This window comes from Castor canadensis, chromosome 3 (assembly GCF_047511655.1).
Source record: "Castor canadensis chromosome 3, mCasCan1.hap1v2, whole genome shotgun sequence".
Classification (NCBI taxonomy): Eukaryota; Metazoa; Chordata; class Mammalia; order Rodentia; family Castoridae; genus Castor; species Castor canadensis.
Window position 1 is genome coordinate 40,862,952 of NC_133388.1, and position 101,590 is coordinate 40,964,541.

At 42.9% G+C, this 101,590-nt stretch overlaps 1 protein-coding gene and 1 non-coding gene across 6 annotated transcripts; both read right to left on the reverse strand.

Annotated features, from left to right (window-relative positions):
• Nucleotides 1–6,664: 6,664 nt before the first annotated feature.
• On the reverse strand, nt 6,665–90,033 carry Fntb (farnesyltransferase, CAAX box, subunit beta). Of its 5 annotated transcripts, none has more exons than XM_074067776.1 (13): nt 47,577–47,633; nt 42,159–42,237; nt 39,210–39,282; nt 36,222–36,313; nt 26,500–26,579; nt 25,603–25,749; nt 25,394–25,477; nt 21,360–21,446; nt 17,968–18,097; nt 15,079–15,211; nt 9,898–10,009; nt 8,833–8,947; nt 6,665–8,120 (listed from the first exon to the last, which is right to left on the reverse strand). In XM_074067776.1, the coding sequence occupies exons 7-13, from the start codon at nt 25,420–25,422 to the stop codon at nt 7,995–7,997; spliced, it is 732 nt and encodes a 243-aa protein (XP_073923877.1). In that variant the 5' UTR covers nt 25,423–25,477; nt 25,603–25,749; nt 26,500–26,579; nt 36,222–36,313; nt 39,210–39,282; nt 42,159–42,237; nt 47,577–47,633; the 3' UTR covers nt 6,665–7,994. The 5 variants fall into 5 exon arrangements, with proteins under 5 accessions (XP_073923877.1, XP_073923876.1, XP_020026505.1 ...); XM_074067775.1 differs by having other exon boundaries at nt 26,500–26,584; XM_020170916.2 differs by lacking the exons at nt 26,500–26,579; nt 42,159–42,237 and adding an exon at nt 89,768–90,033 and having other exon boundaries at nt 47,577–47,641.
• Nucleotides 37,492–37,618, reverse strand: LOC141421786 (small nucleolar RNA SNORA51). The gene has a single exon (XR_012446492.1). It is a non-coding gene; the product is annotated as a small nucleolar RNA SNORA51 (small nucleolar RNA).
• Nucleotides 90,034–101,590: the final 11,557 nt, after the last annotated feature.

Below are 101,590 nucleotides of genomic sequence, written 5' to 3' on the forward strand. Positions count from 1 at the left end.
CGCCCTAGAGGCCGAGGCCGTCAGCAGCTGCTTGAAGGGAAGGTGAGCCAGAGCCTCACACCTGCGCAGGCTGGGTCACCATTCCCCTTCCACCACATTCACGATTCCCTTGGGATTCAGGCACATGGTAGCCACTGCTCTAGAGAGGGGAGAGAGGGACTGAGGGGTATTGCCTGGCAAGGAGCATAGCTTAGAGCACTGAGGACTTGTGGTCATTGGCGTCTCCCTCAGAAGGGTTCTGTCTGCTGGCCTCTCACCTCTATCTTGCATGACAAGTACTGGTCAGCGTTCTGTGGGGCTGGTGACTGCAGGCTCCAGCCGTATACCCTTTGTCCCATCAGCCCAGGCCATCACAGGTACAGAAGTGACAACAGGAATCACACCCAAGATAATGAACATGCAACACAGTGTACTTATTACAGAAAGAACTGAATGTGATCAAAGGTTGAGAGAATTAGTATATTTACCCCAAACACACCCATTATCCAGTGTAAAAAGGATGACAAAATGTTATTAGTGTTACTGAAGGTGTAGGTCAGTCAAAATGGCACAGAAGCCAACTGAAAAAGCTGCCAATGACTAAAGCAGGAACAATTTGAAAAACAATTCAAACATAACCCAAAGTAAAAATATTCACAAGTCCATACTGACATAAACACAGTCATCACACCTCAGTATTGGGAGATTTGTTCCACGACAACCCTCAGGGATACCAGAATCTGGACTCTCAAGCGCCTTATAGAAAATGGTATTTGCGCAGAAACCTACACGTCCTCTGTGCTCTATCATCTCTAGGGGGTGGGGCGTAGCTCAGTGGGTGTAGCATAAGTGAGGCCCTGGGTTCAAGCCCACGCACCACCAAAAGAAAAAAACCAAAACTTTCAATTATTTATAATCCCTGATACAGTATAAATGCTATGTGAACAGTGTATTGTATTTTTAGGGAATAACGACAAGAGGAAAAGTCTACGTGTTTGGTGCAGACACAATTTTTTTCTGAGTATTTTCAATTTGCAGTTGGCTAAATTCATGCCTTCATTTTTCTGTCAGTATAAAACTAAACTTATTTTTAAATACACATTATTCTTACGATCATTTTATAAGAGCCTCATTTCTTCCAGGCAGACGAGAGAAAGGGAAAGTTCCCATTAAGCTGGGCTTGTGACAAGTGCTTTGTCCCTACCCCGCCTGTTTTTTTGGATGTGCCAGAGAAGCAGGAAGGAGGGATGTCAGGTCACCTGGCCTGGTCTCTGAACTTCCTGCCCCAGCTGGTAAAAAGCTGAGGCAAAGCTGTCACTGTGGGGAAGTGAGATGTCCAGGAACCAGTTGGACGTGCCGGGGCTGGGTTGGAGAGGGCTGGCTGCCACCATGGCTGTGGCCAGCTCCCAGAAACAGTGACTCACCACAGTCTTGCTGTGAGTCACACACAGTGTCACACTCTGCACTGGGGTGCCACACACTTGGTGCTATGCCACAGATTAGACAGAGGATGGGGTCCTGTCAGAAGGGTGAGGTGGGCCCCTGCTTATCTGCTGTTGTCATCCCCATCCTGGGGAGAGAGGGGGGCCTCCATTAGCCAGCTCTGGAGGGAACCAAGCATGCTTGACCCTTGCCCTGATTCCCAAGACCTCCTGCACACCTTTCTTTAGAGGCCCCGGGTGGTGGGAGATGGGCTTAGGGCAACAGACCTGGGCTCAGGTGGACTTCACCACTTTATAGTAGGGAGACCTTGGGTGATTCACTCACATCTTTGACCTGTTAATCCAGTTGTAAAATGCAGCTCGTATACTTGCCTCACCCACTCTCGAGATTAAGTCAAGGAATAAATGAGGAGAGACAGTAGATCAGATGGGTTGGCTTAGGGGTTAATTGTCTGTGAGGTGTGGTTAGGGTGCTCTGGGTTTTTTAGGCAGCAAGTAAGGAACTTTGTGGGCTTGGGGCTAATGGGATAGTGTTTTGGGTACGTCAGGATGCTTTCAGTTACACATATAGATGGTACCTCAATTTACAATAGGGCCATGTCTCTGTAATTTAGAAATACTGTTAATGCAAAAATACATTTAGGAGCCAGGCATGGTGGTACACCTATAATCCCAGCACTTAGTAGATTGAGGCAGGAGGATAAGGAGTTCCAGGCCAGCCTGGGCTATATGAAAGCCTGTCTCAAAAAAAATGCATTACTACACCTAACCCAAGCATAACAGTATGGATTCTAATGAATTCATACTGCTTTTATGCCACTGTGAAACTGGAAAGTTTTAAGTCAAGAACCATCTATAATAATAGATTGAACTCAAATTGGCTCACATATCTGAAAATCAGAGGTACCTGAGCCTCAGGGGCTGTGGCATCAGGGTTGTGTGCTTGTTTGTCACTCAGTCTCTCAGTGTCTGTGTGTACTGACTTCTCGGGCTGGCTTCCTCCTGGGTAGGAAAATGGCTCTAGGAGTCCCAGGCCACACATGCCATTGTCCCTGCTTTTCCCTATCATCAGCTATGCAAGACTTCTCTTTCTTTGGACTATTTTAGGGCATGTTCTTGGCTCTGAGTCAATCCCTGGGACCATGACAACCCATACTGGCTAACTGACACTTGGTTACTACCAACCCTAAACAAGTGACTGAGGCGGAGACATGGATGAAGATAACAGGCCTAGGAGCAGAATGGATGCTAGCAGTGTCCTCTTGAGGTCTCTGTCTCGGTCTTAATGCACTGTAGTAGAGAGCAGAGGTGATTTATCTCTCCTATCCATTGCCCCCTTTGGCTAAACACAAATTTGCATTTAGGGTTTTCTTCCTTCCCCAACCTCCCCCACCCTATACTGGGGTTTGAACTCAGGGCCTACACTTTGAGCCATTCCACAAGCCCTTTTTTGTGATGGGGTTTTTCGAGATGGGGGGTCTCACGAACTATTTGCCTGGGCTGGCTTCAAACCAGGATCCTCCTGAACTTTGCCTCCTGAGTAGCTAGGATTACAGGCTTGAGCCATCAGTGCCTGGTTCCTTCCCTATCCTTAAGATTGTGTGCTTCTGACAGATCTCCATTGCCCCTTCTCCCTCTGGTAGGAGAAGCCTGTGCCCAAGACATAGGCCCAAGGCCAGTGAAATGCACTGTTCCTCACTGAGAAGGAAGGCGAGATAGTGCCAGGTGGCCTTGTCTGCCGAACTTGATGCCAAAAGGGTGTATGGTCTGGCTGCTGTCCTTTCATGGCCACATGGAGACCTAGAGGGAGGGAAGAAGCCTTCTGAGGTTGCTTATTTATCCAGCCTCATCCCTGACCTTTCAGTCTTGGAGCCAACACACTTATTTCCTCTTTGCTTTAAGCTAGTTGGACCCACTTTCTGTCAATTTCACCAGTCTTAAATCTTACTATTCTCCATCCTCATCCAAGGGAACGAATGCCACTGAATGGTGAGTGTGGGTGACTAGAACATTGCCCAAGCTTTAGTGACCAAGTGCATTTGTTGTTTGACTCTAGTATTACGTGGAAAGCATCCTAGCCATGAAAGCTATGGAAGAAGGCTAAATGAATCATAGATAAGATTCCATTTAGACCAGGGGTAGGCATACCACAGCACATGTGGAAATAGGGCCCATCACCTGTTTTCATAAATATAGCTTTGGGGCTAGAGACATAGCTCAAGCGGGAGACTGCCTGCCTTGCGAACACGAAGTCCTGAGTTCAAACTTCAGTACCACCTAAATAAAATAAAGAAATAAATACAGCATGACTGGAACACAGCTACACTCACATGGTTTTGTACAGTGGTCCAACGGCAGAACAGAGTTGAGTAGTTGCAACAGAGGTCATGTAACCCACAAAACCTAAAATTGTAGTATCTAGCCCTTTTCCCTAAAAAGTATGCTGCCCCCTGGTGTAGATGGTCAAAGAATAAAATATTGGGTAATATTGGGAAATCCTCCCCTCCTCGCAGGAATCCGTGTCCTCAAACAGAAGCAGCCCTGAATAGCCCACATTATAGGCCCTTAGGAAAACAAATTTCACTAACCCAACCTTAGCCCAGAATGAGGTGAATGAAAGATGTCCTATGGCTTTACTGACACATGGTCTATGCAGGGCCTGTCTTTCTAGGCAGGCCACAGAGGGTCTGTACACCTACTTCCCACCCAGGCCTCCATCCTTCCTCTGAGGCCAGATGCTAAAGCTGGTGATGAGTGCTTGCTGGATCAGCCAGTGCCCCACTCCTTCAAGGAGGTGGAACCAATATAAACATGCTGGGAGGAAGATTTAGATAAGCTCTTCAATTTTCATAATGGAATGTCAGCATTGTTATCTGCACATCTGACATCTAAAGTCAATGGATTTCGCCTCTAGCTACCACCATAGCATACCTGGGGCCATCAAAGCAGTGTTGTGCTTTTTTTTTTTTTCTTTGTAGGGCTAGGGATAGAACCAAGGGCCTCACATATTCTAGGCAGGTACACTAAGCAACACCCCTGACCCCAGATGGCTCCATTGAAAATTCCTGGCTGCTGGGCACCAGTGGCTCACACCTGTAATCCTAGCTACTCAGGAGGCAGAGATCAGGAGACTTGCAGTTCAAAGCCAGCCCGGGCAGAGTTCTTGAGATCCTATCTCAAAAATACCCATCACAAAATAGGGCTGCTGGAGTGGCTCAAGGTGGAAGCCCTGAGTTCAAACCCCAGTACAGCAAAATAAATAGATAGATACATACATACATAAAATAAAATTCCTGGCTATCAAGCTTCTGCCAGAAGTACAGTACATACAATTAATATCTGTAACCAGGCACCTGTGGCTCACAACTATAATCCTAGCTACTCAGGGGGCAGAGATCAGGAGGATTGTGGTTCCAAGCCAGCCCTGGAACTTGAGACTCTATCTCAAAAAAACCCATCACAAGAAAAGGCTGGGAGTCTTTGCTCCCATTTCCTGCATGAGAGCAGGAAATGTTTCTCTCTCTTTTTCTACCCTCCACCCCTTGTCTATACTTTATCCTGTTACACTAAAATAAATCCTTGCTAAAATTAAAAAAGAAAAGAAAAGAAAAGAAAAGGCTGGTGTAGTGGCTCAAGGTGCTGGCCCTGAGTTCAAACTCCATTACTGGGGGAAAAAACAAGAAACAAAAACTTGGTGAAACAGCTTACGGAGCATGTGATCATTCACCCTCTCAGGGTTTTCTGAACTTCATCTATGCTATGTTAAATCACCAGGAGCAACACAGCAAGATCTGATGCTAGCCCTTAGCAGGCCTGTTGTGGAACTGGTATTTAAGCACGCATCATGGCCTCTGCTTTCACGTGAGATCTCGTATGAGACATGGCTTCACAAAGGATCATACTGCATTGCCCTCAAAATGGCTTTGGCAGCGCTGATCCCTGGGTTCTCTTTCAGTAGAGAAGACTCGCTGTGTGATGGGGGAAGCGGGGTGACCCAACACTGAGCCTCCATGGGTAGAAGCAGGCGAGGAAAGGGTTCTTACTATAAGAACAGCAGTGAGTGAAGGGCGGGGAGGATGGCAGTCATTTTTCACTTTGGTTTTGTGTTGTATCCTCACAGAGCTATTGGCCAGAATCTAACCTGCAGTTTCCAGCTCAGAAATGATGTCATGGAGAGAGGACAGTTAGGCAGTCATCAGGCATGTCCTCTTTGGCTTATCCAGGAGGCCAAAGCATGATTTTCAACTTCTAGGACACTCAAGGTGGGCATGGGTGGAGGGAGCAGAGCAGGGGGTAAAGTGGGCCCCAGGTAGACACAGATCTGTGGTGGTTTTGACGGGGACATAGTTATTGGGATTGAATGCTATGTGTCTTCCATGCAAGGATGCACATGATGAATCTCAGAATGCATCTCCCATGACCAGCCTTGAAGGCTGAGTCAGGAAGCCCTCCAAAAGAGGGTCTGGTGGAGATGTCATTGCAAACCCTGAGATAACAATACCAGGATATGGTTCTCTCTTCTCTCCCTAGCCGACTTTACCTGCCCTTCTCCTCCATACAAGGCCAGCTCGGAAAAGCACTCCCTTAAGTCTCTTAACCGTGCCAATCACTACTGCGATTAATCTCCCGAATTATCTGAGCTTCTGGTACCCAGGGCCTGAGCCTTTTGCCTTTGGTTACAGTGATGGGAAGGATGTATTTCAATGTTATTTTGCAGCCCAAACTTCTGTTAGGGCAAAAATAACCACAGGGTAGGAAGACATTCAGGATGCAAATCTGGGCTATTTGTGTGAATGTGGGCAACCTCCCACGACTTCCTCTCCTCTCCCCTGAGGAGCAAGTCACAGAACACAGCTTCTTGACCTTCCCTGGGAGAGGGTTTCTCCCAAACAAGGGGTAAGCCACGTGACAGCAGAATTCCAGCCTGTCGGAGTGCCAACTCCTGCCTCTGGCCAGGACATCCACCCACCCACCCACCCACGTCACCCAGCAGAATGCCTGCTCTGGGGCTCAGGAGCAGGGTGTTACACTCACAGGCTGGAGACAGGTGCAGATGGATGAAGTTCAGAGCGTAGAATGCTGAGAGCAAAACATCTCCTCCCACTGCCTCCTCGCTGGAGGCAAAGGCGCGTGAGGGCAGCCCACAGGAGACCAGGTGATCCCACAAACGACTTTCAAACCTTCCTAACAGAGGGCATTCTAAAGGACTTTTCTGCTACTGATCACAAATAAGAGACATCATAGAAAATGTTATTCCTTTATTCCTTCAAGGAGGTAATACATAGCCCAGTACGCCAAAGCAATAGGGAATTAGAGGCAACAAATTGCCAGTGTTTTTGAGAAGAACCTCAGGCTGCATCTCCCAGTTCTGGTCTGCCTGCAGCCCACTGCTGCTCACACAAAGGCCAGGGCAGTGACATGAGCTTGCTGTAACCACAGCAGTAGACAGATAACCGACCTCAGTACTCCACTGACCATGAGAGGGCTCAATGGAAGGGGCAGCAGAGGCAGTGACAGGCCTCACACACAGACAGCACTCATCCTGCCCTCACTGGTTTCCGAGGCTATGCCTCCACAGCAGCTCACCTGTCTAGCACTTGATTTTAATTCTGTGAGCCTAGAGTGGGCAGGACGGGGCCAAATCCTGGGTCATAAACTAAGGTGAAAGACTTAGAAGTGTTACCACGGAGGAAAGACAACACGGTCTTGGAGGATGGTCTGGGATGGTCTGGGAGTCTGGTGGGAGAAAAACGGAAACACAGAAGGATCTCGGGCTGCAGGCTTCAGGAATTTTCATGGTACATGATGGGAAGGGGCAGGGGCTGGCTACGGGGGGTTGCTTCCTCTGGCCCAGAGTTGAGCTAGAGGTTTATTTTCCACTCATAATTGGTTACCCAGGTTTACGTCACCACACTTAAGGTGCAGCCTGTGCACCAAGCATGGTCTTGGAAAGATGTGTGGCTCAGTTTTCCAGTGTTGGGGGTAAGGAATTCTTACTCAATTCAAGGCGGGGGGCCTTTCTACCCTAGCCCCTGTCCCTTGAAAATGACTAGAGTGGGAGGCAAGAGGCAGAAGCACCTCTTAGAGCAGCCCTAACATGGTCTTTTCCAGGAAATTCACTTGCGTGAGGCCCAAAGCCCCAACTTGGCATGGAGCTGATTGATCTCCACCGGTGAAAGGGCACCCATCTGGTAACTTAATGGTGGCATGCTGGTGGGAGTAGCAGCAGTGGCTGTGGATCCTGGGATATTCAGGCACCCGCATCTCAGTACAACTGTCCAAGCTGGAGGTGGGGGTGGGGAGGGGCTGCTTCCTCCCAGCATGCACTGTTCCCAACCTCACTACATGGGCTGACAGAGTTTTGGCTTGACAGGTGTGAGAAGAGTTTAAAAAACCACGCCACTGTGTACTCCAAACCCAGAGCCACTGGTTTTGTTTTGTTTGACAAGAAAGGACAAAGAGAACCACAGCTCCATGGTGGCTAAGGCTTGTGTAGCACAGAATGAACTAGGGACCAAAACGCAGAAACCTTGTCTGACTGGGGAGGTGGGTGAGCTTGGGGACGTAGGTCCTCTAGTCGCTGGCAGGCTCTGTCTCATCCTCATGCTCCTCAAAGCCTGGGACAGGCTTCTGCAGGAAGTGTGTGGTGGCCTGGATGACCTTGTCTGGTCCAATATTGTACACAGGGTGCGTGGGCTGCTGTAAAGAGAAGAACAGATGCCAGTCATCACCTGATGGTCCTTGGAAACACGCGTATCCTTTGTCTGCTGAAATGCACTTTGGAGAACTTAGTGTAAGGAATTATCAGAGATACAAAGATGTATCGCTTGCTTGCATGTGCTAGGCAAGCCTTCCCTTACTGAGCTACATCCCCACTCGGGCTGACTAGCTATGAGGGAAGCAAACTCCCATTAAACAAACACACAGCGAGTTGTGATGAGTGCTATGAAGGAAAAAAGGAGGCTTCACAGCAGAGCATTCTGGGTAATCTTATTTTCTGTAAATGCCACCTAAACTGAGAGCCCCAGGAGAGATGGAGTCAGCCATACAGTGAGTGCCATGCCCTATAGATGCTGTGAGTTCACAGGCTCCAGTAAAACAACTGTTTCCTCAGAGAGGAAACTACTGGTAACTGCTGATCTGGGCCCCAGCTCTAGAACAAAGGTATAACACCTCGATCAGATCACCACTGGAACCCTGAGTTTTGCTCAGAGGCCATTTCCTCCAAGGCCACATCCTCACAAATGGGTTCCAAAGGGGGCAGAGGTTAGGGACTGCAAAATTCTCATCCTGGTCATGCAGGGACCATAGCAGTTTTTCAGGGCAAGAGTGGTTGCTCTGCTCTCTCTCTTCAGCCCCCATCCCAGGGGGCCCTGCGGAGAAGGAGTGTTAAGCCCCCATCTTGCCTTACCAGAGCATTTTCGGGCACACCTAGGACCACATCATGCAACATGGCTCCGCTGCCAAAGTGCTGGGCAATGGATAAGCCACTCAGGCAGTAGCAGGTGTGGTAGAAGTCACGCGACCTGCAAAGATAGGCAGCTCTGTCTACACCAAGTACCCAAACCACCACCACATGAGTCCAGAGGCCCCCAGTGCAATTTCATGCCCTGCGCTTGTCCTCCACAGGGCTAAAGGAGTGGGGCTTTTCTTACAACTGGCTTCAAAAGCCCCGTCCTCCAGCTATGCCCAATAATAGAACTGGATCTTGCTGGTGATGAGAACCCAGGGTCTCCTGCATGCTAGGCAAGCACACTACCACTGAGCTACATCCCCAGTCATGCAAACTAATTTAGTCTTTCCAGCTGTTTCTGGAAAAGGCTTTCCAAGAGTAGTACTAGTGCTAAATTTATTCATTTCTCTAGCAAAATGTCTCTAGCAATCAACCACATTTACCTGATAAATTGCTAGCAGTGGTGCTGTGTGTGTGTGTGTGTGTGTGTGTGTGTGTAGCTGGAGTGTTAACAGGGAACAGTATGTATTTAATTTCTTCTTTCCTTTATTAAAGCACATAGACCACTTAGATTTGAATTTAGTCATTTAATCTACTTTGTAATAGTCGTCATGTAACAATTTCTGTTTTATACTCACAGCTTTTAGAATCCTGTTCTATTTTGTTGTTTTGCAGTGCTGGGGATGGAACCCAGAGCCTCAGGCATACTAGGCAAGAGCTCTGCCACTGGGATATACCTCTAGTCCATATCCTGTTCTATTTAAGTAAGTTTGGTTTAACAAAAAGAAAGGGAGGGTGATTTACCACCCCAGCAATCATTCCCCTCTCTGAGGGAGGAGCTAAGGGACAAGATGGGCGGATGGAGGTCAGGATCAATGGCATGTGAAGGGGACACTTCCACACAGTAGTGCACTAAGCAGCCAGACAGAAAGGGATGCCTTTAAAGGCCTGGCTTGGAAGAGGCCTGGAGCGTACATTTCCCTCATTCCTTGTCATCCCTCCCTCCCAAGAAAAGGCACTCACTTGCCAGGCTTGTCCAGAAGTCCCCCGGCAGGGCACTGGCAGCACATGAGAATGTACTCCTGCAGGGCCTGCTGATGGAACATCCAGTGGCTCATGCTGAGGGCAGGGTCACCTGGTGAAAGGCAAAGTCCGTAAGGCCTGGCAGGGGTCCAGCCATGTATTAGCAATTACTTGTATTTTGTTACTCAGTGGGAACAGTCAGGGGTCCCTCTTCTTCCACTCAGTCTTTGTACACCTGGTATCTTCACATGTCCCTTCTCCTGAACCTTAATGGGCAGTTTCACTTGCACTGAAATGTACCTGCCTGTTAACTTGGATGACAGCTCTGGTAGCAGTGATCCAGCCGTTCAGCTTACCTTTCCAGGCTGGCCCACTTACTGATCCTGAGGTGGGCCACCACTCTTTCTGTTTTGTTTTGTTTTGTTTTTGCAACAGCTATGAGCCCAGGCTGGCCTAGAACTTGCTCCATAACTCAGACTGGCCTCAAACTCTTGCTCCTCCTGTTGCCTCAGTCTCTGAGTGCTGAGATTGCAGGTGTGTGCCATGACACCCAGTGTTCCATCACTTTTTACTCTGGGTTCCTAAAGGCATTTCCTCTAGCACGTCTCTGAAATTTGTTAGCTAGACTCTAGGCAGCTAAGGGAACTACTAGCAGGTAGCAACAAATTGTCTCTTCCACTTTTTAAGCCTGAGTGAAATCTACTTCCAAAGGGAATTCCCCAACGTTGCTCTTGGCTCAAAATTTTTTCTTAAAAGGAAACTTAACTTCCTGTATCATATATGATAGCCCACACAGAAATCTGCCATCCTGGGAATAAAACTAGAATAAGCAACTGAGAATTTTTTTTCTTTGCTGAGAGATGGAACCAAGTGCCTTGCAAATGCTAGGTAAGCCCTCCAGCTAAGCTATGTTCCCAGACCCTGCATTCCTTCACTCTCAAGTTCAGCCAGTGCAGTCAGAGAATTCTGTGGGCCATACAGTTACCAAGTGGGGGTGACTTGATATCACACAGATATGTGCAGAAAGGGATTTAAAAAAAAACCACACATATAAAATGTGCATTTCCTATAGTTACAATTATTATAATTTTGTATCTTATGCTTTTCATTTAACACTATAGGCATGACTTTCTATCCTGCTACATATTTTTCAGAATCGCCATTCTGAACAGACATCTTGTTAAGTGGATATGCAAGGTAGCTTCATCAGAAAGGGAATGGGGCCAAATCTCTCACAGATATGGGTATATAAATTTCTAGGTAAACATTATAAAAGGTTAAAGTAAATACAGTACATAGAATATACAAGCAAAATGTTTAATTGTGAAATATTTCAAACAGAAAATAACAATTTTTTTTTGGCAGCACTGGGGTTTGAACCCAAGGCCTCATGCTTGCTACCACTGAGCTACACCCTGAAACTTCTTTTCCCCACTCATGAACACAGCCCAACTTCATCCAAGATACAGTGCATACATAATGATGGGACTTCTTTTACTTACTTTCCATGTTGCTCCTAGTTCCTTGCAATCATAAGAAATGCTGTACTATATATCTTTGTGAATAGTCTCTGGGCACCAGATTATTTTATTCAAATACAATGGCTAGGGGAGAATTATTCAGTTAAGGGAATCAACTTTTTCTTTTTGGCAGTATTGGGGTTTGAACTCAGGGCCTCAAGCTTGCTTGGCAGGTGCTCTACCACTTGAGCCACTCTACCAGCCCATGTAATTCTTGTACAGGTGAAAGGCAGTCATCGGCATGGAGTTACTGGTAGTCACTTGCTGAGCCAGGGAACAGCCTAGCTATCTGTGCTGCACTGTGTTGAGTCTTTTTCTTTTTAGATAGCAATATGATCACTACTTTTTTTTTTTTTTTTTCCCAGTGATGGAGATCAAACTCATGGCCTCAAGCATGTTAGGCAAATGCTCTGCCACTGAGCTACACCCCAGTTACAGGAGGCTGGGGTGGAGCTCAGTGGTAGTACATGAGCTTAACATGTGGGAGGCTCTGGGTTTAATTCCCCAGTACTAAAAATAAAAAGAAACAAATTTAAAAGGGTATTTGCTTACTTACGTAAATGCTTTTTTTTTTTTTTATTTATTTAAAGTACAGAGGATGTAGAAGTTATAAAGTAATCAACCCTCCTCCCAATGGTACTCATTGTTAGAGTTTGTGTTTGCTGCCAGGAAAAGGTGGGTATATTCCAGCCTGCAAGCACATGACTGCTCTGGGCAGGCCTTTCACCCTTGATACTGGATCCTGGAGAACTGTCCATATCAGCCAATACATGAAGCCATTGCATACAGCTACTGTTCAGAGAGAACATCATTTATTTACTGTTACCCTTTGATAGGCGCTTTAGGTTTGCTATTAAAACTCCAGTTCAATGCATATCTTTCACTATTATCTCTGCAAGTGAATGCCTGACCGTGCACTAGCTGGGTTCAAAGGCCATGTGTCCTTGTAAGTTAAACAGAGGACTCAAACTGCCCTCAAAATTTGACACAACTATGTACATGGCCACTAACAGTATAAAAATGCTTGTTTTCCCATACTCTCCTCAACATGGGGTATTAAGTTTCGGAATCTCTGCCAAGCTGATCATAAAAAGGAATAATGGTCCCTGGTTCTGATTTGCATTTCTTTAACTATGAATGAGCTGAATGATGTTCCAGTGGGTGGCCATCTGTGGTGTGACAGACCAGGCTCTGATGCCAGCTAATCTGGATTGACACCACATACCAGCCACTGTTGGTGGTAGTCAGGTCTTGTAAAGCAAGTCACTTAACCTTATGAACTTTGTTTCCACTTCTGGGGAAACTGGGGATATCAAAAGTATCCATTTTATAGGGCGTTTTGGAGGATCAAATGAGAAAATGTACCTGAAGTACTCAGTGAGGCCCTTGTGTACAGTGAGTGCTTGGGAAGTCTTGGCTATCCCTAGTAGGAGCAGGTGTTAGATATTCTTTCCATCTTGCTAACTTGTTTTGTTTATAGAATTTCTTTTGTGAAATATTTTTTGTTGTTTCTCTTTACTCAAGAAATACATGTCAACTGTAGGGAAAAAAAAATACAAACAAAAAAGAAAGAAAACTGAGTGACATCCCCAGCCCTTTCTATTAATTTTTAATGTGCCAACTCTTCACGAAAAATGAGATTACACTGCTTTGAGATCTACTATGGTCATAGTACAGGGTAATGTTTCTACAGTGCATCTCCTTTTCACACCACACTTAGTACTTTACATACCACTCAAAATACATCCCTTCTGCCTAGATTCCAGTCTGTTTCACGTCCAACAAATTCACTGTTTCTAAGGATGGTGAGCCTCAGGCCTAATGCAGGCCTTCTCTCAGGCAGTGAAATGAGCTGGAAGCACCAAGATTCCCAGGCAGTGTTTTCTACTAGCTTAACCTGAAATGTGACTAAGACCGCCAAACCTGAGTTTCAATACACGAGACATCAGCCAGCGCCCCCTGGAGACTGGCAGATAAGTACCCTGTTACTGCTCTCTTGATTTCCTTGGTTTCCATCTCATCCCTGTAAGGAGCAGGTTTGTAAAAGACTGACAGCTTTGCCGGTGCCTGACCTCAGCACCTCCAAATACAGAGATCACCAAACCCCAAGTAATTTCTTTTTTGGGAGCACTGGCCTCTGGGAAATTCTTGACAGACCTACTAGTGGTCAAGCTAGAGACTGCAGGCTCCAGAGTCAGGGCAAGTATGAACCTTAATACCCTGAGACCTAATTTCAGTGGCACTGGGATAGGGAGTGAGTGGCCACAGCTGAATGACTCCAATGAAATTAAGCAACTAAAGAATGGGGCTAAGAAAATATAGTTAAATAAAAAGAAAACAGAAAGTGTGAGAATGGCAAAAGAAAAGAATCTTCTTAGCTGGGCACAGATAGTTCACACCTGTTATCCTAGCTACTCAGAAGGCGCAGATCAGAAGGATCGAGGTTCGAAGCCAGCCCCAGCAAATAGTTCAAGAGATCCTATTTCGAAAATACCCAACACCAAAGGGGCTGGTAGAGTGGCTCAAGGGGTAGGGCCTGAGTTCAAGCCCCAATACTGGAAAAAAAAAATCTTTTTTATACTTGAGCAATTCATTACTCATTGAGTCCAAAGAAATTTTCCCTCTGGGACAAGGGATCTCCCAGCAGACAAAGATTAACACTCAGCAGGTGGCCACACTTCTTTCTCCCATCAGTGTACTCAGAGACACCCTGTTCTCATGGAAAGTAAATAAGCAAGAGGGAGCAGGAGGCAACCTGAGGTTCCAAGAAAAAAGGATGGAGTGTTCCTTTAACTGTCTACTTTAATTTTGCATCCCCATTGGAGACCCCACAGAAAGAATGTGGATTTCTCCAGTCTAGTGGTATGGGTGGAAAAACTCACACTGCAGATTGCTCAATGAATTTTTTTTTTTTTTTGGTGGCACTGGTGTTTGAACTCAGGGCCTCACACTTGTTAGGCAGGCGCTTTTACTGCTTAAGGCACTCTGCCAGCCCTTATTTTGGGTTGGGTTTTTTTGAGATAGGGTCTCAAGAATTACTTGCCTAGGGCTGGTGACCCTCCCGATCTCTGCCTCCTGATCAGCTAAGATTTCAGGCATGAGCCACTGGCATCCAGCGATTGCTCAATGAATTAAAAATAAAATACTGCTAATGGTAACAACTATGCAGTCAGCCAGACGTGGTGGGTCTTCTCTCTGTATGTTCTGGTTCTCTGCCTCTTTATATAACTGCCTTTCCTGTCAGTGCTGTGACCACGTGTATAGTGTGGGTTTTCAGTTCTGATATGACCAACACAGCTGTGTGATGGAAGCTGTGGCTTTACACCCAGCTGAGGTGACAGTCACCCTGGGGCCCAGGGCAGGAGTGGGCTGTTCTCTTCAGATAACACAGAGCAGCACTAGCCTCCCTCACAGAAGTATGAAAAGAGCTCATCCTACTGCAGCCAGGGTGAAGCAGTGATGAGTGACCTTCAAACTCCTGGAACTAAATCCTGATCAACAGCATATGTCTCCCACAGGGCAGTGTCCTCCACAGCAAGCTTTCAAAATCTTGGGTGGACAGAGCTTCTTTTGGCCCTTCTAGACAAACGTGCTGGCTCCTGACTTGGTTAATAACTAGTGGAGAGAACCTCTAGCCAAGCTAAGGGCAACCTGGGCTCACCTTGAGCATGCAGTGCACGGTGCAGCAGGGGTAGGAGCCCCGCCTGCCAGAAGGAGTAGCAGCCATCTACCAGCTTGTTGCAGCGGCCCTGAAATCCACCTTCAAACCGCATCTGCCGGCTTGTCACCCATTGCTGAGGAAGAGACCATGGGAGAAGCAGGTTAAGCCAAAAAGACACAAAATCCAACAAGACAGCACCTCCAAGGGCCAGTTTATTAAAGGAAGCTCCTCAACACATGGCTTCTTGGCCCTTGGGTTCAGGGGCTCTGGCTTTCTTCTTTTCCCTGCCCCGCCCCCAAAAGCCATGGCCATGTAAACTGACCCTTTCCAGGTAACCAGAATGATCTTTGCTCAATGCCTTTACTTGATTCCAAATCAGTGCTGATGCTGCGGATAAAGAGGCCACATTGGTTTGTGAGGAGACCTGTGAACATCTCTTAATAAACAGCTTGGGTAGGGAAGCTAAGCAAAAGTGGTGTGGCTCTGTTTTCATCATTTGCCACTCAGGGAAGCTTATTAAAAGAGAAGAAAGGGAACATGGCACTATAGGTCATGGTCTCTGATCCTGCCTTTGTCTGGTATCGAAGGACATTTACACCAGGTTTCTTAACATGTCCCCACCATGCTGAAGGTAGAAGCCATTTGCCCTGATTACCAAATGATGACTGCCCAGTCTAGTCTCCCATTCCCCAGGGGAACCTGCTTGGCTGATATAAGAAAATCTTTTACTCTAAAGTTATAAACTTGGCACTTGTTGTCACTCACTGGCCACATATGATATCACCACTCCTTGCTTATCTCTAAATTTTCCAAACACTCTGCTATTGAGATCCAGATAGCCTTGGGCTTGGTTCACAGAAATGAGCAGAACCAACTGGCTGAGCAGACATGACATTCATTTCCTGCCCCATCCTTTGAGGAAGTTCTAGCCACCAGCCCTGGACCACACTGCTAGATTACTGAACTAAAAGGTCCAGTATAGGGTAAATCCCCAACACCTGGAGTCTTTCTAGATTGAGATCCAAAAATAGATACAAGGGACTCTTTAGAGAAGGGGGCCCAGTTCTCCCTTAATGGTTGCAAAGTTTAGATTATACGCTTGTTCACTCACTAATAGAGAATCACAGCCCAAATTCTTAAGAGAAAGACAAAAATCTGCATTGCAGGTTCAAGTAGTAACACCCAGTTGGTCTTAAATGAACCCATGCTTTAGAGACAATGGTAGTGAGCTTAGCATTACTCAAGTGGAGAGAAAGTAGGGACTATCTAAGCAGTCTGTTCCTCATCTTGACTTGCCCCACTGCTAATGCTTTCAAGCCAGACTAACTTTTTCCTGTGCCTATGCCCAAAGGCTGGTTCTGCTCCCCTTTGCTACATGAAGTCATAAAATCCTTCAGATATAGGTCCTGGTTCTGTCAAAGCAAATGGAAGGAAGGGAGTAGATTAATGCTAAAATTTACAGAGCACCTACTGTGTATCAAGCTGTTTATATATTTCTCTTCTGTAACCCTCAAAGAATTGTTATTTCTACCTTTTAGAAGGAAAGAAGAAAATTAAACTAAAACAGATAATTTGCCCAAGGTCACTTGACTAGTTAGTAATAGTGGCAAGGATCAAATCTAGAATACTGTTATTTTATAGTTAGGCATTTACTAATTATATTCTTTACTTCTACCTAAGACATGGGACTTTGTTTCATCCCTTGTTTGTGACCAGATTTTGAAATGTTTCATAAACTGTGTCCAGTGCACAAAGTTGGTCATTTTGGCTTCAACCTTTAAGAACTTTCAAAAAGAGTATGATGGCAGGCTTCCTGAGGATGGGGGATGCTGCTGGATATACCTGTGCAGTGCATGACAAAAACTCTCCAGGAAGCTCATGACAGGTCCACAATGGGAGCCTGGTACCTGTACACAGAGCTCAATGTCAGTTTTAGCTACTTTGCTTGGAGATCATGGTCAAGAGAGTACATGCTCCCCCAAAGATAGGGAAGAAATACCTTCTCCTTGGTGACTGTGTGTGCTTATGTTTGTGCCCTAGACCTTCTCAAAGTTGACTGCTTTCTGAATTCATTCTGAATTTTGGCCAGACCTTGATGCCCAGACATAAATGCTTGTACCTCATCAATGCAATTACCAAGTTCTGCCTGGAGAACTTACTTGAATATAGGTACTGAACAGTCATATAGGCAATAAAAGCTTGACTTCAAAATGCTTCAAAGCTCTTCTCATAACTTTTTCTCTTAGGAGATTCTTTCTAAGACACATAGTAACTTCTAATCCTGAGAGATCAAAGTTACTTTTCCTGGAAGTATGAGGAAGGTACTCAGAATCATTCCAGATGTCTGTAGGACTCAAAGCGACTTGAGTGGGCTTAGCATACTATGCAGTAAGTTTGTAGCAGGCAGAGAGAAAGATGGGAAGAAGGAAGCTCAGACTAACACTGGTTGCTGGCTTCTGTTGTTTTTTGGTAGGACTGGGGTTTCAACTCAGGGCTTCAAGCTTGCAAAGCAGGTACTCACAAAGCAAGTGCTCTACCACTTGAGCCACACCTCCAGTCCATTTTGCTCTGGTTATTTTGGAGATGGAGTCTTGCAAACTATTTGCCTGGGCTGCCTCGAACTGCAATCCTCTGGATCTCAGCCTCCTAAGTAGCTAGGATTACAGGCATGAGCAACCAGCACCCAGCTAGTTTTTTAGCACCTTCAGCTGTCTCAAAACTGTGCTGAGAGCTCCAACAACCACATCTGAAGCTTATCCCAGGACTTGAAGTTTGTGAGCTCAAGACTAGAACTCCATGAGCCCTTCCCTATAGCCAAAAGTTGACAGGTGTCTCAGATCCTATCCCCAGGAACCGGGCCTGAAGGGATAATGACTAGTAGATACTTACTAACAAGCTCTTCAGGTTCAAGAAGCGTTCCTTCTTGAGGATGACCAGTGCGGCCAGGCCACAGAATGTGTAGCCACCATGAGCTTCCATCCCCGGCACACCACCAATGCCACCTTCCCAATTCTGACACCTAGGAGACATGGAGAAAAGCAGACTGAGTTGGCAACAAATGGGTGTACACAAGTGCCCTCCTCCACAGTGCAGATGGCAGAGAATGAGTATGCACGGATGAGGCATAAGCTGTCACCACCATGAATGAGAAGATACTGACTTATTCACTTTTAGAGATGCCTTTTCCTACAAAAAACGTGAAAACCAAAAGACCCTAGAAACTTAGAAATTATACTTGTGGGGTTGGGGGTAGAGCATCTGCCTAGCAAGCATGAGGCCCCAAGTTCAAACCCCAGTACTGCCAAAAAACAAAAAAACCAAAAAAAACCCAGTACTACCAAAAAAAAAAGTATTTGTGTAAGAAACACAGTATCTCAAATTAAAAATTAAAACTCCTTAGAAAAAAAGTTTGTAAAATCCTATATGTAATATGGTAACCATCAGGTTAAAATAAAATTGAAAAATAAATGCTGATTTTAGTTATCTTTGAGTCCAAGTTCATTCGGTAAAAATCCTTTTAGTTTTTCTCTTTTCCCTATTCCTGGGAATCAAACTTCTATATGCTAGGCAAGTGCTCTACCACTGAGCCACATGCCCAACTCTGTTTTCAAAGTTTCTATTATGAACATATATGCCTTTAGAACTCTGCAAAAATATGTTTTTGTTTTTTTGAGATGGGTCTCACTATGTTCCCCAGCTAGGTCTCTAACTCATGGGCTCAAGTTGGTCCTCCCACCTCAGCTTCCCAAGTAGGGACTCCCACAGGCAGCGTGTGCCATTGTTTCCAGACTGGAACTGTTCAAAAATAATTTTATTAAAAAAAAAGTAATTTCCTATATATTCAAATTATTCATTTATTATTATAATAATAAATATTATTGGGGTTTAGACTTAGGGTATATTTTCTAATCAGTTGCCAGTGGCTCTCGCCTGTAACCCTAGCTACTTGGGTGGCTGAGGTCAGGAGGATATTGGTTCAAGGTCAGCCTGGGCAAATAGTTCAAGAGCCCCCATCTCCAAAATAACCACAGCAAAATGGACTGAGACAGTAGAGCACCTGATTTCCAAGTGCCCCGAGTTCAAACTCCAGTCCCACAAAAACAACAACAAAAAAGAAGCAAGTCCAGGATTGCCTACTCTCAATCTGTAAACTACTACAGCTACCTTATGAAGTTCTCAATAAATGTCAGTTACTATGGTTACCTGCCTTATTGATGATGACACTGGCAGCTACAAGGCAATGCAAAAATGCTCACAAAATTCAGGAGGACTACAATTTATAACATTTCTAACTTAGAAATCTCTAACAAAATAAACTACTAAGCAGGTATGTGAATAAAGACACATGATATACATATATCTATCTAGATAGATATAGTTTTTGGTGGCACTGAGGTTTGAACTGAAAGCCTTGGGTTTGCTAAGCAGGCACTCTGTTACATGAGCAAAGCCCCAGCCCTTTTTGCTTTAGTTACTTTTCAGGTCAAGTCTTGTATTTTTGTCTTTAGGACAGTCTTTAGGCCACAATCCCCCTACCCTTAGCCTTCCAAGTAGCTGGGATCATTGAGAAGGGGTCTCACTATTTGCCGAGGCTGGCCTCAAATCACAATCCTCCTGATCTCCACTTCCCAAGTGGCAATAATTATAGGTGTGAGGCACTGTGTCCAACTTAAGATCTTCAAAATATACCTCCTAGGTACCTTTTTAGGGGATCCATTGAAGTATGTGCTTCATTAAAATAACTGAACAACAACAACAAAATAACAACAAAGGATACCAGCTTCAACAAAGTAGAGACATGAATTTTGTGCTAAAAGGAAGCTTCTAGATACCCATTGTCCAGCAAGCTGAGAGCAATCTGTCCAGACTGAAGCAGGAGGGCAGAGGGCTCCAGGAGGGGTGACCCAGAATACACACACACACACACACACACACACACACGCACACATGTACACAAACACACACAAAAACAGACTGTGCGAGGTACTTGACTTGACTGGAGAATAATTTACAGTGCTGGCAGAGAATCTGGGAATGAATTCCTGATAAATACATTCATGACAATGTACACTAAACCAGGAAGATCAAAGTTATACAGAAAAATAAGTATGATCATCTTTCATCTGGTTTCACTGTAAGTTATATTTACATAGTAATAAATCCTACTTTGATAAAAAGAAAAATATATGAAAATAACAGTACATATGTATCTACTACACCTTTTCTTTTCTTTTTTCTTTTCTTCTCTTTTTTTGTGTGCTGGGAATCAAACTCAGGGCTTTGCATGCTAGACAAATTTCTTAATTCTGAGCTATAACCCCAGGCCTGTTTGCTTTTTTTAAACTATGAAGTACTTGAAGTATCCAAGAAAGTATAGCAAATGACATGTATCTAACATCCATCTCCAACTTAGGACGGGCTCCCTGTGTAGCACAGGTTGGCTTCTAAGTGGTGATCTTCCCTCCTCAGCGTCCTGAATACCTGAATTACAGGCGTGTGCATGTGTGCGTGTGTGTGCGCGTACGCGCGCGCGTGCGCGCGCGCGCTGGGGAGCAAACCCAGGGCTTTGCGCATGCTAGGTAAGTGCTCTACCACTGAGCTATAGCCCAGGCCCTTATGAATGTTTTTAATATTACTATGTTCATGATTCTTTCTATAAACAATACAGAATTATTTTTCAATCAATGTGACTACACCATAACTTATCCATCTCATGTTTAGAACACTCAATTTGTTCCTGACCTGTTTTTTAAAATTATTATTAAGACAGGATCTTGCTATCTTGCTATATATCTCAGGCAGGCCTGGAACTCTTTATGTAGCTCAGGTTGTCCTGTCCTCAAACTTAAGATCCTCCTGCCTCAGCCTCTCCAGGGCTGGGATTGCAGGCATGCACCACTATCCCCAGCACTTTTGCTCTTACAAACAAGTCCTTGTTTCTCTTCTCTTTTGTGCATGTGGGGGAGAGTTTCTGCAGGAGTGGAATTATTGGGTCACAAGCAAGAGCACTTGCCAAATTACTCTCCTAACTACTTAAATCGACCAAGACGCCTACCATACAGTTTTACCAGTTTTTGGCCTTTGCCAATCTAAACTATATTACAACATTCATGAAAGTCTGGAAAAAAAAAGTTTTAAGTATTTTTAAAATGCATGCTCAGATAACCTTAAGACTTCTCTTGTAATTTTGTATTTCTTTCCAGTGTTTTTTTATTTTATTTTTCTGAAATAACCTTGACCACCTGCTCTCTAAGAGGCCAGGAAACCCTGGCCTTTCTCACCTGGCTATCCATTCAGCGGTGCCCTCAAAGAGGTCTGGAGTGAGAATGTTGGTCAAGGAGGCTACTGAGGCAGCACAGTAAGCACTTCTGGAAAGACAGAAACAGGGGAATGTGTTATGCTTTAAATAAGCACCTAAACAAGGCTCAGTGAACTCTTGGGTGGACTGCTGGCATTCCCTAGTAAGCTGTAATCATCTCCTGTCCTCACTTCTGGCACACAGTCAGTCCTCCTGGGTCTCCAACTGAGAGGTGTGACATTCTATTGGATAGAGTTGCTCACAGCATGGCTTCAGTGAAAGAACATGACATTCTATTCTCCCTACCTCCACATGGTCAAATCTACATCAGAGGAAATAACAGCCATCTCAATTCATGTCAACAGTGGACTCAGCTCTGCTTTCAAAGACCACAGTGTTTCCCACCATTCTATTCTGGAGTCACTCAGGTTCTTCTGACGTGCTGCTCATCCATTCAGAGGTCAGCACTGCTGCAGACCTACGATTTCCGTCTGGATGTGGCCTGAGTGTATGAAAGGTTAACTGTTCATTTTCTGCAACAGACATATTCCAAAGCAGGCCACCAAACTCTACTGGTTGCTTAGACAAAATGGGGACAAGAATAGATGTAGTCCTTAAACCTCTAGAGAGAGAAAAGAGCCCTGATTTCAAGCACCTCACCAGTATGCAACAGAAACAAACCTTTTAATGAAAAAGAAGGAACACTTTTTGTTGCTGTTGTTTTGGTGCTACAGATCAAACCCAGGGCCTTGAGAACACTGAGTAGACACTCTAACACTGAGTTACATTCCCAGCCACTATTTTTTAAAAACTCATTATTCTACTTGATTTGGGGTAGTTCTTGCCATTCTGTTCATCCAGCCTACTTCTTCTCAGGACACATTTTATTTCAGCGTCTCCCTCTGTTATGGAACATGTCCACAGATTGCCTTTTCTTCCCCTCTACTGTCTTTTCAAATATCTAGCATGAGAAGACAAAACTCATTCTAATTCTGCTCTCAAATCCTTTCCTGAGGGCTTCTAAGAAACATAAAAAGGAGGCAAAAGAAGGGGTTAGTCTCCATCTTATTCACAGTATAGACATAACACAAACTTACTAAGGTATCCCACAGAAATCTCTGCAGAAGCATTGCTATCCTGCCGACACTGTTGCTGGCCCAGCTCCTGCTGGCCAAAGGGACTGAACTACACCAGTGACATCAGCAGGCACGAGTCAAGCATGCCAGTGCCAAATGTTGTCATTTACCACAAGCTAACTTCGAAGATACGATCGATTTCCTTCAGGCCTTGAGGAATCTCAGAGCGTTTTCTGAGATTTTGAAGCCTGATGTAACCTATGAGGCAGGGAGGTGCTTCACATCAATGGAAGAAATGAGGAGTGATGCTGAAGCCACTAGTCCTAGATCTCCCAATGAGGTGGGGAGGGAACAAGATACAACCTTTTCAGGTAGTTTCTTCCTTTCTCCCTGTATTTAGTCATTGAGTGGCTGCTCCACTCCATCCTCACTGCCATCACTCAAAATTAAGTCATTATCTTCCACCTGGATCAATATCCTGTCTGGTCTGTCTCCTTCCTGTCCTGAAATCAGAAGACTTTCACTAAAACACTACAACACATTCGCTGCAACTGGAGAACTTCTAGCAAAATACAAATCAGATCATATACTTCCTACTTAAAACCCATCAGAATAAACTCCACACTCTGAAAGGAGAGCTCAGGGCCTCCCCCTAAGTCTGTTGCCAGCCTGTCCCTCCAGCTTCACTGCTCCCTCTGTCCCTAGGCTACCTGCACTTCAGTAATACTTGGCCTTTCATCTTTTGAACACATCCTGGTCTGTCACCTAAACTTTTGCTGATGCCAATCCCTGTCTCTCCCCTATGCCCACAGAATAGTCCAGATTATATAATCTAATTCAGATGGTCAAGAATAAATAACGACTCCTTCCTTAACCGTGACTTGATTTTTTACAGTACCCAGGAGCAGTAAACACTAGAATAAGCTCTTGCCAGAAACTATTAGGAGTTGTAACACACCTGAAAGATCATCAAGAGACCACCTCAGTCTAAGCCCACATAGGAGTACACTGTTCCTGGTCAGTGCTGCTTCTCTCCAGGTCAAATGCACTCAAGCACTCATGAACATTGGCTGATGCTACCAAAGGACAATTAAAGAAGCACCAAGCAAAAATTGATGCAACTGGGATCCAGGAAACCAGCAAGACAAGGAAACTGGCTGGATGCAGTCTACAAGCTCTTATTCATTATTCGTATCTTTCATCCACTGTGCAAATGAAAAGCATGGACTCCATGCTTTTCATGGCATTCCCAGAAGAGAGGTAGAGGCAGAATATGTCTCCAGTGGCACAAGTCTATTTTACTGAAGAAGTCATCCTGATTTGTCTAGCAGATGTAAGTAAGAACAGAGAAAAAGACTGATGCTGGAGCAAGTAAGTTAGAGAATAATGGTATCTGAAAAAGGCATGGGATAAAATACCAAAGGAATCTTGCTATGGTCCCTTTGCTTTTGCCTAATCTCAATAAGGCTTTTTTTGTTTGTTTGAGACAAGAACTTGTTATGTAGCCCAGGCTTTGAATTCTAGAGCCTCGTCCTCTCCAATGCTAGGATTACAGGTATGCATCACCATGCCTCACTTTAATAAAGTTTCAAAAGCTAAGTTGCAAGATAGTACATGTTTAGGTGAAATGGCTACAGAATAGGATTGAAAATTCGGTGCCCATGAGGGGAAAAAAAAATCTTTTAGCTTTTTCCTTAAGACGAATCAACATAATACTGTCTTACTTCCATAGGCTATTGGTTTCAGTGGTATACACAGATACTTATTCTCATTTTTTGGTTTGAATGGACAAATTATAGATAGCAGAAAATCCTTTACTAAAGGCCTTTGTAGTCTGGTCACCTATTTTTATCAGCAATGTGTTTTATGCTCAATAACTTCTGTGGTTTTTTTCCTTTCCCTATTCTTTTTTTATTTTTAAAGATTTGAGGCTGTTTATTTTTCACCCTCATTCCTAAGGTTGCAATAAAAGTATCTTTTTTTTTCTTTTTTGTTGAAATATATTCAATTGGATACAGTAAGAGATTTCATTATGGCTTTCCCGTACATGCATAAAATGTATTTCAGACGGGGTTTCGCTATGATGCTTAAGCTGGCCTCAAACTCTAGACCCTCCTGACTCATTCTCCCGAGAACTAGGATTACAGGAATGTACCACCACACCAGGCCATTTCTCTATACTTTGAAACCAATGGTTAAGTCATATGCTTCAGCCAGAACATGAATCAACTTGTACAGAAGCAAACTCAGGCAATAATAGCAGTCAGTAAGATAGTTTTGACATAGAACCTCACAAAAGGTATTTCTCAGAGTAAATAAGATAGTATAAAAGATAGTATAAAATCCCAATTTCCCACTGTCAATTGAGGAAGCTAGTTGATAGGCATATCAGACACACTTCTTTAGCAAAATAAGTTTGAGCCAACAGTTCATGCAACTTCACTCCACTCTGCTGGCTCACGAGGATCTCTGCACTTCCTGAGGAAACAATCTAGTGCCTGGGAAGGCCATCTCAGGATTTCATCAAGTTCAATCAGAAAGTCTTTACTGAGTTCCTACCAGGCCTTCATCTCCAAGAGAGATGAAATGTATTACTATATAGTAATAATATACAATTCATAACACATGATACATATCACACTACAGTCACATTATGGTGCATCACGTTGTGTGTTTTGTATTTTTAACGTGAAATCAGCTGATTTTGTTTCTATCTTACTTACATTTTGACATTTATAATAAAGAAGTTACAAGATCACGATGCCTGAGGACATCTGTACCATATGTTCAATGACCATGACACTGTCATTGGCATGTCATTCTGCACATCTCTATGGGACACAGGAACAGCTTTGCCATGTTGCATCTTAGGTCTGGCATTGCTAACAACAGATAAGCTCTAGAAACCACAGAGCAACTGCCTGAGGAAAACCCCACTCACCTCACGTCCACCTCACCTCCAACATGCATGAGAAAAGAGCCGTCAGGTTGCTTCAGCGAGTACAAATACTGAAGAAGCTTCTCTCTGAGGGATTGTGGGGAGAGAAGCACAGACAGTGGTCAGTGTGGCGCAGCAGCTGGGCAGCCCTTCTGGGTCTCCGTTACTGCTGGCTGGGGCGTACCTATTAATGACTGCTGGCTGGGGCGTACCTGTTAATGACCTCGTAGGCCTCCTCAGTGCCAATGATGCATAATGCGTTGACAGCTGCATAGGTGGGTGCGAGGTGTGGGTACTGCCCAGGGCCCCCTCCAAAGCCACCTTCTGGGCTTTGGCAAAGCTCCAGGAACTGACACACACTAGGTACATATTCAATGGGAAAACAAAGTCATAGAATATTAATACCAAAATCACCAAATTCCCACCAAATTCCATGCCTTTTTAATTGTCCCCCATCTCCAAAGGAAGAAAAATCCCCTTACCTCTCACCTGTTGAAGGTAACCCCCACCCAAAGGCTTAACATTCTACCCAACCATCACCAGCTCTGTGTGCACTCCTATCTGAGTTTTGTACTTAAGCATTTGCATAGTCATAAAGCAAAGAACTTGAGGCTGGGAAGAAGCAACTTTACAAAGACGTGAGGGTAAGAGTTTCATGGTTTTTTTTTTTTGGTGGTACTGGGGTATGAACTCAGGGTCTCATGCTTGCAAGGCAGGCACTCTACCACGTGAGCCACTTCACCAGCAGTCTCACGGTTCTTGATCAAACCATATATTTTTCATTCAACTTGCCACTATGGATCTGTGGTACCAACCTCCTTTCTCCTTGCCTTTGGGGGCCTTGTGGCCTTTGAATTTTGCCTAGAACTCAGTGCTCAACTGCTTTTTTTCCACACTAGCCACCCTGGTCTAGATGCACTACTTAGGTCTGCTATAAATACTTAGAGACGCCTTCTTTCTCACTGCCACCTGAGTCCCACTGCGAGCTGCTGTTCTCTTCTATTGCCAGGAAGAAGCAAGCTTTGAGTGGAGTCCGCCCCCATGGCTAGGAAGAGGAGGGCTTGATTATCACCAGTGGAGGCGAACTCAAGAAAAGCCCAGCTACTCACATTACTCACAGCACAAGAAAGCACTGTAATCTGTGGGTTCTTGGAAACTTTTTCACATGGATCCACAGAAGCTCCAGTTCCTGTACTAAGGGAAAGTGATTATTGAAGGTTCGCCTCTGAGCATGACATCAGGGTGACCTGAAATTACATTTTTGGGAGAGCCCCTATTTGTCCAAGGGCCTCTGAAGTTCCCCAGAAAGCACTAGTGCAGGAAGGCCCTGCTTATCAAGCTTCTTCCACAGGCCCTCTCAGGACACAGCCTTCCTGTCAGGAAAACCTCCACTTAAGAAAACACATGGCAAACCTGTCTTTCTAGTGGTTAGGGTCTTCTTTTCTGGGCTAATTCAGCTCATTTTTTAAATATGTGATGCTGCTAGAGAGATCACGTAAAATAATCTCTCTGAAGACACAATTTCATTACAGCTTTCCCACCCCATTTTTCCCCCATGGTACTGGTATTTGAACTCAGGGCTTTGTGCTTGCAAAGCGGGCACTCTACCACTTGAGCTACCTCTCCAGTCCATTTTGCTCAGGTTATTTTGGAGATGGAGTCTCAAAAACTATTTGCCTGGGCTGTCCTTGAGCCATGATCCTCCCGATCTCAGCCTCACAAGTAGCTAAGATTACAGGTATGGCCGGTTCCCACATCATATTTGATTGCTTTTGATTTCAGGCCTTCCATTATCTGGGCAGGAGCAGCAGTAGCAAAAGCTGCTGACCTGCTATTTGAGTCTTGAAATCTTCGCAGGTTAAAATAATGTTCATTTACTTCTACTTACACAACTAAATTTGGCAGACAAGGAAGATAACACTGCAGCACATTTTTAATAAAAAATTTCATAAAGAAATTGAGTGTGTTCCTAACATGCTTTCCAAGCCATCAATTTTTAGGCCATCTTCCAGAAACAAACAGTTAATAAACTCAAGTCCTAGCAAAGGCTGTTTTTGCAATGGCCGACCAAATGTTCTCTATACCACAAAACCAAAAGGTTTTAGCTGATGTAAAACTTAAAAGGCTGAGGGTGAGAATGTAGTTTAGCTGGTGGACAAATGCACAAGGTCTTGGGTTTGCTCCCCAGTACTTTGAAAAAACAACAAAACTTAATAGCACTTTTTTGTTTTTATTGAAGACAGGGTACCTCTCTATAGCCCATGCTGTCCTTACCAGCAGTTTTTTTAAAAAAGAAAAAAAGTCATCTAGTTATCCATTCCCTTCCCCAGCTCCTAAGATAGAACAGTGCTGAATGCAACACTCCTGACCCAGGAGCCTACAGTGTGGAATGAGCAAGGATCTGGAAGTACCAGACATCTTGACGGCCTCCCTCTGTGCCAGGCTCCCTCAGCTGACACACCACACATGACTGTCTCAGGGAGGTGCTAGAGAGCTGCAGTCAGGGCGTCTCTGTGCCTCACACACGTCTCTGTTACAGAACATTCTGATCTTGAGGCTTTCCAACTTGCACCTTAAGGAACTGGCAAATTGACCATGAAGCTACCAGCTGCTGTTAGCAGACTTCTTAGCAATTCTGAAATCCAAAATGTTAATGACATGCCAATCGATCAAAAGGGGGAGAAAAATCTTATTTAAGAGACCAAAAATTCAAACAATTGCAAGCAGGAAACACTGTGCAAACACCAAGAGTGGCCCATTTTGTGAAAAACAAATGTTTACAAAAGCATTCATTTAGATATACACAGGCATATATATCTTGGATGCAAATGCAGGTTGATTCTCTTTTTTTTGGGGGTGGGGGCGCGACTCTAGGGTTTGAATTCAGGCCCTCATGCTTACTAAATAGGCAGACACTCTTACTACTTGAGTTACTCCACCAGCCAGGTCGATTTTCTTTACAAGGTTAGTAACACTTTTCATTCTAGTTTGCATGACAATCACCAACAAAGTGCAAAACTATCTTCTAGAACGGGATTTTCAAACACAAAATACATGCACCAGAATCTCTGGAGTAATAAAGACTACAGAGGCCCAGGCTACTTGTTACCAGCTTCCCAGGTGATTCAGATACCCACAAGGTTTAAGCAACACTAGTCTTTGCTGCACATTTAGAAATCACTTGGGAAATGTTTTGTTTTTTTTTTAATTATAGAATCATGCCTAGAATTCTAGCTATTCAGGAGGCAGAGATCAAGAGGATTGCAGTTTGAAGTCAGCCTGGGCAAACAATTTGCAAGACCCCATCTCGAAAATGCTCAACACAAAACAGGGCTGGCAGAGTGTCTCCAGTGGTAGAATATCTGCCTACCAAGTGTTTGAACCCGAGTTCAAACAACTTCACTGCCACCAAAAAGCAAAAAAAAACCAATCAACCAAAAAAACAATGTTCAGACCATACCTAATACCAATATCAACCAAATCTGAATCATTGAGGGTGGACCCAAGTGACAATATTTTTTTTAAACTCCCCATGTGACTCAGTGTACATAGGAATCCCCTGGGAATCTTGCTACAATGTAGCTCTAATTCTGAAGAAGTCTGGCCCAGCTTCTGTGTTTCTAACAAGCCCTCAAGTGATGGCAATGCTGCTGGTCTGGGAGCCACAATTTGTTTTTTAAGGTTTTTGTTTTGACTTTGTTTTTCGTGTACTGAGGTTTGAACCCAGGGCCTCGCCAATTGGTAGGCAGTCACTCTCCCAGTTGAGTCATGCCCCTAGCCCTTTTTGTTTTGCTTATTTTTAAGATTGGATCTCATGGTTTTGTTCAGGAGCTGGCCTGGACTGTGATGTTCTTATGTATGCCTTCTGGGTAGCTGTGATGACAGACACAAGCCACCACACTCAGACTTTTTGTTGATATAGGGGTCTCATGAACTTTTTGCCCAGACTAGCCTCAAACCATGATCAAACCTCAAAACCATGATCAAATCCTGATCTCTACCTCCTGAGTAGCTGGGATTACAGAGGTGAGTCACCACACCTGGCCTGGCAACCACATTTTGGATAGCAGTAAGAATGATCTGTGCTGTCCAATAAGTAGCCCCTAGTCACATGAGGCTATTTAAATTTTAATTTAATTCAAATAAAAAATTCAGCTCCTCCATCACACAAGCCACATTTCAAGTGCTCAGCAGCCACAACTGGCTAGTGGCTACCATACTGGACCACACAAATACTTTCCCATTACCATGGAAAGTTCCATCAGACACCACTGTTGTATCATTCAACCATTAAAGAGTGTGTAAAACCTCTAAGAGAATCAAGTTCAAAGTATCAATGGCTCACTGTTGACCTTATAAGGAATTTTCCTGGACTTTAAGGTGGTGGTTGAAGACTAATCTAGAGTGGTCAATTCTGGACAAAATTATCACTATAGGGATGAAAGATTCAGAAGTATGTATAGTAAATAAGCCAATAATGCAAAACAAGCTGGAAAACAATATTAATAAAACAAAATAAACAAGGCCAATATGAATAAAACAAGTAGCAAGTAATATACTTAGGGAGGGGTGAGAAAGCATATAAATACAAAAAGGGAAATGGCCAGGAATATAGGAAGAAAAGGACTAGAGATTCAGGTCCGTGAGTTGTGGACAAGCAATAAAAACACTTTCTTTTTTCTTTTGTGGTACTGGGGTTTGAATTCAGGGCCTATACCTTGAGCTACTCTACCAGCCCTTTTTTGTGATGGTATTTTCAAGATAGGGTCTCGAGAACTATATGTCTGGGCTGGTTTTGAAACACAATCCTCCTGATCTCTGCCTCCTGAGTAGCTAGGACTACATGTGTGAGCCACTGGTATCCAGCTTAAACTCAGGATTTTTTGAGACCCGCCTCTAGGCTCAGGCTTCTTCTAGTTCTACCTCTTCTGACTTCTAGGCTGCAAAGCAGCTTCATCTCAGCGTTCCCTAGGTGGAGTCGGATGGTGAGCAGATGAAAGGCAGGCGGTGTCTCTTGTTGGTTCCAGGCCAGAGCTACTCACAGACCTTCATCAAGCACCAACAGTCAGTCCTCTGGACGGCCACTGTCTTGGAAATATGGTCAATTTAAAGGTGGCTATTTTAGAGCAGGGCTTCTCCACTTTGGCCTGATTGGTATCGGTGGCTGAGAAGCTCTCTGCTGCAGGGCCTGATCTACAGAGGGCAATTAGCAGCATCCCTCGTCTTCACCCACTGGGTGCCAGCAGAACCTGGCCAGAAAAAATGCCCAGGGTCAACTGACCAGGTACTTTGTCCTCCATGAAAGGAGAGAAAACATACAAATTATATTTTCATTTAAAAATTAGAAAAATATGTAAGGAGTTACTAATAACCTTTTGAAAGGGACATACACTTAACTATCAAATTTTGAATTTATCTTTGGAAAAGCTTTATAAGCTGAAAAGTTCTAGAATGGTTTTCAAGTTAAAGATAATTTTTAGTTTTTACAGAAGCTGAAAACCTAACTTGAACAGTGCTATGGTTTTTATTTTGCTCTGTGTATTTCATTAAAGCTTTTAATGACAAACAATGGAAATCCCCTTAAAGCACTTCCTTCAAGGCTAAAATCATTAAGCAAAGCAAACGTCTGTCTAGTTCCAAACTAACTTATTGTATGTAAACGCACATATAAATTTGTGTACATAATCTCTCAAGAGAGGCAAGCTAAGTTCCTACCTGAGAAAATATTATTCTTGAAACATCTGATACCAGTAGTGGTAAAAGTGTGGCCTTGCTGATGTTGGTCAGCAGTCACAGTAGCTGACTAAAGTGAATGAAAGTGATTTGTCCACTAGAGGGAGCCCAGCTTATCATATTGCTCCCTAACAACAAGGGCCTAAGACAGAAATGTCTCGTGTGTGTGTGTGTGTGTGTGTGTGTGTGTGTGTGTGTTAGGAGAAATGTCTCGTGTGTGTGTGTGTGTGTGTGTCTGTGTGTGTCTGTGTGTGTGTGTTGTGCCAGGTAAGGTGGGGTAACTCACTGCCTCTAGGTCACCTTAATATTTCTATGAGGAAAATACAAATTTCAAAGCATTCCTTTCCCTGCACACCCATGTTTATTGCGGCACTATTCATAATAGCCAAGTTATGGAAACAGCCAAGATGCCCCACCACTGACGAATGGATTAAGAAAATGTGGTATCTATACACAATGGAATTTTATGCAGCCATGAAGAAGAACGAAATGTTATCATTCGCTGGTAAATGGATGGAATTGGAGAACATCATTCTGAGTGAGGTTAGCCTGGCCCAAAAGACCAAAAATCGTATGTTCTCCCTCATATGTGGACATTAGATCAAGGGCAAACACAACAATGGGATTGGACTATGAGCACATGATAAAAGCTTTAGCATACAAGGGAGGGGTGAGGATAGGTAAGACACCTAAAAAATTAGCTAGCATTTGTTGCCCTTAACGCAGAGAAACTAAAGCAGATATCTTAAAAGCAACTGAGGCCAATAGGAGAAGGGGACCAGGAACTAGAGAAAAGGTTAGATCAAGAAGAATTAACCTAGAAGGTAACACCCACGCACAGGAAATAAATGTGAGCCAACTCCCTGTATAGCTATTCTTATCTCAACCAGCAAAAACCCTTGTTCCTTCCTATTATTGCTTATACTCTCTCTTCAACAAAATTAGAAATAAGGGCAAAATAGTTTCTGCTGGGTATTGAGGGGGTGGGGGGGAGAGGGAGGGGGCGGAGTGGGTGGTAAGGGAAGGGGTGGGGCAGGGGGGAGAAATGACCCAAGCCTTGTATGCACATATGAATAATAAAAGGAAAAAAAAAAATCAAAGCATTCCTTTCCCTTTTCCAAAATAAATTAAAAAGCAACATTTTATTATATGTAGTCTAAGAAAACAACCCCCAGCAGGATGTGGTGGGTCACACATATAAAACTAGCTATTTTGGAGGGAGAGATCAGAAAGACTGGGGTTCAAGGCCAGCCTGAACAAAAAGCATCTTAACCAATAAAAAACTGGGCATGATAGCACATACCTATCATCCCAGCTATACAGCAAGTGTAAATAGGAGGATCAGAATGTCGGGGGAAAAACACAAGACCCTATATTAAAAATAACTAAAGCAGTCAAGCACTGGTGCCTCACTGCCATATTCCTAGCTACTTGGGAGGCTGAGATCAAGAAGATGGTGGTTGAGGCCAGCCTGAGCAGTTAGTTTGTGAGACCCCATCTCCAAATTAACCAGAGCAAAATGGACTGGAAGCGTGACTCAAGTAGTAGAGTGTCTGCTTTGCAAGTGTGTAGTCCTAAGTTCAAACCCCAGTCCCACCAAAAAAAAAAAGGTTGGAGGCGTGACTCAAGTGGTAGAGTACAAGCCTAGCACGTGAGTACAAGGACCTGAGTTCAAACTCCTGGTCTGCCCCAATATCTTTATATTGCCCCAATATAAAGCAATCCCAATATCTTTATAAAAGCCATTAAGATTGCTCTGAATCTTACAAAAATAGTTATTTCTTTTTAGGTGAGAGGTACTAGCCTCTGCTCATAGCAAATATTATCTGTACCTAGAATTAATTGTCTGCTTAGCACAAACAAAATACAGTACCATCAATGGAAAGTCTTTCTTTTTTTTTTTTGGTGGTACTGGGGCTTGAACTTAGGGCCTAGCACTCTACTACTTGAGCCACGACCCAGCCCTTTTTGTTTCAGTTATTTTTCAGATAGAATCTCTTGTTTTTCACCTGGGCAGGCCTTGGACCGCACCAGGCTTATTTTTGAGTTAGAGGCTCATTAATTTTTTTCCTAGGTTAGCCTCCAATTTCAATCCTCTCAATGTTTGCCTCTCAAGTAGCTGAGATTACAGGAATGAACCCCTGCACCCTGCCAAGTCTGTTATTCTTTAAAAGTTCATTAAATCATAACAGGCATGGTGATACACGCCTGTATAGTACCAGCACTTGGAAGATGGAAGCAGGAGAACAGAGAATTCGAGGCCAGCCTGGGCTGTATAGTTATACCCTGTCTCAAAAAAAAAAAAAAAGAGAGAAAGTTAAATGAATACTCAGAAGAACTACAGGTAAAGTTTTTGTTTTTAAGCAAGTATGAAGCAGAAACTCTCAGCCATTAGCTATCGAGTGGCTCTTGAAATTAAGACAAATCAGCTATTTATTTGTTTATTTATTTATTATGTTTTTGAGACAGGCTCTTGCAATGTAGACCAGGCTGACCTTGAACTCCCCATCTTCCTGCCTCAACCTCTGGAATGCTAGGATTATAGGCATGTACCACCATACTCTGCAACTCTTTATTTTATTTTAACATTCTTTTAACTATATAACAAAAAAGGTTCATCGTGGAAATTTCAGAAAATGCAAAATAAGTTTAAAAAAAGAAAAGTTTTTCAGAATTAACTCTGACCATGTGTGCATTGCATCCTTCTGGGTTTTTTTCCTATGCATACAACCATCCACACTTTTTTGGGGAGGGAGTATTGAGGTTTGAACTCTGCCTTGTACTTGGTGGGCAGACACTCAACCACTGAGCCATACCTTCAGTCACTTTTGCTTAAGCAGTACTGGGGTTTGAACTCAGGGCTTCATGCTTGCTAGACAGGTACACTACCACTTGAGCCACTCTGCCAACCTTTACTTTTGCTTTAGTTATTTTTCAAATAGGATCTTGCATTTATGCCTGGGGCTGGCCTGGACTGTGATCTTCCTATTTACACTTCACATGGGAAGGGAGTATGATAGGAATGCACCATCACACCCAGGTTTTATTGGTTGAGATGGGGTCTCGAGAACTTTTTGCCAAACCAAGATCCTCCCAGTCTGCACCACTCAAGTAGCTAGGATTATATGTGTAAGCCACTGCACCTGGCTGCATCCATGCTTTTAACCTTCAAAGGTCTTTTTAACTATCTGCTTTCACTTCAAATCTCTTTATGTAAATATGTTCTCATATAAATATTACATATTTACATGTATAAATATTTATATATACAAATATATAGATATAAAATGGCTGCATATATTTTATTGCATGTATTGTATTGCAGTTTACTTAAACTCGTGATAGTTTTGAAGCATTCCCTCCTATTAATATTTAGTTGTTCCCAATTGTCTGCTGGGAAGAGCTTTTTAGAGGGTCCTCTTTTCCCATCTGGTGTTGCCATAAAAGCAGCTCTGACACTCCCTTCCTCAGAGAAGCCTCAACAATAAAATCTGGAAAAAATCCAAGTTGATTCTGCCTTGAGCTCTTCCTCCACAGGCTCCACCTTGTCGCTGTCTCCTCACTTCCACCTGGCCCAAGTCCTCTCTCTCTAGAGATCTATGCATCACTCTCCCTTTCTTTTTGCTTCTCTCATGTGCAACTTTCCCGTTCTCCTTGCATACATCCTAACTGTGTAGGTGTGGAGGAAAAACTTCCCAAACAATCCCCCAGCCCCCAACTGGTATTTCAAAAACACATGGGCCTTTATCTTGACAATTAAATCCCTGTTACTGCAGAAACTCTGTCCAACTTCCAGTGCTGGAAGCAAGAGGCTGGCTGCAGTGTCCCGATGATAAAGACTGCCTATTTCCCTATGCCTCAGAAAACATGGGACATGCCACAAGGGTTAATGGCCTAATTCTTCATTATTCCCCATCCACATTCATCACAAGACACCCTGCCCAGGAAGGCAAGAATGAGAAGTTATTGTCAAGAGAGAATGAATGAGACAATGTGAGTTCTGTTCTTCTGACCTGACAATGTGACCAATGCAGGGGCACCGTGACCAGGGAGGGCTCTATCGAGCCTCCATGAGTCCTGGCTCAGCTGCCACCTTGTGCTGTGGGAAAACAAACCTGGCTTGGAGCCTCCCAAACCAGATGCCTCGCCTTCAGGAGCGCTCAGGGAGTGGAGGAACTCAAGCCAAGGACAGGCTGGCTCTCAGTGGACCTCCTAGACAAACTCCTGGCTGTCCTTTCCTACCCCAGGTATCCCTAGGACAGGAGTTGATCTGGTTTTTCCTTCCTTAAGATATAAATTGTGCCAGGCACTCGTGGCTCACGCCTGTAATCCTAGTTACTCAGGAGGCAGAGATCAGGAGGATCTTGGTTCAAAGCCAGCCGGGCAAACAGTTCTAAGAGATCCTATCTAGAAAAACCCTTCACAAAAATAGGGCTGGTGGAGTGGGTCAAGGTGAAGGCCCTGAGTTCAAGTCCCAGTATGACAAAAAAAAAAAAAAAGCTATAAATTGTGATGAGCTCCTGAGAATGAGGTGCCTTTCCATGAACGCCATCTGCACAAGCAGCTTGGGAAATACCTCAGATGTTTAGATCTCTAGACAACAATCAGAAGTTTAAGAAAACTACGAGTCATGGCGTCCAGTAACCCATCCAGGCCACCCGTCCCTCAGGCCCTCCACTTCCATGGAGATGTTTAGGGAAGGCAAAGGCATTTTTGCTCATTGAGTTGGCACACAATTTCCCTCAGTAGCTCTGCAAATACATTCTGTACTTTCTGGCAAGATCATGTCTCTCAGAGTTGACGATGAAGACTCTTCTTAAAGATCAGAGCCAAGAGCCAAAAGAAAAGGCCACAGAAGAAACCAGAATCCTTCTCTTGGGAGTTCAAAGTCTTGTTCTATCCATCAGCTCACAATAGGCTTCTGAAGTGGGGGAGTTTCAGGAAGTGGCTGGAGGTCAAGAAAAGGGCAAGGGTTTCTTGTACTACTCTGGGGTTTTGTTTTCTTTTACAACAAATACAATAGGAACAAAACAAAAAGAATCCCAAACTCAAGGTGCAGTTCCAGAGAATACCCCAGGTCCCCCAAAGCCAGACTCACTCTGTAGCCACTATCTGGGGGATGGGTTCGTCTAGGAGTTCCAAGCTGTGCAGGATCCAGTAGCAGAGCCATGGGCGGCTGGCATCCAGACACTGTGAGAGGAATAGGGAGAAAACACACCCCTTATTCAATCATTCTAAGACACTGTTGACAAAGCTACATCTGTCTACTCCCCCCAGCCTGGTCAGGGGAGGAAGGCACCCTTGCTTGAACAACAATCAGTGAATGAAAGATGTTTTGCTTTGTGGCCTTAGCCAGGCGTTGAAATGACCATCTGTGAGAAAAGGACAATGGGATTAAAAAAAAAAAAGCTTACCTTAAACCCAACGGGCCCTTCCCTGGTAGGCAAAGATCCAAGGAAGGCAAAAGCCGAGGACTTCTTACATACTAGGTAGTTAAGAGCTGATATTTTCCCAGTACAGACCCAAGGAGACATAATCTCAGAAAGAGAGTTCTTTGATTAACTCATTCAGGTAGAGTCAATAAATATTTGGTAAGTATCTACTTGTACCAAGTACTGTATAGACACTAGGGGCATGAAAATGAATGGAATTTGGTTCCAATTCGTTTTTGTTCTTGGTTTTTTGTTTTTGTTTTGTTTTTTGCTTTGGTGGGAATGGGATTGGAACTCAGGGCTTCACTCTTGCAAAGCAGGCACTCTACCATTTGAGCCACACCTCCATTCCATTTTATTCTGGTTATTTTGGAGATGGAGTCTCCCAAACTATTTCCCCAGGCTGGCCTAGAACCATGATCCTCCCGATTTCAGCCTTCTAAGTAGCTAGAATTACAGGTGTGAGCCACTGGTGACTGGCAGGTTGTTTTGGGAGGCAAGGTCTTGCCATATCAGCACAAGATGGCCTGGAACACTCTGTAGCCCAGGCTGGTCTCAAACTCATAATCTTCCTGCCTCAGCCTCCTCAGTGCTAGGATCATAGGCGTGTGCCACCATGCCTAACTTGTTCTGATTCTTGAGACACTTGGAATACACAAGATGTGTTAGAGGAAAAGGGCCTTAAACAGACATATAAGTTACCTCATTTCTACCTGGAACAAAGAGGAGTATAACATGCGTACATATCCCTGGACAAATGCTGCCATGGGCAAGAACAGTCTTGAGGGACTGAGGACATGGCTCAAGAGGTAGAGCATAGTCTAGCATATGCCAGGGCCTGGGTTCAATACCCAATCTCCCTCTACCACCAACCACCCCCCCCAAAAAAAAAAAAAGAAAAGCAGCAGTCTTTTTTTTTTTTTTTTAATTATTTCCCCATGTTTCTCCATTCACAGCACAGACCATGCACAGGCCTGGGCTGAGGTGTGTATGGGTAGGTTACTTTGCCTTCTATTTCTATAGTCAGTATAAGAACACAGCCTGTGGGCAACACCGGGAGGCAAGAAGCAGTGTTGAGGAGCATACACAAGAGACTGCCTCTTTTTTTCTGGGGAGGTGGTAAAAGCTTCTAAAGGTGGTATATGGACAGATCTTGGTCCTAATACAAGTCATACGTGGCTACTGAGCATTCAAGCCTAGGCAAGGCAGACAGTAAGCAGTGTCCCAGTTTTACAGATTAAAAGTTTATGAATGAGGAAGAGGGAGATTAATTTTCCCCCAGATTACATCGAGTACATGTCAGAGCTGAGACAGGCACCTAGGTTTCTGGACTCTCAATCCAGGTCCAAGCCACCCTCTTCAAAAATGGCGGTCTGAACTGTGGCTAACCAGCCAGCTAGGGAGCACTCTGGGGGGTTACTAAAGACACTGCTAAGGATTTGTCCTAACTTTGAATCTCATGTCCTCCTGTCACTAGCTTTGTGCCTTTAGAGCAAATTACTTAATCTTACTATGCTTCTTTGCTTATTGGAAAAAAATAAAGACTGACCTACCTTGTGGAGTAGATAAGGGTCAAATGAGAGAATGCATGGTAGGCTTTTAGCACACTGTTAGCTGCTATGGAATTACCTGTGTCAGGGGTGATGTGACCCTAACCATTGAGGAATTGAGTCAAGGACTGAAAACTGATAGCCTACAGCCAAATATAGCCTGTAGATATATTTTGTAGATTACTTTAACTGGAATTGGTTGTAACATTTAATTGATAGAAAAGTCACATACAAATCTGAATTTCTAGCTTCATTTAAAAAGAAAAAAAAAGGTCTAGCAACCTTGGGTCTGCATTCCTGGATGACAGCAATGAACAGGGACAGGGTAACACATGAGGCTTCCAGTCTGCCTTGGTCTCCACTCAGCCCAGTTCACTTACTTATGCTGCCTGCTTAGGCCCTACAGGCATTAGAGCAGGAAAAACCCTGCCATAAATAATCAAATATAGAAACACAGTAAAAGAGCTGCTCTGTGAAAAGTGGGACAGGGAGCCTGGGCGCCCCCCACCCTTCACATTCACCCTTTGTCTATTACTCTGTCTCACTCCTAGCCCCCAGTCCCTTCCCACCCCACCACAGAAAAAAAGGCTTCTCTAGGAACCCAACCCTAGGGCTCTGAGAAATATGCTTGAAGATCCACTCTGTGCTTGGGCCTTCAGAGTTAAACTCTAAGTAGTGCTCTCTGGGATTCACGTACTGGCCCTCCCTCTGGCCAGGATAGAAACTAGATGAACTTCCAGGACAAAGGGTTGGGGATGACTAGGTCACTGACTTTTAGCTCGCTGTTGGGGGGGGCACGGGGGGGAGTCAAGAGAAAACATGGAACCTCTGAGCAGTGATTAAATGGTAGAAGAAAACCCCACCCCATCTGGGGTGCTCCACTAGCCAAGGAGGTCAAACAAGACTGGAGGAGATTGCTTTCTGACTCGTTCAGAAGTACAGTCCCAGCTCTGTGACAGCAGCCTGCTTCCTGTCAGAGCCACATGGTACAAAAAGTGAATCTGTAACAGGTCAGGTTCAACAGTTTTTTGTGTTCAAAAAGAAAAAAAGGAGGCAGACACAATGGAGAATTTGACAGAAAGAGTTCCTGGGCAATGTGTTTACCTCATAGGCATCTGTCAGTTGTCGAAGGCCTCTTTTCAGATAATGGAAGTGCTTCTCCCTCTGCAAAATAAGCCTGGAAAGACAAAGAGCCTGTAAGCCTATTTTGTTGCTCGCATTTCCACTTCACACACACATACACATGGGCTTCAGGACAAACCCCGCAGTCATTAGATGGATACCTGACAGCTTCTGTAGCTCCAAGGGGTGACTACACAAGAGAAAAGCCCACATCTAAATGTCTTTGGAGTGCCTGACACTGTTCTGAGTGAGATCTAAAGGAAAAGACTCGACTAACTGAAGAGCTGCAATGAGCACATGTAGCCAGGTGGTGGCACTCAGCCCAGAAAGTTCCTCAGGATCTAACTAGGAACAGGTTATCTTGTGACTCCCCATCTGTAAGCAAGTTCAATCAAAGTGTTGCAGCTTTCCTGACAGCTAGCCATTGTCATTTCAGTCATTTCTTCTGGGATCACTTCTGAGATCATTTCTCTGTGATCTATACTTTGTCCCCTGCCTGCCCCTTGGTTATCCATCTGTTACTCCTGCCCTGAAATTCTACCTCCCACATGCTGTGCTGACCTACAGCCCTAGTGTTTGTATTCCAGTCAGTCATGTCCTTGGCACTGAGGTCAGCAATACTGGCTTTAAGATGGAATGTGCCACCCATGGCCACCTGCACAGGCAAAGACAGAGGCAGCAGTTCTTGCATGGTGTCGCAAAAGGGCTCTGTGTGATTACAGAAGGAAGAAAAAAGGAAAAGAATGTCAAGACATTTGCTGTGCTTGCTGACTACAGAAATAACAGGAAAGAGAACCATTCCCCTTTCTAGGTAGTCAATCCAGCAATTGTTTCTAGAACTCCCACTGTAACTATGCTCAAAATAAGATCATTAATATAGTCTCAACCTCAAAAAAAGTTCTCAATTCAGTAATGGAAATGGAGAAAGTACATCAATGACTACAGAACAAGGGGGTAAATGGGTAGGTTTCATAAAGGAAAAACATAGCTGCAGACAGTAATGGCTACTGTATTTTGCAGCATAGAATAAAGTGTGTGAGAGTAGTGACAGGTGGGGTGATCTGGCCTAAATATAGCAATGAAGGAGAAACAGTAGGAGAGGCCCTTTTTACAGGTGTCTGGGATGCTAGCTGAGCTGTGGTGGTACACCATGGGAGGCTGAGGAAGAGGATCATGAATTCAAGGCCAGACTGGGCTGCATAGCAAGATCCTGTAAGAAAGAAAGGTTTTTGTTTGTTTGTTTGGTTTTTAAAGGAAGGAAGAAAAAAAAAGGAAAGAAAAAAGGCAAGTACAAAAAACTTAAGAGAGTTACTCCAGTATTTTAGGCAGCAGTAAATGTGACTCTGGCAATAAGGAAGGGTTCCACATCCTTAGAGACAGAAATAATGGGCAGGAGTATGAAGCCAACCAAATCCAGGACTTTGAAGCGGGAAAGAGGAGACAGAGGAAACTCGTGTGGGATAGCCTCCAATTTCTCAGGAATAAGAAGCCAAGTTTACGGGAGAGCTGTGGGTTAGTCTTGGTGGTGAATCTCTTACAGAATCTACATGAGACAAATTATAAGGCAGTTAGTGAGGCTTACCAGAAGATAAGCAGCATAAAATATTGGTCAGCAAGTACTGTTAGGTGATTGATTTTTTTCCCCCTTGGTATCTTTTGTTTTGTTTTGCTTTGCTTTGGGTTTTTTGAGACAGGGTCTCACTCTGAGGCCAGGCTAGCTTCAGACTCAAGTTCCTCCTGCTTCTCCCTCAGTCTCACAAATGCTGGGATTACAGTCATTCGCCACCACGCCTGACTTCCTTGATAATCTTGCTGGGACTGTAGCGGAAGCAAAATGTAGAGTGCTATGGGAAGGACTGGCAATGTGGGAAGAGCAGGTAGGCCGAGGAAGGAGGGAATGGAAAGAAGTAAATCAATTTCTGAAATAGCTCATCACATGTGCTGGCTCAGGCTGAGCAGGGTAGAAACCAAGACCAAGATGGGTCTGATGGACCAGAAGTACCAGGAAGGCCTGAGCAACCTTAATGAGGGCAGGCAAGCATTGTGGGAGGCTGACAATCAACTGGAACTCCTGACTTCTCTTAATGGATGGATTCATAGTAAAGTTTACTATAGGTCAATTCTCTACCTGAAAAACAGTCAAAAGAATCTGAATATGGGAGGTACTAGTGGAGGCTGAATAAAGGAGATTAAGATGAGGAATATGGTTGATGGACTTCATATACTTATATGAAATAGAACAAAGAAATCTCTTGCAATTGTATTAAGTGGGGCCGGAAGGAGATTGAGAGGGAGAGAGAATGGGGGTGATCTAACCAATGTACAATATAAACACAGAATTGTCACTATGAATCCCCCCCATATAATGAATATATCCTAATAAAAAATTTATAATAACAAAAAAAGAATTTGAATATACCAAATACCTTCAGATGCTAAGGCCTAGGGAACAGATGGGAGAAAATACCAAAAGAGAACATTAACCACCTTATTTAGATATGTCAGGCAAGATAGACCAAATTCCTTATAATGAAAATTCTGGGATCCTAAGTGAAATGCTAGAGAAAGGGACTAGGAATTTGGTCAGTTTCTGACTGATCACAAGAGATTATTCTCCCTGCATCTATGTCCCTTCAATTTAAAATTAAAGGAATGATAATCCTCAAAGGAGAAGTCAAAATTCAACTACACTCCTTGTCTTCTTAGTGCTTTTCTTACAAGGGGCTTTTTAATCATTAGGAAATCAAAGAGCCTCCAGAGAGTAAGAGACTCCAGTTCACTAAAGTGACAAGAAGCACCACTGCTCAAGACACTCAATTGGTGGAAACCTTGGTCACCTTTGCTTCTGCCCTGAGTTGGTTCCTAAAGATAGAATCTGAGTCAGTCCAAAGATGAGCCCTTTAATAGATCGCCTCTGACCTTGAACCTTACCCACAGACAGCCAGGCCACAGCCAGGTCCTGCTGGGGAGTGACTGCTGAGTTTCTTTAACTGGATTCATCTGAAAAGAACTTCAACACAATCAGGGGTACAGAAATTCCTTACAGTGATCATAGTCACTTCTCTTTCACTCTCATACATTTAATCATAAATACACATATATACTAAGGTTTATTCTTTTAAACTAAAAAGACATAACCAGCTTCTTTTGGTCAGTTGAAAACTATATTAAGAGCCTTATCCTTATGGGCCAAACTGTATCCCCCAATGTTGACCAACTGTGTTTCCCCAGTGTTGACCTAACCCCCAATGTGGCTATGTTTGGAAACAGGGTCCTTAAAGAGGTATTTAAGGTTAAATAAGATAACAGTGCTACTCTAATCCAAAAGGAATGGTGTCCTTACAAGAAAAGGAAGGCAAAAGCACAGAGAAAAGGGCCATGTGAGGACACAGCAAGAAAGTGGCCATCTGTAATTCCTGGATACAGGCCTCAGGAGAAACCAATCCTGCTGGCATCTTGATCTTGGATTTCCAGTCACCAGAACTGTGAGAAAATAAGTTTCTGGGTTTCCAAATACCCAGTCTGTGGTCATGGCAAGCTGACCAAATACCCTTACCATTCCTTTATTCTCAGCTCACCACAATCCAAAAATCTTTTCTGTGTAGGATGTTACAGTAAAGCTAAAGCTCTTACTGTTTTTTCCCTGAGCAATTCAGCCCCAAACCCTAGTAGGTGCAGCAGAACAAGACAGGCTCTGTGCAGTGGGGGATGCAAGGAGTCAGAGCTCAAGTGGATGAGGAGGCCCTGTGTGACTGACTGCACCACAGATCAAACAGGTAAATCCCTGAAGGCTATTGGAAGGAACTTACAAACATATGTGCTGGGTGGTGATGTAAATAGTATTTTTTTCTGAGAATGAACTCCTGACATTCTCCAGCCTCTTTCTTCAACCTCATCCCTTGTCTTCACTGAAGCACGCTCACACAGCCTGCTTTGAACTCTGCTTGATTCAGTCTCAGGCTTTCACATGTGCTGTTCCCTCTGGAACATTCCCACCACTCCCTAAATGAGCCAGCCCTACCCACCTTATGGATCTCAGCTTAAATGTCACTTTCTCTGAAAGACCGTCCCTGACTATTGTCCCAATCTAAGTTAGATCCTCCCCATGACGCTCTTGGAGCATCCCGTTGGTAATGTGTATTTGTGTTCATCTGCTTAAGGTCTACCCCTCCACCCCTCACAATGAGACTGAGAACCCAGCAGGGGTAGGACCAAGCCCAGCCTTGCTCGTACTTGCTTCCCAAACAGGAAGAGTACTTAGCCCTTTGGGAACCTCCTGGATACTGTTGCAGAGTGAGTGAAAGAGGCAAGACTTCAGAACACAGCAGAATGGAATATGAGCAAACACGCTTCCCTTCCCAAACCTGGGGTACCCCTGGGCAGCATGCAGTTGGCTGTGACAGGTGAGAGGACAAAGCCTATTTCTGAGACTTTCCTAAACCCACTAAAGGCCAGGGCTTCTCTAGTGAGAACGTAAGCATCCAGCACACAAATCACTGGCGGGAAGGTGAACTTACTTGTCAGGACCTTGGGAAGAACAGTAAGAAGGAATACACCTCCTGACTCCTCACAATTTGGGGAATTCTAAGCTGCTTTACATATGGGGTGGCAGAAGAGGACACCCAGCGGGTGCCTGGGAGAGAAGCGCTTTTGAGCGCTCTAACTTGCAGCACACGGCTTCAGAGTCATCGTAACACTAAACCTGTAGGGCTTTCTCAGCTCAGACCATTGCCAGTATTTCTCACTTCTGAGGAGTACTGGGCCATTTTCGTCCTAGAGAAAACAATTTTAATTTTGGCTATGCCAAGCAAATAGTTCTTGAGACTCTAATCTTGAAAATACCCAATACAGAAAAGGGCTGGCAGAGTTGCTCAAGTGGTAGAGAACCTGCTTAGCAAGTACGAGGCCCTGAGTTCAAATTCAATACTGACAAAAAAATAAAAATGCAATTTGTGCTAGGGATGTAGCTCAGTGGTTTAGTGGCCTAGCATGCATGAGGCCCTGGATTTGATCTTCGGTACCACACACACAAAAATTTTATGTGCTTCATGATAAAAGCGAGAGCACACAAGGAAGGGGTGAGGATAGGTAAGACACCTAAAAAACTAGCTAGCATTTGTTGCCCTTAACGCAGAGAAACTAAAGCAGATACCTTAAAGCAACTGAGGCCAATAGGAAAAGGGGACCAGGAACTAGAGAAAAGGTGAGATCAAAAAGAATTAACCTAGAAGGTAACACCCACGCACAGGAAATCAATGTGAGTCAATGCCCTGTATAGCTATCCTTATCTCAACCAGCAAAAACCCTTGTTCCTTCCTATTATTGCTTATACTCTCTCTACAACAAAATTAGAGATAAGGGAAAAATAGTTTCTGCTGGGTATTGGGGGGGGGGGGCGGAGTGGGTGGTAAGGGAGGGGGTGGGGGCAGGGGGGAGAAATGACCCAAGCCTTGTATGCACATATGAATAATAAAAGAAAAAAAATTTTATGTGCTTGTGTGCGTTTGTGTGTATATATTTCAAGTTTATTATCAACGCTAATGACATAAATAAAAAAGGGTAAAATCATAAGGGTGTGGAACAACAATACCCATGAGGAGGGAAAAATTAACTTTCATAGAAAAACGGGATACTGACAAACAAAACTATTAAAACTGTGGTCAAAAAGTTTCTTGAGGGCTAGGAGTATATCTCAGTGGCAGAGCTGAGATACAAGAACTAAAGTTTGGTCCCCAGTGCAGAAAAAAAAAAAGAAAAGAAAAATCCTTGTGACTGACTACCTCACTACAGAAAAAGATGTACATTTTATTTTCATAGCCATAAAGAGAGGAGAATCATGAAATCATTTCTGGGATCCAGGAAGGGGATTAATTACAGAATGCATGAACAGTCACCTCCAGCCTGGAATTTCAGCCAAATCTGCAATTGGGCTTTGGTTCTGGAAGGCTCATCCTAGTTCTGTATGTGGTCAGTTTCCTGGCAGTGTATGTGATTCTGTCACACCTGATCAGCATCATGACTTCAGAAACACAAACAAGTCAAGTCATGGAGATTTATTGCTAAAATCTGAATATGTGCTTACCTAACAGAGAAGTTCTGCTCCTGCATTAGACTGTCAGACTTTTACATTTTGGGGAAAAACTTTTAAATTTTGACTAATAAAATATGAGGTACTAAAATTGTGATAACAATTTAAAATTCTGATAAATTTTCAGATTTTTTTTTTTCAGTGCTGGGGACCAAACACTGGGCCTCATGCATGTAAAGCAAGAGCTCTACCACTGAGCTCTATCCCAGCTCCCAGATTTATTCTTATATCCTAGAAGATCATTCTACGATGGTGATGTGTAGTTTCAGTCTCGTATTAATATGCTGATTTATGTATTCACCTATTCAGCCAAAATGTGTAATAGCTCTAGTATTAATTAGCTTGCTAATTAGCATCTTTTAAAACACTTGTTTTCATAGGCAACAATGATAAAGTGTCATATTCCTGAAACAAACCCAGCACCCTGATACATTATATTTTCACAAGGATCCAAGCCCAAGAGGAACAATTTTGCACTCCACCCATAGATGACCCATAACATACGAATCAGGAGCTTTCTCTTTTATTGTCCTCTATCCCCACTCCCTAAACAACAACTTCTAGACTGTAGCCTCTCCATCTCTCTCATCTCTCAATAACAATGAGGGAGTGCAAGGGCTCTATGGTGACTAGAAAAGGAATGTCAATAATAATAGGTCCTTTGTGTGGGAGCACAGAGGCCATGTGTCCACAGAGCCCCAGGCAGAAAGCACTGACTCAAGAGCCCATCAGGTGAGTCATCTGTGGGTGTTAACTGCTAAAAGCAAAGCCCCCATAAATAAATCACACCCCTTATCATCACACCAGGTCCTCTTCTGGGGAAGCTAAGTGGGTCCAGGCTTGTGTGTGGGGGCAACAGAAGTACCGTGGACGCCAATACATCGAAGAAAGCTTGTTCTTCCACACTGTTGACACAAATGGTGTCATTTGCTAATCTCCAGCTGTGACTTGTGACAAGAGGTGTATTTTATTTAACTGAGGTCTGAGCTTTATGATAATGTACATTTAGTCTAGCAAACTGGGGAAAGATTTGTAGTTGGCCAATATTTTCCTCCTTGCCTTTCCTAGGGAAGGAAGATGAAGTTAACCTTCCCACCTGTCTTCCTATGAGCACCTGCCTTTTCCAACTGTTTTCTGCAGTGGTAATCAAAAAAAAAAAAAAAAAACCCAAAAACCCTTAAGGAAAGGATGGCAAAATAGAAGGTAACAAAAAAGACACAAAGGTAACAAGGCTGGAGCCATGTGTAATGTTCCAGTAAGAAGTCCCCAGAGAGTTTGGTCTCAAGAAGTCGGGAGATACGACAAAGGAGGTGAGGCTGGACTCCAGATCCTGAAGCATCCTAATGAGAGTGAATCACCACACTTTATCTGGAGACTGCCAAAAAGAAGTATTCTACTTTTAAGATGATGACCGCACACAGTTTTGGGCTACTGATCAATTCTGATGACTGGAAATATTACACAGGATGATTCTTTAAGTCATAAGTTTGTGACTTAAAGAGAAATACTGATAAAGAGATGAAATAAATTTATGGAATCTAATGTGATGAATTATAAAGCACTAGAAAAAAAAGAGAAAATAAAGGTTGAAAAAGGAATTCTTCTAATTCCTTTTTTTGGAATTTCTGACCCTACAAGGTTTAGAAGACTTCAACTTGCTAAGTCCTAAAAACAACAAAAACTATTGTATTTCTCATTTGCAAATTCATCCCTGGGATCTGCTGCACAGTTCCTAATAAGGACCATGGTGGGAGCAGCTCAAACTTCTCACAGCTTCCTAGTCAAATAATTTAGGGCTGGGGATATTGCTCAGTGGAACAGCACTTGCCTAACATATGCAAGGCCCTGAATGCCATCCTCAATACTAAATATTAATATTAGCAATAATGATTTACATCAAAGGAATCTATCCTCTGCCATATCCTGGACACTGTATCTGTTTCTCAAGTTTGAGAAACTTGAGAGTTCTCTGAACACCAAACCAGCAGGCCACAAACTTATCAAAAACCTCAATTCCTCTCCCCATCTTCAGACCTCAGAGGCCAGGCCTCAAGTGTTTCCCACCTAACACATGGTGGCTCAGGCCAAGTGGAGCATCTCTTTACACAGTATTACAATGCAGAGAGAGGTTGGAGTCATGAGCATGCATAGGTTGCCTCAGGTCATGAAATGCCAGTGTGGGAGCAGATGCACACAGAGGAAAGATGGCAGGCCTCCATGAGATGGTGCACTCTGAGGCCCCTCAATCTACTACAACTTACCTTGGTACAAGGTGGTTGAACTTATATGAACTGAAGACTTCCTGGATCTTTTCTTCTACTTTGGCCTGGTACAGACGGATGATATGAAAAAGAAACAAATATAAGTGAGACTGCTATAAACGTTTTTGTCCTATTACCACAAATGCCTATTGGCTACACAGTTGTTCAGTATGGTTTTGTACTGCATAGTACTTAAGACTGGATTCAGGGCCGGTGGAGTGACTCAAGTGGTAGAGTTGCTAAGTATAGGCCCTAAGTTCAAACACCAGTATACCAAAAAAAAAAAAAAAAAAAAGACGACTGGATTCAAAGGCTTAGGACAAGAGGAGAGAGATAAGAGCAAGACAGAGAAAGAGAGAGACAGAGAGAGAGAGACACCTATTTCATGTTGCTATCAACTTTTACAGTAACCTAATCTAGGATATCCAAACTGTAACAGTGACCACCTCTTTACAAATTATCCTTTGGCTTCCCCTCCCTTTACCCAGCATTCTAAATTTTTTTTTTTGGTAGGACTGGGGTTTGAACTCAGAGCTCCATGCTTGCAAAACACTCTGCTGTGAAGTTTAGCTTGCAGAAAAATAATATGCTTGGCAAAAAAATGTGGCCCACACTTGGAGGCAGCAATCAGAAGGATCATAGTTCAATTTGAGGCCAGCCCAGGTAAAAAGCAAGTCCCTATCTTAAAAATGCCCAACATAGCTGGGCCCTGGTGGTCCATGCCTATAATCCTAGCTACTTAGGAGGCTGAGATCAGGAGGATCATAGTTTGAAGCCAACCTAGGCAAACAGTTTGCGGACCCTATCTGAATAAAAACCCACATAAGAAAGTGCTGGTACAGTGGTTCAGGGTGGAGGCCCTGAGTTCAAATCCCAGTTTTGCCAAAAAAAAAAAAAAGGGCAGGAACAGTGGAGTGGCTCAAGTGCCTGCCTAACAAGTGTGAAGCTCTGAGTTCAAACCTCAGTACCGCCACCTCTGTCCCCTCACCAAAAAAAGTCAACTAGGTGCTGGCGAATAGTACATGCCTATAATCCTATCTTCTTGTATGGCTGAGATCTGAGATTGGGAGGATTGCAGTTCTAGGCCAGCCTGGGCAAGTAATTCAAGAGCCCCCATCTCCAAAATAACCATAGCAAAATAGACTAGAACTGTGGCTCAAGCAGTAGAGTGCCTGATTTGTAAGTGTGACTGGTTTTAAACCCTAGTCACACACACACACACAAAAAAGGTAATATTTCAAGAAACAGACTGAAGACATCATGAGAACATGACTTAGGAAGAATAGAAAGTTGTCCCAGATTCCTGTAAGTCTTTTTCCATTCCAGATACTCATACAGGACTAACATAAAGCACTAGCCTAAATGGAAACCAGATGGTATTTCTCCATCATGCCTTCCTTAGCTATAAACTGAATAGGATAGGAAATTATACATGAAGCATCTGTCAACAAGAACACTAAATAAAGATTTGTCTATAACATATTGTTATATCTGACTTGACAAGTTCTGAATGAAAGAAAACCAACTAAGAGGAAAACTCACTTCCACTACCATATCCAAGCCTACTCAAATCCAAATGATTTAATATTCAAAGGCTAATGAATAAGTCCATCATCTCCTTAGCATCTGACCCTCAGACATCTGGGGAGAAAACCTTCCAGTCAAGAACTCCTTAACGAGAAGTCCCATCTTCAGCTCCCACTAGGGCAACAGAGGCAGCCAAGTATAAGGAAAATGGAGGTTTACCTCTAAACTAAGTCACCTACAGAAACATGGAAATATGTCAGAATGCACAGTGGAAAATGCTAAAAATACTCTCAACATAGTGTCATTTCTCTTTGGATTTTCTACTCACTCTTTGGAATGAAGCACTGATATGCCAATGTAGTTAGTAATTTGATTCATACTGAAAATTCAAATTATGAATTCTAATAAATAACTTTTGCATGTCAGATGTTCATAAAAATTTCCTTAAGAATTTGTTTTTCTGTTTGGATTTTTTTTGAGGGGGAGTAGTACTGGAGTATGAACTCAGGGACTCATATTCGCTAGGCAAATGGTCTACCACTTGAGCCACGCCCCCAGTCAATTTTGCTTTAGTTTGTTTTTTGGATAGGGTCTCATGCTTTTGCCCAGGCTGGCCTTAGATCATAATCAACTTATCCCATTTTCTGAGTAGCTAGGATTATAGGTGTGAGCCACCACACCTGGCCCACGAACTTGTAATGTTCTTTAACAGCTTCAATGAGATATAATTCACATACCATTCAGTTCACTCATTTAAAGTATTTGAATCAATGGCTTTTAGAAATTTTAGCACTGCATATTGCTCAAAAAGTTTTGGATTTTGTGATGGGAACAGTGGCAAATGCCTGTAATCCTAGCTGGGCCATCCCAAAATTTGTTCTTTTGGCAAACAGATTTTGAGCTAACAGCCACTGAGAACCAGCAAATGTAGGAAAAAGTCTACATACAGAGCACAAGTTTTTCTTTTATAAAGGAAATTTACATTTACTTTGTTAAAAAAAAAAAAAAAGTGTTTCCTTCCTCATAGCAGGAAGAGGCCAATTCATCAATGGAGAACCACCAACATGCTTGCCAAACCGCACTAAGTAACTTATTTATCATACTTTCTCTGGTTTCTTCCTATAGCTTGCCACCCCATCCAGAAGTCCCATACCACTTTTGCCTTGCTCAGCCTATATTATGTAAGTTCATGTTCTAACCACTCCTTCAGGTTATCATCAACTACGATATATTGTAAGAACTTTAGTAAATGTCATGATGTACTCCCAATACAATAATACTAATAAAAATTAAATAAACATTAAAAAATTATTAAAATCTTTAATTAGAGGGAACTGGGCTAGGGATGTAACTCAGTGGGTGAAATGCTTTGCCTAGCATTCATGAGGCCTTGGGTTCAACCTCCAGCACCACAAAAATAAATTAGCAAAAAGAAAGAAATATGGGGAACTAAAGCTAAGTATTAAAAAATATCTGAGATCCAGCAAAATAATAACAATAATAATAATACCTAAGTCATGAAGAATTGTGAATATTCTATGGCTCTCAAATCTGAATTCAGAAAAAAAAAATCAATTTCAATACAGGGTTGTAAAAAAACAAAACATGGATACTCAAGCATGCCCACCCTCTCTGGCCTCTCACTATCTTGGATTGCCTGCCTTCTTTCCATCCCAAGGGAATTGACTATTCTATTTATCTCTCCTTTCTGCAGAAGAACCCCATAGGCAGCCAGTTACCAGCCTGTACAATGGAAAGGCTGTTGAACAGCCCCATGGCAATGGATAATTTTCTTTTGCACAAATAGCAAAGAGCCCATAGGTTCATTTTCCCTGCGCACAGGACACGTAGTTCATAACCCTGTTAATCAAAGTGATATGATTCTCCTGAGAGAAGAATGACAACTTAAAGCATCTGATCTGCCTCAGAAACACTGCTATTTGTAAATGTTACAAGAAAGGCCACCAGGATCAGTCACTGAAGATTTAGTCCCAAGAGATTAGCTCTTTGAAATTTAAAAATAGCCTTAAATGAAGGAACTTTGATTGGATCTGTTTCAAATACATATATGTAAGAAGGTATAAAAACACTCTTGGGATGATTGAGGAAGTTTTAAAATGAACTGGATATTAGATGGTTTTATAGAGTTATTTTTATTTTCTTAGGTATGTCCTTAGAAGAAGGTCATTCTTAGGAGATAATGTCTTGATCTGACTCTCAAATATTCAGGAAAAAATATAGATATATACATTCATATATGTATGCATACAGACATATAAACACACATATCAAAGGAAAACTGTGTGTCTTGGCTAGATCACCCATTGGGTTAAAATACCCGTGTCCTTTACTAGGTTCTTCTACAACTCCGCAGATGGAAATGTTCACTTGTAGAAAACTGACAGTAACTCAAAAAGCTCCCAATTCATGGACAGGCAAGTCATTCTGGTGAAATATACTTGATCATGACTGTAGGCTTTCTAACAGTATCAGTGACTGCTCCTTTGGGAGCTGTTTTTGGTAGAGTTTTTGGCTCCCCTTTTCTTTGCCCAAGGTAGCCCTTGGAGAACTTAGCCTGCTCAAGGTTACCTCCCCTCTTTATGCTTTTTGCAAGGATTATATTCCCTTCCTTTTCCCTGGCATTCCCAGTTCAAAAGAGAAGTTGACCTAAATGATTAAGATGTTCACTACTAAATAGTCTTTCTTTAGGTTTATAGAACCCAGAACAACTGGTGGCCTGCAGATAAGATTAGAATGTGTACTACCCCTCCTTAGTCTTTAGTTCTGAAGATCAACTAACAAAAACCTGCAGAAAAGTAACATGTCTATTTAAAGAAAATACAGGAACTAGCCCCAAGAGGCTGAGGTCAACTGCAATGTTCTGCTCAGATGGAAAAGGACAGCTGAAGGTCAGCTTAAATGGCAGAGTGCCTGCCTAGAAAATACAAAACCCGGAGTTAAACCCCAGTACCACTCCCTCTCCAACACCCCTCCCAAAAAAAGAGGGAAAAGGATACACATACGCTGGATGACAAAGACCCCCTCTTAGTGCACATCCCTCCTGCCCACTGTCTCCTTGCACCTCCGTTCCCTGTAAGAGCACTTTGTGCCTCTGAGTTCCCAAAGATAGAGCTTTGAGGATGACAGCCTCTCCATCTTTAGATGTCAGCCCTTGAAGAAACCTGATTCTTCCCACTAACTTTCCTCTCTGAATACTGGCTCTTGAGTATTGAACAGCCTGGGGGTGGATCTATAGTTTTTCATCCATTTGTAAATTCATTTCATCATTCCTTATCTGACTATATGTGGGTGGGACTTTAAGTTCTTGAACTAGTTGTAATATCTTACTAGTTCTTTTGCTATTTAGAGTTAAGTAAAATCTTTGACATAGTTCATTTTATGTCTATATGAGCCATGAGTTTATTCCCTTTTAAAATGTAACTTTAGCTAGATATGGTGGCACACACCTACAATCCCAGCACTTGGGAGGCTGAGACAGGAGGATCTTGAGTTCAAGGCCAGCATACATAGCAAGAGCCTATTTCAAAAACAACAACAACAACAAAATAAAAACAAAAACAATCTCCCATGGGGAGAGACTTAAGCAGAGGCGGGCTCCCTGAGCTGCCCAGAAAGACTTTAGGGGTAGAATCCGTGTCCCACAGCCACATCAGCAAAGCTGCTATCTCACTGGCTTCTGCTTCAGACTTTGAGGCAACAGAGATCTGGATCAGAAGCCAGATCCCACTCTGAGCCCAGGACCATGGAAGCCCCATCCTTTAAGCTTCTGTCACAAGAGAACACTGTTGTTCCCTGGAGATAGCAACTCAGAAATCTTCCCAAGGGACAGGAAAGGCATCTGGGCTGAAGTTCTATCCTCTACTTGATACTAGCAGGGCTGGGGGAAGGGGAGTGACATGTCCACACTACATTGGGTCACTCTGTCCCAATGCCCCTGGAGAGAAGAATAGAGACAGGACAGTTCTATTGAAGATCTTTCAATCCACTGAAAAACAAAACCCTTTAACAGTTTATATGGAAGGATTATGTGAAGGGCAAACAGATGCTGTTAATTTTTTTTTTTTTTTTGGTAAATTTAAAGTTTTATAATAAAAGTTGGAGGAAATTACTAAGAATTAAAAAGCTTAAGCAGGGTGCCAATGGCTGACACTTGTAATCCTAGCTACTTGGGAGGCTGAGATCAGGAGGGTTGTGGTTCAAGGCCAGCCTGGGCAAATAGTTCATCTCCAAAATAACCATGGCAAAATGGACTGTAGGTGTGGCTCAAGCAGTAGAGCTCCTGCTTTGCAAGTGGGAAGCCCTAAGTTCAAATGCCATCACACACACACACACACACACACACACACACACACACACACACACAAGAATTAAAAGACTTAATACCAGATTCCACCATCACTATCTTACCCAGATACAAGAAAAACTTCTGAGAAGTCAAACTGTAACAGTGCTTAAAAGCTGCTTTTGCTGAGGAGCACTGACTCCTTCCTTGGGCCTACGAATTAACTGAAGGTAAGGAAACAGATGATTGTGACACCTCTTTTCCATAGAAATGGAAGGAACAAATTGACAGAGGGAAAATGTAACCAGGACTACAAAAGGGAAAAATTTTGTAAGCCATGTACATGTATACAATGTAGCCTGCATGTGCGATGGCCAGTTAATCAAACTGACATTTTTTTCCCCTCTGTCTACATACTGGATGACCCAAGGTTAACTCCCTTTATTCTTCAATTATATACAGGCAGTCTTCTACCAATTATCTCTCTCTGACCACCAGAGAGGTAAACCTGTCAGCCAAGACATAGTTTTGGAGATCTGGCACCAGAGCACCTGGAAAACTAAGGGTAGTAACTATTCTGGGACTTGTATTTTGTCCCGTAAACGGAGCTTCCTTAAGAAGCAAACATTTTCTCTCAGAAGTGGGACAACAAATCTTTGAGAGTGTGACTCTCCCTGTCTTCCTCTGATGAATAATAAACCTTACTTCCTTTTCCTCAAAAACCCTGCTTTCATTATTTGTGAATTGGCATTGAGAATAGGGGACCGGTTTTCCAGTAACAAAAGACATGCAACACACTCTGCATTTATACGTGTAGTAAATAAGTAAACATTTAACCCAAAACTAGAAAGTATTTCTGGTGATTTAAAATAAATACAGGGCTGGAGGTGTGGCTCAAGCAGTAGAATGCCACCTTTGCAAGCACAAAACCCGAGTTCAAACCCAAGCCCACCAAAAAATTAAATACAATGAGATACTGTAACAGGTTCTTAGAAACTGCTCTTGCTAAAAAGCACTGATGCCTTACTTGGGCCTACAAGTTAATTAGAAGCAACATAAAAAGCAGGGCATCCCTGCCTCCATTTTATATCTGTCTTTGCTCTGAGGAGTCACCTTGAAGCTGTGTTGGGTTCCAAGAACAGGACTCACCAATAACATCTTTATGACAAAGGAATGATACTACTCCTAAGGAAAGGGTCAGCAGAGTCTCAAAGCACAGACTACAGTGCAGCCAAGTGAGGGTGCAGCCTCATCATCATAGCAGGAGTAATCTCATGGGAACCAGACTGCCCCTCTCAAGTGATGGCAGCGATAATAACTTCTCCAGAACCACAACTGAGATAACAATCAGCTAGGCCACGCCTTGGCCAGGACTGCCTACTTTTGCATATCTTTCTCTCCCTACCCTAGTACTTCTTCTATTTAAATTTATCACTCATGTCTGTACCCCAAAGATGGACTAAAATGCTACTCTACCTCTTCATAAGGCAATGCCTATGCCAAGTAATAATTTCCCTTCTCTACCCTTCACCACTACTCGTCTCTTTACTTGATGTATTAGGGTGAGTGGCTGGACCTGATATGTGCAACCCCTGGAGTTGGGCCTCTGACCTAGAACTCCAGTTACAACATCACCTACTAGCAGAATGACAGACATCAAGTGCTGGTGAGGATGTAGAGGAGCTAAGCTCTTACCCTGCTGGTGAGTGTGTAAAAGATACAACCACTATGAAAAGCCTAGTGGTTTCTTACAAATCTAAAAATATACCTACCCTTATGACCTAACAATTCCACTTTTAACTTTTTATACAAGAAAAATGAAAATATATGTACAAAAAGACTTCAAGAATGTTTATAGCAACATCATTCATAACAACGAAAATTTGGAAGTGCAAAGCCTGAGTTCAAACCCCAGGCCCACCCAAAAAAGAGAAAAAAAATCTGTATTTGTAGAAATACTATTTAGCAATTAAAAAGGGACAATTACTAGTGACTATAACATGAGTGAACCTTACTAATATGCTGTGTGAAAGGTGTCTTTTACAAAAGTATACTGCATAACTCCATCTAGATAAAATTCTAGAAAAGGCAAAATTAATCTACTTTTTTTTAAATCAAAACTTTGGTTGACTTGGTGATGGGCCAAAGGAGTAGGAACTGACTGGAAAGACGCATGAAGAGATGTTTTATAGTGATGGTGATGTCCTGTACCTTGTTAAAGTTTTTGAAACCAAAGTTCTAGACACCAGGCCCAAACTCCAGGAATTCTTTGTCGGGTCACTTGCCCCAATACACCAAATAAAGAGTAGGAATGAAGGGCAGAAAGAAGAAGTTTATTACATGACACAGCAAGCCTCAGGAAGAGGCAAAGTAAGCTTTTCAGCCCATCCTCTGGGTAAAGATATGCGTTTTAGGTTTAAATAAAGAATTAGTACAGGGGATGAGAAGTATTCATAGGTTTACAGTCCTGGTCAAGGTGTGGTCTGGTTGATCATCACACCTGGTTTTGAAAAGGGCCCAGAGAAATTACTACTGCTCTCATCACTTGAGGGGAGCAATCTGGTCAGGATAAGTAAGTCCTTGTTGCCTGGTAGGTGGTCTGTCCTGCAGAGGCTCTGTCCTTTCCTTGGGGGCAGTTTCCTGGAGGGAGCTTTTTCTTTCTCCCTCCTTTATTGGAGTAGGTTTTCTCTCACTCCTGGTTATTACTGAACCTAACTGGGGGCAACTGGAGATTCAGAAAAGACACAGGAAAGACAGACAGAAAGTAGGATCAGGTGTGTTGGGCACTCAGGTGAAAGTGCACAACCCTCATGGCTTCTTTTCTCTATCTTTATTCTTTAAGGCCTTACTCCTTTACAATTCTTTAAAACCTTGCTTAAAGCCTCTTTCCTTAGACTCACTCTGTCTCATGTTTTCTCTTAGCTGTTAATCTCTCTTAAAGTCTTGGCCCCCAGGCTTGCACTGTCCCATCTCTGTTGGCAATAATGGCGCTGATAGGTTTCAGTTCTTAGTGCACACTTAAGCTTGTTTCCCAGGGTCACAGTCCTGCCTCAAGTCTAGCTTGAATCCTCCTTCCACCCCAACCTCCAATCAGCATGAACCATAAGATCCTAACCAATCAGATCATGCTGAGTCTCACTGAGGGGTATTTAAGACCCTGCCCTTCTCTCTCTCACTCTCTTGGCTCTCTCCCTCTCCCACCTGGCAATAAAGAATCTCCTGGCCAGATCACTCCTCTCCGCATGGTCATATTTGGGGCCTACATTTGGTGCCATGACTTGGATCGGGTCTCCCCACTAATCCTGGTGGGACCCTGATTCCGACTCACCCCACAACCACCCTGAGGATGTGACTGGCCAGGACTCATCCTCCCGATTGCCCTCACTCACATCCAACACCGGACATCCTTTTGGTGAGTCCACATACCCTTACTGGGCTACCTTTGTGGTCTCTCTCTTTGGTGTCTCTAGGGCTTCAGCGTTCCCCCTTTCCGATCATCTCGGGCTCAGACGGTAGAGGAAAGACCTATTTCCCAATCAGCCTCGGCTTGGGTCTATTTCTGTCATTTCAGTCTCAGAGACTGCCCTCTGAAAATCCCAGTGCCGGTGACCCACAGTCCCCTCGGCCTTTTGTCCCTACAAGCACTAGAATGCAGTGACGACTGCTTCTCGTGCACCTTGTACCGTTCTCGGACATTTGAGCCGCGTGGGGACACCCTGCGATTCATAATATCCTCCCAACCCCTTTTCGGGACCAGGTCCCAACATGGGGGCCTCCTCCTCTTTGCCGTCTGACTCCCCACTGAGATGCCTCCTCAATAATTTAGACACCTTGGGTTTGACCCCAAATATAAAACTAAAAATTTGATCCGCTTTTGCACTCAAATCTGGCCCATTTATCCTTTAGACAACCAAAGTCATTGGCCCCTTTTCGGGTCTTTAGAGCCCAACATTTTATGGGACATATAACTACTGTGAGCGATCAGGACGATGGGAAGAGATTCCATATATTCAAGCTTTTTCATACCTCCGTCTAAATCCAGTTCTCTGCACCATTTGCAAGCCAAAACATGCCGAGTCTCACTGAAGGGTATTTAAGCCCCTGCCCTTCTCTCTCTCTTGGCTCTCTCCCATCCGGCAAAAAAGAATCTCTTGGCCAGATCACTCCTCTCCACGTGGTCATATTTGGGGCCTACAATCTCCCTTTAGCTTTCTTAAAGCCTTGGTGCCCAGACTTGGAAACAACAGCCAAAAACTGCATATGCATAGCTTGGGTCCTTAGACATTCGCTGTTCCATGTTCTATTTGGCTTTCCTTTAGCTTAGCTTTTCTAAAGCCTATGTTAAAGTTCCCGGTGAAGACTTTCTATCAAACCCTCTTTAGCAATTTTCTTCCAGCATTTCTTTTCCCTTCCAAAGGCTTCCCACACCAAAAAGCCCCAAAGCAAAAGGCCCCAAAAGCAAAAAGCAAAAGTAAGAGCCAAAAGCAAAAGCCTCACATCCCAAAGCTAAAAGCCAAAAGCAAAAGCCCCTCTTCCTCCTTCAGGGGTATTTTATAAACCAAGGCAAACAGGGTGGAGCAGAGGTTCTTGGGGAGGGGTGTGACTTTGTAACAGGAGAAACCTGCGTTCCTGCTTCTCTGAACGTAAACAACTTAGGAGATGCCGCTATTCTGCTTCTGGGGCTGTGCCAATCTCGGAAAAGCAGGTGAGCTGCATCTCACTTTGCTTATGTCGGGTTCTCATAGGCTTCTCATAATCCGCTCTCCACAGTTTCCTCTGTATTTCTTTGTAAAGATATTATCCATCAGTCCTGTCCTTCCTGGAACCCAAACTGGCTGCAAGGTGAATGGCTCAGAGCAAATACAAATATAAAATAGAGACAGAGATGTCAAGCTTTTCTTATGCTTTTAATCTGTGGGCCCAAATAAGGAGTTTTGGATTTTAGCAAAACAGTTTCTAAGTACTTGTTACCGTTTGGGGTGCACATATCTGTGCATTTGGCAAAACTCAGAAAATGTAAATGTTACACTTAAACCAGATTTCACTATCTGTGAATTTTATTTAGGAAGAAAAAGAACTGTACATAAAGACCTATCTTTAGTTAATGACATGCATATTGAAAAATTTAGGGAGAAGTGTATTGAAGTCTATAACTTATTTTGAAATTTACTTTTAAAAAGATGGAGTTGGGGATGTAGCTCAGTGGTAGAGTGCTCGCCTAGCATGTGTAAGGCCCTCAGCACCTCAAAAAAAGCACCAATATTATTAAAATTTGTCCAGGTGGTACACTTCTGTAACCCCAGCACTTGGGAGGATGAGGCAGGAGGATCAATCATGAGTTTGAGGACTGTCTGGGCTACATAGCAGCAAAATCCTGTCTCAAAAAGGGTGGAGGTGGGGAGGATAGAGGGAAAAAGAGAAAAAGAAAATATGGATAGAGTTTATGGGTTCAGCTCAATGGTAGAGCAAGGGCTTAGCACATTCAAGGCCTTGGGTTCAATCCCCAAGAAGAGAAAGAATGGATAGACAGATGAACAGATGAATCAACATTTGATATTTTTTGGTAGTACTGGTGTTTGAACCCAGGGCCTTGTGCCTACTAGGCAGGCACTCTACTACTTGAGCCATTCTGCCATCCCAATAACATTGATTATTTTTGAAATAGGGTCTTTATGTTCAGGATGGCCTGGATCATGAGGCTCTTATTTGTGCTTGCCTGTGTAGCTGGGGATAATAGGCACATACCCAGCCATTGGATGAGATGGAATCTTGCAAACATTTTTGCCCTGCTGGCCTCAAACCATGATCCTCCCAATCTCTGCCTCCCAGAGATTTTTTTTTTTAAAGTATAGGAAAGTGTTAACAAAAGAAACTAGATAGTGGAATCTTTACTCCTATTTTCTGTGTGTAGAGCAGGAAATCCACCCCCCCTTACTTTATCCAGTTATTCTAAATTCCTTTCCTAATAAACTTTACTATTACTTTTACTACATTTTCATTTCTCGCCTGAATTCTTCCCTTGCTCAATGCAAGAACCAAGGTATTTATCAGGGCTTAATTTCCCATAACACTTTCTCATCTTTCCTCTATGTTCCAGGTGTCTGGAATACATTACTAAACAAAACGAAGCCAGACACCAGTGGCTCACACCTGTAATCCTAGCTACTTGGGATACTGAGATCAGGAGAATTGAACTTTGAGGGCAACCCAGACAAATTATTCATGAGCTACAATCTCCAAAATAACCAAAGAAAAATGGACTGGAGGTGCGACTCATGTAGTAGAGTATCTGCTCTGCACATGCACAGCCCTGAGTTCAAACTCCAGTCCCACGAAAAATGAGAGAGAGAGAGAGAGAGAGAGAGAGAGAGAGAGAGAGAGAGAGAGAGAGAAAGAGAAAGAGAGAGAAAGATCAAAGATTCTGGTCCCAGAAGCTTGCTTTGTGCTCACCCACACTCCTTAAAGAAATATGAGGAAGAGGAGTGGTAGAAAACTAGTAGCCAAGAGGAGGTTCTCAGAACCAATCTAAACTTGTTAGAACTTAAACTCGGGTATTCTCAGGCCAACACTCAGAACCTATGGGAGCAGGGTCCACCCACTGGTTTTTTGACAAACTGTCCACAGGTTTCTGATGCATGTTCGTTTGACAAATCAAAGGTTTTAAACATGTCAAAAGTCACTAAATTTAAGCTCAGAAGCTGATACATAGTTTTGAAGTAGGCTAAAATTACGGAAAGTTCGGGACTCATAGAAAAATATTACATTTTAGATTAACCATGCTTTGACTCAGGAACCGCCCTTACCTGGCCAGGAAACACCCATCCCCCTCCCCACTCATTGATCATTGAATTCTAATCACTTGGTTCTCCCCTTACCATAGGTTATCACTGAAAGGATGTGCCCTTTGCCCCAGCAGATCCCCATAGCAGAAACCAGTAAAGCCAGCACAGGATGCCCTGTGCAGGATAAGATAAACAGGATGGGGGCAGGTGGAATGTGAGGAATGTGAGGAATGTGAGCAGATTGCGAAAGACGACTAGAAGTACGTGCAAGATGTGCCCTGCCTGCTTGCTAAATGTAACCGTGTGCGCGAATACTGACCCTTGAATCTATAGGCTAAGAAGTAATGTACTCTTAAATGGATAGGCTGGAAATGTATGTGGTGTTACAAACTCATTGGCTATGTACTGTGCGGGCTTTTGCTGTAACGGCCGGTAGGGGCCTATATAAGATCTTCCCTAAAGAGGCTCGGGGTCTTGTCTGCCCAATCGGACCTGTGTGTCTGTGCGGGAGCTTGACCCTGGCTTGCCAGCTCAATAAACTCTGCTTTGTTGATTGCATTCACACGTGACTCTCTGTCTCTCGGAGGAATAGGATTCTCGGACCCTAACAATCACAGGTTTTAAAAGCACCTGAAGAGCAGAAGCATGCTCTCTTGGCTGGCAGACTCCACCTATGCCTGCTATGTTCCTCTATGTATTTTCCTTTCCTAACATTTAATAAACTACCTTTACACCCATGTGTCCTGCCATTCTTCCTGGTGGGACACAAAGAATTTGGAAATCTTCTGATCACAGAAATGCTGTTAACATTTTTTGGTGAAGCCAGCCAGGAGTTAAAAGGTAAAATGCTATGTTTATTGATGTTTTCTTCTAACCCATCTCTCCCTGTCCTCTGGCCCTGTGCCCTTCCATATCATTGCCTTGCCCACAGCATGCTGCTGGGATATGCTACATTAGTCCAGCCCCAGGTTGCTAAAGGCGTGCAGGGCCTCTGCACACCCACAAGCCACCTCTGTGGCCGTGTCCTGGTAGACATGCAGCCAGAAGGGCGGAAATACAGGGGTAGCCAGTGGAGCAAGTTCGCCATCTGGCCCGGGTGGAGAGGGTGGTCAGGACTGCCTGTGAGGCCTTAGGCACCAGCCATGATAACTGCTGCCTCTTTCCTGTGGCTGCTATGCATCCACATCCTTTCCTCTCCCTCCTTCCTTCCCTCTCCCTCATTTCTCCCCCATGGCAGGCCTCAGGCATGGTGGCCATCTCCCCCAGCCTCTCAGCCTGAATTCCTCTATGGGCTGCCAGGGCAGGTCCTACAGAGTGAGTGAGGGTTACACCCATCCAAACAGCCTTGGAGGTTTACTCAGGTTCTTGCCTCTGGCAAGAAGTTTATTGGGAAGCAGATTGTCTCTAAAGTGAGAACAATGGGGGAAGATTTTAAGGTTGAAGTATTTATTAAGAAACTCTTAGAAAAGGTTAGATCAAAAAGAATTAACCTAGAAGGTAACACCCACACACAGGAAATCAATGTGAGTCAATGCCCTGTATAGCTATCCTTATCTCAACCAGCAAAAACCCTTGTTCCTTCCTATTATTGCTTATACTCTCTCTACAACAAAATTAGAAATAAGGGCAAAATAGTTTCTGCTGGGTATTGAGGGGGGGGAGAGGGAGGGGGCGGAGTGGGTGGTAAGGGAGGGGGTGGGGGCAGGGGGAAGAAATGAACCAAGCCTTGTATGCACATATGAATAATAAAAGAAAAATGAAAAAAAAAAAAAAAAGAAAAAGAAACTCTTAGCTTTGGATTCTTTTGACCCCTGGGGCGATTTTCTGAGTTTGGGTTATTGTCTTGTTAAGAGAAACACTGAGTAATCTGGTTCCTGCTCTAATTGATGGAGAATTTGAGATTCTAAACCTATGCTCTGTCTAGCTCCTGGTTTGGGTCTTTGTTTTATTGTATTCTAGAGAGTAAATTAGGCTTTAGAGTATTAGCTACCTTTAGAACTTCCTGTGATGGCCTCTGGGTTGTGGCTATCTAATCTTAAAAAGAGATTAGTGGAATTAAAAAGTTAAGTTACTTTTAAAAAGGACCAAAACCTCAAAGTTCAACAGGTAACAAAACATATTATAATTAATTAATTATAATAATTAATATGGCTGTAATTTAAAAGGTTATCTAAATCATTTCCTAAAATCAAAATTGAGTAAACTAACTTAAAGCTAGCATTTAATTCTATCTTAAAGATATTCTGCTCTTAGTAATATTTGCTAAAAACTGACTTATAGGAGAGATTTTATCAGGATAATTGTGAAATTTATTAGGCTTTTGATTCTGTAGGAAACTGAGTCCTACTCAAGCCAGTTTATATAAGTATCTGTCTTTTCTGTGATTTTAGTACATTTAACACACCAAAAATGTGTGGGCTATATGCCTAAACTTCATTTAAATGCTATATAAATATTTACAGAGTTAAGGTTATATAAGTTTAATACAAGGTGACCAACACTAGGTCAATAGAAAAGAAGTCTATTTGGGGGAACTGGCACTATCTTCGTAAGCTTTTAAGAGTTGTAAAAGCTTTGAGTTTTGTTACTGCTGCACACCTATTATCTTAGACAAAGATTCTAAATTCTATGCAAAGGCAAAATCTAAATTAACATATATATGTAAGAAAAATGATCCTTTGCATCAAAGTATTTTCTACCCTCTTAGATTACTTAAAAATTCCTCAGGTTGCCATCTTAGGTGACTTGCATGTTTAAAGGGTCCTTGCTTCTTCTTCCAGATTTCTATACCACTCCATTGCCTGCCAAACTGTATGCCCTAACCATCCCCTAAGCCTTTTAGCCAACTGAGGGAGATTGTGAACCTTTGATCTGGACAAATCCCAGGTGAGGGGCAGGTACAACTGCATCAGGGATATAAGAAGGAGCCACAGTCAGCCATCTTGTGCTTGTGTGTTTGCTAAGCTGGAGTGAATACATATGTGTTTGCACCCTTTTGATCAAAAGAAATTACCTTGTTAAGATTTTCTGTCTCTTGTGTGTCTGTTTTCAGCACGGGACGGTTATTAATTCTAACAATTTTAGGGATCATCCGGGATATTACATTCTGTCTGGGAAAGGCCCCCCACCCCAGCCTTTCCTGGGGGAACCAAGTCTTGCTGCCTGGTTGTGGCAGCCCCCAAGGTTCAGCCTACAGCAACAACTTTCCAGATCTGCGAATGAACTTGGACTCCAGAATTTCTTGACAATGCAGGTAAAAGAGCTCTAAAGACAGGAACCGTGGCGACCATGAAAGTTTTGTGCACAAACCAAGACAAGAAACATCATGGGGGTGACCAAGTCATGTCTTGGTGGTCAGGATATTGGGGCTGTGTGAAGTGTGAATGAGACGTGTCAGGTGACACATGGCGAAAGTGGAGTCCTGATCCATAATTCTGAGGTGACTTCATACTATTTAAGGCAGATTATATTTTTAAATCTAATCCAGGTCAGGAGCTTATACTGACCCACAAGCTACCAAAAGATGCCTCAAGCTCCCATGGAGGACATAGGCGGAGATGGCAGAGTCCTGTAGTCCTGTTTCCACTTAAAGAAAAGGAAAAAAGACAAAAACAAAAAACAAAAAAACAAAAGCCCCTCTAACTGGGATTTACTCTCCGCCCTTCCCCACCCACTTATAACCCTGCTGTTCCTCTAGCTCTAGTGCCAGAGCCAGCCCCCACACTGCCACCACAGACTTTGGCTTCCCACTTCCCCTTCCAACCCCCTTCAACTCCCAGACCCTCAGGCTTCTGCTTTCCCCCTCCCCCTCCTAACCTTTCCACCTCCATCCCTCTTCAACTCTCAGACCCTCAGGCTTCTGCTTCCCCACCTCCTTCTCCTAGTCCTTCCACTCCAACCCCCTTAAACTTCCTGCCCTCCCCCACTCCTTACCCAAAATCCGTCCCTACCATAACTCCAAAAGGAGTTAGAGCAATGTCATTAGGACATTGAGAATCTACCTTTTCTTCAGTCCCAAGGAGAAAAACCATAGTCCCTCTTTCCTCTCAGGGAGGTTCCCCCTCAGAGGGGTGTGAAATTGGGTTTGTAAATGCCCCTCTTACCAGCTCTGAGGTCCGAAACTTTAAAAAGGAGTGGCGACCCCTTCTCAAGGATCCCTTCAGGGTCTCAGAACAGGTCGAATAATTTTTGGGACCACAGATATATACTTGGGCTGAGTTAATGTTTATTTGGGGAATTCTCTTTTCTGGGAAGGAAAGCACCATGATCTGTAGAATGGCAATGGCTATCTGGGAACATGAACATCCTCCAGGACAGAATGTCCCAGTGGCTGATACTAAGTTTCCTAACCAAGATCCCCAATGGGATAACAACACCCCAGGACATGGAGAAAATATGAAGGACTTAAGAGATTTAATAATAAGGGGAATCTGGGAATTACTGCCAAGGTCTCAAAACCTCTCTAAAGCCTTTAATGTCCAACAAGGAAAGGATGAGGGACCAACTAAATTCATGAGCTGCCTCAAGGATCAGATGAGAAAGCATGCTGGGCTAGACTTAGATGACCCTTTAGGACAAGGAATGTTAAGATTTCACTTTATTACAAAAACTGGCCAGCTATAGCAAGAAAATTACAAAAACTAGAAAACTGGAGAAGTAAATCCATAGAGGAATTATTAGGAGAGGCACAAAAGGTATATGTAAGGAGAGAGGAAGAAAAACAAAAACAAAAAGCAAAGATCATGTTATCCACTACTGAGCAGGCTAATAGGGGAAGGCCAAATCAGTACCCTATCAAACAGCAGGTTAATAGGGAAAGGCCAAACCAATATCCTATTGGACCTTTACTGGCCCAGCCTCCCTCCTGGGTTTAAGAGACCAGAAAGTCAGAAGATGAAACAAAGAAGAGGGGAAAATAACTGCCTTAAATGTGGGGAGACAGGATACTTTAAGAGAGAATGTCCAGAATGGGAAAAAGAGCATAGGTGAAGGACTGAAGGACAGACTGCAGGACGTCCCAAAAGGTGATAAGTGGTCAAGGAGACACTTCTCCCTAGGAAATGCCCATTTGCATCTGAAAGGCATCTCAGCCATCAGGCAATACAAAAAAGCTATAAAACCCCACTCCCCACCCCAATCCACAGGATCACTGGTTTCCAGGTGCCCCTGCATTCTCCAATATGCACTCTTTCTCTTCTCTTCTCTACAAATAAAATCTTTCTGACCTCTGCTGTTGGAGTCCACCTGTGCTTTCATCCTCAGAGCGGGTTCAAGAACCCTGAGCACCTGAAATTCCTGCGTGTACCATCTGTGCATCATATTTGGCGATGCACGAAGAGACCTGAGGTCAGTATAGGTTGTGCCAAACTGGGAAAGGCTGCCTAGGAATGTGACCGTAAGCGTCTGGCACTTCAGTGGAGTCCATTTTCCAGGAGAGACCCCCCACCACGGCCTAGCTACGGTAGAACTCTCAGGTCCACCTTTTCTCTCTCTGTCTTGTTAAGGAGGGTTTCTCCCTTGGGAAACTGAGGAAAAGCTCTGAGCCCACTACAGCTGTACAGCAGGCAATCTGAGGAAACTCAGACGCCAGATGGGGGATTATACCACACTACCAATGCTATGTGGGTGGAACCTGACTTCAGTGCACCAAGGATTTTTCTTTTTTCCTCACCTTAAACTCTAACACTCTCTCTTTCAAGATCTGACCCACTTATGGGGAGGTCTGAAAACAGCCGGTGGAAAGGAAAGTTTGTCTTCAAGCCACAAAAGGTGTTCTGGCCGGGGCACTCCTCGGTGTCACCCAAAGGCTGGCGCAACTTCCTGACCCGCCTGAGGCTCCAAAGACAGCTAAGTCTCGGACCCCTCCAGTCATGTCTGTGGCAAACAGACAATCAGATCTCTTATGCTTCCTTCATGGTTTCCATGGCCTGAGAGTGGAGGTCACCTATTGCTTCCAGTGCTCCAGTACTGCCCTCAGGCAGGATCGACCTGGACAGCAGTGATGACCAGTAATCCCTCATGCGTTGAGCCTAGAAACTCTCTTTTTTCCCAACCCTCAGCCTCTCCTTTCCCTTTCCCAAGTAGCTCAGGGTGAATGTCCCCCCTCCCCACTTTGCTCTAAACAGCAGTGAGCTTCTTTCTTCAGGGAGTTTGGGAAAAATCGTTACAGGCACCAGAAAGTGCTAGTCTCCAATTTAGGCTTAACTGTCTTTGTCAAGCATCAGGTTAACTGGTTAAACAGGTGCAGCCTGCCCTCAGGGAAAGAAAAAAAAAAAACAGTTAAAAGGCAAAAACCTCAGGTTTCTGGTTTTTTGCCCCTTACCAGAGCAAAAGCCTTCAGATGCGCTCTCTCTCTCTCTCTCTCTCTCTCTCTCTTAATAAAAAGCATGTATGCCTCACAGAATATATAGGGGGACAAAGGTCTACTTCATCAGGAGTCCCCATCCATGCCTCTATAGGGGCCATACAAGCCCTCTTGGTTACTTTGATAGAGTTATTTTTAAAATTAAAAACGTTCAGCAGGTAGAGGAAAACCAGGCCTGCCTGGGTCCAGGGAAAACAGGGAAGTCAAAATAGATGAGAGATTGGTCAAAGATCATCTCAGGGGGGTGGGTGCAAGTGAGGTATCTGTAAATCCTCCATAGCTTTACCCACAAGTGGCAGTGGAAGGAGCAAGGGAGAGCAGGACGCCCTCTCCTACTAGAGTTTCTCCTCATCTGGGGATGCTTAGATAAAAGGAGAAACCTCTGTTAAGGTGACCAATTTTCCCTTGTTTCCCTTTTTTAGATGAGGAATCAAGCCTCAAGGATCCAGGAAGGATCCCCCTTGCCTGTTTATTAAAATATTGGAAAGATTTTGTTCCAGAAAGTCTTCAGCAAAAGTGACTCAAGTTTTACTGCACCCAGGCTTGGCCACAGTATCCTCTGGGAGATGAGGAAAGATGGCCAGAAGGAGGGAGCATTAATTATAATACCATTCTTCAATTAGATATGTTCTGTAAAGGAGGGAAAGTGGACCAAAGTTCCATATATTCAAGTGTTCTTTTTCCTAAGAAATCACCCAGAATGGCTAAACAAATGTAGGCTAGACACCCAGACCCTGGTAACCCTTTGCAAAAAGCCCCCAAACTCCCTTGAACCAAAAAATCCATCAGCTCCCCCTCTCTCCCCTTACCCACTACCTTACACACTAGACGCCATCCCACAGGACTCTACCCTCTCCAGTTAATTCCTGGAGGGGATAGGGCTCACGTTCCTTTTAGAGTGAGTGAACTTAAAGAAATAAAAAAGGATTTTTATTACACAGAAAACCCAGATCAGTACACCCAGGCACTTAGAGAAGTCAGCCAAAACTTTGAACTGAGCTGGAAAGATGTAGTGCTATTGCTATCTCAGACCCTCACTTCTCTGGAGAAACAGCAGGTTCTAGATCAGGCAGTCACAGCTGGAGACAGTTATCACTTAGATAAAAGCAGCCCTACAGGCCTGTCTCAGACTGGGCCCTCACAGGAGGAGGAGAGGAAGGGAGAAGAAAGACAAAGACATTGGATACCCAAAAAGGGAACCTTGATTCCCAATTCCAACAGGAGATCAGGCAGTACTTAGGTATGACCCTAAGTGGGACCCTAAAAATGACAAGGATGAATGGAGTCATAACCATTTCATCTGCTCCATTCTTGAGGGTCTAAGGAGAGCCAAGGTAAAACCTCTTAATTACTCCCAAGTCACAGCTGTACAGCAAGGACCATTAGAAACTCCAGTAGCTTTCCTATGGAGACATAAGGATGCTTTACAAAAGCATACCAACATTATACCAGAGTCACAGGAAGAGGAAATCATCCTAAAAGATAAATTTCTAACACAGTCAGCACCAGATATCCATAAAAAGCTTCAGAAATTGGTGGCTGAAGGGAACAGAGATCTGGACCAATTGGTCTGTGTAGCCACGTTTGTATACTATAATAGGGACTTAGGAAAAGAAAAGAAGAACCTGGAAAAGGAAAAGAGAAAGGATAAGCAGAGAAGGCTCTGATCGTAGTGCTCAGAGAGGCTTCCCTGGGGCAAAGTCCAAACCCGAGGATATGCTTTCAATGTGGACAGGCAGGCCATTTTAGGAGGGAGTGCCCCCGGAGAAGGCTACCTCCAGGACCCTGCCCCATTTGTTGGGGAAAACACTGGAAGGCACACCGTCCCCGGTTCCCAGGGGAACTGAGGCCAGAGCCTCCCACCTAATGACAGGTCCCGGGGCCTCCCATACAGGCTCCTGTAACCACCGTAAAAGCAGGGGAGTCCCGGGTTTTACTCATGATGGAAAAGCACAAGGTCAGCCTCCTTATCGATACTGGAGCCAGCATCTCAGCTATTCCTTTCTCTCCCGGACCCAGGTCCTCCAAGAAAATTACTGTTCCAGGCATATCAGTCCAGCCTCTAGAGCGTTATTTCACTCAGCCTTTAGCCTGCTCCTGGGGAGATTTCCATTTCTGTCACTCCTTTTTAATTGTCCCAGAAACCCCTACTCCTCTGCTAAGGTGAGACCTTCTATCTAAATTGAGGGTACAGCTCCTTTTACCCCCAGGAGAGTACTTTTGCTTGCCCCTAATAGAGGAACAAGTAGACCCCACAGTGTGGACAGACGGACACATTGTGGGATGGGCACGAACAGCTGTCCCAGTCCTAATTCATCTCCAAGGACCCCTCCTGGTTTCCCCATCAAAAACAATATCCTTTAAAGCCAGAAGTTAAGGAGGGGCTAATTCTCATAATCAAAGACTTAAAGAGTCAGGGGCTGCTAACAGAATGCTCCAGCCCATATAATACTCCTATTCTCGGTATCAGGAAGGGACCTAACAAATGGAGGCTAGTCTGGGATCTCTGCCTGATCAATAAAGCAGTAGTGCCTCTCCACCCTGCATTTCCAAATCCCTATACGCTTTTAGTCCAAATACCTCTGGGTACCGCTTACTACTTTAAAAGATGCCTTCTTTTGCATTCCCTTATACCCTAAAAGTCAACCTATCTTTGCCTTTGAGGACCCCACAAGAAAGTCTGGACAGGTCACCTATTCCTCATGTCACTCCTATCTTTACCCCCTTGGAGGAAGAACAACTAAAAAAACTTGGAGCAGTCAGGACTGAACATGGAAAATGGGTTCTCCCCAATGGGAGGGAAATGATCTCAAAGTCCCTAATGAGAAAACTCCTTACCTATCTGCATCAGGGGAGCCACGGGGGACCCCAAGCCATGTGTGATGCAATTTTGTGAGCCTATGAATATATAGGGATCTATACACTAGCCAAACAAGTATCAGGAGGATGTCTTACTTGTTGAAAACTAACAAGCAAGCTCTGAGACAGAGACCAGCTGGGCATAGAAATCCCGGGTTGTGACCCTTCCAAAGCATTCAGGTAGATTACACTGAAATGCCCAAAATAGGTTATCTTAAATACCTCTTGGTTATTGTAGACTATCTCACACACTGGGTCAAGGCCATCCCTCTCCCAAGGGTCACTGCTACAAATGTAATTAAGGTATTACTAGAAAACATAATCCCAAGGTTTGGGGTTATAGAAAATATAGACTCAGACAATGGGAGTCATTTCACCACCAACGTCCTTAAGGGACTTATGAAGGCTCTAGAGGTCAAATGGGAATATCACACTCCCTGGCATCCACTTTCCTCAGGGAGGGTTGAAAGAATGAATCAGACTCTTAAAAACCAACTCACTAAATTAGTCTTAGAGACCAGATTAGTTTGGATTAAATGTCTTCCCATAGCACTACTCAGAATTAGGATGGCCCCTCAGAAGGACATTGGTCTGTCCCGCTATGAAATGCTTTATGGGCTTCCTTACCTTAGCTCTGTTACTGATGTACCTTCCTTTGAAACCAAAGACTATTTCCTCAAATATTATATGCTTGGGTTGTCCTCTACCTTACTTTATCTTAAGAAAAAAGGATTGTTAGCACAGGTTCCTCCACTTGACTCTCCTGTTCACCTACACCAGCCTGGCAATCATGTGCTGATCAAGACCTGGAAAGAAAATAAGCTTGAGCCAGCTTAGGAAGGAGTCTTCCTGGTCCTGCTGACCACAGAGACAGCCACCTGGACCATGGTGAGGGGGAGGACTCATCACACACAGATAAAGAAGATGCCCCCACTCAACCAGAAGGAACAATGGGCTGTGCTCTCACATCCAGGCATCACCAAAGTGACTTTAAAAAGACTATAGTGAAAATATTCTTTCTCTTTCATTTGGGAAACGGTATGCTTATTATTAATGTAACTCAGAATACATTTTCCTTAATTGTTTAATTTGATGCATGTCAGGTACTTCCTTGTGGAGACCTTACATCCCAACTTCAACTCCAAGGATTCTCCTTTTACATGTGTCCCACCCTGGGACCCACAGGGAAGCCCAGTATCTGTCCAGAGTGAATGGATGTGGGGTGGAACACTCAATATAAAGGATATACTTCCCCCTTTTATGAAAATCCTAAGGGCTGGACTAGACCCCAGGTCACTGGAAAGACTGATTTCCACCATACAAAATAATCGACAGCCTTTTAACAGACTGCAGTTGAAATAACAGCTGTTTCAGATACACCCCTCTCCTACTTGTAAATATAAACAATGTAACCAATTAGATTAGTCATAGAAAGCTCTTGGGGTATGACACCAGAACCATCTATATTTCGTAGATATGGGTTGGGGGCAGATGTCTCAGGGACAGACCTGTTAGGTGTCTTTGAGCTCATCTAGCTCCCAACCCCTCCCAGGTTGACACCCAGTTCCACCTCTACTTCAACGTTACCTCCACATTTGTACAATAATCAAACTCAGGTAACCATATGAGAAGTCAAGGACCTAAGACAAAGTATGGCTACTGAAATCAGATACAGGGATACAAATGCTTGGATGAATGGATAAAATATTCTGTCTGCACATTAAATGAGAGCAATTGCTACATTTGTACTACTGGGAGACCAGAGTTAGGTGGTCCCGTTTTCATTAGGATGGTCCTCAGATCCAGATGGGATGTAGTTTCAGAATGCCAAAGCTAGGGGCAACAAATCCTGCCGGATGCTATCACTACTGTTCCCAGAGGCCAGAGGTCATTTGGGTCAGCCCCCAAGGACTATTAGACCACCTGCCCTAGACGTCAATTATACCTCATGTCTCACCAGACAGGAGGGATGACTGACAAATGTGAGAAACCTAACGGGATGCAGTGAAAGCTGATCCTTCAACAGCCTCACAAACCAGTCCACACTCTCAGTGGACAGAGTTGATGTCTGGTGGTACCGTGGAGGACCTTTACCTGAGTCTCTCCCAGGTAAGTGGGTAGGCACCTATGCTTTGGTGAAGTTGATAATCCTTTTCACCCTAGCATTTAGATCCCCAACCCATGCCACAACATCTAGAAAAAGGAGAGACATAGACATAGACATGGCAGCCAACCACAGAGGCTCCTTGGATCCCCATGTTTATTTAAATTTGATGCCACTGGGGCTCCTAAAGGAATGCCAAACAAATTCAAATTGCAGCGGGGTTTGAATCAGTACTCTTTTGGTGGTCCACTATAAATAAAAATGTTGATTGGATTAATTATGTTTATTATAACCAACAAAGGTTTGTTAACTATACCAGGGATGCTATCAAAGGAATAGCAGAGCAATTGGGACCAACTAGCCAGATGGCTTGGGAGAACAGGCTAGCATTAGATATGACACTGGCTGAAAAGGGAGGAGTTTCTGTCATGACTGGAATTTTGTATTGCACGTATATGCCAAATAATACAGCCCCTGATTAAACTATTACTAACCCTATCTAACAAGCTAGCTGAAAACTAAGGTATAAATGATCCCTTCACTGACTTAATGGAAAAATGGTTTGGAAGATAGAAGAGCTGGATGACCTCAATCTTAACCTCCTTGATTGAAGTGGCTGGAGTTTTAATTTTCGTAGGATGCTGCATAATTCCTTGTGTCTGAGGACTGGTACAGTGGTTAATTGAGACAGCCCTCATCAATTAATCCCACCCTACCAAAATAACTTGTTTCTATTAGAAACGCAGGAATATTAGAGCCAATGGCTTCTAAATGAGTTTGAAGAAAAGAACTTAAATTAAAAGAGGGGGGGAAATTGTAAGAAAAATGATCTTTTGTATCAAAGTATTTGTTACCCTCTTAGATTACTTAAAAATTCCTCAGGTCGCCATTTTAGGTGACTTGCATGTTTAAAGCGTTCTTGCTTCTTCTTCCAGATTCCTATATGACTCCATTGCCCACCAAACTGTATGCCCTAACCCATCCCCTAAGCCTTTTAGCCAATTGAGGGAGATTGTGAACCTATGACCTGGACAAATTCCAGGTGAGGGGCAGGTACAACTGAATCAGGGATATAAGGAGGAGCCACAGTCAGTCATTTTGTGCTTGCGTGTTTGCTAAGCTGGAGTGAATACATATGTGTTTGCACCCTTTTGATCAAAAGAAATTGCCTTGTCAAGATTTTCTCTCTTGTGTGTCTGTTTTTCAGCACTGGAAGGTTATTAATTCCAACATATACAACATCTATGTATCTGTGATGTTAAACTTGCTGTCTTTAAATATTAAATGTACTTAAATTCTCTAAGTATCTTTTCTAAAATTAAAAACAGGGCCATTTAATTAAGGATTGGACATTGGTCACTTAAAGTATATATCTGTAATAAAAAAACACATTGTAACTTATTTAAAATTCATTTACTCTAAAGGCAAAATTAAAAGGGGGAATTATACAGATATAAGATGTCATTCTTTTACACTAGAATATGAGTTTTAAATATATACTTGAGATAAGGAGAACTTAATGGTGTTAATTAATGCTGTCCATCATAATTATTATCCTAAAATGTGATATAGTTGTTAAGCATTTAAAAACATTCTAACAATAACTGTTCTAAGTTTTTGTCATCTAGTTTGGATCTTTCTCTAAGACATTTTCAATCAAGCTTCCCAAAAAAATTTCTAACAAGTATCAATTTCTCAAACAGTTGTATATTTAAATATTTGCTATCACTGTTTTTGTTTTGTATTTTCCTTATAAAACTTTAACTGTTCTCTGTTGATATTTTGCAAAGTACAACATAAATAGCATATTTTTTTAAAAATGCCCCATTACCTACAGAGAAAAAACTAGGCTTAATTATACCCAAGAGGTTAAATGTATGGGTCCCTATGTATGGGTATTTTGAATAGGCAGTTCAATTAGAGGTTTTATTCTTATCAAATCTATTCCATCATGATACTTCATTTATTATTACTTTTGTTTTATTCTTTTTTGTGTGTGAGGGCAACATTAACTCTAATGCTAGAGATTAATGAAACTGTTCTTAGCCAGGTACCGATGGCTGATGCCTATAATCCTATCTACTCAGGAGGCAGAGATTAGGAGGATCATGGTTCAAAGCCAGCCTAGGCAAATAGTTCCATTAAACCCTATCTTGAAAAGACCCTTCATAAAAAAAGGGCTGGTGCCTGTATAGCTATCCTTATCTCAACCAGCAAAACCCCTTGTTCCTTCCTATTATTGCTTATACTCTCTCTACAACAAAATTAGAGATAAGGGCAAAATAGTTTCTGCGGGGTATTGAGGGGGGGAGCGGGAGGGGGTGGAGTGGGTGGTAAGGGAGGGGGTGGGGGCAGGGGGGGAGAAATGAACCAAGCCTTGTATGCACATATGAATAATAAAAGAAAAATGAAAAAAAAAAAAAAAAAAAAAGGGCTGGTGGAGTGGCTCAAAGTATAGGCCCTAAGTTCAAGCCCCAGAACCAAAAAAAAGAAAAACAAAAAAACCTTTGTTCTCTATTGCTCAGTGTAGTATGTAAGATTCTAAACTTGTTTAAGGTCCTTTCCAAACTGTGGATCTGTAAATCGCTAGGTTCTATAGGATTTGGATTCCTAGCTTTCTAAGTAATAGCAAAGCCCCTTTATGAGGCAACCCAGATCTGATTATAAACACCTGGAGTAAACTAGACAACAAAAGCCCCTCAAAGCTTAAAGGTTTACTGACATTTGCCCTATCCCTAGTAATCCTAAATTTAGATAAGCCTTTAAAACTAAAAGACAGGACATTATATTCAAAGCAGGAAAAGTTCTACAGCCTACGACTGATTCTTCAAAACTATCAAATGATATCACATCCAAGGAGACTAACATAACCTTTTAAATCCCACCTTAGTTTTCTTGATTATTTGGTCTTTTCAATTAGGATGACTAACTCATATGGACACCTGTCTCTCAGAGGGAGCTGTCTTTTATTTCTATAACATATTGCTATTTTGAGCCTGTGTGTTGCATGTAACATGTCTTTGTGTTCCATTTAAGAGACCCTTTGGGGAGACCATGTGGTCACAGCAAATGCCACCACCATGATGGAACCATCAGGTAGGTGTTCAACACCATCTTGCCGCTCCCTAGAGATAGGATGCCATCTTGCCATCTCTAGGAAAATTATAACTAACTTATTATAACTAAATTCTTTAAATTAATATAGTTTTTATACATGTTGTTTTTTGATACATTAATCTGTTAAGGATTGGACAAAGAATAGAGTATTTGTGTTAAAGATCTGTTATAAGTTACTTAGGAATCTAGCTGACTAATCTACTAAAGATAATGACAAGGAAATGGTTTGTTTCAGAGTACACTCTGCATTAATGTGATTGTTTGTGTGTGTTTTCTATGTATGTCTTTGTCTCCTACCAATTGTGGCCACTTAATTTCTACTTTTTTGAGCTCATATATGTGAGCTTTGATATTCTTTGGCATGCCTAGGTTAAAACGTGTGTGTGTGTGTGTGTGTGTGTGTGTGTGTGTGTGTGTGTGTATGTCTTTAGGATGATTCCTAAGCTACTTTTATGAAGTTAATGTGCACAACTGTCTCAAAAGTTATCTGAAGTTCTCATCCTAACCAGGTCTAACTATCCTCTGTTTTAGGACTAAAAGAAAATAATCTGTTTCATTCTATCATGAGTGTAATTTTATAATTAGATCTATTGACCCACGTGTTCTTATAGATTACTATTATAAAAAAAGAGATAGTTCAATTTAATTTTCTTCCTAAGTCTTTTAAGTTATAAAGTTGCTAAGAGTTTTATTAAAAGCAGTGTTATCTAAATTTGGTTTTCTACAAAGGTTGTTTCAAGATACAAATTAAGGTCTTAAAGCTTATAAGTTTACATATGTGTGATTGGGTTGACTATAGTTTTAAAGTTTACCTAGAGAGTTTTCTGACATCAAAACTTAAGGTGCTAATGTGTGTTTAAAAAATGGGTTTCTGTTTTATCAAAATAACTGTCAGGATCTTTTGGTGCTATAGGCTGATATAAAATTTTCCCATAACCAAACAAAAGTTTACCCTCCAGATGGGATGATAAAACTTTAAGGTTTTAGGAGTGTACTAAAAGGTGATTAATCCTAGAACACTAAATTATGTGTAATTATGTGTGTCATAAACTCTCAATGACTGAGCCTGTTATCTTTGGACTCTAGGGGTTACAAGCAGGTCAGTAACAACTCAGCTGTGTGTCCCAAGCCATTCTGTTAGTTAACATCAACAGTTTCGGATGTGATTTCTTATGCTTACTCCCTTAACTCTGTTTCTGTATCTAATCATTTGAAACGTTAATCTTATTGGTTTATACTTATCCCCTCTATTCTTCTCAAGTTTACAAGCTGACTACAACCCCATGGCCTGATGTGAAAACTAACCATAAGTGATGGGTTTGTATTAATGAACCTTACCTTGGTATTTGGTAGTTAATTCTGTAGTGGTCACAAAAGTTCATAGTAAGATGTTTCTCTTTTAACATTCAACAGACTGTCTTCTTTTATACTGCTATCTTTTCCTTTTACATGTTGTTTTTTGTATCAGTCTTTTTGCCCAGTGTATAATAATTCTTATGCTCTAATAGTTGGGTTGGCATTCAGGATCAGCATCCCATTTAGGAACCTTTGTACAGGGGTGTAAGAGTCTGGCCCTTTGGAGAATGGTAGGAAGTTGGGGTGCCCTGAAGCTTGTTCACACAGAGACATCTGTAGGAAGGCTTTTTAGGCAAGTCAAGTCTAGAAGACCTACAACTGAGACTTTCAGGATATAAGAGGGACACCTTGAAGATCTTGGTATCCATCTTGCTCTCTACCAAAGGGCAACTTCCCTCCTTCCCTTTTCCTCTCTCTCTCTCTTCACTGGCCAGCATAGAGAATTCCATTCACGAGTCCTCATGCAGGGGTGGAGGGGTGATTGGTATTTTCCCTCTTCCCTTTCCCCCTCTTTTTTTCTACCAGCCAGCATAGAGGAAGGCAACATATTCACTTGGCTGTATCATTAAATACTGGGAGTGCTTTTATCCTGCCAACCAAAAAAAGAAGATAAGCTCTCTACATAGCCCATTTGAAATTATTTACTATTCTTTGCATCCTACCTAAACTAGTCTCTTGCCAGATGCAAAAACCCTAAAGTTTTTTTCTGGTAACACTGAGGAAACGAAGTTAAAACCAAGTAAAAATTCTTTTAAATGATTGTAATACTGCTAGTGCCTTGTACATATATCTAAATGTTATAAATCATATAGAGTTAAAAATGTATACATCTAAACAGCTATAGTTCTTTTAGCTAAGGTACATTCTGTCTAATAAGGTCTTTGACATTTCTGTTCTTTATGACAAATGCTAAAAGTTCTGCCATTTAGGCCTGACATCTGCTTGTCAGATAAACCGATGTTTCTCTGACATTGGCTAGGTAAACATTATTTTATATATAGATATGATAGGCAATTAAACATTAAAACAGGGGCTATTTAAAATTACTGACATTATCTTCTCCTAACCATTGGAAATGTTAGGGTTTTTAATTGTCATTACTGTATTGATACTACTGACAACCAAAACTTGTTACTTTACCTAACCAGAATTCAAAGTTTAAACTGTAATGGTGCTGCTTTGTATGTTAGGTGTGATTTGTATTCCAGTATATAAGCCTCCTAAAATAGAGTTGTATAAAGACACTGTATCAAACTGGTGTCTTAGCTTCTTTTACAAGTTTGTACGTATGTTACCAATTATAATAAGAGAGGTTTAGCAATACTATATAATCAAAAGTAATGTTATGTTAATTGCTAAACTGTTAACCATGGTTACTTTAAACATTTTAACTGTTGTGTGCTGACACTTTATAGCAACTTAAAGGTGTTGGTACATCCCCTATGGGACAGCGAATTTGACTTAGTTAAGCCCAGCCTAAGAGCCATTTTTTTTAAATAAATCTCTGTTACTTAATTTGGCCAAAAAGGTTGCATTGGCATGGACTTCTGATCTGTTTGATGTGTTACTTCCCCTCCTCTATGGGATAAACTCTGACTTTCCAGGAGAAGCTACTCCTGCTCTGGGGAACAAAACAGTCAAACTGGAAGAATCCTCAGAGAAGACTGTTCAGAGAAACAGTTTAAGAGGACACAACCCCTGAGCGTTCTGCATCCCCCAACTTCTCAGAGGAACAAGTGACATTCAGCCACCCAAGACAGTTCAAAGGACAACAGAAATGAGGGGACTTCTCAAGATCCAGATGGAGACAATTATGCCAGACCTCTAAAAGTAACCAAAGCCAAGAGATTTTTTAAAAAGGCGGGGGGAGGTATTGGGGGGCCTGAGGCCTCTTACACATGTGCCTTCCAAGTTTCTGACAAAAGGCAAACTCATGTTTTAGCCAAGGCCTTCTGTTTAAGCAAAGGCAGTATAATTTTCAATGGTGTCTAACTTCTGCCTAGGGATGCCGTGAGTCTTCTTTCTGTACTGAACTGACTCATTGATGCTTATTCTCTTATTAGACTGACTCCTGCCCCCCAGTACACCTGGCCCTTAATGTAGTCAGCTGTAACTGCCCACTATGATAGTAGTCCAAAACAAGAGGGCCATCTAAGAGTTAAAAATAGCTACAGGTATAACACCTATAGGCAAAGTAACCATAAGACTGTCACTTTTCAAAATGAAAAGTTAGATTTTTTATCCTTCCTGCTACACCTGCCAGGGCCACTTCTGATGTTCCTCTCATTGTTAATGTTCGGATCATACCTTCTAAACCAAATTTATATCTTCCAGAATAAAAGTCTTTAGGACCCAAATCATGAGGCAATAGGGCTATCAATCTTTACAGATGAATGAGATCTCCATGAGCAACCCAGATCTCCATGAGGAAACTTGACTGTGCTGGACAATAATTCAGACACCTTGCATCTAAATGAACCCCAAGGGAAAGAAAGAGGAGAGACAATTTCCCCTTGTAGGTAGGGTCTGCTGCCCCTTGTCAGCTCAAAGCAGATACTGAAGATGGACTGCCCCCTTCAGCAACCCCAAAAAAAGAATTTTTGAAATATTGTCTCTCGGGGGGAATTTGAGGTAGGCTAAAATTAGGGAAAATTCAGGACTAATAGAAAAATATTACATCTTAGATTAGCCTTTAATCTTTGACTCAGGAACTGCCCTCACCTGGTAGGGAACTGACTATTCATTGATTACTGGATGGGAATCACCTGGTTCTCCCCTTCCCATAGGTTTTAAAAGCACCTGAAAAGCAGAAACACACTCTCTTGGCCAGCAGGCTACACCTGCACCCACCATGCTTCCCTTTGTATTTTCCTTTCCTAACATTTAATAAACTCCTTTTACACCCACATGTCCTGTCATGGATTCTTCTCAGTGAGATACAAAGAATTTGGAAATCTTCCGATCCCAGACTACACCAGCATTGTTAACAGTTTTAAGGCAGTCTAAAAATAGGAAAGGATGCCATGGGACTTCTCAGACCCTACGTAACTTACTCTCAGCACATTTCACGCAAAAGTCTTTTTTCATGTGAAACTGGTTATCTCAGCTCAGTGTTATCCTTTGTTGTTGTACATTGTAAGACAAGAAGCCTTGGGATGATTCCACCGTCCATTACCTCTCAGATAAAAAAGCATAAATACTGATTACATCGTGCATATGATTAAAATACCTGAAAGCTAGTTTACCTGCATGCACAGCGTGTCAATCATCCTAGCCTGACCACTGGAACCAAATCTTTTCCCACCTACCAGTTTAAAATGTCTGAAACAGGGGTCCCACACACTTCTTTCTGCTGCTTCCATCCCACATGGCATACCTGGCTAGCTGAGGCCACCACTGCTTTTTGTAATGCCTTTCCCCTGTCTTTAATAAGATCTACTACCTTCCTTACTACATCCACATGCCTTGCCTGGATTCTTCCACACAGGACACAAAGAATTTTGGGGGGAATCTTCTGATCAAAATAGTACTTTCTTCTTCTTTTTTTTTATTTTTATTTTTATTTTTTGGTGGGATCAGGGTTTAAACTCAGGACTATGTGCTTGCAAATCAGGCACTCTATGGTTTCAGTCACACCTCCAGTCCATTGCTCTGGTTATTTTGGAGATGGAGGTCTCACAAAGTATTTGCCCAGGCTGACCTTGAACCTTTATCCTCCTGATCTCAGCCTCCCAACTAGCTAGGATTATAGGTGTGAGATGCCTGGCTAAATAGTACTTTCTTTATTCATAACATTTGTTAATGCTTTTTAAACTGCTCACTATACTTCTTCCCAAATAATAAAAGATAAACAAAGATAACAACAATTCTTTAAGTATAACAAATAAAACGGTTCTCTGAATAAATTACTTAATATTTTGGGGGAATGTAGGATACTAGAGTACGCCACCCAAAATAAGACTGTAGGAGAGCAGAATACATCACTCCAAAATAAGCCTCTTTGGTATGGATTATTTTGAGCTGATTATTTTGAGAAACAGCAGACACAGGAGAAGCTGACAACAGCACAGAAGTTACCCTTTTGTAAGGGAAATTTACATCTCTAAAGACAATTTCCATCTTGTTCATCCTCCTCTCCTCCCCACTCTTCCCTCCAGAAAGAGAACTCCCAGACTCTGTCAAAGAAAAAAGGCTCAATGTAAATCTGCTTGACAAACCTTATCTGTGTTCTCCATATGTCTCTTCCAGGTCACCTGCCCATTACTGACCTCCCCTAAACCATTGTTTGTTTCAGCTGAAGACTGCATTTAAGTCAGAACCCCAAGTCATTTCTTTCAGATTTACTAACTTCTCTGGGTATAGATTTTCTCTTGTTAATCTCTTTGGACACAGAGAGTCCCAGCTAAGAACTTCAAAAATTTAGAAAGAAGATTCTTTTTTCTCCCTAGTGTTCTAAGATTCCTGAGAAGGCTACCCCAGTTTCCTTGATCTTGAACAAGGTTTAAGTCCTTTATGAATGGTACTAGGGGTTCCTTCACAACCTTGACTTCATATTTGAATCACCTGGGGAGCTTTAGAAACACTGATGCCTGAGTCCTCCACTAGAGAAACAGGACAGATGAGAAGATGGGGAAATTATATTAATTTAATAAATATTAAAAGGGCCAGACTCAAGACATTGGAACAAAGAAGTAAAAACTAAAAAGCCTGAGCAGCTATCCCCTCCCACCTCCTTTTAGATGTTAAGCACAAGAACAGGGAGAATAAGAGGTCCATCTGCATCTGCCTTTCCCTTTGAGACTTAACAAGCTGCAAGGTTCCTTGAATGGGTAAAGGGACAAAAGAAAAAAGCCTGTTTGGCAAAGGGAAGTCCTAAAACTCAAACCATTGTCCCTGTATTTTGGGAGAGCCCAGGTGACATCTCCATGTTTTAGTACCTATTTTAGCCACCCAGATCCACTGTCTTAATGATCAGAGGTTGCTAGACAAGAACACGTGTATTCCCCAGATCACAAAGTACAAGACTACAGATAAGGACCACCATTTTGAGTCTTTACTCCCATTTTCTGCATGGGGAGAAGAAAGGTTTCTCCCCATTTCTCCTTACTTTTATCCTGTTATACTAAATTCTTTCTTAATAAACCTTACTATCATTTTTACTATTTTTTCACATCTTGCCTGAATTCTTCTCTCACCAGACTCAAGGCTATCTAGCTATGCCAACTTTCCAGTAACACATCTGCTTTGCAATGTGGGAGCAGGTTGTAAAACTGAAAGGGCCCAGACCCTATGACCTAGCAATTCTACCTCTTACTGAGGCAGGTTAGTACCAGGGAAAAAAAAAAAGGCGCCACAGAACTCAACCCACCTCAGCAAAAGGTCACTGCATGCTGAATTCCTCCATGTCCCCATCCAGTACCATCTCTCTAATGGTCATTACAGTTGCAAATTCCTTTTCGATTGTACATTCCTTTGTAGTAGTAAGCTCCCCAAAAGACAAAGGAGTCTCTTGGCCCTTTTCAGACCGGAAAATGAAACAATGGCACATGCTTGGTAAAGGGAAATCTGTCCTCAATCTGAACTCTCAGGTAAAACCATCTATTTAAGACCTTGTAAATACTGGTTGTATCTCATGTATACAATTGAAAACCTGAGAATGAGCATACAAGCACCTGCGCTGAATGCTGCATGTTATGAGACCTTCTCAGTCAAACCTGTCAGTCCTCTAGCCCTCCTGCAAAGATTTTTCTGTTTTCCCCTACAACCTATAAACTGATCTTTGAGGGACTGGTGGCATGGCTCCAGTGGTAGAGCACTTGCCTGGCCAGTGTAAGGCCCTAAGCTCAATTCCCAGCACCACATTAAAAAAAAATGCCCTTTGAACAAAGATCAGGGTTCTATGCCTTTTGCTCTCTGTTTTGAGAGCCCACTGCTCTCTCTTTTGCAGTACCTATAGTTTCCCTTCCCTTTCAATAAAACTTTGCTACTGGTTTGCAAACTATGTCTTTGTCCAGTTCTTTGTTTAAGAGATCCAAGAACCTGAGATCTTCTCTGCCCCAGTCTTCTGAGACTATTTACTGGTAACATTTCAACAGACCTAGAGAAACTCTTGCACACATTATAAGGTGTGTTTAAAGATGCTCACTGCAGTTGAAGGGGTTCAGGATAACTACCCCAAAATAGACACCCTGTTTGCATGTTGAATATTTTAAGCTGAAGAACTCTGAGAAAAGGCAGGAGCAGGAAGAACTTCTTGATCCTCCCCAATGCAGGTCATGGAACCCTCACATATGAGCATCGTTTTCTCTGAAGATGAAAGATCACAGAGAGGAATCAGAAGGAACAGGCCTTGCTATGTCTCCCCCACTTATCTTATGGTCCCTTTGTCCTACCATACTTGTCCATGCTGTTCCACTCTTCACCAAAGGTAGCATAAAAATACTCAGGTTTAACCACTTCTTCAGGTCTTTACCTCCTTACAAAGGCTCCTGGGTCACAAGAAACTTATATTAAATAAAATTGTATGTTTTTCTCTTGTTAATCTGTCTTTTGTTATAAAGGCCCCACCAAGAAATAAGTATAGAAGGAAAGATATTTGCTCTTCCCTACACAGTTCTGTAAGCAGTAGAAACTTTGATGCATCCCTAATACCCATTAACAGAATGGATAGCATATGCTACACATGACATGATACAACAGTATGCTATACCATACATGCAGGTTATCACATCTGACTACTACATACTCTAGTACATTGTAAACAATACTGTAAATACACTGCACAATCGTAACACAGGAATTTTGCCCTTCAACAGAAAACTATGCACTGCCAACAGCACATCCTTTTAGGCTGTCTGATTTTGGCCTTATTCATTTTCTTTAAACTATTTTGCACTTTTTTACAAGTTGTATGTTATTGATAGATATCCAAACTGTCATACCCTATTATAGTTTTCATTTGATTGCCTCCCATTCCCCAGTTTAAACTATAACAACAACAACCCAGAGTTTTTTTGGGGGGGTGGGAGGAGTAGTGGTACTGAGATTTGAACCCAGGGCCTTGCACTTGTTAGGCAGGTGCTCTACCACTTCAGCCACCTTCAGCTCAATTTGCTTACAGTTATTTTTTGCACAGAGTCTTGGTTTTTGACCAGGCCACCCTAGACCATGATCCTCCCATTTATGCTTCCCAGACAGCTAAGAGACAGGTACTAGCCACCATACCCAGGTGCTAGTTGAGACAGATCTCACTAACTTTTTGCCTGGGGCTGGCCTAGAACTTCAATCCTCCCAATTTCTGTTGTCCAAGTACCTAGGATAATAGGCATAAGCCACCACAGCCAACCAAAAAAACTAGTTTTTATTCTATTTGAAATTCAATTTCTTTACGCCATATAAATTTATGCTGACTTTTTATTTGAACTGGTCATAACATCTGCCTCGTTCCTTCATATGTGAATAAAATAAAATTTTTATTACATGTTCAATTTTACCTGTGTAAATCATGATTTTACTTTTTTCTCTAAAAATTATCTTGAACAGTAATTATATAAATATCAATTTGAATAGAGATAATGATGACTAATGAAAAAGGCAAGATGAAAATGACAATTTATGTGTTTTTTTAAAAATGCACACACAATTAGTTTTTTGTATATACACAAAAAGACTGAACATGAAGAAGTGGAAGGATACACACCTAACTCACAATGGCGGGGACTGAACTGGGAATATGGGTAAAGGACATACCCATATTTAAAGGATTGTTTTCCTTTAAACAAATAACCAAAGGCAAAAAATGGGATGTTAGCAACAGCTAATTCTAGGCTGTAAAAAAGATAGCTCATTGTTTATTATTTACATTTTTTGTTAACTATAAATTCCTTAGGGGTTCTGTCTGGGTGTGGTGGTACATGTGGAGGCAGAGGCAGGAGGATCACCAGTTCAGGCCAGCCAGGACAAAGTTAGCAAGACAATCTCAAAAGGGCTTGAGGTGGGGGAGGCTAATAGCTCAAATGTTAGAGCATTTGCTTGCCAAGCAAGAGGCCCTGGGTCTAATCCTCAATACCAAAAGCAAAAAAAAAAAGGGATTCCAAAGTGCTCGGTTTTGTGATGCCTCACCATCCCTCACAACACACAGATAAGCAGGCCACAGCATATAAAGAAGCAGTGTTCCCAAAGTTCATTGTTTTCCATCAAAGCAATGTCAAATTTAACAGGTTCCCAGGTCGACCCTCGAAAGCCTACTGAATAAATAGCATAATAAATGTTAATCCTAACCCCAATCTCTGTGGCCCCCCCCCCAAAAAAAATATTAGTTCTAACAATACATTTCTCACCTCTAGTTATAAAGGAACTGATCTCTTAGGATATGGCAAAAAGGGAACACAAAAGTTCAGAGTTAAGGTCTACTAGTTTGTCAGTTCACACCTGCTCAACAGGGCACAGGCTAGGTGTTTCTATGTACAGAATATAAGTGGGTTTCCTTCTCTCTCTCAACACACACATGCACATACACTATAGGTACACACATATATATAGATACATATATACATATATCTTTACAATATGTAACCTAATAAATATGTATTTACAGATATATACACATATATGATATATGCTACTGTGTGCATTAGTGTTTTGCAACAGTGGGGGGATTGTGATAGACTCAAGGGGCCAGAGACAAAGTGACTGCACTGAAGTCCCCAAGACTTAGGTACCATAGCAATAAAGCAAGATGTAACCACCTGCTTACAATCTGGATAACTCTGTTTAAAAGATGCCTCATGGGCCAAGTGTGGTGTCATACACCTATAGTTCCATCTGCTCAGGAAGCTGTTGCTTGAGCCCAGGAGTTCAAGACCAGCCTGAGCAATATAGTTAGACTCTGTGTCAAAAAAAAAAAAAAGATACTTCAGAGAGAGATGGAGATGTAGCTCAGTGGTAGAATATTTGCCTCGCATGTGTGTGCAATGTCCTAGATTCTGTCTTCAGCAATGCAAAAAAAAGTCTCATTGAGTTTTTCTAGAAATCCAATCAATATTAATAAAAGAACAAAATAATTATTTATCAAGGAAGGGTAAAATCAATAAATGTACTTGGTAATTTCCTTTTCACAGCTTCCTTCTATCTATAGCCGAGCTCATAATGACCAACTTCCACATCGTGGACCATCACTTGCCTTCTTCCTACATCTCTACCTTTCTCCTAGACAAGGACCATTCCAGAAAGCAGACTGCTTTCTGAATTTTATACTTCTATTAAGCTTGGTAAAAGAATCATTAATATGTTAAACATAGGCAAGGTTCTTTAAAAAAAAATTCCTCAGAAAGAAACAAGTCATTTTATAATCAAATACTTATAAAGTACCTCTTGCTGTGGGGAGTTCTTTCAATTTCATTTTGTTTACAAAGTACCAGTTGAGATTGACACAGTAGCCTAAAACAACCTGAGTCAAGGTCTATTTGGGGCTGCTTTGGCTAATGGTATTAGTGAAAAAAGAAAAATTAAACATAGATTTAGTAATTATTCCTGGGGACATAACGTCACACTTCCCTGTTTAAATTACCTTTATAAACCAGCCTTTTAAATATTATTTTTAAAAGTAAGAAAATGGTTACCTTGTGGCAATCACAAACACACCAACTGGAAACATTGTGAAAACAAATAATTCTAGGCCAGGCAGCCTGGCTCAAGCACAGGGCCCTGAGTTCAATCCCTAGCTAATTTTATAATACCAATTTTATTATTATTGTTGTTGTTGTTAGGTGGGTGTGGTACTAGGTAGGCTGGGTATGTATGGTACACACCTGTAACCAGCACTTGGGAGGCAGAGGCAGGATTGTGAGTTTGAGACCTGTCTCAAAAGAAAGAAAGAAAGAATTTGGGGCTGGAGGAGTAGTAGAGCACCTGCCTAACAAGTGCAAGACTGAGTTCAAACCCCAATACTGCCAAAAAAAAGAAAAGAAAAAATTTGAATGTACCTAAATTTAACTGTAAATTCTGTCAGTATGCATTTTGTTTATTTACCTACATACTTAAAAATGTAAAAGTAGTTGTTTGGACTTGGGGAGGGGGAGGTAATGAGGACTGTTGAACCCGGGCCTTCTTTGTGCATGCTCAGATGCTAGGCATCACTCTAATACTGACCTACATACTTACCTAGGTTTTTTTCCCTCCCTTCCTCCCTTCCTCCCTTTCTTCCCTTCTTTTGTTTTGAGAGAGGGTCTTGCTATGTATCCCAGACCTCAAACTCTCGATTATCCTACCTCAGACTCCTGAGTGTTGGAATTACAGGTGTGTACTACCATGCCTAGTCCCGGCCCAATTTTTTAGACTTTTTATAAATTTGAAATTTGAGGCTGCCATATAATTGGACAATATAGTATATGCTGGATTCCAATTAAATAAGATTGGTTCACATGGCTAGACTGCTGAGCACTTAACCAAGCAGACCTACGATTCCTACTACTGGAGACATAAAGAACTGGGAAGCTTGATCATATTGAATGACTTGCCCCACTTTCATTTATTACTCTTTGAAAGACTCTATCATGAAGCAAGAGGAGCAGGAGGCAGGACCTGGAACCCATGGTCTCTCCGGCTCTCAAGTCCATGGGTGGCCCCTTCCCTCCCAATGGTTCCTCCTACACAAACAGCTGCCCCAACTCACCCTTTACAGCCCAGCTCCATGTCCACGCTCTCCACCAAGTCACCCCTGATTCCCTCGGCCCACAGCTTGCTCTTCCTCTTCCCATGCGATATGGTCATAATTTAAAACACTGTGATTCTTTTGTTTCTTTTGTTTTTCAAGAGAAAACAATTTTGAGAGCAGGGACTAAGAGTACTAATTGTTTTATATTCCCCTTAGAGTTGTCACTTGATTAAATGCTGTCTAATGACACGCTATTTCAAGTGGATGATACTTTGGCCCCTATTCAAGGAATAACCAAAAGAAACACTGGAGTAGTATCTATTATGAACAACTGCTTTTGGCAAGGCTATGAATGCTAAGACTATCGATATTATCCTACTGGCCTGAATCACCATGTTTGCAACCACACCTTGCTTTCTAAAGTCATAATGAAAGGCCCTTCCTGCATCACTTCCATCAGCAAAATACATATCAACAGAGAGACAGAAACTGACCACTTCCATTGCTGCTGTCATCTCTTACCCAGGACTCTGTACCCTCTACCGTCCATACCTGCTGTCCACACTCTGCTCTTGACAGTAACCTACACCAACCTGTTAAATTGCTAGTCAGATTGCATCACTTCTCTGCCCAAAACCTTATGATCAGGGATCAGTTTGAGTCCTGGCGCGAGTCAGGTGCCACAAAGTGAGTGAATCGAGGAGAGTTTATACAGAGTTTACAAAGATATGGCAGGTGTAGGGAACCCACAGGCAGAGTACAGCATCTGGAGCTGGGAACTCAGGGGCACCTGATCCTCTCTTAGACCTGAAGGTGTGATAGGAAAGAGTGAAGAGGAAGACAGGGGCTCTGTGGAGAAGGCACCTGATAGATATAACCTGAAGTCTAGGGAAACTCCAGCCCACACAACTCTGCAGGAGGGAAAAAACAAAATGATCTCATTCCTCTCTTTCTCACCTCCTAGCAATACTTCCTTGGCCAAACACCAACCAGCTACACAAGGCAACAGATCCTGCCAGGCAGGTCCACCTTCTGTGGCAAATCCACAGGGCAGGGTGGAAAAGGGTCCAGTGAATCTAGGAAGCAAGTGGATGCTATCTAGCCAGATGGCTTCCCATATCAATCAGGGTCTTTTAAAGTACTTACAACAGCCCACAGGGCCCTCTATGGATCTCATCTCATGCCCTATCCTCTTGTTGCTAATCTTTTGACTCACCAAGAACTCTCCTGCCTCGGGTACTTTGTACTTGCTGTTTCCCAGATGTTCTATCCCCAGAGTCACTAGTGACTTGCTCCCTCACATCCCTCAGATGTCAGATCAAATTAACATCATCGTCAGTTTTTCCCTTAATACCATTCCTGGCAAATCCCTTCCCATCTACCCTTCTTTATTTTTCTCACAACATATCTAACTTTTGTGTGTATGTATACAGTACTGGGGATTTAACCAGGGCCTCCTGTGGGCTAAATTCATGTTCTACCACTGAGCTACAACTCAACACTAATAATTTTTCTTCTTAATTAGCTGCCTTCCTGGCCTAGAATAAGAGTTTCTTAAAAATGTTATCAGTCTCCTTTATTCACTGACTTAGGTCAAGTGCCTAGAACAGTACCTGTCACACAAAAAAAGCACTCAAGTATATGTTAAATGAAACAAAACGAATGGATGGAACAGAAGGACCCACTGCAAAGGGCTCCTTCTACTGTTTATAGTTTTAACTCCTACAATCAAATTATTGTCTAACAAATAAGTAGTCTCCTGATAATCAGGAAGCAAGCAACAAGCCTTTCTTTTTATTGCAATGGCACAAAATTGAGCTGTCAGAAAATCCATCAAAAAAGAGAAGTTCCAGTCAACAAAAGAATAGCAGTATCTTATGTAAACAAATCTTCCCAGCAAGGTTGTTATTTCTGATAAATGTATCATTTTCCTACCAACCTGGTACTTCTCTACACCTGTTTTCTCATTTGCAAAATGTGTTAAGACTGAATGGTAACAATGTAGAAAGCATTTAGGACTGTTCTGGGACCAAAAAAAGAGTTCTATAGGATAGGATAACCTAAAACTCATGAAGCATAAACCTCCAGTTAAAATATTCCTTCTGCTATTATATGCATTAGCATGTATCCAAGCACTTGTTTTTGTTATAGATTTATGTTCAGAGCTGTAACTGTAAAATACAGTAATTACTGCTATTAATTTTGCCTAAACAAAAGCTTTCAAGTGCAGGTATGAAAAATAAAGCAGGTCCCTCCAAGGATAAATCTGGGTACTGATCTTACTAAGAGATCTTATTTTAGTAAGCAGCTGGATGCTTGTTAGTGTTAAAAAGAATCATCGTGACCACAACTCCTAGTAACAGATGGATAAACAGCTCTGCAATTAATTTGGGAACAATTCCAATTGGGGAATGAAAAGGAAAACAAAACTATAGTTTTGTTCACTATACTTCACTACTCATTCCTCAAACACTTTCAAAATGATATGCTCAACTCTACCTTTAGGCCTTAGTGAATGACAAGCAATCCAAATTCATACTTTTAGCACTTTCCAAACTAGCTCTCGTGCCTGCTTTCCCCAACTAGGCTGACCAGGGGCTGTTTTATTTCTTTGTTTTTCAACGCTTGGTATTGTGGCTAACCCACAGCTAGTGCCCAAACGACTACCAGGACGCCCATCGCGTGGCAGGCCCCAACATGGCACTGCAAGTCAGAAATTAAACCGATTATGAAATGGCATGACCGCGTCCGACCGTTCTGTCCCCTAAACGTCCTGCACCGCAAGCAGGTAGGGGAAAGTGCACTGTCGGTCCCCGCACCTCCCGACGTCCGGGCAGAATGGAGAAGGCTGTCCGATCCGCCTGGGCTACTGTGGGGTCCGCACAGTAGACTTGAACCCGGTGCTCTCCTCTCAGAAGTAGCCTCGCAACGACCCTTCCACACGCCTGCCCCACAAACGCTCCACCCGGAAGCCCCAGTTTGGAGCCCGGCGCCCGCCAGGGGGCGCAGCGGTGCACTGTGGGAGTGGTAGTTTCCCGCGGAGCTCGGCGCCCCGCGGCCCCGCCGACTGGACTCCCGCTCCCAGAAGGCCCCGCGCGGCGCCTCGCCCAGTCCTGCCACCTCACCTGTTCAATGGACGTGACTGTTTCCACCGAGTCGTCCTGCAACCGCTCCCGCGCGTGCTCGGGCCGCAGGCTGTACAGCGGTTCTGACCAGACTGGGGAGGAGGATGGAGGGCAATAATAGGTGAAGGAATTCGAAGAGGCCATGATCAGGAGAGCAGCGGGCGGTATATGGGACTCAGCTTCGTCCAGCAACAACGCGCATTGAAACTCGAGCGGGCTAAGGCGCTACGGAGAGTGGGTAGAGTCAAAAAGACTTTGAACGCGAATCTCTCCTCCCACCTACACATCTTCAGGGAGTGAGTTTCTGGGATGCTGCCGCCCCCCATTGGGCAGATGAGCTGTTGCAAGAGCTTGACTTCCTGGCGCGCAGGAAAGGATGCGTGCATCTGAGTTGCATTTCAGAGAGATGGCGTAGGATGCCTTGGTTCGTTATGCAAACCTTAAAAAAAAACAAAAAACTTCCTTTCTACATTCTGCCAACTCCCACCTCATTGAAATGCTGTAGTTTGTAATTTTGGCTGCTCAAGAACCCAAGGAATGTAACTTTAAAAGCATTTCTGACAGCTCCCCTGATTGCCTCAGTCACGCGATTACTAATAGAATTATTATGCCTACCTATGGGTCCTTGATGGCCTCCCCGGAGAAGCCAGCAGCTCCTCAACAAATGAGAAGACTTGCCATTTCAGTACTCAGTGTTGTTGTACTTTTCTCCCACCTCCTTGGGAGTTACAGTGCATAGCAGGAGCTAAAATGCTATAGAAGAAACGAGCATAAGTCAAACAACAAAAGAAATAGCAAATAGTAGGAACACCTACTACCTGTCAGACATTGTGACAGGTCTGCAAACGTGACCAAAACAAAGTCCCTTACACTTTAGAGGAATAGACAGAATTAAACGAATGAATACAAATACGTGAAAACTTAAAATAATGGTACGAAGGAAAATAACAGGTAGGCATCTAAATTAGACCGGTACTCTTGGCTTTAGTATATGGAATTTAAGCTGAGACTCCCAGGATAACAAGGAGCCATCCAGGAGAAAAAAAACAAGGCGTCTCAAGCAGAAGGAATACAAATTTCAGAGAACATGCTACACATATACCCATGTATGCTTGCATTAATTTGACAGTTAATCTAAAAGTATTCAAAAACAACAAAAAAATTCCCATTAAGTTGGCCTAATTATCATATGTGCCCCCATTAAAATAATGTTAAAGCAGTGATTTTAGGAAAACACTAACCTTGAACAACAATAGAAGGGAGTTTTTTTTTCAGGGCCTACATCAAAAGGACTACACCAAAATTATAACACAAGAGGTTAAATTATTTAGGGTAGGGAGCTGTGGGAAAAGATAACAGTTGTTCCAGGAGCTTGACAGTGTAACTCAGTGGAAGAGCACATGTTTAGTATAGGCACACCCCATGTTTCTTCTCCAGTACCATACACACACACACACACACACACACACACACACACACACACTATATACCCACATGGAGAGAGAGAGAGAAGCTCTACTTCTTGCTCAGAGCATTTTACTTACTCAACTTCAAGTCATAGGTCTAGGATCCAGGAAATATAGGCCCAACAGCCAGAAACAACATTTAAATTCTAAGGATTGAGCTGGAAAGACTAGCTGGAATGATTTTGTAACAAGTTGTCACATGTTGCACAGGTGCACCTAAAGCAACTGCAAATTATATTTTAGAAATTGAAATCCATTTCTGAAATGCAGTCTCCTCTAGTGGGATCCAAAAGATGTTAATGGGATCCTGACAAGAGTCTGTTTGTTCAATCAATGTCTATAGAGTATCAGTTATGTGCTGGGCACTGAGCTAAGTGCTATGGAGATGGTGGTGAACAAGCCAGACATTGTCTTTGCTCTTATGGGTCTTATGAATTACCAGAAGAAAGACATTAATAATGCAAAATTGATAATATAATTAAAATTGATAATTAAACAATGATGCAAAATTGCAGCTAAGGAAAATGCCATGAAGCAGAAAGAAGCACCGGGTGTTGCATAACAAAAGGCCTAAGTTAGTCTTGGAGACTACCTGGGGACTCCATGAGGAAATGAGTTCACCAACCTAGAGCGAGGGCACAGACCAGGCAGGGGAAACCCACGGACAACCCAAACTCAAGTGTCCCCAGTAATGAAAACCATGAGACATTGTACTGTATGTCAGCATGGAGAAGATCCTCCACCTTGGAGGCCTGCCAGCTGTCCTTCCTTTGGATTTAGTAAAGCCACTCATCCAGTAAGCAGTCTGAACATCAACATTGGTGGCACTGCAGAGAATGGTGTCCTTAGAGGGGAACGTCTTAGTAATGATAACTAATAGCAACTCTAGCTTGGACTGCATGTGATTTGGCTTTATTTTACTCAAATGCACGATGCCGTTTTTTGAAAATTAAGTGGGGGATCATATTTCTTTAAAAAATAATAGTATTGTAAAGAGTGGGCAGTGTGATTTTGTACTTTCAAAGGCCAGAAAACAAGAAAAAAGTTAATGCTCTAAATGAACCACTAGAAGTCGCTCCTGACCCTAGAGCAGGCGCGGAGTAAGCTTTGAAACCGCTCTCTCCGCCTTACTCACCCAAGCCGTACCTCGGGATGAATTGTTTCTTTTAATAGCTTGTGAAACTGTAACAATATATGCTGGGACATTTGGAAAATGGACAGAACTCATCTATTATCCCTCTAGGTAATTAATTTCCTCCCGCACATTTACTCCGCTGTCATCTGTGCTGTCCGACTCTGCGGTCTGTCTCTCCGGTCCCCCGCCCCACTGCTCAGCTTCCCCCTCCCCCCTGCCCCCCCCCCACGGGGGGCCAGCGCCTCCCCTTTCCTCGCGCCCCCTGGAGGACGTGACTGCAGCAATTCTCCTTTGCCTCTCCTAAAACATCACATTTTCCCTCTAGTTGATCAAGCCCGGCAGCCCAACATTAACTATTTCTCCATTCTTGTGAGGGGATGGGTATGTTAAACACTCTCGATTCCTCTTCCTTCCACTTCCCCCTTACTCATTTGCTTTTACAGCAAATGTCCTTGAAAGAGCCCCGACTAATGTCTCCACTTCTCCTCCTCCTCTCCCTCTTGAACCCGTTCTAATCTGGCTTCCTAATCACATCTTGTCTCCATTAAACTCCTGACTGCTGGCTGGTGGAGTGGCTCAATAGGTAGTGAATTCAAACCCCATACCGCCATAAATAGACTCCTTACTGCTGAATCCAAGGCGCAGTTCTCAGTCTGTGTCCCTAGTCTTCCTATTTCACTTCCCAGCAATATTTGCATGGGTTCTCATTCCCTCCCTGAAGCATTTTCTTCTTGTAGGGTCTGGCGCTGGGTTTTCTCTTATGCTGTGCCTTTGGAGTGCCCCAGTATTCAATCTCTGCACTTCTCTGTCTACATCACTGGTTTGTAAGCTTAGGCAAGTCAGTGTTTCAAATATAACCAGTAGGTTGAAAACTCCTGTCTCCAAGCTGGATCTCTCTCTATGTCCTGCCTATTTGCATTTCCATTTGGATATCTAACAGGCATCTCAAACTTAACATATCCACAGTAGTGCTTCCTTTTCAAACCTGTAACCCCATCCTTCCAGTTACCTCAAATACCTTGAAGCCATTACTGATGGCTCCCTTTCTCTTACTCCCTGTTCAAAAAATATCAAAGATTAGGCAAGGTGACTCATTCTTGTAATTCCAGTTACTCTGGAAGCACAGATTGAGAAGATTGAGGTTCAAGAGCAGCCTGGGCAAAAAGTTAGTGAGACCCCATCTCAACCAGTAAGCTGGGCATGGTGGTACATGTCTGTCATCCCAGCTGCACAAGAGCTACCCAAGAAAGAGGATCACAGTCCAGGCCAGCCCTGGTAAAAATGCGAGACCCTATTTGAAAAATTAGTAAAGGAAAAAGGACTAGGGGCATGGCTCAAATGATAAAGTACCTGCATAGCAAGCAGGAGGCCTTGAGTACACATACACACACGCACACACACACACGCACACACACACACACACACACACACACACACACACAGTCTTTGACCATTACCTGCCAATCACACTGCCAGTCTCCTGGTCCAAGTCACCATCGTCTGTTGCTTGGATTCTTAAACTAATCCCTTAACTGTTCTCCCTGTTTCCCAATACCCTAATACAAACTTAATATAAATTCAATGTTTGTGTGTGCCCCCCCCATTTGTTGCTGTTGTTTTAATGTTGAAACCTATTCCTCAACCTGAAGGTGTTTAGAGGTAGAGCCATTGGGAAGTGATTAGGTAATCAGGGTGGAGCCCTCATGAATGAGATTATAGCTCTTATAAAAGAAACCCTAAGAGACCCCTCTTCTTTCATATGAGGACACAGACAGAAGTTGCCATCAATGAACCAGGAAGCAGACCTGTACCAGACACTGAAGATGCAGGAACCTCAATCTTGGATTTCCCAGCCTCCAGAATGGTGAGAAATCAATGTGTGTTGCTTATAAGTTACCTAGTATGTGGTATTCTGTCACCACAGCCAGAAAGTACTAGGACAAAACACAAACACCAGATTGAACCTTTCAAATGTAAGCAAAGTCACCCCTCCCCTCAAAGCCCTCGTCTTAGCTCACTCAAAGTCAAAGTCAAGGTTGCCTACAAGGCCCCAACCACCTCTCTATCACTCTGGCCTCTTCTCTTTGTTGCTCACTCTGTCTCCAAGCCTCCAACACACACACACACACACACACCCCATATATCACATACATACACACACACACACACACACACACCCCATATATCACATACATACACACACACACACACACACACCCCATATATCACATACATACACACCACACACACACACACACACACACACACACACACACGCACACACACACACACATGCACATGCACATGCCTTCTTGCTATCCTGTTATACTTCAGCATGCTCCAGCCTCAGGTCTATGCTTGCTATGCCCAATCCCTGCGATGCTTTCCCCTGGTACATACATGGCTTCCCCCTCATAATTTGTAATTTTAATGCACACTTTAGTCTAGCTGAAGTTCTCTTTCCTTGAGGTATTTTCTGACCTCCTTGTATAAAATTGAAGTGATCTCCCCTCCTCCAGTAATACCTTATCCCACTCTCCTGCTTTATTTTTCTCCATCACATTTATTATCAGATCACAGATGTTATATTTTATGTATTTATTTTGTTTATCATCTCCCCCACCAACATACAAACTAGGATGTACTATCTCGGGGAAGGGATTTTTGTATGTTTTGTTCATTGCTGTTTTCCCTGGCACAAAATAGACATTGGATAAGTTAAATGATTTGAATGAACAGTTGAGTGCTTATTTGTGTGGAAAATAAAAACAGTGAATGTGACACTAACCTTAACCTTCAGGAGCTCACTAACTAATAGGTGCAGAAACTAATTATATAGCTTTCATTTTTACATAGTTTATTGTAACTATTTTAAATATAAAATAATTATATAAACAAAAATAAGATATAACATATATACAAAATGCTGTGGGAAAATAGGTGAATGAGGAATTAATTCTAATCTATTTAGTGAAATGGCCTTTTTGTTGGAAATGTAGGCCCCAAAAGTGACCACGTGGAGAGGAGTGATCTGGCCAAGAGATTCTTTACTGCCGGGTGGGAGAGGGAGAGAGCAGAGAGTCAAGAGAGAGAAGCAGGAAGGGCAGGGGCTTAAATACCCCTCAGTGGGACTCAGCATGATCTGATTGGTTAGGATCTTATGGTTCATGCTGATTGGAGGTTGGGGCAGAAGGAGGATTCAAGCTAGACTTGAGGCAGGACTGTGACCCTGGGAGGCGGGACAGTGACCCTGGAAAACAGAAGCTTAAGGGTGCAGTAAGAACCGAAACCTATCAGCACCATTATTGCCAACACTTTTAACATACAGCATTTATATTTAGTAATATTTTCAATGAAGTATTATCCAGTAATAATTTTTATTTTTTTAAATAAAAAATATTTTGTAATGCTGGGGATTGAACCCAGGACCTTGTACATACTAGGCAAGCACTCTACCACTAAGCTACATCTCCAGCCCAGCAATAACTTTGGTTTTTTTTGGTAATACTGGGGTTTGAACTCAAGACCTCACACTTGCTAGGCAGGCACTCTACCATTTGAGTCATTCCACCAGCCCTATCTTTCTAAATGTAATGATTTTATGGCACAGAGATCAACTGTGAGCTCCTTAGAAATCAATAAATTATCAATTCTATATTCTTACATTATCAATTATTATTATTATTATTATATTATTTGAAACAGTGCTTCACTATGTAGCCCAGACTGGCCTCAAACTCAATATCCTCTTGTCTCAGCCCACCAAGTATTGGGATTACAGATATGTACCATCACACCCAACTAGCCTACATTATTTTATTATGCCATATGTTGATATGAAATAAATTCAGTAGGTCCCACTGAATCAGAATCTCTAAGTTGGGGGCCCTGGCATGTGTGTTTTTTACAGCACCCAAGTGACACTGATGCATAGCTAGAGTTGGGAGCCACAGTGAACTTTCTTCATATGTGGCAGAAATGCTGACTTTCCACCAAAGTCCAGAAGGCTAGAGCTGAAATTGGGAAGTGACTGCCCCAAAGTACCCCATGCAGTTAGGCCAGTGGAGCATGGGAGGAGTGCTATCCACCATGTCCAGGTCTAGTCCTCAAATTTCAACCCTCTATTTCCTCTCTCTGCTAGCTGGGTACTAAGGGCAGCCCTCCGTGTTCAAAAGAACTTCATGTCTCATGTTCTCAAAGTTAAAAATATCCATGAACAAAGAGGTCTTTCAGTGTTTTACTCTATTGGACAAATGCTATCCCTTGGAGATTCCATATTATTTTCTGGACCAATATTGCATAGGTGAAAAAACAAAGTCTGTAATCTTGATGTGTAGGGACAGCCTTGGTGGGTGGCTACTCTCCTTCATCCTTTCTCCAAGGCAGGTCTGTGTGTGTGTGTGTGTGTGTGTGTGTGTGTGTCTCTGTGTGTGTGGGTGTGTGTGTGTGTGTGTGTGTCTCTGTGTCTGTGTGTGTGTGTGTGTGTCTGTGTGTGTGTGTGTCTCTGTGTCTGTGTGTGTGTGTGTCTCTGTGTCTCTGTGTGTGTGTGTGTGTCTCTGTGTGTGTGTGTGTCTCTGTGTGTGTGTGTGTGTCTGTGTGTGTGTGTGTGTCTCTGTGTGTGTGTGTGTGTCTCTGTGTCTGTGTGTCTGTGTCTGTGTGTCTGTGTGTGTGTGTGTCTGTGTGTGTGTGTGTGTCTCTGTGTCTGTGTGTGTGTGTGTCTCTGTGTCTGTGTGTGTGTGTGTCTCTGTGTCTGTGTGTCTCTGTGTGTGTGTGTGTCTCTGTGTGGGTGTGTGTGTGTCCTTAGGCAGGTATTATGAAGAGCAATACCTTGCTTTTGAAATGAGTCTCACTATGGAAGTCCCTTGTTGAAGTTAACAGAGCTTCTGCCATCTTGGGTACCTAAATGACCTTGTGAACAAAGCCACCCTCAGCCCTCCCACCTTGCTGCCCATTTGACTTTGCATGAGAGGGAAATAAATATCTATGGTGTGAACTCCTGAGATTTAAGGGTTTATGTGTCACAGCAACTACCCTTACCTTAACTAAGGCATGTGATAACTCATTCCTGCATAGATCTCTAGCTACAAATTGTATCTTGTTCCCCCAAACCTAATTTTGACAGTAAAAATTTAAGATGACATATGGTCATGGTTGATGGTTGCTACTCATGTCTCTGAACTCTAGTCTCATAAGGACAAGGATCTCTTTGCTGAGACTTTCCCATTATAAAATCCTCCACAGCTAGACCACCTGCTAGGAAGCTGTAGGAAACATACCACAGCTCTCATTTCCTGCCGGGGGAGGATGAGATGGCTCCTGGTCATATTTAATGGGGCTCCTGGTTTGGTTCTTGTTATAGCTAAATTTTGTCACCCCCCCCAAAATTCATGTTGAAGTCCTAACTCCTAGAACCCCTAGTTCTAACCCCAATCTCAGTTAATAATGAGGTATTTTTTGATAAAGGAAAAGTCAAAATGCTGCAGGGTTTTTTTGTTTTTTTTTTTTTAAAGAGCAGAAATTTTTTCCTGAGCCTGAATAAGAATGCCTTGCAATTACCATGTCTGGAAATGAATCTGCCAGAGGCAACAGTTTTCTGGAATCTAACAATATCTTACAGAATTTGAGAACTACTGGAGTGACCAGTTTTGCCTCTTGATCTGGACATTCACATTCCACCGCACTTACGAAATTCATGCCACTCACATTTATGTTGGTTTCCAACCGTTGGACCAGTTAAGAGTTCAGGTTTCCTTTCCTTCTGAAAAAGCACTAGTTCTAAATTCTCCTCTCTCTCTCTCTTCTTTTCTTTTCTTTTTTTTTTAGTGTTACTGGGACTTGAACTTAGGCCTAACCTTTGCTAGGCAGGTGCTCTACCAATTAGATACCGGTTCTGTCTAGCTGAAACTGTGTTCCTAGACTTGCATTTGCACCTACTAGAACTCTTTAGGGCTGGGGGATGTGGCTCAGTGGTAGAGCGCTTAGATTGCAAGCTTGAAGTATTGGACTGACCCCCAGCACCACAAAAACAACCCCCCCTCAAAAACAACAACAATAGGAAAGACTATTTTTGCTTTATTTCTACCTTGTTTATGATTTCATAGTTTAGAATTTCTGGAAATGGGGCCTGTAAAGAGGTAATTAAGGTAAATTCAAGTCATAGGGGCATGCTTTACTTCAGTATGGCTGGTGTCTTTTCATGAAAAAGAGATTAGGATATAAGCATCCACAGAGGGAAGACCCTGTGAACAGGAGATGCCACTTACAAGCCAAGGAGAGACCTCAGAAGAAATCAACACCTTGAGGACAAGCTTCTAACCTCAGAATTGTGAGAAAACAAATTTTGATTGTGCCACTAGATCTGTGGTACTTTGCTAAGTCCACCATAGCAAACTAATATAGTCCTGAATGTGCCAGTCAGAACATTCCCTGAAATGGTACCCTGGGTCATTGTGTGTTAATGCAAATTACCACCAGCATCATTTCTTTTTGTGCTCAGTCCTAAAATGTAGTTTCTGATCATTTGTCTTCTTTGGCCATTTCAGAGTTGCTTTTCCCCATTCCCTCTTAGAGATAGAAAAGAAAAAGGATGAGGGCTAGTGGTGTAGTTCAAGTGGTAGATACCTGCCTAATAAAAGCAAGACTCTGAGTTCAAATCCCAGTACTGCCAAAAAAAAAAAAAAGATGTAAAAGAAAGGAGGGCAGTACAGAGATAACGTGGGGAGGAGGAATGAGAGGGTATGCCTTCTTTTTCTTCTAATTCTGAGATGGGGTGGGACTCCTGTAGAGTGTACTCATCACTTACCATCAAGGCTGGACACCAAGGGTGAGTCTGGAAGAGACATTGAGTTTAGCTAATGAGGAGCCTGTAGGTCAGCTGTGTTGTTTTGGTTGCGAGTGGGCTCCCTACCCAGCATCTCTCCAATTATTCAGCTGTTACTATGGCAAATCCCACAGTGTGCCCTTGAGAGCATGCTCAGTGTGGCTGAGGTGGGGATCAGGTGGGGGTGGAGGGGACTTGTCTCTGTGGTAAAAGAACCATATAATTGAGTGAATAACTCTAGGAGGCTCCTCATGGAAAGGACATTCAGCAGTCATTCCTCAGATGGCCCTCAGCTGTACTGAAATTTGTCTTGCTCCAAGTTGACCATACTGGGGAGGATGTCAAAATGTCCCACTGAGTAACTGGGGTAAGAGGGTGTAATTGGTTATTTCATTTACAAAGACCCTGGTTAAAGTGAACTTTGTTTTCTCCATTGGTATATGTGGTTCATTTGCTAACATTGTCCCAAAATCTCAGCTCTTCTCAAAGATCTTTGATGGCTCTGACTCTGAAAGTGGCTGAGGCAGGATGTGAATGACTAATTGAAGCTTGGGCATCTAGACCATCCCCACTCCTACCTCCCTTTGTTTTGAGATGAGTCTTACTATGTTATCCAGGCTGGTCTCCAACTCATGGGCTTAAGCTGTCCTCTTGCCTCAGCTGGGGTTATAGGTATGTCACCACATCTGACTCCTGGCCCCCCACCTTTTGTGTGTGTGTGTGTGGCAGCACTGGAGCTTGAACTCAGGGCCTCACACTGCTAGGCAGGTACTCTACCACTTTAGCCATTCTCCCAGTCCTTTTTTGTTTTGATGGAATTGGAGTTTGAACTCAGGGCTTCACACTTGCAAAGCAGATGCTCTAGCACTTGAACCACACCTCCAGTCCTGTGTTGGGTATTTGTGAAACAGGGTCTTGAGAATTATTTGCTCAAGTTGGCTTCAAACCTTAATCCTCCTGATCTCTGCCTCCTAAGTAGTCAGGATTACAGGCATAAGCCACCAGTGCCCAGCTCCCCCTACCTTTTAAATCATTGTAAGCTGAATTTGAAGTCAGCCCAGCATGATGAAATAGCCTCAATTTTCATTAGTCTGAGCATTTTCTCCCGGCATTAATTTGGGAAAGCTCATTCCCTTTGCTCTCTTGCCTAGGAAAAGCCATTCTTTCAAAATGAAGTTCCTTCCTGAGGAATTCACCTCAGCTTGCATCTTCCTTCTGGTTTCTCTGACAGAAGCAAGCAGAGAATCATTGAAATCCCAAGTGAGAAGACCTGTGGCGTGCATTTGCCATTACACTGCGGATCAATGAGAAGGCAGCTGCAGTGCCCAAAGTGAGTGGGCCTAGAGGAGCTGTGCTCCGTACTCCAGTAAGTGATGATGGGAAACATCACAGTAGGTTGGACCTCAGTTCATGAAAAGCATCCCTGGCAGTATTCCTCTGTGGGATATTCTTACAGGCCAGGTAAGCAGAGGGAAAACACCACAGTTCCTGAGTGAATTGAGCATAGTATTCAAGGCTGTGCAAAACTCCTTTCCACACATTATCTTATTTCACCTTTCTAACAATCCTGTAAGGTTTTTTTGTTTGTTTGTCTTTTAATCTTAACTATCCCTCCTTTGAGTTGAGGAAGCTGCGGTGAGCAGTGGAGCTGGGAGTGGAACCCCCAAGCGTGCCTAACCCCAGAGCTGTCAGCATGCATTTGAAAACCTCACACCTGTGAATCTTCATGGACTCTACAGGATCCACAGTTTCTGTAGCTGTCAGTGTAGTCAAAGTGGTCATTAGGTTTAAGACTTTTCCCTCTTTAATATAAACTTAGACACTGTGCCTGAAACACAGCTCATTGAGTCAAGTCAATGGACTTACCATTTTTCTTGGACAACTGAAAAATATATTCTCCATCTAATATGCAGCCTGAAAATACACACACACACACACACACACACACACACACACACACACTTTTTCATTGCTTTTAAAGATCTAATAGGCTGGACTTGCTCTCCCCAAACACAAGTTCTTAGGAATGAGCGCTTTTTCTCAACTCTGGAGAGCATTTATTTGTCTTTCTCTGCTGCCAGCACATTCAGTGGTAGTAACTTGGGCCTTGGAGAGAGGCCAGCTGGTCTTGGGCACTGTTGGTGTATACCTTATAGGTAATATTTAGTGGTCTGAAATAATGTGTTAACATCCCGAGCATCTTCAAAGCAGAGGCTTTTGTCCAGAACTCTACCAAAGCATTTTGTGTTGGAAATGATTTATGATCATCTATATCTGTCTATCTATCTATCATCTACCTGTCTTTTTTGTGTGTGTGTGGTACTGGACGCAGGGCCTACACCTTGAGCCATTCCACCAGCCCTGTTTTGTGATGGGCTTTTTCGAGATAGGGTCTCACAAAC

Bases quoted from the DNA above. Each gene is read 5' to 3' on its own strand.
- Fntb (XM_020170916.2), bottom strand. From the start codon at position 89,911: ATGGCCTCTTCGAATTCCTTCACCTATTATTGCCCTCCATCCTCCTCC. The intron at 39,283-47,576 runs GTAAGTTGTAGT...TTGTCTTTCCAG, and splicing joins TTCAACCACCTTGTACCAAG to GCTTATTTTGCAGAGGGAGA. The intron at 25,750-36,221 runs GTGAGTCTGGCT...ATATGTACCTAG, and splicing joins CCCCAGATAGTGGCTACAGA to TGTGTGTCAGTTCCTGGAGC.